Source organism: Leuciscus leuciscus, assembly GCF_965113295.1.
Source record: "Leuciscus leuciscus genome assembly, chromosome: 15".
NCBI classification, from domain to species: domain Eukaryota; kingdom Metazoa; phylum Chordata; class Actinopteri; order Cypriniformes; family Leuciscidae; genus Leuciscus; species Leuciscus leuciscus.
Window position 1 is genome coordinate 17,669,828 of NC_138739.1, and position 116,266 is coordinate 17,786,093.

At 40.6% G+C, this 116,266-nt stretch overlaps 5 protein-coding genes and 1 long non-coding RNA gene across 11 annotated transcripts; all 6 read left to right on the plus strand.

Annotated features, from left to right (window-relative positions):
- Nucleotides 1-3,247: 3,247 nt before the first annotated feature.
- On the plus strand, nt 3,248-6,676 carry LOC309476044 (uncharacterized protein). The gene is made up of 2 exons (XM_082139173.1): nt 3,248-4,222; nt 4,539-6,676. Exons 1-2 carry the CDS (start codon nt 4,093-4,095, stop codon nt 5,798-5,800), a joined length of 1,392 nt encoding a protein of 463 aa, XP_081995299.1. The 5' UTR covers nt 3,248-4,092; the 3' UTR covers nt 5,801-6,676.
- Nucleotides 6,677-10,298: 3,622 nt separating this feature from the next.
- On the plus strand, nt 10,299-114,889 carry LOC309475993 (uncharacterized protein). 4 transcript variants are annotated; one of them, XR_014197899.1, is made up of 5 exons: nt 10,299-10,585; nt 24,027-27,148; nt 27,938-31,295; nt 102,048-102,194; nt 110,705-114,889. XR_014197899.1 is itself a non-coding variant. In XM_082139057.1 (3 exons), the coding sequence occupies exons 1-3, from the start codon at nt 10,456-10,458 to the stop codon at nt 111,847-111,849; spliced, it is 1,353 nt and encodes a 450-aa protein (XP_081995183.1). In that variant the 5' UTR covers nt 10,309-10,455; the 3' UTR covers nt 111,850-114,889. The 4 variants fall into 4 exon arrangements, 2 of the variants coding, with proteins under 2 accessions (XP_081995183.1, XP_081995182.1); XR_014197900.1 differs by lacking the exons at nt 27,938-31,295; nt 102,048-102,194; nt 110,705-114,889 and adding an exon at nt 27,805-27,861 and having other exon boundaries at nt 24,027-27,770; XM_082139057.1 differs by lacking the exons at nt 24,027-27,148; nt 27,938-31,295 and having other exon boundaries at nt 10,309-10,516.
- Nucleotides 31,232-49,668, plus strand: LOC309476008 (uncharacterized protein). The gene is made up of 2 exons (XM_082139082.1): nt 31,232-31,364; nt 47,782-49,668. The coding sequence occupies exons 1-2, from the start codon at nt 31,235-31,237 to the stop codon at nt 49,401-49,403; spliced, it is 1,752 nt and encodes a 583-aa protein (XP_081995208.1). The 5' UTR covers nt 31,232-31,234; the 3' UTR covers nt 49,404-49,668.
- Nucleotides 36,191-37,155, plus strand: LOC309476503. Its single transcript, XR_014198215.1, has 2 exons — nt 36,191-36,525; nt 36,694-37,155. It is a non-coding gene; the product is annotated as an uncharacterized lncRNA (long non-coding RNA).
- Nucleotides 57,463-64,309, plus strand: LOC309475998 (E3 SUMO-protein ligase ZBED1-like). 3 transcript variants are annotated; one of them, XM_082139067.1, is made up of 4 exons: nt 57,463-57,556; nt 60,591-62,138; nt 62,363-62,482; nt 63,972-64,309. In XM_082139067.1, the coding sequence occupies exons 2-4, from the start codon at nt 60,636-60,638 to the stop codon at nt 63,975-63,977; spliced, it is 1,629 nt and encodes a 542-aa protein (XP_081995193.1). In that variant the 5' UTR covers nt 57,463-57,556; nt 60,591-60,635; the 3' UTR covers nt 63,978-64,309. The 3 variants fall into 3 exon arrangements, with proteins under 3 accessions (XP_081995193.1, XP_081995192.1, XP_081995194.1); XM_082139066.1 differs by lacking the exon at nt 63,972-64,309 and having other exon boundaries at nt 62,363-63,779; XM_082139068.1 differs by lacking the exon at nt 63,972-64,309 and having other exon boundaries at nt 60,591-61,745; nt 62,363-63,779.
- On the plus strand, nt 89,890-92,026 carry LOC309476215 (uncharacterized protein). The gene is made up of 4 exons (XM_082139467.1): nt 89,890-90,235; nt 90,727-91,050; nt 91,252-91,539; nt 91,621-92,026. Exons 1-4 carry the CDS (start codon nt 90,190-90,192, stop codon nt 91,734-91,736), a joined length of 774 nt encoding a protein of 257 aa, XP_081995593.1. The 5' UTR covers nt 89,890-90,189; the 3' UTR covers nt 91,737-92,026.
- Nucleotides 114,890-116,266: the final 1,377 nt, after the last annotated feature.

Consider the following 116,266-nt stretch of genomic DNA (forward strand, 5'->3'; position numbering starts at 1 on the left):
TGGAATTTAAGTTCTGTTGCTTTTATATGAAAATAAATATAATGAACAAGACACCCAAAGTACTTATTTAATTCCATTCCAAATACATGTTTATCAATCTTTTTTTCTTTAATACAGACATATGTGTTTTTTTTGTTTTTTTTTATAAAAAAAATTACATTGCATAACCCAAAGAGATCGCACTGTCAGATAGTTTGGGACATATAGCCTACACATAAAACATGATATCAGAGTTTTAAAATCAAACAGTTTAAAAGAGAACAATAGGCTACATCACGGTTGTTTAAACCAATAGGCCTTTTTCACGGAAGTTAGAACGCACATCCGGTTCAGCGTTTGTTGTGTAAAGCGACTTCCGGTGAAAAAGAGTCAGACGCGCTAACGATACTCTTCACACAACTTCACTGAAGAATCTACCGGCAATTAACTTACATCAGCGGATGTTTTTTGACTTGTCGAGCTTCTCCGCACTCAAAACAAAACAAATCTTTATTGTAATAGTCATTTTAGATAATTTTAAGACTTTGTTTATCTTAATTTTATTACTGCAGTTGTGGCAGCTTATTTGGAGAAATAAAGTATGGTGATATCTTCCTTGAACAGTAGCCTAATTTAATTTGTGTCAACATTAACTAAAATGATATTATGACTTGAAAGTGAAAGGACATAAATGTAAAGGCTTCAATAATAGATTTAATAAAATATGACGGGAAAGTAGCTTCGTAATTTGTTTTCAGAAATGCATAAACATACCTGGAAGAGGAGACTGCATATAGTCATGATCTGCTCCAGCGCTGTTACCTCACTAACTATTTTGTCGTCTTGGGTGTCGTCAGAGTAGGCTACGGTGCCACATTGCTGCCACATATTATTTCCGCAATTGATATAGGCTATATCAATTTTATGTAGCCTACAAAATATGCCTTTATCCACATAAAATTGATATAGCCTAAGCCTTTCATGTCTATCATACATCTACGTTCAAAAAGCTGATAGCAGCCCCCAATGGACATGTTAAAAGATCAAATTCTGTACACACCTTATTACTAAACCATACTATCCAACAGAAAAGCAGATGAGTCCAGAATATGAACGCAACGCACACGTTAAGCGTTTTCCTCCCATAGAAACCCTTTATAAAGAAAAATCTTAACGTGGCTTTATGGGAGGATGGAATTGCAGTGCACAACAAATCCTTTAAATGGTATTCAATGCAAAACAAAAAATGAAAATATATAAGTAGCCTATAAAATAAACAAATAATTGTGGCATTAATTAGCCCACAAACAATATTTATTTTAAAGCCTAAACGAATTTATTTAAAGAAAAACACCAGCTTTCTCTAGTGTTGTGTTTCAGCCGCCCACTGGCACAGCGCTTACTCGCCGTAGAAAATGTATGATTTAATTTGTTAGACACGAAGAGGACTTATCCGTCTGGCATGGCCGCTCGCCCTAACGTTAACCTATAAATGTTCGCTATTATTAAGCACATATCCAGGTGTTTGTGCGGAGTGTGGAGCGCGCACTGCATGACATGGACGCGCCGGTGCCATCACTCGCATTTTCCTATCAACAGTGGAAACAACTTAAAATACTCCATCATTTCTGGTCATACAGAAAATAATAATACATCAGTCGCAACTACTTTTATTTGTGTAAACTCACAACAACAAGAAAACGTTGTGCATTTGTAAAATAAAAGAAACAGGACGCGCTTTCATGATCTCTGTGAATTGGAGCGTATCTCAAAAATGAACTGAAAAAACAGCGTATATCACTAGCCTCACAGACATGATAAATATATCTATAAAGCTTGAAATGTTCACCAACGAAAAAAATCCAATGGAAAGCCAATACGTACGGTACTATCTGATGATGTAATCCTGTCCGATGAAAGGTGCATCTACTTTACAGCGGAGATGTATGGAGATGTTTGCAGTCGACACTGATTTAGAAAACACTCGTTTATTAATAAACAATTAAAATGCTTTGTTATTTTTTCAGACAAATTTATTATCATTAGCCTACTTTTGCCGGTGCTTTGCGGCAAGTTTTATGTATGCGCTTGAGCGCGGAATATATAGGCTATAGCCTATACCAAGGATTGAATATAAATGTGCGATTAGTAATTGCTTAAATGAATGACTACTAGTCTAGAAAAAATCTTTAGTCTATGGCAACTCTTATCAGTAGCCTACATTTAATAGTTGACAGTAATTAGTATCCAGCTCTTTACATACATTACTTGTGCAATGTACAATACTTATTATTTGTGCAATGAGGGATGCTACAGTGACACCTCGATGTTGCTTCAGCCATTGTTGTTTCGACCGGAAGTCGCTTTACACAACAAACGCTGAACCGGATGTGCGTTCTAACTTCCGTGAAAAAGGCCTATGAGCATTAAGCTGTGTCGTCAGTAAGTCGTTTCCCATCATGCTTTTGATCAGCGCAGTCAGTGGAGAGCAACTGCGCTCGACTGCAGAATCCGACACGTCCGACTTGCGGTCGCGAGAGTTTTTTGACATACGTCAGCATGACATCAGAGCAAGGCGGACCGCACTCGGACCAAGCGGGAAGGAAGTCGACCGGAAGTTGAAGCCGGCCGCGTGCCACCATCTTGTAGCAGAACTTCACCTGCTGTTAGCATCCCATTGACTCCCATTCATTTTGGCATCACTTTGACAGCGAATAACTTTACATCTGAGGCGTTTGAAGACTCCAATTGTCCATTATTTATTTCTAAAGAAACACGACAATGTATAAAATGCTCCATTACCTTTAATCTTACGTTATGGCCCCGTAGAAGCAGTTTTTGTAAAAGTAGGCTAACGATTGCGTCATAACCACACGACTCTCTGTCGCACAGTAGAGAGATTACCGTATGGACGGGAGGAGAAGCTTGCGGTCAATCGGGGGGACGTAGAGGCAAAATTACAAAATAATTAATCAGAATACCTAGCAAAAGTTTCTCCTGCTCCTAGCTCATGGACAGCTCCTACTCACACTCTCCGTCTCTGCAAGATTCGGAAGGGAATGATTCAGATTTCTCTCGGCACAGCTACTAGAGGACAGACGGGTTGCTCACGTCACATCTACGTTGTCAAGCTCGGTTTGAGTCTGCGCGTCAGGAACGGAAGTCCTAAGAAATCGCTGAAAACGGGCTTCACTTGTCTCAATTGAGTTCCAATGAGATGACTCTGTCCACTTCTTATACTGTCTATGACTCGGACACATTTCTAACCGGCATGCATCTCGCGCTGATCACCGGTGATCGATTCTGCGCAGATTTTGCTCATCTCAAACAAGCCTTAAAATGCTTTTGAATCTCTCTCGCGGTACTTTGATGTCATAAACCAATCGGTCGCTGCGCTGGTTCAAGTCAAACAAGCCTATGGCAGAAGAGGCTAAAGTGAAAGTGATATCTGATGTACAGAAATGTTTGTTTGTTTATTAAGTTGTATGGTCTGTTTTGCATTTAACACAAATCATGTATAGGCCTCTACAAATGTTTCATTAAAATGTCTAAACTTTTTTCACTGTGAATGTTCTGGAAAAAGTTAGAAACCTATATTAATCTAAGTCTAAGATAGAAATGTGTTTTTTTTATGTGCTTTTTTATACTTAGAATGACTATTTGGAATTATGCATTTTTTTATAAATGACTTATGTAAATATTTTGAAACAAACTAAAAACAAAAAAGTACTGTGACAAATGTGGACACCCAATGAAGCTTCTAAAATGCATGTGAAAGAGAAAGACTTCTGCTATACCAAAAAATGAGGTCTAATGGAATTAAAAGACAACCAGGAGTAAATAAAAGCATTTGATCTGTATTCTCATTTTCACTCTCTCTCTCACTTTTTCTCTCTTCATTATCCCCTCATTAAGCTGCATGTGCTCTTCACACTCCAGACCAGTGGGTGGCGGAACGGCACTCTTTAAGTTGATTTCACAAACCGGCAAAAACTGAAGAAGAGGAGACCAGCTCTGACTCTGAACAACAGCTGATTCAAAGCAAAAGATTTGCAAAGTATTTGAACCTTCACAAATCAGTTTTTTAAACGTTCACTATTTACAAGTGAAGAGATGCATTCAGACCAGCAGGAAGAACAGAAACCTGTAAAAATGGAGTTTATTGAAGATTACAGTGAGAATAGGAGTCATACTGATCAAGAACCCCTCAGAGTGAAGCTTGAAGAGACTGAAGAACAGATAGGTTGGTGTTTATTTTTGATTCTTCATTAATGATGCTGTGAAACATTAAAGTTATACAACTTACGCAGTTTATTAATGGTTAGCCAGTCAACATATCCATTCATCAAACAGGTATAAATTCTGATATACTCGCTCTTAACTTTAAAAATCTGGATGAATTTCTTCTTCTGCAGAACACTAAAGATTTTTTTGTGTGTTTGAAAAATTCCTAAATATAACATTGAGATGTTAAAAAAGAATACATAAATGCTTTAAACAACATGAGGTTACTACCATGTCTAACCACACTTTTTAAAACTTTTTAACTTTCATTCTAGACCTGACGGTAGACATTAAGGAGAGTGAAGAACTGGATGAAGCGGAGGAGGAACATCGTGTCAAAACTGAAGAAAAATCTTTGAGTTGCTCACAGACCAGAAGTAAACTTGTAGTGAGAAGAGCCATCAAAAATTTCACTTGCTCTCAGTGTGGAAAAATATTCCCACAGAAGCAAAGTCTTAAAGATCACATGACAGTTCATGGTGAAGAGAAGCCGCACACATGTGATCAGTGTGGGAAGAGTTTTTCACAAGGATACCTGAAGTTTCACATGAAAATCCACACCGGAGAGAAGCCGCACACATGTGATCAGTGTGGGAAGAGTTTCACATTAAAAGGAACCCTTAATAATCACATGAAAATCCACACTGGAGAGAAGCCGCACACATGTGATCTGTGTGGGAAGAGTTTTTCACAAGGATACCTTAAGTTTCACATGAAAATCCACTCTGGAGAGAAGCCGCACATATGTGATCAATGCGGGAAGAGTTTTACACAAAAAGAACAGCTTAAGAGACACATTGAAATCCACACGGGAGAGAAGCCATACAAATGTGATCAATGCGGGAAGAGTTTCACAATTATATCAAAGCTTAAGTATCATATGAAAATCCACACCGGAGAGAAGCCGCATACATGTGAGCAATGTGGGAAGAGTTTCACACTAAAAGGAAACCTTAATATTCACATGAAAATCCACACTGGAGAGAAGCCTTTTAAATGTGATCAGTGTGGGAAGAGTTTCATATATAAGCAAAGTCTTCAAGACCACATGAAAGTTCATAGTGGAGAGAAGCCGCACACATGTGATCAATGCGGGAAAAGTTTTGCTCTAACATATCTCCTAAACAGACACAAGAAAATCCACACGGGAGAGAAGCCACACAAATGTGAACAATGCGGGAAGAGTTTCACAATTATATCAAAGCTTGTGTATCATATGAAAATCCACACCGGAGAGAAGCCACACACATGTGATCAGTGTGGGAAGAGTTTCACACTAAAAGGAGTCCTTAAGGATCACATGAAAATCCACACCGGAGAGAAGCCACACACATGTGATCAATGTGGGAAGAGTTTCTCACGAAAAGGACACCTTAAGGATCACATAAAAATCCACACAGGAGTGAAGCCGCACGCATGTGATCAGTGTGGGAAGAGTTTCAGATTTGCATGTTCATTTAAAGTACATCTGCGTTATCATTCTGGAGAAAAAACATTTAACTGTAATCAGTGCAGTAAAAAATTTCTGATAAATTAGTGCAGATAAAACTATTCAATTACTCTCATAAGTAATCATAATTGCATTAAACTATGTTTTTTGTTGTTGTTGCAATAAACAGGTATGTAAACACCTTAATCGCTCTGACCAAAGTGCACATGTTCGGTTCTATATGGATGTGTTGTTCACACATGAACTTCATGAATGAACTCCGTGACATTATTCCAAAGTTTCCTCTTGTCTCGATCACTAAAAATAATATCTATATTGATATAATATAGTAACCTAATTATTTATAAATTATATATTATATACATAAGATATGTATGTGACATATATAATGTATGAAAAGTATCTATACACACTCTTCCAGCCTGTAAATCATAATGCAAATAAACAACACCTCTCCACTGTATAATCAAAAGTCTTATTAAAGGCACATTCTACATGAGTCTTGGTACAGTAAACCACGTTAAACACTTTCACCTTAAATGAGTCCTGCTGCAGTGAACACTGGATAAAGATGAACACATATATTACAGACATTTTCAGCAGAAGTTGACGGCAGGGTGGGATTTGAATTCATATAATGGCAATGCATTTATTGCACAGCTGATGTCTAAAATTAAACCAAAAAATCATTTCAACAGCCAAGACAAAAATCCACTTACCGCCCAAAAGCAACTGGAAAAGAGACAGCAGTAAAATCCTCTGTATGTTTTTCCAGAGCTGTGTAGATTCTGAATGTTGCTAATACAGATGATCAATGGAGATTATTTAGGCTAGATATAATTCGGTTTCTCTTAATCTCCACTGCGCTCATCATACATGAGCTGCACCCAAGTGGCTACAGCTTCAAATATACACACACTAACCCTACCCACAACTCTATCCCTCCACCCCATTGGACCTCCAGAGAGGAAGACTCTCATCATCTCATAGTCAGCAGCCATGTCACCCTGTAGCCCAAGACCGGTTGCCCACTGAAGCTAAGCAGGGCTGAGCCTGGTTAGTACCTGGATGGGAGACTTCCTGAGAAAACCAGGTTGCTGCTGGAAGAGGTGTTAGTGAGGCCAGCAGGGGGCGCTCACCCTGTGGTCTGTGTGGGTCCTAACGCCCCAGTGTAGTGACTGGGACACTATACTGTCAAAGAGCACCGTCCTTCGGATGAGACGTTAAACCGAGGTCCTGACTCTCTGTGATCATTAAAAATCCCAGGATGTCTTTCGAAAGAGTAGGGGTGTAACCCCGGTGTCCTGGCCAAATTTGCCCCTTGGCCTCTGTCCATCATGGCCTCCTAATCATCCCCATATACTGATTGGCTTCATCGCTCTGTCTCCTCTCCACCAGTAAGCTGGTGTGTGGTGGGCGTTCTGGCGCAATATGGCTGCCGTCGCATCATCCAAGTGGATGCTGCACATTGGTGGTGGTTGAGGAGATTCCCCTCTTCTATGTAAAGCGCTTTGAGTGTCGAGAAAAGCGCTATATAAATGTAATGAATTATTATTATTATTATTTGACTCTGCAGTGAGTATGCACCACTTGGAGAAACTGAGACCATGTACAAACGTGTAACAATGGCAGCGCCCCTTATTGACAATGGTAGAAGGGGCGAAAGTGATCTGACATGTGGCCAATAATAGGAATTTGTGTTCTGCATTTATCCCATCTAAAAGCAGCGAGCACTCAAAGGCGTTTTATTTAGTCTAACAATAACTGGTCCACTGTAATCCAGCCTAATCCACAGATATTATGTTTCAGTTCTGTTTCCGCATGAAACCGAAGAAACATCACCTGACACTGAACTCTTGAACTTTCATTGTTATTCATCTCTTTTAAAGGTCCAATTGCATGGAAATTTCACTTTATGAGTTTTTTTAACCTTAATATGAGTTTCCCTAGCCTGCCTATATGTTCCCCCAGTGGCTTTACGTTTTGATGGGTGTAAACCAAGCCCTGGGTATTTTATACAAAAAGAATTTGGCCCACCCATGAGAAAATGAGCTGCGCGAGCGCGATATTGGTTTTTCCTCGAGAGACATCATGGCTTGCAAACAAACGAAAAATTGGCAGTTGCTCAGTGTTTGGATGTACAAATGAACACAAAAGTATTTTTTTAAGTTCCATTATCCGAGCCTCTGAAGAACCAGTGGGTTATGTGAATTTCTGATGTGTAATTGTTCAAGTTCAGACAGATAATCTTTCTCTCAAAGTTGTTCAATACTGTTTATGCATCAGTAAATCAAGCCAGTGACTAAACGATCAACTTCACGTCGTTTCTCTTAGTAGGATGAAAATAATCTTACTTAAACTGTGATTAATATACAGAAAGCGATCAAAGAACAATCCCTTTCCAATCGCCCAAGCTGTCAATCACACGGCGTGAGTTTATCTGGACACTTGCCAAAACTTGTTTTGAAATCAATGATGCTGTTACGCTGCACAACAAAGATCTTACTGTACTTACCTCATGTTTGCATTGGTGAAATCATTAGTGAGAGTGCAGAAACTGTGTTGCAATGATAAGATCTTCATTCACGCGAGCAACAGGCTGTCATCTGCTCAATGCTCATCACTGCAACCTTTCATGTGATGGGAATAGATCTAAATATTTAAACTTCTCACGATTCGTTAACCCGATAGCTGTAATAGTAAAAAGCGTAAAATAGCTGTAATAGTAAAAGTATTCGAGAGAGTTCCACATGTAATGCTAAATATTTAATATGCAAGCATGTCAGCCAATCACAGCAGTGGGCGTTTACACTGAAGTCTTACAGCAGCCAATCACAGCAGTGGGCGTTTACACTGAAGTCTTACAGCAGACACGCCCTTTCAAACAGAGCGTTCAAATCAGAGGCTAAAATCAGGCTAGGAAATATGCCTTTTATTTCTAAATTATAACAACTTTTGATCTAAAAAACATACTAACATTATAAGGGCACCCCAGGAAACATTCTAAAATAATAAAATAATCCATGCAATGGGACCTTTAAGATCTTAATTTAAAGTTTTGATTTTACGTACTGGAAATCATTTGGCATTCACGCTATATAGGAAAACGTCTGCATAATACAGATTTAAATTGTATTGTGGTCATTACTAATCAACATAATGATCTTAGTTAAAAAAACAAAAAAAAAAAAAACATGTATTTGTTCTATAGATGTGACACATGAAGTGAATTCAGTGTCAGTGAAGGAGGGAGATTCTGTCACTCTGATGTTACTGAAGTACAGAAATATTTGTTGATACAGTGAATGTTTAAGAATAGCTGAATTCAACAGACTCACACAAACCATCTCAACCTATGATAGTGCTGATGGGAGATTCAGAGACAGACTAAAACTGGATCAAACCGGATCTCTGACCATCACAATAACATTGAAACTCTTGTATTTGGTCTCTCGGCTGACAATTGTTTCCTTATAAAGTCCAGAGTCTGTGGTTCTGGTGTTCTGAATCTGGTGTTCTGTTTTCACAAGAACCACAGACTCTGGACTTTATAAGGAAACAATTGTCAGTTACAGTCTATGGTGAGTTGACCATTGTGGCATAATTTACACTAACCATTTTTTATTTCATTGTAATATTTTAAAATGTTTATTTTTTCAATATTCATTACATCCACAGTTTACTTACTGCCTTAATTGTTGTAATTAAGGCAACAATAACCAAAAACAAAGCAAGCACAAAATGTAACATTTTCAGTATAAGAAAAATTTATAAAATTATATCAAACTGATAAGGTTTTATTGGTGCTTAAATAATATAAAAATACATAATTATATCCTATGAAAACAAGTAATTGTTAACTAGGCTATTACTTTATTGCAGTTATGCTATCAACCAACTTTGCATCAACACTGAACGTGACTTCAGAACAACAGCCGAAATTCATACTTTTCCTTTTATCACTGTTAAGTTGCTTGAAACAATCTGTATTGGCGCTGATTTATGTTTCTGGTGGGAGCCCACACTCCATAATTAAATTAGCCCACACTAATTATATTTGTATAATTTATGTTAGTTTATTAAGTTGTATGGTCTGTTTTGTATTTAACACAAACCAGGCCAATGAAAGACAAACACTATTCATTTTCTCCTATACAAATGTTTAAGTAACATGTCTAAACATTTTTCACTGTATTTAGCATACTCAATAATGTTTTGGAAAGATTTAGAAACCTATATTAATAAAAATATAGTCTAAGATAGAAATGTGTGTATTTGATGTGCTTTTTCATACTTAGAATGGCAATTTGGATTTTTGTAAAAATGTTTTATGATTGATATAAATCTTTTAAAACAAATTAAAAACAAAAAAAGTACCTGTGACAAATGTGGACACCCACTAAAGCTTCTAAAATGCATGTGAAAGAGAAAATATTTCAGCTATACCAAAAATTAGGTCTAATGGAAAGACAACCAGGAGTAAATAAAAGCATTTGATCTGTTGTCTCATTTTCTCTCTCTCACTTTTTAGCTCTTCATTATCCCCTCATTAAGCTGTGCTCTTCACACTCCAGACCAGTGGGTGGCGGAACGGCACTCTTTAAGTTGATTTCACAAACCGGCAAAAACTGAAGAAGAGGAGACGAGCTCTGAACAACAGCTGATTCAAAACAAAAGATTTGCAAAGTATTTGAACCTTCACGAAGCGGTTTTTTAAACGATCACTATTTACAAGTGAAGAGATGCATTCAGACCAGCAGGAAGAACAGAAACCTGTAAAAATGGAGCTTATTGAAGATTACAGTGAGAATAGGAGTGATCCTGATCAAGAACCCCTCAGAGTGAAGCTTGAAGAGACTGAAGAACAGATAGGTTGGTGTTTATTTTTGATTCTTCATTAATGATGCTGTGAAACATTAAAGTTATACAACTTACGCAGTTTATTAATGGTTAGCCAGTCAACATATCCATTCGTCATACAGGTATAAATTCTGATTTACACGGCCTTAAAATCTGGATGAATTTCTTCTGCAGAACAACACTAAAGAATTTTGTGTGTGTGTGAAAAATCCCTAAGCAAAACAACGAGAGGTTAAAGAAATAATGTATAAAGGCTTTGAACAACATGAGGTTAATAGATTTGTTTGTGTGAAAAGGTTTGAACTATTCAATGAATGTCTTACTGCAAATGCAATGGTGCACAATACAACAAAAATAACAAAGCAAACCATTTCTGTTAAAAGTATGTTTTTTTTCAGTCTAGTTGTTTGAACTCAAACTTTTACTTGTATGGTGTTAATATGTTTAGGCCCGTTCACAACAAGAATGCTAACTAATATAACTATTGTAACGACTGAGACAATCAGACATATCTGTTTGTTGCAGCCCACTTTTAGTAATTATAAACATCCCCACAAAAGAGACAAGAGACCAGAAAAGGCCTCAGTCACCAATGAGACCATCAGATAAGATGGTTTTATTTCTGTGAAAAATGTTGCCATGTGGTAAAAACAGAGGCCATAGGAAAGAGAAACAGACCTAACACTAGAAGTGCCATCGGCCATTTTGACAGTTTATAACTTTGTTGAAAAAATAAATAAAATCCTGCTGGTAGCCTACCTGACTTTTTCTAAAAGTGTCTATATTTTCATTAAATTTTTTTTTTCATATTTACACATAAGGCAAAAAAAACAAATTTACCTATTTCGGCCATTGAGGGTCATATTGACCGCACTGAATTTTGCGGTATTATTATACCAATATACACAACAATAAAATGTGGTAAAAAAAATACACAAAACATATTCCACAACAAATCATTTAAATGTAATGATATTCAGAACAGAACAAGAATGAAAAATAACTATAAACAAGGCAAAATGAAATACTTTTTAAGCGAAAGTAAGCGGCGTTGGGCTCACGTAACTCTCTAATTAGAATAAAAATGTTTCAACATTTGCGACGTATATGGATGGTAAACTATTCTTTATTATAGGCTTTGTACTTCACTCACATTCCAATATCGATGGAAAAAAATCGCCCTCTTCACATGCGCAAAATGGTATGAATTGTACTAGGCTACTGACTATATAAACAGAGCAGTGGAATTTTTATATGTTAGGTTGACTTTTATTATTATATTTTATTATGGCTATAATGAACAGGCTGCAATGTCAAGATTGCAATGCTGGAATGTGTGTGTGTGTGTGTGTGTGTGTGTGTGTGTGTGTGTGTGTGTGTGTGTGTGTGTGTGTGTGTGTGTGTGTGTGTGTGTGTGTGTGTGTGTGTGTGTGTGTGTGTGTGTGTAAGGCGCGGGCGCGATTGAACAGTGGAAACATGAAAACACAGGCTACTCCGTAATTTTGTTCAGGACATCTACGGATATTTTTTATTTATAAATGTATAATTAAACTTGTTTAAATGTACAAGTTGGTGTTGTTTTGTTTTTAAAAGATATCCTAATTAGGGCTGGGCGATAACGGTATCGGTATTTATCGACGGTACACCATTGTCGGTAACGATATGAAAAATGTTCGATATGGCGCTCAATATTTTCATTCAAATGCACGCGCGACCACCACAACGTTGCCCAACATCAAATGGCAAGCGCAATGAAAGCGGAACGAAACTGCGTTATTTTGTGCTTCACGCACCGTTTATCAGTTTGGACCATCAATGTCAGTGAGTGCAGCGCGAGCCGATCTTGATCAAGCGACACTGTTACTACACAGCGCTAAGAGATCCGGTAAAGAAAGCATTTGAATTCGCCACTGAAGTAATAACATCACTGCAAGATCTAGTGAGAAGCATTCACACTTCTCCGTTATTAACGGATCAAACAGCGCTGACGTGGAAACCAGGAGAAACATTGTGCCATGAATGAACTAACGTTAGTTATAGGCTTTAACTCCACAGATCAGCAACATTCATTGTATAGGCTATGGCTTTACTGTAGTAACACTCACTGTAACCATGGAAGTTTGACAGGAATAGTAAAATGCTTTCAAGTACGTCACACATCTTTTTCCAGCACTTCAAAACTCAAATATTATCATATTTAAATGTTATTTGTAATGTGATGACCAAAACATTATTTGTTCATCCTTCAAATACATTACCCCCATTTATAAAACTAAAAGTTTAAAGATGTAGGGAAAACTCTTTTTAAACGTATTTAAAATAATTTCTCTTTTAATAATTATATATTTTTTAAATCAAGGAAATTTCTTTGGCATTTCTTTCTTTTTGTTGTATCGAAAAATTTACCTAACCGTGACACCACTGTGTCGTATCGATCCGTGAATTTTGTGAACCGTTACACCCCTACTTATTACAGATGTTGACCTACCTCAAAGTTTCAAGACCACAGCCGTAATCCTAATACAATAAATGCATTAATCTCTCAATTTGTGTATTTATCATTAAAGATATAGAGTTTGGAATCTAGCAGTCAAAATGGCCGCTTGCGGCAGTTCTAGTAGTTATGGAATTCTGGCACTTCTAGTGTTAAAACAGACTATAAATGAACATGCATTCTAGGATATTGTGTGTGATATTGTTAGCCTATGTCTTGTATAATGTATCTTGAATTTGTATTTATTTCATGCATGCTTTATGAGATACCTACTAGTTAATGTAACCCCACCTAAGAGGTGGGCAATATGGCAAAGATATCATATTATGATTAGGGATGCACTGATCTGACTTTTTCAGTCCCGATACCGATGCCTGGGCTTTGTGTTTCTGTTGATACTCGATACCATTGTTGAATTAATAAAAACTGTATACCTTCCACCTATATAAAGGCACCAGACTTTCCTAACTAAGACAAAATAACATAGATGTAATGTATGAATTCTTATTTATTTATTTGTTATTTGAAAAACAATTGTTTTAAAATAAAATGTAATCAAACTAAATAAATAAAATGTTGCAGTAGAAACAAAATATTGTACCAAACATTATAAACATGTAAAAAAAATAAAATAAAAAATAAATTGAATTCTTATTTATTTGTTATAAAAAATTAAATAAAATTGTGCATTCAAATCTAAAACAGAATGTAATCAAACTTTTAAAATTAAAATAAATAAAATGTAGCCGCAGAAACAAAAGTGTAATTGTTTGAACATAAAATAGTAATCAAACAGTAACCAAACATTGTAAACATGTAAAAAACATATTAAGTGCAAAGTCCTGCAAACAGGAATTCAAAATAAAACATAGCAGCTGAACCTGAGAATAAACTAATAAAAAGTTGGTCAAACCACAACTTATTAATTAATTATTTGGTTATTAATACAAATAATAACCAAACATTGTAAATAAACATGTAGTGCAGTGTCGCACCACTCATGGCCTGTGAATGCTCACTTAATCAGCAATGGCAAATTATTTATCATGAAGACAAGCCTTTCTGCTCTCTCTGCTGTAAGTCTATTTCTCTTTTCATCCACAATGTTGGAAACTGTGCTGAACACTCTCTCACTTTCTACACTACTGCAGGGGGCACAGAAGTATTTTGTGGCAATGGCAGCAAGACAAGGTAATCTGTATTTGATGACTCCCCAGTACTGGTATGGGTTGTCTGAGGCAGCAATGTTTTTCTCCGTAAGATATCCATGCAGTTGGACTGCAGGGCTCGAGCTTTTGCTGCACCGGGATCTTCACACTCCTCCACAATTTGATCAAACTCTTGCATAAAGCTGCCCGCTGCTGCTGCTGCTTCCACCCGAGGGACCTTTTCTTGTGGCTCTGCAGCCTCTGATGCTCCAGCTGTGGTGCTCCTCAAGTCTTCCTCTAGTTCCCCTGTCAGTGCATCTTTTGCACGCTTTGCGGATTGTGCACTTGTAAAGTATCTGAAACAGAAATAAAACATAGGCTACACTACCATTCAAAAGTTTGGGGTCACTTAGAAATTTCCTTGTTTTCCATGAAAACATATATGAAATGAGTCTGAATAGGAAATATAGCAAAATGAATAGGAAATATAGTCACTAGCCCCGTTTACATGTAGCATTGTATTCCGATTATAACCAGTTTAAAAGTCCAATCAGAATGAAAATGCTCCATGTCAACACCTCAATCGGAATAAAAATGCTCAAACCGATTGAAATTTCAGTCGGATTGAAGGGGGTGGAATAAACCTTTTCATGAACCGATCAAATGAAAGATTACACCATGTAAACGAGCTGATCCGATTACTTTGAGTGTACGTCTTTCTGCGCATGCCTGGTTTTGCGCCAGATAATTCTGTCAGCTAACATAATGCCTTCTGTTTGTGACCCGATGCAAAAAACAATGCACGCTAACCATTACCATAGTAAACATGGTAAATATGAACGCTTAGAAATCAGCGAAATCAGACAAATCAAGAAATCAGACAAATCATATAGGTTATCATAATCCTGTTTTTATTTGATCTGTCAGTAGCCTACGTCTCGCCTCTTTATACCGGACTATCCTCTTTATCTCTGACTGAAAATATAACTGTATCTGGGAGAGAGTGCTAAAGCTCCTCAGGTAATATTTTTGGTGGCATATTTGTAGAAATTATCATTCTTTCTAAATGTGATGTAATGTCCTGTAACTAGGCTACCAAATAAACAGAAACAGACACGACTGAATAAGTTGCGTGTCCTCTTTCTTTTGTGAAATAGACGTTTTGCGATCACGCTGTTTCCCAGTGATTTCTTTCTGATTAGTTTTCTGATAAAACTTCCATTTCGTTGGTGAAATGATGGGTTTGTGTGACGTTGTTCCAGAGAGGCGTGTTTTAAGTGAAGCGCTGTGGAGCTTCTGGCCCGACAGTGGAAACGCAGCAGATTTTGGGCACGGTGCTACTGGCCCAAGGATATTAGCCTGGCACGGCCCGTTTAAAGCCCTGGCTCGCACTGGCCCGACAGTGGAAACGCTGCTAATGCCTACAACTAACGCAACGATTAAGTGATGCACCATCTTGACAGGATTGAAAACGTGGAAAATAATGAGCTTCCAGATCCGGCAGCAAGTGTGCGCATGTCACAAAATGATTTCGATTGAAAGCGTCAGCACATGTAAACACCAGATCGGTTTAGATAACATCCCATGTAAACAGTCAACCGGAATCCGTCAATCAGAACGATCTTAATCAGAATAGCAAAAAAGTGTGCATGTAAACGGGGCTAATGATAAGGTTAGAAATAATGATTTTTAATTGAAATAATAATTGTGTCCTTCAAACTTTGCTTTTGTCAAAGAATCCTCCATTTGCAGCAATTACTGTCTTGCAGACCTTTGGCATTCTAGTTGTCAATTTGTTGAGGTAATCTTAAAAGATTTCACCCCATGCTTTCTGAAGCACCTCCCACAAGTTGGATTGGCTTGATGGGCACTTTTTACGTACCATATGGTCAAGCTGCTCCCACAACAGCTCAATAGGGTTGAGATCCGGTGACTGTGCTGACCACTCCATTATAGACAGAATACCAGCTGACTGCTTCTTCCCTAAATAGTTCTTGCATAGTTTGGAGCTGTGCTTTGGGTCATTGTCCTGTTGTAGGAGGAAATTGGCTCCAATCAAGCGCCATCCACAGGGTATGGCATGGCGTTGCAAAATGGAGTGATAGCCTTCCTTCTTCAAGATCCCTTTTACCCTGTACAAATCTCCCACTTTACCACCACCAAAGCACCCCCAGACCATCACATTGCCTCCACCATACTTGACAGATGGCGTCAAGCACTCCTCCAGCATCTTTTCATTTGGTCTGCGTCTCACGAATGTTCTTCTTTGTGATCCGAACACCTCAAACTTAGATTTGTCTGTCCATAACACTTTTTTCCAATCTTCCTCTGTCCAGTGTCTGTGTTCTTTTGCCCATCTTAATCTTTTCTTTTTATTGGCCAGTCGGAGATATGGCTTTTTCTTTGCAACTCTGCCTTGAAGGCCAGCATCCCGGAGTCGCCTCTTCACTGTTGACGTTGAGACTGGTGTTTTGCGGGTACTATTTATTGAAGCTGCCAGTTGAGGACCTGTGAGACGTCTGTTTCTCAAACTAGACACTCTAATGTATTTGTCCTCTTGCTCAGTTGTGCACCAGGGCCTCCCACTCCTCTTTCTATTCTGGTTAGAGCCAATTTGCGCTGTTCTGTGAAGGGAGTAGTACACAGCATTGTACGAGATCTTCAGTTTCTTGGCAATTTCTCGCATGGAATAGCCTTCATTTCTCAGAACAAGAATAGACTGACGAGTTTCAGAAGAAAGTTCTTTGTTTCTGGCCATTTTGAGCCTGTAATCGAACCCACAATTGCTGATGCTCCAGATACTCAACTATAGTCTAAAGAAGGCCAGTTTCTTTACCAAAAGGGGTTTCTAATGATCAATTAGCCTTTTAAAATGATAAACTTGGATTAGCAAACACAACGTGCCATTGGAACACAGGACTCTGATGGTTGCTGATAATGGGCCTCTGTACGCCAATGTAGATATTCCATTACAAATCAGCTGTTTCCAGCTACAATAGTCATTTACAACATTAACAATGTCTACACTGTATTTCTGATCAATTTGATGTTATTTTAATGGACAAAAAATTTGCTTTTCTTTCGAAAACAAGGAAATTTCGAAGTGACCCCAAAGTGACCCCATCTGGCTGGAAAAGAAAGGCTCCAATCACTCCCTCCGGCCTCTTTCGTGACTTTGTGGAGTCAGTTACTGAGCATTTCTCTGAGGCGCAGAAGCGCGAAGGCTATGAGTCACGAATATTGCTGCTCATTCCAGCCCTCGTCGAGGTCTCTCTCTTCGTCGGCACCTCGTCCCGCCTAAGATCGGCTGAACAGCCCACTAAAAACGGCTCTGCCCTGAGCCGGATCTTTGCCATAGGCAGTGGGCAGGTCCGGGAATGTAGCGTCATGGACCACGGAATGCGGACCATCCAAAGAAGGAGAGTTGGGGGCCCCGCCCCCAAGCGCTGTGTTCTGCATCATGTCCCCTCTCTTCCTGTAGGTGACATTTGCAATGTTTGTGTGAGCCCCACAATAAGAGCACATATCCCTCAATCCCTCCATTCCTCCTCATACACTCACCACTGTGTCACTCGCCCTGCCCCAAGAAGCACAGAGTCACAGTCTGTACCTATATTGGCCTCCCGATTAAAAAACGCGAGAGTGCCAATGTTCCTCCGCCGTGCATGACCCCACTCGTGCCCGATCGGCAGCCAGCCTGGCTGGGGCAGGGCTCCAGTCGACAAACTGGCAACAGCGGCCGTAGAACTAATATGGCCGGTGTCATTTATAGACGCGTGGACAGTTATTCCAGGCGTTTTTACGTTGGCTACTGGGGATAATTCAAAACAGAAGACCACCCCTCATCAGGCGTGGGTCCGTTACTGACTTTGCCTCAAAACGCATTCTGAGAATGGAAGTGCACAGCCGCTATTTTGTGGTGCCCAAGAGGGATGGAGGACTTCTTCTGATACTGGACCCGAGTCCCATCAACCGAGCACTTCACTAGTGCATGTTCAGGAGGAAAGACCCCCCTCAACATGTGAGCTCACTCGTCGAGGTCTATCGCCTCTTCAGGGGCCATGTAGACGCGTCTTTAGGATTGTATGTTTTGCATTTGCAACCGGCTGATCTTCACAGAACAGTGCTTTCGGTGAGTGATTATCCTCTATTATCTCCTAGTCTTCAGTCTTGACTACAGGTTTGCGCAGACGTTACCGCTTCGGCTGGTGACACTGTACTTGAGTTCATACTGATATTGACACTGTACTTGTACACTGTACACTGTACTTCTTGACACTAGTTTGTGATATATGTTAATGCTGTTATTTTGCCCTTTATCGTTCAGTGCAACTGGCTATTCTGATCTAACTGCGCATATTCACAGTTGTTGTCGCTACGGCCACTGACGCTGTGTTTATGCACTTACTGATATGTGTTTATGCTGTTGTCTGGCACTGCCTATCAGCTGTGAGCACTCCCAGAGCAGCAACGCTATTGGCTGTTGTTCTACAAGAGAGTGTCAGTCATCCTCGTGTCCCCGAACTGGCTGAATCGGCCCTGGTTCACAGACCTGAGAGAGTTAATGGTGGCTCCCCCATGGCAAATTCCCCTCAGGTAGGACTTGCTGTCTCAGGCGAACAGCACGATATGGCACCCCAGCCCAGAGCTGTGGAACCTTCATGTGTGGCAGCTGCGGGGACCTTAAATGAGCGGGACACTCTGCATTCATGAGTGCTGAGCATACTCACGGAGGCACGCGCGCCTTCTATCAGGCGCCTCTGCGCTCTGAGATGGGAAGTTTTTACAAAATGGTGCCAGGAATTTGATATTGACCCAGGATCTGTTCCATGTTTGATCTTTCGCACTTTCTACAGCACAGAATGGATTTGGAGACTGGAGACTTACACACGTTCTCAGTGAACGACGATTGCATCTGTTTCAGACCTGGCAACTGCAGCATCACTCTCCGGCTAAGACCTTGCTGTGTTCCAAGAGCACAGACCTTGGTATTTTCTAAGAGCACAGGTTGTTTCCCTGCCCACCTTATCTGCTGAGCCGTCAGCCTCGCTGACGCTCAGAGCACTGTTTGCCCTGTCAGGGCTTTTTGGATGTATGTGGATCGCTTGGCCTCCTTTCGTCAGTCGGCTCAGCTGTTTGCGTGCTTTGGTGGATGTACTAAGGGATGTGCTGTCTCAAAACAGACTTTCTCACTAGATTGTGGACACTATTGTATTGGCTTACGAATGCCAGGGGAAAGATTGTCCCCTTAACATCAGGGCTCATTCGACGAGGGTTATCGCCTCCTCGTGGGCCTGGTTTAGAGGTATGTCTATCCAGGGTTGTGTGTATGTCTTGCTGTTGGCTGATCTTCTCAGAACACATTTGCCAGGTTTTACAAGCTGGGTGTACCGTCTGTAGCGTCACAAGTGCTTTCGGTGAGTTGAGTTTTTACTCGTATTTTAAAAACTGTTATAACCAGCTATGCAGTAGCTACCATTATGTTGCTAACTCTGTGTTTATGTTTATTAAGGTTGATGCAGCTGTCACCGCAAACGCTGTCTGTACTGTTAAACTCTCATGCTTGAGTGCTGTTGTGGCAAAAATTCTCATTAAACAATTATCACTGCGTAAGAGACACTCTGAATCAAATGGTCATTTAAAAGTATTTAGTCTTGCAAGAATAGGCCCAGTTGCCCACACAGAAGTGACACAAAGTTACACTGTGAAGCAAGTGAGACACAGACAGGAAGACAGGAGCAGTCTTTATACTAATTTCAAGGCCTTCTGCAGGCTTCAGATAGTGTTTTTTATTGCTTAATCATTTGTTTGCTGACTATGACAGTTAACCCTAAGGTCAAAGGTCCTGCTCCATATGTTCCTAAAGTGTCACACCCATCCACACCCTAGATATACAAAGAAATGTAAATGTACAAAGAAATCTTGTTCACAAATGTGTGTGTGTGTATATATATATATATATATGTGTATATATATAATGTATATGTATGTTATCCCCATTTCATATATTATAATTAAACTCACACTACTTTATATATCTAATAAAGATCAATGAAAATCAGATTTTCCCATTACAGTTGTGTCTGCCCTGATCAGTGCAACCCTCACTTTCATTACGTTGGGATGTGTAATTTTGATAAGGTCGGAGCAGACGTCTCATAGTCTAGTTCAACCTATCAGATGCAAGTACTCCTAGCGGTGTGGTTATTGGCTAAAGAACTGTCTGTCTCTGACGTCTGGGCTTATCTTCACTGCTCTCATGGTGGGATTTAATACAATTCCCATATACGTCATGCTGACGTAATGTTGAAGTTACCGCCTCGAAAGGGAACGTCTCCGGTTACTATCGTAACCTCGGATCCCTGAGAGGCGGGAACGAGACATTACGTTAGCCACTGTGCTCGCTGTTTGGTCAGCTGTGCTAGTGTTCAGTCACGATTCTGACGTAATCTTCAAGCCCATGCATTTTATACTGCATTTTACATTTTCTACCTGTCAGTTTTTGCATGCTTCGCATCAATTGGCCAGCTGTCCCCAGCTGGCATTAGCCCATAAGATTTCTGCAAAAGTAGAGAAGGGAGGAGTTCCCATATATGTCACACTGACGTAATGTCTCGTTCCCGCCTCTCAGGGAACCAAGGTTACGATAGTAACTGGAGACGTTTTGTTGAACTGCAGGAATTCGGCGTGCTCCTTAGTATGGTGCTTTTGGATGTGCTTTATTAAATTGGTAGTAGTGTAGGCCTACTGTGGTCGATTTTTCTTCTACGCACCTGACCTAAGTCTACCTGGGTCTCGTTTACAATCGACATTTAGTCTATCTGGGTCTCGTCTACAATTGACGTCCCCTGGGTCTCATCTACAATCGACGCCCCCTAACGTCTATAGTTGACATTTAGTATATCTGGGTCTCGTCTACAATTGACGTCCCCTATCTCTCACTTGTTCCCCAAACTAACTTGCTGCGCAGCAATAATAACAGACAGACTTCAGCATATCTCCTTTAAATGCTTTAATCACGGCCGGGAGTTCTCGAGCAGAGAATCTCACCGAAAATAATATATCAGTTTTTATAGGATAAAGACAGACACATCAAAAAAAGATCAGCGTGACTGACATATCACCTTCTATCAATATGATTGTTTCAATTGGTAAAGCAGGAAAACAATTTACTTTGCTCGAAACATTTACTTTGCAGACAAACTAGTTTACTTGGCAAGCGTGAAATATCTCCACACAGCCAACTCTTTGTCTCGCTCCATGCTGCTTGACGGTAAACTCAACTCTTCCAGCATACAACACAAGTGCTGCTGACGAATGATGTAGGATGTGCTGTGACAGAGAGAAAAAAAAATAAAAAAAATAAACTGGATACAGCTATTTTGTCAATATTGGTGCCGATATCCGATCTTAATATTGGATGGGTGCACCCTTAATCATAATTTTTTATTAAAGAAAATCATGATTTTATCACAATTCTTTTTTGCATATTGGTTTTACTATTTTGCAAGCGACTAAGCATTACAGCATAACTAATGTCCATATTTTAATAACAAAGCTGTAACGACACTAGCTCAAATAAAGGGAATATATTTTAATAACTGATCATGAATATGATCACATCGCATACAGTTTAAATAACCCGAAAAGGGAATACTTTTGCCAATGTATCTGTATAGAGGGATAATTAAATACAATGGATTATAATCAATTATCAATACAGGTAGGCAAAAATAGATCAATTGTATATATCAATAATTAATCACAACGAATTATAATTAACCATTAATATACCAATAGTCTAGAATAGATCAATTCTCAGGATAACCCTTAATGGAATTAGTTTGTTATCGAATAATCTGTTCGTCCAGCGAACTGATCGCACAATCTTTTATCTACTCTCAAGAAATGTTATCCTTTTATACACTCTCACGAAAAGGCTGTTTTTCTGGCCATGAAAAATTACTTTTCTGTTCTATAAAAATACTAAAGTATCAACAAATGGACTTCGCAATGTGAGCAACAGGTAGAGACAATCAAGAATATAATGGGTTTTAATAAATTAAACTACGAATACATGTGACTACAGTTAAACACGGAATATATATATATATATATATATATATATATATATACAACAGAATAATGGCAGTAAACAATGAAAGAGAATGAGAATGAGAGAGTGAGAGGAATAGTGAGAGATGACAGAATGATCACAGTATGGCAAAATCACAGACAAAGTAACCTTTGAGAGACAACAAGAAATCAAATCACCCTAAGCAGGGGCGAACACTCTTAACGCATTAAAAGCTCGATAAAGCTAATACTTGCATATGGTTCTTTTTGTGTTGCTGAGGAAAGAAGGCACGTGTGTCGGTCTTTCCGAGCTGGGCGTGCTCTCTCGTTTCTTCCGGGGCGAGCAGAGTCGTGTGGAGTTTAAAGCCAAGGTCCACTGAAAGTGAAGTTACCAAAGAAATCATTCAGGCTAAGTTCATTTCACTCGTAGGTGGAAATGAACAAAGGAGAATATGAAAAACAAAGACAAAAGACTAAAAACAAAGCTAAAAAGAAAACTGAAGAGGATAGCTGAGGTGAATATCTGAAGTGGGGAGAAACTAAATGTCCCGTCCTCTTTAAGGAAATCCTCGTTCACGCCTCCTTTTGGGTGAATGACAAATCACCTTCAGAGATTCTCGAGTGGGAAGAGTTTCTTTGTCCTGTCGGGACAGTTCATCCGCATAGTTTATGACGATGTCAGAATTCGTCATTTCTACTCCAGAAAGATGGTACACACAGAATAATACATTTTACTGTAATCTCCTATATATGTTTAGCTCAGTCAGACCGAGACGGTTAGCGAGATACCAAGAACGGTATGTAAAGAAGGTGGAAATACAAAGTTACTGTGAGCTTAAGAGTTCACTCCTATAACTAGAAAATCATAAACTAAGCTAATATGAACTGGGAAACACACAGGAGTATATAGTACACATTTGACAGGCTTATATTCTAAGTTTAATGTTAAAAGTTTGTGTGTGTGTGAATGTGCAGAGAGTTCGCAATCTCTCTCCCTGGGTCAGAGGAGTGATTCCGATCTCTTTGAAGCTGGCCAACGTGACTCGTGAGGAATATCTGTTGTTCTGGGGACACTCTGCGGGCCCATAAAAAAAAGTCAGAGGGGCAATTTGGCCTAGACTCTCGGGCATTAGGCCATGATTTGCATCTGACGAGTCAGGAGGTTGAAAGCTTTAGGAATCTTGGCAAAGAATGTGTTCAGAAGGAAAGAATGAAAGAATCATGATTCTTGTCCATCCGCTACAAAGCCTTACAAATTCACAAAATATAAAATAAAAAAAGGATGGTAGACATTTAGGCCAAACATTTAGGCCTTTTTTTGTTGTTGTTTTCAAAAAAGCACTAAAGTACGAAGTGAGAGGAAGCTTCGACCTTTCAGTAAGGTTGTCAAAAATAGTCATTCAACAAGAAATTGTTGCTACTATTCTGTTCTTCTCATTAAATAGAATATTGATAAAGAATATTACACTATAGCATTATTTTCAGGGCTCGCCAATAAGGACTGCCCGACGACCCCGGGTCAGCAAGAACAAACGGCAAGACCCATGTCTAACCACACTTGAGACAGTCCTAAATCCTCCCAGCTATTAATTAATTATAAGTAATTAATTATATAAGTCATGATTGATTATTAATATTTCTTTTGAGCTAATTGGTTACACTACCTTAGAGCAAATGTAAAAAAAAAAAATTGGATGATTTACTGAAAATTTTAACTTTTTAACTTTCATTCTAGACCTGACGGTAGACATTAAGGAGAGTGAAGAACTGGATGAAGTGGAGGAGGAACATCATATCAAAACTGAAGAAAACTCTTTGAGTTGCTCACAGACCGGAAGTAATCTTGTAGTGGGAAAAAGCTTCCCATACAAACAAAGTCTTAAAGATCACATGACAGTTCATGGTGAAGAGAAGCCGCACACATGTGATCAGTGTGGGAAGAGTTTTTCACAAGGATACCTTAAGTTTCACATGAAAATCCACACCGGAGAGAAGCCGCACACATGTGATCAGTGTGGAAAGAGTTTCACATTAAAAGGAACCCTTAATAATCACATGAAAATCCACACCGGAGAGAAGCCACACACATGTGACCAGTGTGGCAAGAGTTTTACACAAAAAGGAAACCTTAAAGAACACCTTAAAATCCACACTGTAAAAAAGCCGCACACATGTGATCTGTGTGGGAAGAGTTTCACACTAAAAGAACAGCTTACGAGACACATTGAAATCCATACTGAAGAGAGGCCTTATAAATGTGATCAGTGTGGAAGGAGTTTCATATATAAGGAAAGACTTCAAGACCACATGAAAGTTCATAATGGAGAGAAGCTGCACACATGTGATCAATGCGGGAAAAGTTTTTCCCTAAAATCCACCCTAAACAGACACAAGAAAATCCACACTGGAGAGAAGCCACACAAATGTGATCAATGCGGGAAGAGTTTCGCAATTTTATCAAAGCTTATGTATCATGTGAAAATCCACACTGGAGAGAAGCCACACAAATGTAAACAATGCGGGAAGAGTTTCACAATTTTATCAAAGCTTATGTATCACATGAAAATCCACACAGAAGAGAAGCCTACATGTGATCAGTGTGGGAAGAGTTTCGCACAAAAAGGAGGCCTTAAGGATCACATGAAAATCCACACTGGAGAGAGGCCTTATAAATGTGATAAATGTGAGAAGAGTTTCATATATAAGCAAAGTCTTCAAGACCACATGAAAGTTCATAGTGGGGAGAAGCCGCACACATGTGATCAATGCGGGAAAAGTTTTACTCTAAAAAATCTCCTAAACGGACACAAGAAAATCCACACTGGAGAGAAGCCACACAAATGTGAACAATGCGGGAAGAGTTTCACAGTTATATCAAAGCTTATGTATCACATGAAAATCCACACCGGAGAGAAGCCACACACATGTGATCAGTGTGGGAAGAGTTTCACACTAAAAGGAGTCCTTAAGGATCATATGAAAATCCACACCGGAGAGAAGCCACACACATGTGATCAGTGCGGGAAGAGTTTCACACGAAAAGGAGGCCTTAAGGAACACATGAAAATACATACAGGAGAGAAGCCGTACACATGTAATCAGTGTGGGAAGAGTTTCAGATTCACATGTTCATTTCAAGTACATCTACGTTCTCATTCTGGAGAAAAACCATTTAACTGTAATCAGTGCAGTAAAAAATTTCCTTCAGCAGCTTCCCTGAAGAAGCACATGAACGTTCATTCAAAGGGGAAGTCTTACGTGTGTTGGTGTGGAAAGGGATTTTCATGGCCGAATGGTTTAAAAGTACACCAGAAAAAACACAGTGGTGAAAAGAATCATGTGTTCTTTGTTTGTGGAAAAAACTATTTTACAGAGAGTGAACTGAATCAGCACCAGAAGAGAAGCTGCACACAAAAAAGACTCCTTAAGGATCACATGAAAATCCACACCGGAAAGAAGCCGCACACATGCTATCAGTGCAGGAAGAGTTTCAGAAGTGTTCGATCTTTGAAATTACATCTGTGTTCTCATTCTGGAGACAGAAAGAAGCACAAGAAAGTTGATACAAAGGGGAAGCTTTACACGTGTTCTGCTTGTGAAAAAAGTTTTACACGACTGAGCGCTTTTAAAGTACACCAGAAAACACATACCTGTGTGAAAGCAGTGTGAAAGACATGAAAAACTGAAAACTGAAACAGAGAATTCACCTTGGAGAAAAACCTTTCAAGTGTTCACACTGTGACAAGAGATTTAGTCCACCAGGACAACTGAAAATACATAGAAGCATCCACATCGAAGAGAAGCCATTTCATACTTCATGTAAAAAAAAAAAAAAAAAAACTTAAATACCCTACTCAACTTCTGGATCTGAACAGGAACTATGATTTCAGACCTTTTATTAGTTCAAATGTAACACAATGTTATGGCGATCTGAGCCATTTTCTGTTCTTAGCCATTTCCACAAGGGTGTGATGCAAAGGATTTAACGCATGAATCCATAACATGCCTTGTAAAGCTTTACTTTTTCTTTGTCTTGTTACATTTCAGAATTCAAAATCAAAAACTATTTTGCACCTTTTTACATTCCAAAAACAAGAATCTTTTTCCACGGTCAAAAGTATGTCTAGCACCAACCCTTCCTTCTTCCTTCTTCTTCTTCAGAATTATTACGCATACGTAACGCTATAACATTTTTCCACTCTCTTTGTTTGGGGTTTGTTATATGCTGGGGTGCCGGACAGAATTTCTGTCATTGATTTAAGTTCAATTTAAAGGTCCCGTTCTTCGTGATCCCATGTTTCAAACTTTAGTTAGTGTGTAATGTTGTTGTTAGAGTATAAATAATATCTGTAAAATTATAAAGCTCAAAGTTCAATGCCAAGCGAGGTATTTTATTTAACAGAAGTCGCCTACATCGAACAGCCCGTTTGGACTACATCCCTCTACTTCCTTATTTAATGACGTCATTAAAACCGTTTTTTGACTAACCTCCGCCCACAGCAGGCCCGGAGTGGGTAATCGGGAGAATCGGGAGAATTCCCGGTGGGCCGCTTCACTTTTGGGCCGGTCGAGGATATATAAATTTTTTTTTTTTCACATTTCAATGTCACGTTAGTTACATTAGGCTACACACGTTCCCCATTCTGACACCGCAGTGCGCAGCCTCTGCATGGGTTGTACCATGTGAGGGAGTTCTCCCCTCCCCTCCTATAGAGTTGGTTGGGTCCATAACACGTCTTTTCCAAAACGTTTTCTCAGGTAGGCTACCGCGGCACCGCCGGCGCCTACCGATAGCTGAGCCGGCCCTACCGTAACGGTACGCGTCAGGGAGGATGGATGGGAGGAAGAGGCCAGGAGGTATGGAAGCTTTGTTTCTGCCACAGAATAAAACATTTTAAAAGATAATTGCGACTTTTTATCTCACAATTGCGAGTTTACAGCTCGCAATTCTGACTTTATTTCTCAGAATTGCGAGATATAAAGTCAAAATTGTGTGAAATAAAGTCGCAATTGCGTGTTATAAAGTCAGAATTGCGAGATATAAAGTCAGAATTGCCTGAAATAAAGTCGCAATTGCGTGTTATAAAGTCAGAATTGCGAGATAGAGTCAGAATTGCGTGATATAAAGGCGCAATTGTGTGTTATAAAGTCAGAATTGTGAGATATAAATTCAGAATTGTGTGAAATAGTCGCAATTGCTTCTTATAAAGTCAGAATTGCAAGATATAGCCTAAAGTCAGAACTGCGTGAAATAAAGTTGCAATTGCTTATAAAGTCAGCAAGATATAGAGTCAGAATTGTGATATAAAGTCGCAATTGTATGTTATAAAGTCAGAATTGCGAGATATAAAGTCAGAATTGTGTGAAATAAAGTCGCAATTGCTTCTTATAAAGTCAGAATGGCAAGATATAAAGTCAGAACTGCGTGAAATAAAGTTGCAGTTGCTTATAAAGTCAGAATTGTGTGATATAAAGTCGCGTTATAAAGTCAAAATTGCGAAATATAAAGTAAGAATTGTGTGATAAAGTCGCAATTGCTTCTTATAAAGTCTAAGTGAATTATTATTTAACCTTTACATTATTTGTTGAACCATGGTATTAATACAAACTACACAATAGCTGAACTGTTCCATTTATCCAATTTAGAAAAAGTGCTAATTTGGAATTCCACCATGGAAAAAGTGGGCCGGTCTTGGGCCTGAAACTCCCGGGCTGAAAAGTGGCCCCACTCCGGCCCTGGCCCACAGGAATGCTCTCTCAACTCTACCGAAATTTGTTTATGTACTTGCGCACTTCTAATAACTTACTGTGTTTACTCAGCTCTTACAGTGATTTTCTGAAGTAAAACTGACGCTTCATCTTTTGTGTGATGTACAATAAACTTTATTAAGCTCATCAGTATGTTTGATCATCATTCAGACAGCAGACTTGTAGGCTATTAATAAATAATGGATACATACAAGCAGATGACAAATACGTTATAATAACCGTAATTAAACTACTAAACTATACCTGTTTCATCTCTATACAGCACTCTGACTCTGTAGGCATTGTCCGACTCGAACTGAACACCGTTACTGAGAGTTTCTGATATTATCATCATTCCGTGAGATGAAATTGTCCTGAGAGACTGAGCGCGAGCTCATGAAGCTCCGCCCCCTGGGTCGTCCAGCAGCAGCAGCTTATTTGCATTTAAAGGGCACACACTAAAACAGCGCGTTTTTCTGAGCCCCAAAAAATGACAATTTAAACATGCTGTAAAAAAATGATCTGTTGGGTATTTTGAGCTGAAAATTCACATACACACTCTGGGGACATCAGAGACTTATTTTACATATTGTGAAAAGGGGCATAATACGGGACCTTTAAGAAAACGTATAAAGGTCTTGTGTAGTCTGATTTAACTTTAACAGAACCAGGTCACTTAATGAGATAAGAATTTTACACCAGTAATCAATATAATACACATAATAATCATTCTTAAATAGACCATAACCATTCAATTCGACAGGACGCATACAATTGCATTAAAAAAAAATATTTTCAAAAGATCCACAAGCGTTTCAAAATTGTGTTTCTGGTTAAAGCTGCAGTAGGTAACTTTTGTAAAAATGTAGTTTTTACATATTTGTTAAAACTGTCATTATGTCCTGACAGTAGAATATGAGACAGATAATCTGTGAAAAAATCAAGCTCCTCTGGCTCCTCCCAGTGGTCCTATTGCCATTTGTGGGAAATACACTGCTCCCGGTCAGAAACAACCAATCAGAGCCAGGAGGCGCCGCCATTGATTAGCGGACCCCCACCTGCTGTTAGCATTCCATTGACTCCCATTCATTTTGGCGTCACTTTGACAGCGAATAACTTTACATCCGAGGCGTTTAAAGACTCCATTTGTCCATTATTTATTTCTAAAGAAACACGAAAATGTATAAAAGGCTCCATTACCTTGTATCTTACGTTACGGCCCCGTAGAAGCAATTTTTGTAAAAATAGGCTAACGATTGCGTCATAACCACACGACTCTCTGTCGCACAGTAGAGAGATTACCGTATGGACAGGAGGAGAAGCTTGCGGGCAATCGGGGGGACGTGGAGGCAAAATGACAAAATAATTAATCAGAATACTTAGCAAAAGTTGCTCCTGCTCCTAGCTCATGGACAGCTCCTACTCACGCTCTCCGTCTCTGCAAGTTTCGGAAGAGAATGATTCAGATTTCTCTTGGCACAGCTACTAGAAGTCAGACGGGATGCTCACGTCACAACTATGTCGTCAAGCTCAGTTTGAGTCTGCGCAGTACGCTTTACCATCAGGAAGTGAGTGCTTCTAATTGACTTCACTTGTCTCTGTTGAATCCAATGGGGTCGCTGTGTCCAGTTTATATACTGTCTATGGGACTAACATAGACACTATAGGCATGATGCTAACTCATTAGCGCACACGTCAGAGGCGCCCGCGCCATTGGATGTGCAGTTGCCGCAGCACAGCCAATGAGTGAGCCAGATATTTTTATCAAATCTATTTATTATTTTTAATATTCAGACAAATATTTGTATTTTGCGGTTAAATTAGGAATTATGCAGGATCGCAAAAAAATGCGACATTTTGTTGATTTTGCATTGTATTCAGCGATCGCGGAATCGCGAAAAACTGGAGGGACTGATAATATTCATAACAGAACAAGAATAAAAAAAACTATAAACAAGCTAAAATGAAATAATTTAAAGCAAAAGTGAAAGTAAGCGGCATTGGGCTCACATATCTGTCTCAATAGAATCAAAATGTTTCATCATTCGTGATTTATTTGGATGGTAAACTATTCTTTATTATTGGCTTTATTTAATGTTTTGTGACAGTTTGTTTTCAGAAGTTTTTAAGAGTTAGTAAAAGAGTAAAGAAAAACTTAAAACTTTTAAAGTATCTATTTTTTATTAAGTGTTTATTTGTTTATTTGTATTGTTGTATAATATCAAGAAAATGCAATTACCTGCCTCCTTGCTTATTGTAGATGCCTTTTTGTCACATATTTAGCCAATGTATTGGATATAATGCATTGCATTCAATGTTATTATTTATTTTGGTTGTAAAAGATGGCTTATATTGTTTAGCCTTATAAGTAATTGATTATGTATGTATATGTGACTGTGTTGAGAGGAGCAGAAAAGTGTGATTATTATGTGTGTGCACTAGAGGACTCCTAGAACTTTAAATGAAATCAGCCATCTTAGTTGAGTTTACTGGAGTTCAAGGACATGAAGAGGTGGACCGCTTGCACCTGCCTGGAGAAGGATCTGGGAAACTTTGGAGGAGTGACAACCTAATGCCTGTTGTTTACAACAGGAGTATAAAAGACTGATGAACTGACTGCCTCGTGGGATACTGATACGCCAGTGCCCCCGACGCCTAGAAGCCCAGAGCTGAGGACAAGAAACCCCAAGCAGAAGATAAGAAGCCCAGAGCTTACTACACCTTTGATTCAAAACGTGATTATTGTATTTTATACTTAAAGGATGAAGTTATATTTGCCTTTATATTTTTGTTTATTATAAAAAGAAAAGTAACCAATTAAAATAAATTTAATTGATTACAAAATCTGCCTACTGAGACTTAGATTTATGATGCTGGAAGACTTTTAATGAGAACATAGGCTTACCACAGGGGAGTCTTCTGACCAAATTGTACCTTTTGAATGGTTATGGTTTAGGTCAGATTTGACTTTCTTCTCACTTTTCTCGTCTTATTACCGGTAAGCTGTATGTGCTCTTCACACTCCAGACCAGTGGGTGGCGGAACGGCACTCTTTAAGTTGATTTCACAAACCGGCAAAAACTGAAGAAGAGGAGACGCGCTCTGAACAACAGTTGATTCAAAACAAAAGATTTGCAAAGTATTTGAACCTTCACGAATCAGTTTTTTAAACGATCACTATTTACAAGTGAAGAGATGGATTCAGACCAGCAGGAAGAACAGAAACCTGTAAAAATGGAGTTTATTGAAGATTACAGTGAGAATAGGAGTGATCCTGATCAAGAACCCCTCAGAGTGAAGCTTGAAGAGACTGAAGAACAGATAGGTTGGTGTTTATTTTTGATTCTTCATTAATGATGCTGTGAAACATTAAAGTTACAAAACTGTAGCAGTTATTTAATGGTTAGCCAGTCAACATATCCATTCAATCATACAGGTATAAATTCTGATATAATTTACACGTCCTTAATTTAAAAAATCTGGATGAATTTCTTCTTCTGCAGAACACTAAAGATGTGTGTGTGTGAGTGTGAAAAATCCCGAAAGGTGTGAAAGAGGTTAAATAAATAATGCATAAATGCTTTAACAACAAAGCATTTTTTTTTTTTTTTTTTTTGTGAGAACAGCTTCGTACTATTCAATGAATGTCTTACTGCAAATGCAATATGGTACAACCATAGACTGTAAAAAATATGGACAAAGCGTCTGTGACGTCACACAGACTTTCTGAAGAACGGGTTTGAAGCATAGACTGTAAAAAAAATATGGACGTAGTGTCCGTGACGTCACCCGTAGGTTTCTGAAGAGCATTTTTGAAGCCTAAAGTAGGCGGAGCCGGCCGTCGCCATCTTGGCCTTGCGTCACTCCCGGATAACAGAAAATAGGCAAAGAGGCGGGGCGGGAGTGGAGCTGAGGAGCCTTGCTAATATGATTCTGTACTATTCTGCTAGTTGAAAATGTATTATGCAGTAACTTAATATTACTCTGAGAGTGTGTGTGTGACAGTGATTTATGTGCTTAACGTTACATGTCAGTCACTCTCTTTTTATAGTCTATGGTAGAGGTCTTCACAGTGAACCCGAGACCCGTCGACCCGGGACCCGACCCGGGACCCGTACGGGTTCGGGTCTATATTTTAAATTATCAGCCGGGTCCGGGTCGGGTCCGAATCTATTACTTCGGGTCCCGGGTCTGTTTAACATTGTGTGTAATACCCGTGCGATCGGAGTCATTAGATCAGACTCGGAGAAAACCCGGTCGTGATTAGACACTGCTTGTGTTTTTTTGTAACTTGCAACTTGTAAAATTAGGACACTCAAAATAAATTGCGTTAAAAAGCATATTTTAGGTTGATCCAGCTAGCGTGCATGTGCAGTCTCAAGCGCGTGTCATGTTTCTATGGCAACCAGCAGAGTTTCAGTGAGGGACCGCCAAACCGCGCTTTAGATTTTACAATATAAATTAACAGTCTTGTTTAATCTTAAAGTTTTAGTGGTCAGATTAGGACTCGATGCAGAGCAGAGAGCACGGAGATGATAGCAAATAAATAACGTCAGCGGCCATGGCACTGAACGAGCAATCGTTATTATAACGTTAGTTCAAAAGGGCAAACAGTCAAAGTTATTATGCGAGTTAACTCGAATCAGAATGTATGTTACATGTGCAAAGTTGCATTTGTCATCCGTCACCGTGACATCAAGTGGACTTTTGAAGCTGAAATAATGAGTGGATTAAGCTTGGACTTGGAATAACTAGAGGAATAACATGAATAACTTTCTTGTCGGAGGATTGTAATGCATGATCACAGCCAGTCAGGTAACGTTAACGTTACAAGGAAGGGAGAGGAGACTACTACGCTTCCATGGCTCCTTAAATTAGGTAAGACAAAAAGTTGTATTTTTCGCAACAGGTTTATTGACTTGTAATAGCAGTTTAAGGTGGAATATATGACAATCGGGTCCAGTCGGGTCTGTGTCTTCCAGGCGGTTTCGGGTCCAGCTTTCAAATAATAGACGGGTCCAGGTCGGGTCCGGTTAGGCATTTCTCGGATCTGCACGGGTCCGGGTCCAGCTTTTGAAATAATAGACGGGTCCGGGTCGGTTCGGTTTAGCACATTACGGGTCTCTTTCGGGTTCGGGCACGAATTTTTGGACCCGTGAAGACCTCTAGTCTATGGTCCGTCAGCGCGGCATCGCTCAAGTTCGTAGAGATGAGCTTATTCAGTCCATTTTAAATTCTGATTTTGGCCGCCTCTCAAATGGGTTAAACCATAGATATATTGCCTATGAAGTTCAAGTAAATGCGCTAGAAAATCCACGCTCATTCATGGATGTGCATTTATTGCATGGACGGAGAAAGCACCGACACCTGCAGGATTTCATCTGACGGTACTTAAGCATATTATAATCTATCTGTTCCGTGAGAGCAGAACGAACGAGCCTTTATTGACGTTTTTAAATCTGAAAACTCCAAAAAGCTACGAAATTGTCAGACATCCATTAGTGCATGTTCACAGAGGAAAACAACTGAAATACAGCGCTGGTTGTTCTCTCGAACGATACTCGACGACAACGACGGAATCCTAAGCCGTGGGCGAAGTAATGGGTGTATTAAATTGTAAGAAATAATCCCGGAAAAAAGCACAAAACACTGCAGAGATGGCAAGTTCAGCAGCTAAAATTTGCTGAGGTGAAGTGACGGCTAGTAACAACAGCAGACAAACAGCTAGCAATGACATCAGCGGGAATCCATCTGTCACTCAAGTGGCCACACCCTTAATTATGCAGAACTTTAAATATTAATCAACTAAACGGATGAGTTATAAAAAAATTCACCCCCCTCACAGTTGTTATGAAGGGCAAAATTAGCTGTATAGACCAAAGCCACATAGAGATCCAGGCTGTAAACATGTTTTTTTCCGCTGTAAAGTTGGTAATTTTAACATGGGGGAGATACAGATTTGACTCGCTTCTGCAGCCAGCCCAAGCGGCCAGTTAATGAATTGCAGTTTAACTCACTTCCGTGTTGGTTTCAAGAGAGAGACGGGGAGGTTGCCGCTTGGTTTGAAGCATAGACTGTAAAAAATATGGACAAAGCGTCTGTGACGTCACCCATAGACTTCTGAAGAACGGTTTTGAGGCCGTTTATGGGGGGTATGGGCGGCGCCATATTTCAATACAAATGTTCAGAAAGGATAACTTACAGGTATGATGTGTTGTGACAGATCATGGCCGAGACGTCAAATTTCAGGAATTCCACTCGGCGCAGCCTATGCTCGTTGTCAGCTGTCAATCAAGCTGTCAATCGCGCCCTTATTTGTCATACATTTTATATCTAAATACGATCTAAACTAACGAGTTAGAAAAAAATTCACCCCCCTCACAGTTGTCAGGCACTCGGAACCAGAGCCATAGAGAGAGAGAGTTGCGACACTCCCATAGACCTCCGTTGTAAATAATGGCGGCGCTTTTAACCGCCTACTTCCGGGATTTGAAGATCGGAATAGTTCCAAACACTGTCATTTGGGCGTTGGACACCATTCACTTACATTGCTGCGCGTCGAGTTGTTCCAGAGTTAAGTTGCTGAAATATCGACCTCTTTTGAATTGTCAACTGTCTATATTGTATCAGAGGCCCTTTGCGATGCTTATACTGGTCTTCATTTGTACATGCACAGCGTAATTATTTATATTTTATGTTGGTTGTTTCAACCAATTTTCAAGCACTGCCTGCTAGCTAGCGCGACTTCGTCAGCTGTGACAGTAAGAGTTCGGTAATGAATCGCTGCACCTTTATAGCAACTTTTATTTAATTTAATTTTTTTGGGATATAGGCTACTAACTTTTCATTATGTTATTATTGTCTTGAGTGAAGCGGCTTGTGAGAACAATGCTGGACCTTTAGGATTATTATGGCCATCACCAGTCCTGTCTGTTTCATGGATCACCTGCCCCTGGTTTTTGTTTTTCTTGTTCACACACACAAGCACACATTTTTGTTGTCTGTCATTGTTTAATAAAAAATATTTTATTTGAAAACCATCATTTGTATCAGCCATGCTTAAATTCGTTTTTAATCTGTTATAGTTTTGATAATGTGTATGGCCTTAATCTTAAAATAATATTATTAGTCTTAACATGATCATGTTTCACGTTGTGGTCCTGGGGGGTGGCCACTTTCATCAGAAGAAGTGAGCTAGCTTCTAAGCGAATTCTGAACGGACCGCCACGGCAGAACTCTTTGCGTGATCACGAAGGTAGGCTAATGGCTGAATCAAAATTTATAAGCAAAATCACGGGAATCAATAGCCTAATACAGCCCAGTTGTGCTAAAATAAATATCATGAGACGTCCATCATCAGATGAATGATATGGAAAAGTTAAGTTAGAGCCGCTAAAGCCAGTGCTACTACCCATGCGAACATGAACACTAAGCTTTTCCCTCCAAAAAGACGTCCATCATCAGATGAATGATATGGAAAAGTTAAGTTAGAGCCGCTAAAGCCAGTGCTACTACCCATGCGAACATGAACACTAAGCTTTTCCCTCCAAAAATATAGCCTAAAACTTATCTCCAAATGCAAAACTGACATTAACAAAATGCAATAATGCAATAACAGCTGAAAAAGTAGCCTACTTGGGTGTGTGTTTTATTTTATATTTACCGTTCAATAATGCAATCGCTGCTGTCTGTCCCATAGAAGAACATGACAGCCAGCGTACGTTTTGGAACTATTGGGGCTTACATGAACCACGTGACAGCCATAGCGGCGACATCAAAGAGTGTCGCAACTCTCTCTCTCTATGGCTCTGCTCGGAACCTATCGAAAAATACAATAAAAGTCCATGGGACCAACCTGTAAAAACATGAATTTATGCTGTGAAAACGGACATTTTAACATGGGGGTGTATGGACATTTGCTCCCTTTTGGGACCTGCCCCTAGCGGATTTTCGATGTATTGCAGTTTTTCGCACTTGCGGGTAGGCTTCATTTTTCAGATTAGAATGTTGCCGCTTGGTTTGAAGCCGTTTATGGGGGTATGGGCGGCGCCATCTTGGAAAATCTTGGGAAATCCTAACCCCGCCCACCTTCTGACGCAGCGCGCGTCACTCGCTCGCTCTGCTACTTCGGTTATCTCTATGTACATATTTAGGCAACGAAATATGTTATAAAACACCATACTAACTCTTTTCGTTTTCATTTAAAGAAATCTTAAACATTATAGCCACACAAATGTGGTTCAGGCAACGCGTATTGATTATATTCACTGCACATAACGTTTGCCTATTTATAAAAAAACAAACAAAATATAAAACACAAACCTGCCTCTTTTCGTTTTAAATATAATATAAAAATATTAAACATTTTAATATGGTCCAGGCAATATGTGCATTTGTACTAAACAACAGATGTTGCAGTAAACAACATTACAGATCATATTCGTTACTAACATTTAAAATGACAAAACTCAACCCAGTCTCTTTTTGTTAAATTTCAGTTTTATCAATATTAGCTATTATAAAAGTAAAAGGTACAAGAAGCTATACAAATAAAGCAAACAATTCTGTCAAACATACAAAGTCAGCGCTCGATCTAGTCTAACCATACAATGGTAAAGTTAAATAGCTTATAAACTTATGAAACTTCCCCTCAGCCAAACTGATTGGCCAGGGAACAAATTATAGATTTACAAGACCAAAAATCGCCCGTTAGATATACACAAGACAAATTATATCTCATGTTTAACCACTACAGAGACGTCAGAGTCAGCGGCAAACGTCCGAACGACTAGCCGAGGAAAGGCTGTACCAGGCGGGGTACATCAACGCCGAGCGCCCGGTCATCGCTGGATCTCACAAATGGATACAATTTTCATAAATCTTTATAAATAAACCACAGATCTGAGCTTTAAACAACTACATTTTTGCCTGAAAAACTCTTAAAACTACATTTCATGATACAGAAACAGTAGTATTATATGTCAACTGTATTAAAAAATGGCGCTTCTTATGTTGTCATTCTCCGTGGCGCTGCCTTGTCAGCTGTCAATCAAGCTGTCAATCAAAGTTAACCACGCCCTTATTGTCATACATTTTATATCTAAATACGATCTAAACTAACGAGTTAGAAAAAAATTCACAGCCCTCATGGTTGTCAGGCACTCGGAACCTATCGAAAAATACAATAAAAGTCCATGGGACCAACCTGTAAAAACATGAATTTATGCTGTGAAAACGGACATTTTAACATGGGGCTATGGACATTTGCTCCCTTTTGGGACCTTCCTCTAGCGGATTTTCAATGTATTGCAGTTGTTCGCACTTCCGGGTAGGCTTAATTTTTCAGATCAGAATGTTGCCGCTTGGGTACAACCCAGCAAACACATTTACGTTGTGGCAACGTCTGTGGCATGTTGCATTTCTGCTATGGCAACGTCGCTGTCTACATGCTCGCGACATTGGCCCTCATTTATCAAAAGTGCGTACACCAAATTTCCAGCGTACACCTGGCGTACACCCAAAACCACGGTGACTTTGAGATTTATCAATATGGACGTTGGCGTACGGCACGCTCAAATCCTACGCCAGCTCAGGAGGTGGTGTATGCACGTTTTGAGTTAGTGCGGAAATGCGCAGAAAAACTATTCCTAACACCACAAAACGCACTGACAAACTAAAAGATATGATGTATTATGACCCACTGTAAAAAACAAAACAATATAGTAATTATAAACTTCAGTGTTTACTTTTGTGCAACATGGACTTCAATGTTTAATTTGTGTGACTTTACCAAAGCATTTGATTTGTAGGCATATGTATTCCTTCAGTTGCGAGCCTGTGCGCTTTACCTGACGTTTCAAGCCTTGTTTATACTTTAGCCTGGCTCCGCAGCGCGAGTCTCCGCAGACTGCGCGCGCACCTCCCCAAACGGACGAGTTATAGAGCTGGTAAGTCCCGCCCATCCGTAAAACCCCACTGGACCTCTAGGTTGAAAAATCGTCAATGCAAGTGAATGGGAGAAAATAATTATTTTCTGGTCCCGTTTGAATTGTGCCATGAATGTGAACATATGTTGTCTGTGAATTTTTTATATAATTTTTCATGTTACGAGTTTGACAGTATATGGTATGATTCTTCGGCTAGCAGTTGTGGAAAAGACATAACGAGAAAGACGTCACCCCATAAAGTTGACTTACCCATGGTTTTCGCCAACCTCAACGATTTTGTCCTCTCCCTGAAAGAAGGCGGTGAAGTGCACCAAAGACACAGCCATGTTTAGTGGGATCCGTGAGCTAGTGTCCGTGTGTGAGTGGTGGTGACGTTTCAAACGCGTCGAAAGCAGCGAAGAGTTGTAGTCCACAAAGTGCTCTCACACAAAGTCTAACCGTATCAAACTTCTACCCGCTAAATTGTAGCATTCTTTACACGAAAAATTATATAAAAAATTCACAGACAACATATGTTCACATTCATGGCACAATTCAAACGGGACCAGAAAATAATTATTTTCTCCCATTCACTTGCATTGACGATTTTTCAACCTAGAGGTCCAGTGGGGTTAGCGGAAGGGGCGGGACTTACCAGCTCTATAGGTTCACGCATAGACAGTATAAGAAATGGACAGAGTCATCTCATTGGAACTCAATTGAGGCAAGTGAAGCCCATTTTCAGCGATTTTTTAGGACTTCCGTTCCTGACGCGCAGACTCAAACTGAGCTTGACGACGTAGATGTGACGTGAGCAACCCGTCTGTCTTCTAGTGGCTGTGGCATGAGAAATCTGAATCATTCCCTTCCGAATCTTGCAGAGACGGAGATCGTGAGTAGGAGCTGTCCATGAGCTACGAGCAGGAGAAACTTTTGCTAGGTATTCTGATTAATTATTTTGTCATTTTGCCTCCACGTCCCCCCGATTGCCCGCGAGCTTCTCCTCCCGTCAATACGGTAATCTCTCTACTGTGCGACAGAGAGTCGTGCGGTTATGACGCAATCGTTAGCCTACTTTTACAAAAACTGTTTTTACGGGGCCATAACGTAAGATACAAGGTAATGGAGCATTTTATACATTGTCGTGTTTCTTTAGAAATAAATAATGGACAAATGGAGTCTTCAAACGCCTCAGATGTAAAGTTATGGATAAATTCAGTAATAAATTCTATTAAAGTCAGGATAAATGTTATCCGGCTGACTAAATTCTCCCTCATCAGTTTTTTCTGCATCTTTGTTGTGGTGTAATTTCTTAGTCAATGAAGATATTCTAGCACGGAGCTCATTGTTCTGTTTCTCCAGCTCTGAGTTGCGTTTAGACTGTTCTGTAGCTATTGCTAAAAACAAATTCTCTGTGACAACAAATAATGGCTTTCACCTTGTTCTTGCGAATACTGGCTCCTAGTACCTTTTTACAATCTTCCATTGACCATGCTTTGTCTGGATGAATCTCATATTTCTTGGTCAAATCCAATCTGACGGACTTCGTCACTATAGAGTCCATTTGCTCTCCCAACAATGTTTTAAATTCGCTTTCTGACCACAATGGAGTCGCACGACCACCTTTTTCAGTAGTGGGGATCAGTCTGGCATTTTTCCTAAACATTTTTGTGAGTTTTCTTTGTTACCACACAATAAAAAAACAAAAAAAAAACTAAAACTTCTCTCTAGTGTCTACACAGAGAGTACACTTGTTAACACATCAGCTATTGTTAACTTTCCAAATGACCAACACTTCACACTTAACTTCCCTGCCGACAAGAACAGAGGATCAAAATAACTAGCATGTAAAGCTAATTCTTCTCTGCCTAAAGCAAATGATACCAAATATTAGCACTTGATGCTAAATCTTCTCTAACTTTATAAAGGATAAAACCTTCTCTAGCAAGAGGATGAAACACTTCCCTGGCAAAGCAGAGGATAAACAATATTAACCTGTAATGTTAATCTTCCCTGCCTGAAAACAGAGGATAAACTTCATCTCTAAAAGACAACTTTAGAGGATAACTTTAGTTAACCAAACTCTACAGCTGTTTGTTAACTACTTCTCTGAACGGCGCAGAGGATATCAAACTTGTACTGGTCTTTAAAGGTTCTTTTGAATAGAGTAGCACTCACCAACCCTTGGTTGTAAATGAAGATTCAGTCTGGAAATCTTTGTTCAGCTGGAAGTTTCGCTCTGTATTCCAAAAGATGCAGTCTGGAAAGCAGATCTTTTGTTGAGCTTGCTGTTTCAATCTGGATTCAGGTGAAGAAGCTGGAACTCTATCCGGGTCACAGGGCACCACATTGTTGTAAACTCAGAATCTAAGACCAGGAGACTTTTGGGATCACGTTCAAGAAGTTATTTCTTTATTGAGGACTTCGCGTTGACGTGGCTGCAGTTCTTCAAAAGTCTAAAGCTAATACAGTATGCATTGTAGTTATATACATTACAAGGGGGAGGGATTACATAGAGGTGGAGACTCTGAACAAAGCATGCAAATGAAGTAGGAACACACCCTACTCTGAGAGCACTACCAGTCCAATTGAAACAGCATAACTATTCAAATGCTGATACTGGCCAGGAACTCCGGTTCCAAGGGCCATCCCAGAGCCATTAAAGACAAAAGGTGAAAGTCTCCCCTACAGCTAAGCCAATCAACCCAACGATTCAACGTCTAGGCTGAAAGGTGAGAATCTCAGTGATCTGACTCATTTAAAATACAATAGAGAAAACAGAACTGGCCGGAGTCTTTAGATAGAAACTGACCCTACTAAAATCAAAGTCTTAACTTTTAATGTTGAAACCTAAATTAAACATTTAATAAATGTGTAATACAACAAACCGCAGTCACTCCGGCTGATGGTGACGTCACGCGCATACCCTCTATTATTAGAAACCAACCATATTATGATAGTTATACTATGTTAAGACAATAGAATTATAAATCTAACAATATTTTCACACAGTACTGTAAGTCTATACCCCTTACCTTGTCTAATTCTTCTTTCCATGCATCAGGGATTACAGCTACACTGTGATCTGAGGTGAATTCCACAACTGAAAACATTCTGAAAGACGAGGTGCACGAGTAATCAAAAAACAAAACAAAAATAATACGAATTAGTGGTATAATAATACAGCTTTTTAAAAAAAAAGTTACTTACACATAATTTGCACACATAATAAGTATCCAGAACAGAGAGAATTTGTTGATGTCTACTTGTCATGATTGTGAAGGACAGTCAAATAGACTACTCTTTGCTTCTGATCAATATTGATTGCTCTTTTACTTTGACTGACTTTTTCTTTTGGGATCATTTGTAGAACAGTGTTCTTTTGGCACATGTATGCTCCTATTAGTGATGATTCACAGGGCTCCATAAAGAGGGGAGATGGTTGCAAAAAAACTCGACACAGGTATTCATCCTCTGTTTTATCAATGACCTCGCAACATTTGCCATCTTCCAAAATAATGCAATTGTCTGGCTGCTTTGAATAAATTACATTGCCTCTTTGAATACTTTGTGAAGTCGGGCCATCTTGGATTTCTTTGATCCTTTTCACAATCTGTACAAGAGGGCTCTTTCCTGAGCGCACCATTCTCTTCAACTTCTGCATGTAATTCTCAAACGGGAAGGCACTGCAGTCATCCAGACAGCCATAAGTCATTGCATCAGAAGCAAGAGTCTTCCAGGTCTTGCAGACTTCGTGGTTTTCTAGCAAAACATGAAGGAATGCATCCCTGAAGATCAAGAAGCCTTGCACTCACTATGTCTACCTGACCAATGGACATCATGGTTTGTCTACTTCGTCCCTTTTCTCCTCTTGTCCAAATTGTCAACAATTTCTTCATAACACCAAGACATGCCTGGTGCATATAGTCAATGGGAAATTGGCCAATCATATCAATTGGTAAATCGGTCAAAGGTGTACTTCCATTATGGTGTTCTGGTTGATTTTGAGCTCTAAATGAATGATCTGTTCTTAATTTAAACCCATCAACTTCTTGATATGTCATTCTGTTTTCCCAGCATCCTTTTTGTTCACACCTGTCACAACCATAATATGCAGAAAATTGCTTGGTTCTTTTCACCATTGCTTTGGCTGGTGCATCACATACAATACACCTCATCTTGACTCGAATTATCCTTCCATCAAATGTAAGACCACTTTCTAGTAATTGTTTAATTTCTGTAACAGCATCTTCAAGAAATGTAAGATCCAAGGGTCTTTGAGATCCCAATGTCAGTGTTACAGGAAATACAATCACTGGTTCAAGATGAATGGAACACAACACAGGCCACATTGACAATGATTCACTTTTGTAGAGTGGAAGTCCATCAATATTGAAAGAAATCTCCAGAGAATCAATTCTAGAAGTCACCTCAGAAGGATACCTTTTCAATACTTTTTCAATTTCTTCAGGCAATGATAGATGAATGTACTGCATTCCAGATTTATTCTGAATATCAACTGCTCGTGCAGTATTCAAAAGTGTGCGTGCTGTAGCAGGCAATGTGTGATGTCCCTGTGAACGCAAGACTTTTAAAAGGTCATCTAAAGCACAGTGTCGGATTTGGTGTTTGTTGGCCCATGCAATGAGGTCTTCTCTCAAAGAATTTGTTCCATCATCCTCTTCAGAGAGTGACAAATATGTGTCATGATCTGGAGTGCTTTCATCGCTGCTGAGTGTTTCCTCTTGATTTAAGGATATATTTTCACTCTCTCTTAAAGAACAAGCTGTGCTACACTCTGAAATTGAACTTGCAGAGGATGAACACTGTTGTAAGGTATCTTGAAGTATATAATTAGTGCAAATATGGTTTTTGGCCAGATTTTGGTGACGATTAGAAATATTTTTAGCTGCTCTCCAGTGTCTCATATAATCTCTCCTGCTAACTCGTCTTTTGTTTTCCCTTCTTAAAGATAAGACATTAATGTTGTCATTTAATTTTAATTGCATTAAATGTATTAGCCCCATATGAGTGATTACAAGAAAAGAGTAAAAATAATCATGCATGCTTACCTCAATGTGGTTATAAATATGAAAATAGCCTGAGTAAAAAAAGGAAAAACAGTATTAGAATAATTGCTTAATTTACTTTAAACTTTGTTTCTAGCAAAGAATTTACCCCAAACTTGATTTACATGATTATAATCGAAAATTAGAAATATAATATGCATTGACAAAATATAAATATTTTGTAACATTATGTCTTTACTGTCATATTTGATACATTTATATAAACACCGGCAGTGTTCATTTAACACCGGGGGTGACCTGACACACAGGCCCAGCACTGGCTATCGTAAACACCACGAAAAATCCCGTTGGTCTGTCTTCTGTAGTAACAGGGTAATCAAAACCGTATTTTCATATAAAAGGGTTTTCTATGTGCGCGGTTACAAATTTTTTTTTGAAACAAACATCCAAAAAAGGAAAAAAAACATTAACGTGTCCAAGACTCAAGTACGCGCGTCGCTGTCTGTTAAGTGCTGAAAGCTAGATCGCAAACTCCATGAATTATCAGCTAACTTAACGTTTTTATCCCTTCAGTTAGACAGAACAAATGAACGTTACATTAGAAAATGTTGTAGGTTGTGTTTGAATAATTACATATCTTATTTAGCTGAGGTAGATTAAACGCAATAGCCTACTCACGTTATGTATCCTCCTTGCTCGACGAAGAATGAGAGACGGCCCACCGGTCGGTTGAAATTCAAAAGGCTGATTTTCGCGCTTCAGGGCAGTGACGAGTTCATATGTCGCCCAGTGGTTGTCCAGACACCCTAGGCACAACCTTAAGCAATGGCCCTGAACGGTGGTTTAAAGTCAACATTGTGTCAACGCTGTAACAACCTTCACTACACAACGTAGTTATATCAACCTTTTGGCCATGTTGATAAAACGTTGTTAGAAGGTTGGCTACGTTGTGCCAACATTCTGTGTTTGCTGGGAATGCACAATACAACAAAATGACAAAGCAAACCATTTCTGTTAAAAGTAAGATTTTTTTTTCAGTCTTTCTTTGAACTCAAACTTTTACTTGTATGGTGTTAATAAGTGTTTAGGCTCGTTCACAACAAGAATGTTAAAGGTGGTATCAGCGATTTCAGGCCCAAACATAAATTATCACATTCATCTAATCTTTCCTAACGATCCGCTAGCTGCCCACCCCATAAGCAGGCAGTTAAAAAAACGTGTCTCTGTAGGCAGCTTAGGCTCTGAGATCTGCACACAAAAAAAATGGTTTTGTGTGCAGATCTCAGAGCAAAACTCCTCACACAAAATGTTCCCCGTCCAAAGCCACCAGGACATCACGTATAAAAAGGATAGCCATCGCTGTCTGCGAGCCGGCGTATTCAGGCACCGAGAGCGTGCGCACTGCGCCCGCGCCTCCGAATCAGGTTCTCGAGCCTGCAGAATGCGGCGACCAGAACCCGGAGGCCATTCTGCCCCTAGCCACATATGCAAACGCATGGGAAGCTATTCCAGGCGTGTCAGAATGGGTGCTGAGCACAGTAAAGCAGGGCTATTCGTTGCAGTTCGCTCGCCATCCGCCGCGCTTTCGAGCCTGAACCGAGACGAGAGTGAATGGGGAAGTAGCACATCTACTTTGTGCAGAAATAGCGAAACTTCTGTGCAAAGAGGCTATAGAACCGGTACCGCCTTCTCTGAGCGAGTCAGGCTTTTACAGCCATTATTTCCTAGTGCCCAAGAAGAACGGAGCGCTCAGACCGATTCTAGATCTGAGGCATTTGAACAAAGCTCTTATGAAAAGACCATTCAAAATGCTCACAACCAGACAGATCCTCGCGCAAATTCACCCGGGAGACTGGTTTATTTCCCTTGATCTGAAAGACACTTACTTTCAGATTCAGATAATACCCCGTCACAGGCTATTCTTGAGATTCTTTAACGGTCAGGTATATCAATACACCGTCCTGCCGTTTGGCCTGTCTTTGGCACCCCGTACATTCACGAAGTGCATGGACACGGCTCTCGCTCCCCTGAGGAATCAGGGAATGCGAATCTGGACGATTGGCTGATTCTAGCACAGTCAGAGGAAGAACTTATTTCTCACAGAACAGTACTTCTCGGCCATCTGGAAAGCCTGGGTCTCATGGTCAACTGGACCAAGAGCTCATTACTGCCCAGTCAGTCAGCCTCTTTTCTGGGTATAGAACTGGACTCTGTGGCAATGACGGCCCGGCTGTCGACACAGCGCGTGTGCTGTATTCAACGCGTCTTTCCAGAAAGGCAGCATTGCACCTCTGAAAACATTTCAGAGGATGCTGGGTTGCATGGCATCAGCTGCAGCAGTGCTTCAGCTGGGTCTATTGCATATGCGCCCGCTGCAGCGCTGGTTGAACACCCGAGTGCCTCACAGAGCCTGGGCGTCCGGCTGCATACAGATCAGAGTGACTCACAGCTGCGTTTCAGCACTGAGGTTCGAGGTTAGCGGCCGACTGGTACCAGCGGGGAGTGACAATGGGAGCCGTCTCGCACCGAAAAGTTATCTCGACGGACGCCTCCAACTTGGGTTGGAGCGCTCTTTTCGAGGGCAGACCGGTCTTTGGCCTGTGGTCAGACCAGGAGAAAAGCCTTCATATAAACTGTTTTGAGATGATGGCGGTCGAGAATGCGCTGAAGCGCTTCCTCCCTCACATACGGGGCCACCATGTTCTAGACCGCTCGGACAATATGTCTGTGGTGTCTTATGTGAATCGCCAGGGCGGTGTCAGATCCAGGAACTAGAGACCTCCGCTCCCGCCCGCTCCCGCAAAGATTTGTCATTTTTAGTCCCGCTTCCGCCCCCATCTGTGATATTATGTCCCGCTCCCGCCCGCAAATGCCTGCAAGACGGCAGGCAGTATGAATGTTCACTTTCTGTCTCACGAAAGGTCTTGGGGAAAAAATGCGTGCGCACATAATTCCTTTCCAATACTTGGTTACATATTTATTGGTAAGCCTGCATGTTCAACCATACAAAACATTAAATAGGCCTAGGCCTCAGTAACTAACGCCAACAAAGATAAACATTAATCGGCCCAAATTCCAATAGGCTTAATTATCGTGTAACATAAAAACAGCCTTAGGCATGGCCTACATAGGAACATTTGTAAAACAGATCATTCTTATCTAGCCTAGACTATAGACTATATCACAGGCCATTTAAACATTTAAAATGTGATCACAAAACACGAAACGGTCCCATATTACGAACAGCAAAATATTCACAATAGTAGGCTAACAGTAACCAAAAACAAAAATATAAAATCTATTCGATTAGGTAATATTATTATCTATCTAATATATATATATATATATATATATATATATATATATATATATATATATATATATATATATATATATATAATTATACAGTATAGATAATGTTCTGGTCACATAGGCTAGCCATGAACATTCGTAAAACATTGAGCAAAAACTATTTGGGCTTTGAGCCTCAGTGCAGATGTTAAACTGAAAATAGCCTGGGCCTACTTTTTAATAATAATAATAATAATAATATAATAATAATATTAATAATAATCATTTTTTTTTAAATGTGCGGGAGTGCAGTGTATCATCCCTCCCGCCCGTACCCGCAAGTGCACCTCCATCATCCCGCCCGCTCCCGCAATGACCTTTCAAAATTTGTCCCGCGCTGCACTGTTTTGCGTCGCGACCCGCGGGTGCAGACCTTTAGCAGGAACATCTGCAAACTGACAGAACGCCTTCTTGTGTGGGCCCATCACTCGCTGCGCTCGCTGAGAGCCTCAGGAATGTCGGCCCAGACAGGCTGTCCAGGGACAACATTCCCCCGGGAGAATGGTCCCTGCACCCTCAAACAGTCCAGTTACTGTGGCGCCTCTTCGGCAAAGTAGAAGTAGACCTTTTTGCGTTGAAAGACAACGCTCATTGCCCGAGATTTCTCTCCCAAACCTGGCCCAGCCGCAAGTCAGCCAATGAGCACGCTTACAGCCTGCCATAGTCTGCTGGCTGCCACACTGCGTTGACAATAAACACAAAATTAAGGATAATTTTTTGGCTTCAGATCTCGAGAAAAGATGACTTTACCCGTAGCGTAAGCAACTTACGCAATACTCGTTCCCTTTTCTAGAGAGAACCGAGGTTACGTTAGGTAACCGAGTACGTTAATGTAACCCCACCTTAGAGGTGGGTGATATGGCAAAAATATCTTATTTGTTTAAAGAAAATCACTTTTTAATCACGATTTAATGCATATTGTTTTGACTATTTTGCAAGTGACTGAGCATTAAAGCATAACTAATGTCCTTATTTAAAAAAAAAAAGCCTTACAAGTTTAGAAAATATTAAATATTAACATAATATAATAATTTTTTTTGTTATTAAAAAAAGCGCTAAAGTACGAAGGGAGAGGAAGATAAATTCAGTGAGGTTGTCAAAAATAGTCATTCAACAATAAATTATTGGTACTATTATTGTTCTTCTCATTAAATAAAATATTGATACAGAATATTACACTATAGCATTATATTCAGGGCTCGCCAATAAGAACTGCCCGACGGCCCCAGGCCAGCAAGAACAAATGGCAAGGCCTATGTCTAACCACACTTGAGACAGAGTCGTAAATCCTACCAGCAATTAATTAATTATAACAAGTGTTGATTAATGATTAATATTTCTTTTGAGCTAATTGGTTACACTACTTTACAGCAAATGTTAAAAAAAAAAATTTGATGATTTACTGAAAATTGTTACTTTTTAACTTTCATTTTAGACCCGATGGAAGAGATTAAGGACAGTGAAGAACTGGATGAAGCGGAGGAGGAACAACGTGTCAAAACTGAAGAAAAATCTTTGAGTTGCTCACAGACTGGAAGTAAACTTGTAGTGGGAAAAAGCTTCCCATACAAACAAAGTCTTAAAGATCACATGACTGTTCATAGCGGAGAGAAGCCTTTCACATGTGATCAGTGTGGGAGGAGTTTCATGTACAAACATATTCTTAAAGCTCACATGATAGTTCATAGTGAAGAGAAGCCACACACATGTGATCAGTGTGGGAAGAGTTTTACACAAAAAGAAACCCTTAAGAGACACATGAAAATCCACACCGGAGAGAAGCCACACACATGTGATCAGTGCGGGAAGAGTTTCACACTTAAAGCAGGCCTTAATCGTCACGTGAAAATCCACACTAGAGAGAAGCCATTCACATGTGATCAGTGTGGGAAGAGTTACACAGTTATAGGAGCCCTTAATGATCACCTAAAAATCCACACTGGAGAGAAGCTGCACACATGTGATCAGTGTGGGAAGAGTTTTACACAAAAAGAAACCCTTAAGAGACACATGAAAATCCACACTGGAGAGAAGCCGCACACATGTGATCAGTGTGGGAAGAGTTTCACACTTAAAGGAGCCCTTTATCGTCACGTGAAAATCCACACTAGAGAGAAGCCATTCACATGTGATCAGTGTGGGAAGAGTTACACAGTTAAAAGAGCTCTTAATGATCACCTAAAAATCCACACTGGAGAGAAGCCGCACACATGTGATCAGTGTGGGAAGAGTTTTACACAAAAAGAAACCCTTAAGAGACACATGAAAATCCACACCGGAGAGAAGCCGCACACATGTGATCAATGCGGGACAAGTTTTGCCCTAAAATATCTCCTAAAGAGACACAAGAAAATCCACACTGGAGAGAAGCCGCACACATGTGATCAATGTGGGAGGAGTTTTTCACAAAAAGGAACCCTTAAAGATCACCTGAAAATCCACAATGGTGAAATGCCGCACATATGTGATCTGTGTGGGAAGAGTTTTTCACAAAGATACCTTAAGATTCACATGAAAATACACACCGGAGAGAAGCCGCACACATGTGAGCAATGCGGGAAAAGTTTTGCCCTAAAATATCTCCTAAAGAGACACAAGAAAATCCACACTGGAGTGAAGCCTCACGTGTGTTATTTGTGTGGAAAGGGATTTGTATGGGTGAATTGTTTAAAATTTCACCAGAAAAGACACAGTGGTGGGAAGAATTATGTGTGCTATGTTTGTGGAAAAACCTATTTTACAGAGGATGAACTGAATCAGCACCAGAAGAGAAGCTGCACACAAAAAAGACTCTTTAAGGATCACATGAAAATCCACACCGGAGAGAAGCCGCACACATGCTATCAGTGCAGGAAGAGTTTCAGAAGTGTTCGAGCTTTGAAATTACATCTGTGTTCTCATTCTGGAGACAGAAAGACGCACAAGAAAGTTCAAACAAAGGGGAAGCTTTACACGTGTTCTGCTTGTGAAAAATGTTTTACACGACTGAGCGCTTTTAGAGTACACCAGAAAACACATACCAGTTCTAAATCAAATAAAAATATTTTTTTTCAATAAAAAAGACATTTGTGAAACAAATGTGAAAAAAATAAATTGGCTTCCCTACTCAAAAGGTGTGGATCTGAACAGGAACTATGATTTCAGACATTATTAGTTCAACTGTAACACAATGTTATGGCGATCTGAACCATTTTCCGTTCTTCACCATTTCCACAAGGGAGATGTGGCGCAAAGGATTTGACGCATGAATCCATAACATGTCTTGTAAAACTTTTTGTAAAAACATGTCAGAAATAAAACTCAAAAACTGTTTTGCACCTTTTCACATTTCAAAAACATGAATTCTTTTTCCACGGTCAAAAGACTGTCTAGCACCAACCCTTCCTTCTTCCTTATTCTTCAGAATTATTACGCATACGAAACCCATTTAAAACTAGTCAAAATCACGTGATAAAATACAAATAACGCAAAATACACATTTATCAGAAAACATAATCACTCTTGATATAAGGCAAAATATTACAAAATGATGAATGTTATGGCCCTAACACAATTTCAGGCAGTAAGAGTTGTTGAAAATAGAAAATCCAAGACACTCTTCTTCAAAATTATAAAAAAAAATCATCCTTTATTTTACTGACTATTTCATAATAGAACATTTAAAAGACATTGGGGAGAAGAAACCCACGAGTAGCGGCGCAAACAGCCTTCTTCAGGGTGTGGTTTCCAAACAAAGAATTTCCCTTTTTCATTGTGCTAATTAGAAACACCTGAGTGACATGAGTTACCACATGAAGCATGCACATACAGAGAGAGTCCACTAGGTGGCTATTGCAAATTGAATCCAAAAACAAATGTATATACAGAAAAATACAGACTGAAATGTATTTATTCATTCAACCCAGTGTACACTGTTGCCTGTAAATCATATATATAAAATGTTTCTCTATGTAAAAGTAATTTTAATCGATCACCTTCCCTGAATATTCGTTTTAATCGTTTCTAAACCGTCAACCATTAGGACTTCTGGATTACTATTGTGCACATTTTGGAAGTGTTTTGCCATAGGATAATCCAAATTAGCTTTTCTAATTCTTATGCTCCGATACTCTGTCTTTGAGACGTCTCTTGGTCCGGCCTACATGAAAGCATCAACATTTACATGATAACCTGTATACCACAAAAGTAGTATTGCAATTAATGAATGCTTTTATGTTGTATTTGTCTTGAAATTACTGAATTCTTTGCATTTTTTTAATATTAGAACAGTGATTGGATATTCACTGGGATTCTAGGATGTTGACATGCTCCTTTTTTGAAATCCACCCAGTATCCTTAGCTGTGAGCAACAGTTCTTTTAATTTCTCTCTTGTGTTGTCTATTGGATTGGACAGCAGCCGTTGATGGCAGTCTTGATGTTCAGTTGTCGTGAGGCTTCTTCAACATATTTGTCTTTGTCCATTACCACAACCGCTTCCCCTTTGTCTGCAGGTTTTATGATTATAGACTCATTCTTGGCCAAATGATCTATTGCCAGTTTTTGCGATTTAGTCAAGTTCTCCCTAATTCTTTGATTTGATGATAGGAACAGTCTCTCAATTTCAAAGTCCACCTTTTTTGTAAAAGCAGTCCCATTCGAAATTGGAGGCATAAAGTATGATTTTGGTCTAAAGGGAGATCTTTGAGCTGTGCTATCTGTTGTCTGATTATTTTGATGATACCATACTTTGAGATGGAGGCTATCTAAATAGATCCACCTTGGTATTAAACTCATTAGTGTGATAGGTGGGAGAAAAAGAAAGTCCTTTAGACAACACACTAACACAGTCAGGGGCTAGAGTGTTTTAGATAGGTTGATTACCGTCTGCTCTTGTTCCGGTCCCTGAGAATCCATGGTTGTTGCCTCAGTTGTTGTCTTTGTCCTTGACCGCTTTCTGCCTCTCCTTGTTTTTTTCTTTTTATGTTGGATTTTATGTGTTTGGGTCTTTCGTCCAAAAAAATTAGAAGTGGTAGAAGCAGCTGGTGAAAACATATTGGAAGTTATTGGTAGTAAAATTGAAGGACACAGATCTCCACTTGTAGACTCTGTCATCTTTGTAATCGTTTTCATCTCTCTTCAGTTTCTTGATTGTTTGTTGTATGGCCAAAGCTGTAAGTTTCTCAAGGTCCTGTTTCAATTTATTTTCAAATGGCAATTTTATGTCATCATTACTCATCCCAGAGATTTGTACTTTTATCTCACTGAGTTTTTCTTGTACCACTTTTTTTTTTCCTTTCTTACCATGTTCAATGATTAGCAGAATCCAATCTAATGAACATTTATTCAAAATGGCTTCCCATTTCAATCTAAACTCAGTGTCTTCGGTGCCAAAAAGGGACTTTTTTTATTCTAAGGCCTCTTGGAATGCGGCCCTCACGTTAGTACAGAAAGAATAACAATAGAATCCAATGAAGCTTAAACTCGTTTTCTGCCATTATTTTCAGTTCAAAATATTTGTAAGAGTAATAATGTAAGAGTTGTTTCTTCCAGAAAATCCTGTCCTACCTAGCTGAAACAAGTTACCAGTTTCAAGTTTGAGATTGAGATTTACTTAAACTTTCCCAGAATAACAATATTTAAGTTATATTGCTATATATCATCATCTTTAGGATATAAATTGAATTATTATACGTTTTTTATGAATTTTGTATTGTCCTTTTTTTCCAAATTTCTTATTATGTTCTTTAAAGCTTTAAACTACTATGTACTATGTGCAAAATGTTTGTGTGCTCAAGTGTACTCTGGGAAGCTGACATGTCTATTAGATTTTTTTATTAAATTGTTCTTCATCGTTGTGTTAAGAATATCTAGTTTCTCTACAACTTTTGATACATTCACAAAGTACCTATGCAAGAGAAACGATTGTGTAGCTTTGTAACTGGATGCTTCTATGATTGTCTCCTTTTTGTCTTGCTTTTGACACCTTTCAATAAAGTCAATCAAGATAAATATCTCATTCGGTTTCACTTTTATTTAGTTTTTATATTTTTTCACCAAGTAATCATCGACTAAACTTGTTACTCATTTTATAAAAAGCTTTTTTTAGCATGAGACAAGAAAAAATATTAGAATTAAGGAAAGACAATATTTTGCTCTGCTTACAAAGTTTTGCATTCCTCCAAGAAATTTGCACTTTTGGTCCCCTCTCTAAACTTTGCATTCCCTAATCCCTTTCAAATCTCTTGTAAGTGAATGTACAATTCCTCAAGGTAACGCAAATCTTTTGTAAGTGTAAGACTGAAAATACTGGTTGAGGCCTGATTTATGGGACAAAAGGGCCCTGCTGGCTGATTAACATTTGACCTCCCCAATACAGCCTTTCTTCCTCTCAGAAACTAAGAACCCACACAAGAGCATGGTTTAATGCTAATGTTTATCATTGACTGTTATGCTTTTGGTGTCATTTGAAATGTCTCAAAGTGAGTGGTACAGATATCTCATATCCAGATAGATAAAATAAAAGGAAATAAGGTTTATAGAAGTTCATAGGAAACTGGTTTAGAGATAATGCCAGATAAGGCAACCCCCCTTCTGTGGGATAGAAGCCATTTGAGGGTGGTCTCACCCCATCCCCCTTCTCACCTGGTCAGAGGATTAAAGGAAGGTGTTCTGGCTCTCTCTGTCTCTTCTTCTTGGTTGGGTACGAATGGAGTAGGTGGTCTTTCTCTCTCCCTCTCTCTCTCTCTCTCTCTCTCTCTCTTTCCCTTTCTCTCTCTCTATCTCAGGTACAAGCTGGGTAAGATTCTTTGGTGTAACCAATGTATAACCATGTTCTAGATATTTGAATTGATTGTGGAATTGATCTCTGATATCTGAAATATTAAATTGCTACAATGTGATTATTCCAACTGGGTTTGACATTGTTTATTTAATGGTTAAAAGGAATAGTCAAACATTCGCTCACTTTTAGTGAGGCACAGATATTATTAAAACCTTTCATTTATGGAGTCAGATGAATTAACGAGTAAATACATATGATTAATGTATTGCAAATTTAACCAACCAATACTTTGCATGAGTGAGGACAGAACATGTGATAACCTTCCCCGTGTATTGGCGAACCGGCAGATTGGGCCAATATAGCGGGCCTTACATAAGCAAACTGTCAAATGCTGTCTGTGTGTGTACATGGATTTGTGCCATCTTTGTAGTTTTTTTCATGTTGACTGGTGGTCCCAGAGGGCTTTCCTTTGTCCTCTGTGCTCCCATGGATGGAGTCAACGTCATTTCATGTGTCTCATCTACAAAAGGCATCTTTGAACTCTCTTACCCCTTTTCCACCAACGTGGTCCCGGTGCATGCATCCAGTCTGTGTCTGTTCATGAACTGTTCCATGCATTTCCCCTGCAGAAAAGGTGGAAAACGTATAAAAGAAATAATGTCAAACTGGTTTGTAATAAGTGTAACTGGTTATGTTGCTAGATACTTAACGTGTTCTTTTATTTGCAGCTGTGGGTGGAAGTCTTTTGTACCGCCAATAAACAGAACAGAAAGATTTTTTTAGTTGCTTTACCAATTCATTGATTAAATCATTTTTTATTTATCAATGATTTTGATTGTTTTTATTGTTTGCTGATTCTACTTGCATCAAAACAATCTCATAATTGTTTTCTGAGCTTCCATGTTAATTTCTAAAGATGTTGCGTGCTTAATAAATTATACGCCATTCTAATTCACCTTCTTTTTCCCCCACACATTACTGAGGTTGAATGAGGAGTCTGTTTACTATATCATTGTTTATTTGAATTTTGAGATATTCTATCACATGTGTCTTTTAACAGTCTGTGAGTGGATCTGTCAGTCAGGCCTCACAATTTACCTCACGGATTACCTCAAATTATGACATAGGCAAAATAACATTTTCCCCAACCCCAATGTCTCGCTGTTGGTCGGAATACTCGTATGACCAAAACTGCTGTTTTTCAGGAAATGTAAACACTGTAGGCCAACACTGAGTTGTCAAAGTTGATCATGTTAATTTATATATGATAATATACTTGCATGTGTCATTATATTATTAACATTTTCCCAAAATCAAGCTTAAATGAATTTACTAAGTTTTTGACCAACATATATATTATATAATTTATTTATTTTTTTGTCTGTATTGTGCTGAAATTCAATTCCCTGCCAGAATGTCTCCCCCTCGTGAGTATGCGCATGGTATCAGTTGATGACATTGGTGCGACTGTTTGAGTTTTCATCTGTTTACAGTGTTTATTAATCAGTGTTTTCCAAAAAGCTTTGCGAAAACTGGTCACTGGCTTTGACAGTTTAAGCAATACAAAAAAAGTATAAACGAAACTGAAATTGATGAAGATGAACTCACCCACCGCTAGCCTAGCTTAGCACAAAGACTGGAGGTAAACAGCTCCAGCTAGCATACTGCTCCCAATAAGTGACAAATTAACGCCAACATTTTCCTATTTACATGTTGGTGTGTTCCTTTAACAAAGGTAACTTCACACCAGAGAGGAAAACATTCTGGATCATTGTTATACTACAGTAAGTAGAGCTTATGACGCCGTCCCCCGAGCTGCATTGGGACGGTCTGATCATGTCATGGTCCATTTAATTCCTGTATACAGACAGAAATTAAAACTCTCCAAACTTGACTGTGAAGACATCAAAGCAGTGTACCAGAGAGGCAGAGTAGAGGAACTGCAGGCATGCTTGGACTGAACTGAGTGGGATGTATTCAGAACTGCTACCAACAGTCTGGATGAATACACAGAGGCTGTGACTTAATGCATAAGCTTCTGTGAGACACAATAATGACATTTAAAAGTGGCATTTAAGGAATTTAAAAGTGGGGACAGAACCATGTCAGTTCAGTCAAAGTACAAGTTTAGCAAACCAGTGAGAGAAGCTAAACAGTTGTACTCTGAGAAACTACCACAACAGTTCTCAGCCAATAACCCTGCTTCTGTCTGGAAAGGGCTTAGATAGATCACAAACTGCAAACCTAAAGCCCCCCACTCTGCTAATAACTTGCATCTGGCCAACAGCATGAATAACTTCTACTGTCACTTTGAAAAACCATTGGATACCATCCCCGGCTGCAACACCAGCCATCAGCTTCAGCCCCAGCCCATCAGCTTCACCTCCTCCACCACAATAGCAGCTGAGGTCACTTCACAGATGCCCAATTCAACGGCACCCTCCCTCTCCTTATCCCAGAGAGACGTTAATATAGTCTTCAAGAGACAGAAACCTGATCAGCTGTCTCCAGTGTTTACAGACATTTTTAACACCTCACTGGAATCTGCCATGTTCCAGCCTGCTTTAAGATCTCCACCATCATCCCTTAATGACTACAGACTGGTCGCTAAGGCATCTGTGGTAATGAAGTCCTTTGAGCACCTGGTGATGTCCTGTCTTAAATCCATCACTTAAATTTCACCTCTGCTTTTAACACAATCATCCCTGCTCTGCTACAGGACAAACTCTCTCAACTGAGTGTGCCTGATTCCATCTGCAGGTGGATTACAGACTTTCTGACTGACAGAAGGCAGCATGTGAGACTGGGACAACATGTCTCTGACTCCAGGACCATCATGTTCCCCCAAGACTGTGTTCTGTCTCCTCTACTCTTCTCACCTCCAGTCACCAGTCCTTCAAAATATTTAAGTTTGCAGATGACACCACCCTCATCGAGCTCATCTCTGAAGGGGATGAGTTTGCCTACAGGTGTGATATTGACCATCTGGTGTCCTGGTGCAGTCAGAACAATCTGGAGCTCAATGCTTTAAAAACAGTGGAAATGGTAGACTTAAGGAAGAACCCACCTCCATACACCCCCATCATACTGCGTGACTCCCCTGTCAATACTGTGGACTCTTTCCGCTTCCTGGGAACTATCATCACCCAGGACCTCAAGTGGGCACTGAACATTAACTCTCTGATCAACAAAGCTCATCAGCGGATGTACTTCTTGCGGCAGTTGAAGAAGTTTCACCTGCCAAAGACAACAATGCTGCACTTCTACTTCCATCATCGAATCCATACTCACCTCCTCCCTCACCATCTGGAACGCTGCCAAAGATAAAAGTAGACTGAACCGTGTCATTCGCTCTGCTGAGAAGGTCAAGCCTGAGAAGGCTGCAATTTGCCATCTCTTTATAGGACCCGTACAATTCCTGGATTCTAAAGCGGGCAGTGAAGACTGCGGTCCATCAAGACCTCACGCCACAAAAACAGTTCCTTTCCATTGGCAACTGGCCTCATCAGCACTGTTTCACACACATTACATTGATCGCAGACTACTCAGTCTGCTATGTTGAATATTTTTCAAAGTTAAAACTGTTTTTAATGTAAATTTTTTAATGTATTTTTTATTTATTGATTTTATAATTATTGTTGTGCACCTGTGCACCAGGACAAATTCCTTGTACGTGTTGTTGTACTTTACAATAAAAGCTGATTCTGAAGAAGAAGTCCACTAGCTCTCAACGCTCACTTCGCCAGCAGCGTCAAGTCTTCTGAGGTATTATAGTTCAATCCCTTTCGTGTATATATTTTCATGCACCCTCATAATGCGATTATAATTTAATTTTGGCAATATTGCGAATAAGCTTTTCCTCATGTAAACGCAAAACTTTTATATTCCATTACACTCCTAAGCAATCATAAACACTGTTTTTTTGTGTGTGTGTGTGTTTGTAATTAACATGCATGTAAACACTTGAAGAGAGAAAACCTGATAAAATGCTTTAGTTCTCTTCCTGTTATATATTTTTTAAATGTATACCAAAAGTATAACAGAAAGAAAATAAAAGCGTTTGATCTGTTTTCTCATTTTCTCTCTCTCACTTTTTCTCTCTTCATTATCCCCTCATTAAGCTGTATGTGCTCTTCACACTCCAGACCAGTGGGTGGCGGAACGGCACTCTTTAAGTTGATTTCACAAACCGGCATAAAAAAAAACTGAAGAAGAGGAGACGCGCTCTGAACAACAGCTGATTCAAAACAAAAGATTTGCAAAGTATTTGAACCTTCACGAATCAGTTTTTTAAACGATCACTATTTACAAGTGAAGAGATGCATTCAGACCAGCAGGAAGAACAGAAACCTGTGAAAATGGAGTTTATTGAAGATTACAGTGAGAACAGGAGTGATCCTGATCAAGATTTCCTCAGAGTGAAGCTTGAAGAGACTGAAGAACAGATAGGTTGGTGATTATTCTTGATTCTTCATTAATGATGCTGTGAAACAATAGTAGACAATAATAGAACGCACCATAAAACAATGGATTGAGCAGGTTGAAGGAGGTTGTTGTTGCATCCTGTGAAAGCTATGCACACGTTTGAACATGTTTGAGGTGAGACATGCTGTCAATTAAGGTGGATGCACCACTAGGCATTGTTTAGTGCCAGTTTTGCTGCTCACAGCATTTTTTCTTTTGTTTGTAGCATCAGTGTATGTATGATACCATAAGTGTTTTTTTTTTTTTTTTTGCTTTTTGCACTTTGAAGACTGCTCCTTGTACAATGCAGCTTCTGAAATAAATCACAACTGCCATTTTGAAAATCACTCCCTTGTACTGAGTCTTCCTAACTTCTCCCAGGCCTCTTGGCAATTCTCTACATGACACCCACTTTTAGTAATTAAAAACTTCCCCACAAAAGAGATAAGAGAGCAGAAATGGCCTCAGTCACCAAGGAGACCATCAGTTAAGATGGTTTTATTGCTGCAAAAAATGTTATATGGTAAAAACAGAGACCATAGGACAGAAAAATACACATTAAAACAGACTTTCCCTATATTAATTTGTACTGATCTATAAATTAGGGGTGTGGCAAAAAATCGATTCACAAAAGAATCTAGATTCTCATTTGCAACGATTCAGAATCGATTTGAAATGTCCAAGAATCGATTTAATAAATAAATAAATAAATAAAATCAGCTGGCTGTTTATGGAAGGAATATCCTGCCAAATTTAAATAAATAAATTAAATGATTAAAATGAAAATTAAAACCATATTAACGATTTCATTACAGAAAACAGTACGCAAAATATGTGACAAAATTGAGAATGAAATTAAATGATTTCATTTTCACAGCATTATCCCTGTCAAATTGAAAAATAAAATGCAATTGGTGATTTCACATTTCATTTTCACTACAGTCTCGAGGCAAGACTGCCAATATTAAAATGAAAAGCCAAACGTGAAAAAGAAACTACAAATACAGTTTTTATAATGCTCTTTAGTAATGCTCACGCAATAATAGTGACACAATTCAAATACAAATGTAAATTTTCGTTTTCATTTTAATTCCTCTTTTATTTCAGTTTTCATTTTCGTTTTCATTTTCAAAGACAACCTGCATGCAAATTCTATGTTAATGAGTGGGTGTGGCTTATTCAAGTAACGGCGCTGAGACACGCCTTCTAGCTAAGTCATCGATGTCCCGCATGAGTTGAATGTGTGAAACGAAATAATTTAAATGTGATTATATTGTAATCGAGACGACGAGATATGGCGAAATTTGTTAGTGAGCTTTTGCGGGAAGCTGCCGCAGCATTAGACCGTGGAAACAACCAGCCTGACCATGTTAGTTATGATGTTAGACTCAGACTAGACCATAATCGACGATGAGGTTCATTCATGTATTAGGCTGTTTTGGAAATTCAACTATTTGGGTGTACAGAAGTCTTAGTAACACAGTTTCTACAACAATTATAGCCAGACATTAATACCCGCTAGCTTTAACCGAGGACCTCGGCCAATGTTTCATATTCGCGTCGTGCCTAACAACGCCCTTCAGCCGTGACTTATTCAGATACAGCACTAGCCTAGAGTACCTTATTGATTATAAAACGGTTACCACGCAATACAAATATTAATCCCGAAACATATGTATCTATGCAACTATCATGAAGTAAAATGTATCACTAAAAGCCAATTCATTCCGCTGGAGAAAAAAAATTGTCCCTGACAGTGACCATAAAGCAACAGACGAAGTTACATTATTTCTCCATTAGATGGAGACAAAGACTGTCTTAATGAGTGAGTCAGTCAGTCAGTAGAGAAGACTTTTGAAATGACTCAAACTTGAGAAGAAAGACGCAACTGACATGACTATAAGCACGGACAACCCCTATTAACTGTTAAAAGTACAAGATATCACACCGAACATTCAAACAGATTTTTTATTATGAATATATAGGACTGACCTGAAGGAAATATCTAGCCTAGGCTACTGTAAATGCAGGTACACTCGCTTTCTCGATCTCATCCAGAAGTTGTTACTGGAAATGAAAATCAGCATTGTGATTATTTTAGTACACAAACTTAAAATAACCAAAAGACACGTAACAGCGGACAGATATACAGGCTAGTGCTGTATCTGAATAAGTCACGGCTGAAGGGCGTTGTTAGGCACGACGCGAATATGAAACATTGGCCGAGGTCCTCGGTTAAAGCTAGCGGGTATTAATGTCTGGCTATAATTGTTGTAGAAACTGTGTTACTAAGACTTCTGTACACCCAAATAGTTGAATTTCCAAAACAGCCTAATACATGAATGAACCTCATCGTCGATTATGGTCTAGTCTGAGTCTAACATCATAACTAACATGGTCAGGCTGGTTGTTTCCACGGTCTAATGCTGCGGCAGCTTCCCGCAAAAGCTCACTAACAAATTTCGCCATATCTCGTCGTCTCGATTACAATATAATCACATTTAAATTATTTCGTTTCACACATTCAACTCATGCGGGACATCGATGACTTAGCTAGAAGGCGTGTCTCAGCGCCGTTACTTGAATAAGCCACACCCACTCATTAACATAGAATTTGCATGCAGGTTGTCTTTGAAAATGAAAACGAAAATGAAAACTGAAATAAAAGAGGAATTAAAATGAAAACGAAAATTTACATTTGTATTTGAATTGTGTCACTATTATTGCGTGAGCATTACTAAAGAGCATTATAAAAACTGTATTTGTAGTTTCTTTTTCACGTTTGGCTTTTCATTTTAATATTGGCAGTCTTGCCTCGAGACTGTAGTGAAAATGAAATGTGAAATCACCAATTGCATTTTATTTTTCAATTTGACAGGGATAATGCTGTGAAAATGAAATCATTTAATTTCATTCTCAATTTTGTCACATATTTTGCGTGCTGTTTTCTGTAATGAAATCGTTAATATAGTTTTAATTTTCATTTTAATCATTTAATTTATTTATTTAAATTTGGCAGGATATTCCTTCCATAGCTGTTCGCCTCCATTTTTGTAACAAGCCTATGCGGAACGTCACCACGCAGCCGGTTTTTGAATGTGAGCGAGCGGCAAATCACAAAAACAAAGAGGAAGCAAATATGGATGAGAGGGAGATCCGACCAGCCCCGTCTTCACTTAAAGCTAAAGTTTGGTGTCATTTCGGTTTTTACCGAATGCCTGGAAGCACTGCGCTGGACATGACACACACAGTGTGCAAGCTTTGCAAAATGAAGACCAAGTACTTCGGCAGCACAACAAATGTGCGGGCTCATATTACTAGGCATCACCTGGAGCTCAGTGACACGGAGCAGAGTCAGCCGCCAGCTGCAGTCCAACGCACACTGCAGTGCTTCACAAAACTCCCTGCCAACTCCGAGAGAGCAAAAAAAATAACTCGATCTATCGCCTGCTTCATCGCCAAAGACCTAAGGCCTTACAGTGTGGTGGAGAACGAGGGGTTCGTCTGCATGTTACAGACAGCGGAGCCGAGGTACGCCATACCGTCCCGCAAGTTTTTCACTGAGACAGCTGTGCCACAGCTTTACAATGAGACTAAAAGAAAGGTCGCCAGTGCCCTAACCGAAACGACCAGAGTGGCACTAACATGTGATGCATGGACATCAAGAGCAACCAAGTCTTTTGTGACATTCACCGCTCACTACATAACTGATACGTGGGTGGTCGAATCCCGTGTTTTGCAAACTCGCGTGATGCACGAGAGCCATACAGCTGTAAATGTCAATGCCATGTTTCACTCCGTTGCTAATGAATGGGAGCTGACGGTCTCGGATCTGGTGATTGTGACTGATAATGCTGCCAACATGCTCGCCGCTGCACAGATTGACAACTTGGCACACATTACATGTTTTGCCCATACTCTCAACCTAGCTGCACAACCAGTTTTGAAGCTCACCACAGTGTCACGACTGCTTGGGAGGATCAGGCGAATTACTGGTTTCTTCCACCGCAGCGCCATTGCAAATCATGAACTGCTGGAAAAGCAGAAACTTCTGCAGTTACCGGTGCACAAACTGAAAACGGATGTCGCTACACGCTGGAACAGCGCGCTGGACATGATAGAACGATTCCTAGAGCAGCAGCCTGCTATTTGTGCCGCGCTGCTCTCTCCTCAGGTGAGAAAATCTGGAAGTGACATCTGCACACTCAGCGACACCGACATCTCCACTGCTGAGGAAATAGCATCGGCGCTGAAACCAATGAAAGACGCAACCCACATAATGTCAGAGGATTCTACGCCTACACTCTCAGTTATTGCTCCTTTGCACGCTCAATTGCTGCACGACACGGAGGCAGCTGGCGTTGCTGCAGCTGACACACCAGTTATTCGGGAAATCAAACTGGCAATCCACGATGATCTGGCGAAAAGATACAGTTCTGCACGGGATAAGCGCATGCTGTACTCTGCTTCCCTTTTGGACCCCAGATTTAAGGCCCTGCCTTTCCTCATTGAGGAGGACCAGCTGGAAATCCATGCCAATGTAGTTGCAGAGGCTGCAGCACTTGAGGTAAATTATTATCTGTTCTTGAGTAATATATATATTTTCTAAATGTGTAAGACATTTATGCTTGCTGAAAATGGATGTAGGTAAAAAAAGAAAAATGATGCCATCTCATCTTGCAGGTTTTATATATGCCTTTTAATTTTAGTTAACCATAAAATGAGGGACTTGTGTGACTATTTTGTACATAATTGATTATGACTGACATGATTGTTGAATTGTTTCTGTAGAGACAAGTGAACTCAGAAGAGGCTGAGGTTGAGTCTGAGACACCACAGCAAGAAGGCAGCCCTGCTCCAAAAAGACGGCCCTCTGCACTGGTCACGCTATTGGGCAAGACATTTACTGAGGTCAGTGTTGTCCGTAGATCTGCCAGCTCCAGAGCTGAAGAGGAACTGAAGAAGTATCTTGAAGCCCCTCCCCTGTCTCTGTCAGAGAACCCGCTCAGCTGGTGGAGGACCCATCAGACAGCTTTTCCTCTCTTAGCTGGACTGGCTAAGCGATACTTGTGTATCCCTGGCACTAGCGTTGCAGCTGAGAGAGTTTTCTCCACCGCTGGAGATATAGTGACAGCACAGCGAAGCAGTCTCACTCCTGCACATGTTGATCAGCTTATTTTCCTGCAAAAGAACCTGAATGTTGCATCTGCAAATGGACAGTAACCTTGGACACAGTTCATGTCCAGTTTTTTTTCATGATTTGTTGAAAATCATATAATCAGTTCAGTTGCACAGTTTACAGTTCTATTGTTGCAGGAGTCACTGTCATGAACATTTCAGAGACAGGTAGCTTAGGGGTACTATTTTTCATTTTGAAAGAAGCACTTTATTTTCATAACTTGTTATTCTTTAAGTTACTGAGTCTGACTGAGAAATATAGATGTTTTTTTGTCTTCACCGGTTGTGTTCTACATGATATTTGTGGTAAACTGCAACTTTCCTGGGAAATGCATCTATTTTCAACCATTTTGTATTGTGAAGAAGCACTTTATTTTTGTTCCAACTTATTTCATAGCTAGCTACTAATGAGTAGCAATTGAGAACCAGACAATGTTTTTGATAAAAGGCACTTCCCTGCGAATTAAACTTAATAAATGTGAAAAAGACACTTTAATGTCTCCGTTTGTCATTCTGTATAGCAAAGCAGATGAGAGTAGATCATGATCAGAAACCTGATTAGAAATCATTATGGATAAAATCGAATCGTTTTGAATCGAAAATCTTTTTGAATCGAAAATCGATTTTGAATCGAATCGTGGCCTCAAGAATCGGAATCGAATCGAATCGTGAGATAGTAAAAGATTCCCACCCCTACTATAAATGAACATGCATTCCAGGACATTGTGTGTGACATTGTTACGTCCTGTATAGTGCATCTTGAATTTGTATTTTTCACTCATGCTTTATGAGAGAACTACTAGTTAATGTAACCCCACCTTAGAGGTGGGTGATATAGCAAATAATATCTTATGATGATTTTTTTTTTTAAGAAAATCATGATTTTATCATGATTCTTGTTTTGCATATTGGTTTTACTATTTTGCAAGTGACTAAGCAATACATCATAACTAATGTCCCTATTTTAAAAATAAAGCTTTACAGAGTCATAAAATATAAAATAAAAAGGGTGGCTGACATTTAGGCCAAAGTGGCAAAGATTTTAAGAAAGAATTTTTATAAAAAAAAAGCATTAAAGTACGAAGTGAGAGGAAGCTAAATTTCAGTGAGGTTGTCAAAAATAGGCCTAGTAATTGTTTATATTGTTTATAGTAATTGTTTATTTAAAAAAAAAAATTTTGATGATTTACTGAAAATTAAAACTTTTTAACTTTCATTTTAGGCCTGATGGTAGACATTAAGAAGAGTGAAGAACTGGATGAAGCGGAGGAGGAGCATCGTGTCAAAACTGAAGAAAAATCTTTGAGTTGCTCACAGACCGGAAGTAAACTTGTAGTGAGAAGACCCATCAAAAATTTCACTTTCTCTCAGTGTGGAAAAAGCTTCCCATACAAACAAAGTCTTAAAGATCACATGACAGTTCATAGCGGAGAGAAGCCTTTCACATGTGATCAGTGTGGGAAGAGTTTTACACAAAAAGAAACCCTTAAGAGACACATGAAAATCCACACCGGAGAGAAGCCGCACACATGTGATCAGTGTGGGAAGAGTTTTTCACAAGGATACCTTAAGAGACACATGAAAATCCACACCGGAGAGAAGCCGTACACATGTGATCAGTGTGGGAAGAGCTTCGCACATAAAGGAGCCCTTAATCGTCACGTAAAAATCCACACTAGAGAGGAGCCGCACACATGTGATCAGTGTGGGAAGAGTTTTACACTAAAAGGAATGCTTAAGGATCACATGAAAATCCACACTGGAGACAAGCCGCACACATGTGATCAGTGCGGGAAGAGTTTCACACTAAAAGGAACGCTTAAGAAACACATGAAAATCCACACTGGAGACAAGCCGCACACATGTGATCAGTGTGGGAAGAGTTTTACACTAAAAGGGCCGCTTAGGGATCACATGAAAATCCACACTGGAGAAAAGCCGCACAATTGTGATCAGTGTGGGAAGAGTTTTATACTAAAAGGAACGCTTAAGAAACACATGAAAATCCACACTGGAGAGAAGCCGCACACCTGTGATCTGTGTGGGAAGAGTTTCACACTAAAAGTAAACCTTAAGAGACACATGATAATCCACAATGAAGAGAAGCCGCACATATGTGGTCAATGTGGGAAGAGTTTCAAACAAACAGGAAACCTTAAGTTTCACATGATAATCCACACCAGAGAGAAGCCGCACATATGTGATCTGTGTGGGAAGAGTTTCACACAAACAGGACATCTTAAGAATCACATGAAAATCCACACTGGAGAGAAGCCGCACACATGTGATCAGTGTGGGAAGAGTTTCACACAAACAGGACATCTTAAGTATCACATGAAAATCCACACCAGAGAGAAGCCGCACACATGCTATCAGTGCAGGAAGAGTTTCAGAAGTGTTCGAGCTTTGAACTTACATCTGTGTTCTCATTCTGGAGAAAGAAGCACAAGAAAGTTGATAAAAAGGGGAAGCCTTACACGTGTTCTGCTTGTGAAAAAAGTTTTACACGACTAACCGCTTTTAAAGTACACCAGAAAACACATACCAGTGCGAAAGCAGTGTGAAAGACATTTGCTAAACTGAAAAAAAATATCATCAGAGAATTCACATTGGAAAAAACCTTTCAAGTGTTCACATTGTGACAAGAGATTTAGTCCACCGTCCTAGTCAACAGGACAACTGAAAATACACAGAAGCCATTTCATCCTCCTCCAAGTGAAAAAAAATATAATAAAGTTTTCCTTATTCTTCTTCAGAATTATAAAGCATATGTAACATATTTAAAACTTGAAACTTGAACTTAAAACGTTGCTAATAAAGATTTTGTGATGCTTGCAAATACGGATAGTGTGCGGGAGATCCTTGTTTTTTGTTAATTTCTTGACCTAATTTCTTTTTTTCCACGCACCTATCACCCGCAGGTGTGCGATTGTGTTTGCTTTTTGATTGCCTCTTTTATGAAAAAAAGTATTTTTTTTTTACATGTACAAATGTTTGTGTGCTTAAGTGTATTTCGGGAAGCTGGCATGTGTATTTGAAATTTTTTTTATTCATTATTTTATTCATATTAATGATCTTTCCCTATAATTAATTATGTACTTTCCTAATAAGGCAGAGAAAGGTTAAATTGGTTAGGAGCCTGGGCTATGGCCTATGTTATCTATGTAGCAGAAATATAAAGAGGGAGAGAGCCTCCCCTCAGCGCACACTCTCATATTCTCCTGACTATGTGACTGTGAGCCTTTCTTGCAAGAAATAAACCATTATAATCATTGATTAAAAATGTGTCTCTTATTCAGAATTGTTTGTTTATTTGCCACAACAATTTGGTGTAAGAAGTGGAATTCCTTGGATGTGCCTTTTGGAACCGAGAGCGGACGGTGTTTGGCCACCTGGACTTAGCAGTTCCAGCCCTAGTAAATTGAGAGAACTGGGTAAGAGACAAACATAAATTGTTCTTAGAAAAAAATATGAATTGGGGGAAATTGAGAGATTAAATCATGCTGATGACCTGAGTCTGTGGTGGAGTAGTGAGTTTGATGTGTTGCAGCAAAAACAATAACTAACAAAAACAGCATCACAGCATAAGAGACATCAGGATTCAAATTGTCCTTAAAAGATATTTATTCTTGCAAGAATGTTCCCAGTCCAGCTGCAGGGGGAGTGAGACCCAGTTGACCAGCATCTTTATAGTCTTCTTTTCAAAAGCTATTTCTGTCACCCACCCCAAACACAAGGAACAAAGGGACCCCCCTTGACCCCTCCCCAGCTCAGGAATCTTATCACCTCTGAAGTCTCACACACACCCTTCCAGCTGTATCAGCATCATAAAAGAAATTCAAAATACAGCCAAATGAATGTATGGCATTCATTTGTTAAATCATTGAAAATAAAATACAAAGAAAAGATACATTTTTCCATAACAGATGTGTAATTAAATATGAGGTTCTGTGGGGTGCGGACTGGATCGATTCCATTCCTAGAGCTTCCGAACAAATGGGTGTTTGGGGTGCGGACCGATGGGGCAGTGAACCCGAGGTTAGCCCATAAGTCAGTCATGGAGCTCCCCCTGTCTGATTTTAGGAAAAAATCGAGTCTATTGGAGACTACAATAGACTACTCAGGCGCGCAAAAAGTATACCACGGACACAGAGTAAATCACCATGGGAAAATCTGAAAAGTGGGCATTGGGTCAACTCCTGAGATGCAAAGAGGTCCACTTCCGCTTTTCCGAACATGTCCCAAATCAGGGCTACTGTTTGACGGTTCAGCATCCACTCCCCCGACCTGAGCTTCTGCCTCGACAGAAAATCCGCTGCAAGGTTCAAGATACCGGGGACATGGACTGCCCTCAGGGAAAGGAACTTGTCCTGAGCCCACAGGAGGAGGTGGCGTGCATGCCTGTCTAGGGTGCGCCACCGTGAGCCCCCCTGCCGGTTTACATGGGACACTACCGCCATATTGTCTGTTCTGACAATGACATGGTGCCCTTCATGAAAAGGGAGAAAGTGTAGAAGGGCCAAGGAAACAGCTCTGAGCTCCAAGCTGTTTATGTGCCAAGAGAGAGTCTCCCCAGTCCAGACCCCGCATGCTGGCCTGCCCTCGAAAACCGCGTCCCAGCCGGTCAGAGAGGCATCCGTGATAATCATTTGGCGACGGAAAAGAGCGCCAATGCTGACCCCTTTCTGAAGGAAGAGGGGATCCCACCAGACTGAAAGGGTGCGGGAGCAACTGCACGACACCTTCAACAGGCGAAGAGCCGGTCCTGTTGACCGGGCCCCTGAGAGCTTCATCCACCACAGAAAAGGTCTCATGTGGAGCAACCCTAGGGGTAGCACAGGGGAGGCTGCGGCCATGAGACCCAGAAGCCTGCGGCAAGTGCCCACAGAAACACCATGGCCGAGTCTGAAGCGGGAATCCGGAAATCCGGGCAGGAGCCAAACGGGCCTGCATCAGAACGGAATCCAGGCGAACCCTTAAGAAAACTGTGCGTTGAGCTGGGGTGAGAACACTCTTCTCTGTGTTTAACCTCAAGCCGAGAGACTGAATGTAACGAAGGACAATGTCCCTGTGGTGGGTCACCAATTTTCTGGAGTGAGCTAAAAGGAGCCAATCGTCCAGGTAGTTGAGTATACAAATGCCCTGGAGCCGCAACGAGGCAAGAGCAGCATTCATACACATTGTGAACATCCTCGGTGCTAGAGCGAGACCAAAGGGAAGGACCCTGTACTGGTAAGCCTTTCCTCCAAAGGCGAATCTAAGGAACTCCTGTGTCACCGTACAACCTGAATATGGAAATATGCATCCTTCAGGTCTACTGTCACGAATCAGTCCCCCGCATGAATTTGAGATATGATAGCTTTTAACGTCAACATCTTGAATTTCCCTTTGTAAAGGGAGAAATTCAGCTGGCAGAGGTCTAGTATAGGTCGCAGACCGCCACCCTTGCTCGACTTCCTTTGAAGGAACCTTTTCTATCGCTCCCTTGAGGAGAAGGGACGCAATCTCCTGCTGTAGTACAGAAGCCTCTGAGGTGCTACATTCAGAAAAACCCTGTTGAAGCAAGGGGGGTTGCGACAGAACTGAAGCGTGTAGCCGAGCCAAACTGTGCGGAGGATCCAAGGCGATACCCCTGGCAGACGCCTCCATTTTTGAAAGAAATGTGATAGAGGAAGCGGAGTGTTGCAATGCAGAGGACATACCTGTGTTAGGGTGTCAAGCTTGTGGGGTGGCGTGGTCGAGCGTGAAGGAGAGCAATTGGCGTCCTGACACACAGTGGGAGGTACAACTGCCTGGATCGGTACCGCAGGGTCTGCCTGCTCCTGAAGAGAACTGAATGTGTCTCCGAGGATGCGAGCGGCAGGTATCAAACACGTCAGGGGTGACGGGAGAAAGCTTAATGTGTCTCCTTCCTCCCGTGCCGGAAGGTTTGAACATAGTTGAACAGAAACTGCACTTCGAAACGTGCTGGGTGGCGAAAGTGGCAGAGTTGGAAAAGGAGAGCAAGTGAGAGGTGGGCAGAAACACTTGCGCGGTCTGTCCCAACCTCGAAAATCGGGGAAAGCTCTCCTTTTTCTGACCTGCGGGTCAGGAGCGATTTGAGGGAGCTGGAGCGGAACGTTTGTTAGACCGCTTCAGCTCAAGACGCCTATGAGGTCGCTGGAGGGGAAATGGGTGACCACGGGTTCCCCAAACCGTAGCTTTTGGGGGATGACTTCCTGTGAAAGGGAGGTTCTCTGGGTTGAGATGGGGAGGGGTTAGACGACTCCCTAACCCTCCTGGGCATAAACTGCCTGAAGGCGGCTGACTGGGATTTTGCGGCCCAGAACTTGTCAACCACAGTGTTGACCGCCTCCCTGAACAGTCCAGACTGAGAAATTGGGGCGTCCAGGAGGAAAACCCTCTCCTTGTCATGGATCTCTGTGGCGCTCTGCAGCAACCGTGCCCGCCATAGACCGACCTATAACATGTGCGGTGTGCTTGGTGGCTCTTAAGTCCAGATCCATGGCCTTGCGAAGCTCCTTGACAGCTTCCGGCGTTAGGCCAGTGCCCTCGTCCATCTCCTTCAGAACATCTGCCTGGTAGGCTTGGAGGATGGCCATAGTGTGAAGGGCCATGCCTGCCTGACCAGCTGCCATGTAGGACTTTCCGATTAGGGCGGAAGTAGTCCTGGATGGTTTAGAGGGTAGGAGGGGTGAGATTTCCACGATGGAGCCGATGATGGATAAAGGTGAGTAGCCAGCGTGTCCTCGATGGGATGGTGGAATAGCCCTGCTCCACAGAACCAACGAGGTTGGTGAAGTCAGCAGCTGCCATATTAGTCAAACGTGCGAAAAAAGGCTGCTTCCAGGATCTGGAGATCTCATTATGCAGATCACTAAAGGGCAGCTTTCTCTGCTCCAGCCTAGAATTAAAAATCCTTCTCCTTCTCAAAAACCGCGAGCCTAGAGCGGAGGGTTTTGAGAAGTAGATTGTCACAAAATTTTTATTTTGACAAACCTAGAACAGCCTCGAATGCGAAAAACCCAAACATTTAACACACTTACTGTGAGGGTCTTCCCTCGCAATAAAGCGAGCGCATGGCGACAGGCAATGACGAAACTCCATGGCACTTCACCGCAAGGAGAACTGAGTTCCACTATTTGCAGTCGCTGAAGTGCGGATGAAGAATGTTGATACTAGAACCCTAATATTTGGGCCAGAAAAACCGAGAACGAAGGGCTAGAATGGCTGCTTCATGAAGGCAGAGAAATCTGAGGAGAAGATGGCGCGCCCACCAATATAATATGATGACGTAAGAGTGTTGAGACGGCGTCCACGCCATCAGCCAATGAATTGGCGTGATTCTATATGGGTTTCAGACAATCGACACACCCAGAGGGTATTTGCACTGCGTCTTAAGCTACGCAGCGTTGAGTGAACTTATGAGAGAGAACTCAGCTTGCTTTCCCACTGCTGTAGCAATAGCGAGGGTTTTTTACGTATGCCAAGATACCCACTGTTAGTGGAGGGTACGTGGGTCTCCTTTATGGTTGACAGTGTCAGGGTCAATCAACATTGCGACCATGTGATCTGCCGTGCAAACCATTATTATTTGAAGCCACATTTATAACTCGTTCTGCCTCAGGGCACCAAATTATCGATCGGTTTACTGTCCCTTTGCAATGTTAAACTGAGACGGGCCAATGCCTACAATATGCTTTTCTTTTTTCATCAACATGCCCTACACCCCTTATGGGTCGAGATTTGATGTGTATGTTAAATTTAACACTTGTTGCAGACTCGTCTGGTATTAAAGTGATTGAGGAGCAGGTATGTTGTCCTCTAATTGAGTCCAGTTCAAGTCGAACAATCCTGTTTTAAATATACACCCATGACACTCTTCACTGAGCGATTGCACGGATATTTCTGTGATTGGTTACAATGATCAAAGCACGGGAGAGTTTGAAAGCACAGGAAATGTTTTAAAATGTGTTTTGAAAGCAGGAGCATTTGAAAGCACTGTTTGTGCTTTCAAGCGCTAATCAGAGGTGATCATGATACTGGCTAATCAGATATGTTTACGATTCCGGTCAACAGCTTTTAAAGCATCACAATTTTAAAACTTCAGTGCCGACTTGGTACCGAGGTACCAGCAGACAGACAGAGTAGACAGACATTGTAGGCTGTGCACAAAAGCTTCCTCTGGAAGACGTAGCCATTCCCATTTTGTCGGGAGTGGGACAATCTGTTGTTTATGGATCACAACTTGTAAGTATATCTTATAATTTGTAGTTGTGTATTCTATTAACAGTTCCAATTATAAGTTTTGTGTAGTTGCTATGATAGGTGTGATGTAAACAATGGGCAAAGCTTTGCCTCCGCTAGCCTAACATTACAGTATGGATGTAGTGTTTACTGTAGCTTTTGTAAGGTTGTTCACTGCCCCTTAGAAAAATTATCCATGATACTGTGATCGATTACTCTTTGTATTACCATAATTTTCAGACAAATATGATTAAATGGTGGATAACATTGTATCTATAAGAAAAAAGAAAGAAAAAAACATCTGAGTAGAGCTTGCGGTTATGAAGGGACGGGACATTTCTAAACACATGCTTAGCGTTGCCAATGACAACACAAGGGGCCAGCTAACCAATCACAGAACATTTTGTATCATCATTCATTGAAAATGACACGTTCAAAACGTACTCGGTTACTAACGTAACCTCGGTTCTCTCTAGAGAGGAAACGAGTACTGCGTAAATCTTACGCTAGGGGAAATCTCTTTTCCGCGAGATACTGAAGCCAAAAAATTATCCTTAATTTTGAAATAATGTAAAACGCGTTGCGGCAGCATGCAGACATAGGCGAGACAGCTCGCGCGCCTATTGGCTGCCCTGCGGCAACTGCAGCAGCCTATCGATAAGGCCCTATCGTGACGTCATCACCAATGGGGGCGCTTCGCGCCCAATACGTCACGTCCCGCCGAAACGGGCGTGGCCTGGGGCTATAAATATAGCATCGAAAGGCTAGCTTACCGGTTTTTCATCGCCGGAGCGAACCGGAGCGTGCGCAGGCACGGCAAGATACGCAGTACTCGTTTCCTCTCTAGAGAGAACCGAGGTTACGTTAGTAACCGAGTACGTTCTCTTACGAGAGGTACTCTCGTACTGCGTAAATCTTACGCTAGGGGAAACAGTGTAAAACGCCGTGCATGCTATGATCCAGCACAAAAGTCCCAAGGGCAAGTGCCCGGGCTCATGTAGTACATGATCATAAGTGACTCACAGAGAGCCCAGGAAGAGTGGCTAGAATAGCATCATTCCTATAATACAGCATCCTATAAGAAACAGTTATAGTGATGGTATTTTATTCAGTCAGGGCGACCCCGGCCTGGACTGATGAACATAGTGGGTCTTACACACTGCCCATAGAGCTGCGCGATCTAAACGAGCGTTGCTCGAGTCATTTCGGTATTCTGGGCCAGACGCACTTGGGGCAGACAGTACCGATTTTTAGACTGAAAGCAGCTTAGCTTGCAGAGCGGGAACCTCTAGGTTATAAAACCTTATAAATGTAGACGGGGAGGCCCAGCCTGCCGCCATACAGATATCTTGCAAGGCAATCCCACTAGACCAAGCCCACGACGAGGCCACGCCTCTCGTGGAGTGCGCTCTGACACCTAATGGGCACTGCAAGCCCTTAGAGGTGTAAGCCAGCGCTATAGCATCGACTATCCATCTAGATAGACTCTGTTTCGACACGGCGAGTCCCTTAGAACGTCCATAGAGTGAAACAAAGAGCTGCTCCGTCTGTCTGAAAACAGACGTGCGGGACACATAAGCCCTTAACGCCCTGACTGGGCAAAGGAAGCTGGCGTCCTTCTCCTCATTAGAGACCGGCAGGGCAGACAGGGAAATTACCTGGGCCCTGAACGGTGTGTTGAGGGATTTACGGATCGTTCCTTCCCAGTGACTGACCAAGCGTTGGTTTGGAAAACGCTGCTATAGCCGCCACATAGACTTTGAGCGTGGATGGGGCTCTGCCTTCATCCAATAGCTCTTGTAGGAAGGAGAGAACCTCCGTCACTCCACAGTCCAGGGGTGAAAAGCCGCGTGCTGTGCACCAGCTGGAGAACACTGACCATTTTGAGGAATAGAGCCGTCTCGTAGAGGGGGCTCTAGCCTGCATGATCGTGTTTAACACTCCCTCTGGGATATCAGAGGGTACCCGTTGATGGCCCACGCATGTAGGGACCAAAGTTCCGGGCGAGGATGCCAGATCGAGCCCCTGGCTTGAGAGAGGAGGTCCCTCCTCACTGGTATTGGCCATGGGGCAGTGCTCGTCAGCTGCATAAGAACTGGGAACCAAGCCTGGTTCTTCCAGAACGGAGCAACCAGTAACACTGAGCATCTGCTTTCCCTGATCCGCTCTAATACCTGAGGTAGGAGCGTGATGGGGGGAAAAGCATAGAGCGGGCAGCGGGGCCAGACGTGGGCCAGCGCATCCCTGCTCTTGGAGAAAAATTCCGGGCAGTGAGCGTTTTCTTGAGACGCAAACAGGTCTATCTTTGCTCTGCCGAATGTCTGCCACAGCAGTTGGACTGTCTGCGGATGCAGTGACCATTCTCCTGCTGGAACATTGTTCCTGGACAGTCTGTCTGGTCCCACATTCAGGTGGCCGGGCACATGCGCTGCCCTGAGCGAGCGCAAATTGTGCTGAGCCCATACCAGGAGGCGTTTCGCTAACCTGTACAGGTTTCGGGATGTGATGCCTCCCTGGCGATTTATGTAGGCTACCACTGACATGTTGTCCGAGCGGACCAAGACGTGGTGTCCTGCTATTTGGGGATGAAAGCGCCTCAGCGCGTTGTCGACTGCCATCATTTCCAGGCAGTTTATGTGCAGAAGCTTTTCCCGTTCTGACCACTGGCCGAAAAACGGTCTGCCCTCGAGCAGCGCTCCCCATCCCGAGGTGGAGGCGTCCGTGGACACCACCTTCACACTCGAGGAAGTCCCCAGGCTTACACCTGACTGGTACCAGTCGGTCGTTCTCCAGGGTATCAGTGCTGAGACGCATTTTTGATCGACCTTGAGGCGAAAGAGACCTGAAGTCCACGCTTGACGCGGTACTCGCGCTTGTAGCCAGAACTGCAGTGGGCGCATGCGAAGCAGACCCAGCTGGAGAACTGCGGATGCTGCTGCCATGAGACCGAGCATCCTTTGAAACTTCTTTAGCGGGACTATAGTGCCGCGGCGGAAGGTTTCTGTCATGCGCTGAATAGTCAATCTGCGCTGTAGCGATATTTGAGCTGTCATTGACAGCGAGTCCAGTTCTGTGCCCAGAAAGGATATTCTCTGACTGGGAGACAGTGAACTTTTCGCCCAGTTGACTTTGAGACCCAGATTCTCGAGATGTTCGAGTAAAATGGTTCTGTGTTCTATGAGCTCCGTATGTGACTGAGCTAGAACCAGCCAATCGTCCAAGTAGTTCAAAACTCGCATTCCCCGAAGTTTCAGGGGAGCGAGGGCTGCGTCCATGCACTTCGTGAATGTACGGGGTGCTAAGGACAGGCCAAACGGTAGGACTGTGTATTGATAAGCCTGGCCCTCGAAGGCGAATCTCAAAAATCGCCTGTGACGTGACGCTATTTGTATTTGGAAATACGCGTCTTTCAGATCTATTGACACAAACCAGTCCCCGTGGCGAATTTGCGCGAGGATTTTCTTGGTTGTGAGCATTCTGAACCGGCGTTTTGAAAGCGCTTCGTTCAGTTGTCTTAGATCTAGAATGGGTCTGAGACCCCCGTCTTTTTTCGGAACCAGAAAATTTCTGCTGTATAGCCCCCCTTCGCTCTGAGCTTGAGATAAAGGCTCTATTGCCCCTTTGCTCAACAGTTTCGCAATTTCGGTACGAAGTACACTTGCTACTTCCTTTTCTACCGTGGTTTCGACTCGCACCGCACAACGGCGGGGACGTCGAGCGAACTGTAGCGAATAGCCTCTTTCTATAATGTTCAGCACCCATTCTGATACACCGGGAAGCTTTGCCCACGCATGTGCATGCATAGCTAAGGGTTGAATGAGATCGGAGCTCTGGTCGTGACATAGTGGCGACCGGGGAGCTTCGGTATGCTGTATTATAGACACCGCATTTGCAGCGCTCGAGGCGGGGAGTGTTTTGATCACAGCGGGCGGTTCGCCCGCGCTCGGCTCTCTCACGGCAGGTAGCTGAGAGACGGCGAGCGTGGGGGAAACCGAGGGATTCGTCATGTCTGTGAGTGAATGTGGGCGCAGGACAGCGGGCACATTTGCACTGAAAACACCATCGACCTGAGTCGGCTGTATGTGTGTTGGTTTCGTTTTTACAGAAACCGAGAGACATGCAGCGTGTAGTGTTTGTGGGCACTGGGACGTGGGCACGCTCACTACATTCTGTGCGCAATCGACATGAGTCGATTTTATGTGCGCGAGCCCTGTGGGGCGGGCTGTGTCTGTGTGTAGGAATGGGCACTGGGCAGTGGGCATTTTTACTACACTCATAACACCGTCGGCCGTGGCCGGAATACCAGAAAATACGCTCTTTACAGGATTTATCTGGGTCGCCGTGAAAACGGCGTTTGTGTACAGGCAAGCGGGTAATGTAACCGACTTGTTTACTGTAGAGTTCACTGGAACAGTCGCATGTAATGGAACTGGACGAGCGAGAAGTTTTGGTGGAAACCCGGCCGCAGCAGGGCTTGAACACCGTCGTTTTCCTAAGTTGGCTAGGAAGACTTTGAGGCCTCGGGCTTCATCTCAATCTTCGGCCGAGTCCCGCGCTGTGGGGGGCGGCGGCCGGCAGAGCGAGAGCGTGGTCTCTGGTCCCCGGGCCTGTCGACGCTGTGAGGCGGCGGCGGCTGCGAGCAGACGGCTGTTTAGAGCGGCCTGATGCGGAGCTAGAGCGCTTTGGCAAGAAGTGCTTCATGGCCTGCGACGTCTTTTGTACCTCAGCGAATCTGTCCGCGAAATCTTTGACGGACGATCCAAAGAGGCCAGTAGCAGAAACGGGGGCGTCGAGGAACACAGAGCGCTCCGAGTCCGGCATTTCTGAAAGCGTCAGCCAGAGGTGTCTCTCAGCAACGGTGAGAGAAGCCATGTTCCGCCCTATGGCCTGTGCAGCGGATTTTGTAGCGCGGAGTGCGAGGTCCGTAGCGCTCCTTAAATCCGCCACGTTGACTGCTTCCGTGCCTTCCTCGTCCAGCTTTCGGAGAAGGTTAGCTTGGAAGATCTGGAGAGTGGCCATAGTGTGTAGCGCTGATGCAGCCTGCCCAGCGGCGGTGTAAGCACGACTGTGCAGGGTAGAAGTAGCGCGGCAGGCTTTTGAAGGTAGCGCCGTCTTAGTCCGCTGTCCAGCAGAGGGCGGGCAAAGATGGGCTGCTACTGCCTCCTCCACTAGAGGGAGAGCGAGGTATCCTCTGTCTTTGGCACCGTCCACCACGGAGAATGCCGCTGAAGCAGAGGAGCGCAGCCTGGCTGAGAAAGGGGCGCTCCAAGACTTTGCCAGTTCTTCATGAAGCTCAGGAAGAAACGGGGCGGGTCTTGAGGGCGTGGAAACGCGGTCCCCTTGCAAGAAACAACCGTCCAGACGGTTGCGTGTAGGCTCGGCGGGCGCGGACCACTCGAGGCCGAGGCTCTCTGTGGCCTGTGTGAGCAGACGCATCAGCTCAGCTTCAATACTGGCCCGTTTTCCTGACGACTCGCGGGCAGAAGAAGGGGCGAGGTCCACAGAGCTCGCCCAATCCTCGCTGTCCGAAGCCAGGATAGAGCAGTTGTCCTCCTCGAAAACTGCCGCTTCTTCCTTGTCATCTCCGGCGGAAGCGGCGGCCAGCGGCGGCCACTGTCCGGGAGTGAGAGACTCGAGAGAAGCAGACGGCGAAGCTGGCAGGCGCACCGGCGAGCTTTTCTCGGTAGGAGGCTCAGGGATCCGCTGAGCACGGCGCTTTTTACGGCGCGGCGTCGCAGCGGGAAGTGCAGGCTCGTGGAAAGTTGCCATGCGAGTCCTCAGAGTCGCCATAGGCATAAGCTCGCAGTGAGGGCATCCGCCGTCAGCGAGCGCTAGAGCCGCATGTCCTTCACCCAGGCAGGAAACGCAGATGACATGGCGGTCCCCGTCGCTGAGTGGGGCTCGGCACGAGCCACAGGATGGACGAGACATCTTGAAAAAGACGCTCTGCTCTTTTAGAGAAGGAGTGTGAGTCGCGGCGGCGAACACACACTAGCAATGAAAGGATATGACGCCGGATAGCGTAGCAGGAACGGTGGTTGAAGGCGGCGCGGCCAGCGACTCCAGGTACCGAACTCGTCCCGCTGAAATGCTCTTTCCACGGCGCGGCTTCTTCTCTCTGGATCCAGCGATGCGTGAGCTCCGCTGAAGAGATGAAAAACCGGTAAGCTAGCCTTTCGATGCTATATTTATAGCCCCAGGCCACGCCCGTTTCGGCGGGACGTGACGTATTGGGCGCGAAGCGCCCCCATTGGTGATGACGTCACGATAGGGCCTTATCGATAGGCTGCTGCAGTTGCCGCAGGGCAGCCAATAGGCGCGCGAGCTGTCTCGCCTATGTCTGCATGCTGCCGCAACGCGTTTTACATTATTTCAAAATTAAGGATCATTTTTTGGCTTCAGTATCTCGCGGAAAAGAGATTTCCCCTAGCGTAAGATTTACGCAGTACGAGAGTACCTCTCGTAAGAGAACCCCCCATCTTACACTTCCTCCTACAGTGACGCAAAATGACGATTTTTGCGTCATTGTAGGAGGAAGTGTAAAGAGGTAAATGCAGATTTCTCTCGTCTCTGGGGAAAATGAGAAAATGTTGCACGACCATTCAATAGTATGACTGGGTTTCTAACATTGCAAAGCCTAATGCAAATGGGTGGAGTGTTCCTTTAAAATAATGTTTCCAAAATTGTTTCAGTGGTTCATCGGGTCATTCTGTAGTTCTAATGAGACATAAGAAAACTACAAATTTGACTTGCTTTACGTCAAGCGTTACAATAGTCATTATTTAGTTTTTCTTCGTTTCTGTTGTCGCAATACATCATACTTTCATGAAATCATGCAACATACTCTACCTTGTCTGTGGACATCGTTCATTCCAAAGCCGGTGCTGGATAAACAGTGAGTGAGCGTGCGACAGTCGGCTGCGGGCAGCGAAATTATTTACGACAGCGGTAATGGACAATTCCGCTTCCAACCTGTAGGGCGACCGCAGAGGAAAAGTTCCATAGTGTTGCTTTAATTCAATCATATCAATAGTTCCTTTCAAGTCATTTATATAAACACTAGTGGTGTCAATCGATTAAAATTTTTTAATCAGATTAATGTGTGTGTTTTGTGATCAAAACATTTATCGCAAAATTGAGCATACACCACTTATCTTGTTTAACGCAGTTGTTTTGTCATCATTTGCTATATCCAGCAAAGTGAACAATCAGATTGAAGTATGATTCTCACAAAACAGTATTTTCTGCATGCTTTTTTCAAGGACCCTTGGAGACTCCAAAAGTACAGCAAATAACTAAATGATATAAGAAGACCATATAATTCATACTTTGCACACCACCCATAAAAAAATATTACAGAAAATATATAGTATGTGTAGCCTACAGACTACAGAGCAACAACAGAGAAATTGCACTCTTCAGAAACAATCACAGAATATGACAACGCTCCTGTTTTAAAGCAAAACACAGACTGGAATGAACAGTTCACTAAAAACACAACCCAAGTCTCTATTCTCTCGGGTGTATTCAGCCCGATTACTGGATCACTGAAAACTTTCCCAAAGTTAAACGGCTTAAAGCGGTCTGATCACAAACAGAGAATGGAAATCGGGTTAGAATAAAAATGTCCTCCTACTGGGGTTACAGGTGCTTTTAGATGATCAAACTCCCGACCTCTAAGTTCATCTAACTGCGTTACGTAAATTACGTTAATGTTGCAGTATCATGTAGGCTACTTCTGTAATTTATTTGCGTTAATTGTGTAACATTTTTTATTTCTGCAGATCTGCTCCTCCTGTCAACAGCACTTCATTTTAAATTAAGTTCCTCCTACAACAGTTGAACAATAAATGCTGTAATATTCCCATCAGCCTACGACTGAAGAAGATTGAGTTTGTGAAAGATTGAGAACGAGTGATCCAGAATTCTGCAGAATGAAACCTGAAGATACTGATTAACAAAGAGGTTGGTGTTTATTCTTTATTCTTCATCATGCAAATATACTGCATATATGTGACCCTGGACCACAAAACCAGTCACAAGGACCTTTTTTTTTTAAATTGAGATTTATACATCACAGGAAAGCTGAATAAATAAGCTTTCCATTGATGTATGGTTTGATTAGACAATATTTGGCTGAGATACAACTATTTGTAAATCTGGAATCTGCTGTGCAAAAATATTTAAACATTGAGAAAATCACTTTTAAAGTTGGCCATTTATGTTCACGATTGTGCTGCATTCACTCACAAAAAAATATATTCTTATATATTTACAGTGCTGCACGATTAATCATTTCGCAATCGCGATGTCAAGTCTACGCGATTATATGACGCAAAATGCTGCGATTTTATATGAAATAAACAAATTAGGTCTGTTAACGCAATTAATGCAGCATCTGTTCATTTTTGTCATCCTTTGGCTAGAGTTACATGATCCCGCTCTTATTCATGCAAATGCTTAAAAACCATTCATGCACAACAAGACAAAAAAGAGCTCGCTACCTGTGAATGTCCTGACTGACACAGAAAATACTTGAGCTGATATCGTGCGTGCGCAAAAGACAGCACGCCAGAATACAGTTCTCTTTCGTGCTTGAACGAACAGAAACACACACAAATATGCCAAAATGTATTTTTGTCAAGTATCTTCATAACATAAGAGCAATCTTATGATGAACGTAAAGAGTTGTGACTCGTGAGAGAATGAGGCGCGTGAGCTCCGTGTATCTGTCAGCAGCGGCTGGTCTTAAAGGGACAGTACATAGTAACTACTAATTATCTCTGTCTTAAAGTTAATCGAAGAACAAAGGGAACAGAGAAAAACACTCACTGCTCTTGACTAAATAACTTCTGTAACTTTAATAAGGATAGTCTATATATAATTTGTTTATATTTGTATCCAGACATCAATGGCTTATTGATCATTATAGGTCATTTAGTTTGAGTCGAGAAATACACATTTCAGCATTATCACTAATCTGTGTGTGCATTTTCCTTGAGAACCAAGCAAGTTGACTCATGAAACCATTTGTTATATCGCAATCGCATATTGAAATCGTAATATTGACCTCAATAATTGCAATATGATATTTTCCCCAAATCGGTGCAGCCCTAATTTACAGTAGGACATTTACAAAATATATTCGTGGAACATGATCTTTACTTAATATCCTAATGATTTTTGGCATAAAAGAAAAATCTATAATTTTGACCCATACAATGTATGGGTTTGTGTCCAGAGTCACATATGTTCTAGAGCTAAAGTGTAATCTTCAGTGCATAATCAGAATGGCTCTCTGAGTTCAAAAGCAAACAGCGCTGTAATTCAGATTGTGATTTCCACTACAGCCGATACAACTTTTTTGTTCAGAACGAGTCCAATATAGCAATATGGACAAATGGATTTTGATCAGTATTGCGATTTAGATTTTAATCACGATTTTGACACACACATACATTTATGTTTATGACATTTATGAATTACATTCATAAATGCATTCAGTGTGAATTTGAAACATATTTCCAAAGGAAACCAATTAGAGCTTTATCAAAAAGCTGTAACATGTCTCTAAAACAGACATAAGGCAAAATAACCACAAGCTAAAAATGCGCAATTCAGAAGATCTTATAGTATTCAATAAAAATGCAAGGTTTGTGAAATTAAATGTTAGTGACAGATGCGCTTTTGCTGAATGTTGACAGTAAATGAGAAAATTACTTATTGTTATTGTTAAGTTATTGTTTGCCTTTCTGTTACTTGTAATATAAAAAGCAAACGCCAAATACACTTAAGTTTTCTTTCTTTGTGTATCTAATAACGTATTAGACTGTTAAAATAAAGACCGTAAACTAATGAAGACAGAGAATGTGAGCACTGTGTTATGAGGTGCTTATGTTCTCAACACTGCCCGTCAAAATAAAAGTCCTATTTGTAACACATCTGCTAATCAGAAAAACGTATCAGCCAATGCTGATATTTTAAAAATCAGCCTATATATTGTCCTTGTTGAAATAGCCTATCAGTTGACCACTAATCTCCATTCTGCTTTCTGTTTGTTCTGTTGTCTGTGTTTATTTGTGTACACTGCACACACACTGCTTGATATAATGTTTTGTATAATTAATTCATCAAAATGATCATAATTTTGCAAAGCATTTAACTACTTTCTGCTATTACGTCTTTAATGTCCTTTCCCATTCACATTTCTGTCTTGGACTTTTTTTTTCTTCTTAAAATAAAACCTTTTTATCTTTAATTTTAGACCTGATGAAGGTGAAAGAGAAACATCTTCATGTCAAAACTGGAGAAATCTTCAAGCTGCTCACTGAATAGAAGAACCAGTAAATATTTCCCCTGGCCTCAGTTTGGAAAGAGTTTCTCATTAAAAAAAAACACACCAGAAAAGACACAATGGTGTGAGGATCACATATGCTTTGATTGTGGGAAGACCTTTACTAGACGTGACACATTGACAGAGCACCAAAGAGTACACACTGGAGAAAAACCTTACAAGTGTTCACACAGCGACATGAGATTCAAACGGTCTGGGACTCTGAAAATACATGAGAGGATCCATGCTGGAGAGAAGCCTTATAAATGTGATCAGTGTGTTAAAAGTTCTACACAAAAAGGAAGCTTTAATGATCACCTGAAAATCCACACTGGAGAGAAGCCACACACATGTGATCAGTGCGGGAAGAGTTTCTGATGTGCAAAAACTCTTAAATTACATCTGGGTTCTCATTCCGGAGAAAGACCACATAACTGTGATCAATGCAGCAAAAAATGTATTAGTGCACAACACCTGGAGAGGCACCTGAAAGTTTATACAAAGCAGAAGCCTTTCGTTTGTTTGTGTGGAAGTTTTTCACAAATGGATTATTTTAAAATACACCAGAAAAGTCACAGCAGTGTGAAGGATCATATGTGCTTTGATTGTGGAAATACTTTTACTACTGCTGCTGTCAGGGGCGCTGTAAAGGGGGGGTAAAGGATGACGATTCTCGGGGCCCATGACTAAGAGGGGGCCCAGAGAAGCCCCCAATAAAATTGTGGTGCTAAAAAAAAAAATTGATAGTAAAAATTATTAACTTTAAATTATTCTATTTGCTGTTTCCTGGTGTCAAAAAATGTATTTGTTTAGGAAACACAAACGTCCGTGGGCCCCTCTCCCCCTCTCGATTATCATAAAATGGTTCAGTCCGCCCAAATTGTATCCAGTAACCAAGGCAACACAAACAGCTTGACTTCACCAGAGCCCGACATTCTCTGACTTCACTTATAGCGCCGGCAGAGGAGGAAGTGAAAATGCCTCAAAAATCTGGAAGTCAAAAACGTAAAGAGAAAAAAATAAGAGAAGTAAAAGAGGCAAAGGGTCGACAGTATGTTACCCAATATTTCTCAAGAAAAGGTGGGTTTGTAAGTAGGCCTAAATTGTTAGTGGACCGTCCGCCTGTGACAATGATCGTAGACACTTTTCTGTGCGTACGCACAAATGTCCCCTATATTGTCAAATACAGCATGATTCATCTCTGCCAAACATCTTCACATAATACTTTCATTATCTGATCCAGACCGCTGGCAAAACTCAATTTAAACAGCGCAAAATGACTGCCTGTGGACGTTATAGGTAGAAATGATTATATTTCTGTTTTTATTCACACAATAAATATTTAAACTAGTTTTACTGAAAATTCATGTAGTTTTAGGAAAAGTCAGGGAGCAGCAAGACTTTGTGATTTATTTAGACAAAGTTATTGACTATATGCAATTTCAAAACAGTCAAAATGACGCCTTGTTCGTTGTAGTGTAAATGTTGCGGTTAAAATGACTGCTGGTGGCCGTTCTAGTGTTAAAAGTGCATGATAAGGGAACTCAATTTTCTCCCCATGTTAGGTCAAGAAAACGCTGGAAAAAATAACAATACACAGTTTTAGTTAAACGTTCAATGCAGTCAAACGCACTTTGTTAAAATCATGCCTCGTTCCAAACAGAGTCAAATGAACCAGCAGCAGCAACTGGTCCGGCTGTCTCCCAACCCCTAACTCCAGCATCCCCTGGATCAGCCCCTGCGCTCCAACATGAAGAAGAAGGTGAGCGGCTATTAGTATTGGTTTACTGGCAACACATTAATGTCTGAAACTTAAAGTGATACACACAAAATATAAGAGGCATCTGTAGAGTGGAAAATATTGACTATAGGAAATGCTATATACTTTGTCAGTTCCAGGACCCTCTTCCTGTTTGTCAGGGAGAACTGAGGAAGTGGAGGAAGAGATGAAAGAGGGTATAGATGCAAGTGAGAGACAGATGGCAGAGAGTGAAGATGGAGATGAGAATTCAGATGCCGAGGATGGACTGAATGTTGAGGGATTTGAAAGGGAAGAAAATCTTGTGACAAACGACCCTGGTTTGTGGCCAGCAGTTTGTACTGATCAGGATAGGGAGGACATAGTCAGAAAATTGGCTGTGACCATGAGAGAAAAGAAAGTGGAAATGCCATGCGATTCAGGGGGGAAGCCGTTCCCTGAATACTTGAATTATACAAAGTCAGCCAATAAGAGAGAAAAAATTAAGAGAGACTGGCTTACTTTTAGTCAAAGCAATCAGTCACTTTATTGCATACCATGTGTGCTTTTCTCCAATATACAGAAAAAGCCTTCCTGTAGTGCACTGGCCAGTCAAAATGGGTTTAAAATGTGTCATGTGAGGTGGCGTCGCATGTACAATAAACTCCCAATCCATGAGAGGAGTGATGCACACAGAGACTGCTACTTAAGATGGAAAAATCTGCAAAGATCTGTTTTACAAGATAAAGGTATAGACTCTCTGTTAAACAGGGAGTTCCAAACAGAAATTGAGAAAAATAGGGCCATCCTGGAGAGACTGTTAGATGTTACCCTACACCTGGCCTCAAGAAACCTGCCTTTCAGAGGCAAAACAAGCGACTTAGATGATGTTCATAATGGCAATTTCCTAGGCACACTGGAGCTTTTGTCACATTATGATCCTCTGCTGAAAGAGCACTTTCAAAAAATCAGGGACAACAAACAAAAACAAAAAGAAGGAAAACAAACCAGGCTAACACATTATCTTAGCTCTGAAAGTCAAAATGAGTTCATCAACTTATGTGGCAGACGAGTTCTGAAAAGAATTCTACAGGAAAGGGAGGATGCCATCTATTATGCAGTCATCGCCGATGCCACACCAGACATTTCCCATACAGAGCAAAACGTGTTGGTACTACGGTATGTCAAATATGACAAAGAAAAAGACGAGTGGGAGATCACCGAGAGGTTCCTTGAATTCAAGGATTTTTACAAAAAGACAGGGAGAGAGATAGCTGAGATGATTGAGTCTGTTCTTTGTGAGCATGGGATTGACATCAGTGATTGCAGAGGACAGGGATATGACAATGGGGCAAATATGTCAGGGAAGGTAAAGGGAGTCCAAGCTGAAATACTGAGGAAAAACAAGCTAGCTACTTATTCACCTTGTGCCTCTCATACATTAAATCTTGTCGGCGTACATGCTGCACAATCAAGTCCAGATGTATCCACCTTTTTTGGCTGCATAAATCGCCTGTACACATTTGTAAGTAGCAGCCCAGAGCGCTGGGCAATCTACAAAGAGCAAACAGGTTGCTCATTGCATCAGCTGTCTGATACCCGCTGGAGTGCAAGGATTGAGGCTGTTAAACCTGTGGCAAAGCACCTACCTTCTGTCATCAATGCACTTGATAGCATACTAATGACTTGCAGTCTCACCAATGAAGCAAGATCAGATGCTAATGGTCTCAGAAAATACTTCATGTCCTTTGATGCTATTCTTCTTCTCACCATCTGGCTGAAAGTACTGCAAAGCATTGATGACAGGAATGTTATTCTCCAGTCAGGGAAAATCTCACTTGACATTGAGGCAGTCAATATCAGAGCCTTGACAGAAGAGATGCAGTCTCTGAGAGATGCATGGGGGTCTCTCGTAGCTGAGGCAAAGTTGATAGCTAGAGAAGCTCATGTTACTCCTCTGTTAAGCAAGGAGTGCAGTCGCAAGAAGAAAAGAAAGAGATTCCATGATGAAACCTGTGAAGAGGAGACAACTCAGGAAGATTCAGAAACAGAGTTTCGGAATACTGTGTTTTACACTGCTATGGATAGTATCATCAGTGACTTAGACACTAGGTTCCAGAGAATTGCTGATATTGTGAACGAGTTTTATGCGGTTCTGAAAGTTGGGCAGATTAATGAGGACAAAATCTCTTCTGTGTGCCAACCACTGATCACTAAGTATTCCAGTGATCTAACTCCTGATTTTGAAAATCAAGTAAGACACCTAAACCGTGTATATGCTTCCAACTTCCCCCCTAACCTGTCACCTCTTGAACTCCTAAATGCTATTTGTAAGCTGCAGCTGCAAAGCATCTTTGGAGAAGTGTGCATTGCTTTGCGTTTATTTAGCACACTGCCAGTGACTGTTGCAGGTGGGGAGAGGGCATTCAGCAAATTAAAACTAATAAAAAACTACTTGAGGTCTACAATGTCTCAAGAAAGGCTTTGCAGTCTTGCTATGCTTTCCATTGAGAGCGAGTTGGCTAGAGAGCTCGACTTCAAAGATTTGATTAATGATTTTGCAGCTGAAAAGGTCAGACGTTGGACTTTTGTTTAGAAATGTTGAGCAAGCAAGGACAAGAGATTAGAAATGATGTGGATAGAGTAACTCAGACTCATCTATGTTATACCTTGGCCATTCTTTGATATAGTATATTATGCAAGTTCTGCTTAAATTATTAGAAATTTTATATGGCCAATTTTTTTTATGGTGGTGTTTTCTTGCTGAGATTTTTTTTCACCACAGATTGTAATTCCTGTTTTTTAAATTGAAGAGTTTTATTTTGAAATTTCAGTATCAGTGTTGAAGCAAATAAATATAAATACATTTCATTGTATTAAGAGTGCTCAGTGTTTCCGTTACATTTCAACTGTCATGTTAAAAATATTAGGTTAGATTAGATTAACTTTATTGTCATTGCCAGTGTACAGTACAAATATGTACAGTACATACATCCAAATATAAATATATGTGAATACACTATATGACACATGTACAGCTATGCACAGTATTATACAGTACTGAAGTAGTGCAGTATTACAGAGGACAAATTACGGGTGTGGACATGGGATGGAGTTCAATTGTCTGATTGACTTAAATATATGAGAATGATAGTCAAAATACCATAAAAGCGCATGATTTTATGTAAATTAATATGAAAAAAGTCTCAGCTGTGTTGGGGGGCCCTGTCAAGATTCTTTTCATGGGGCCCAAAATCCTTAGCAGCGCCCCTGGCTGCTGTACTGAATCGGCACCAGATAATTCACACAGGAGAAAAACTTTACAAGTGTTCACACTGTGACAACAGATTCAGAGATCACACCATCATGCTAAAAACAGCTGTTTGAAATCAAAGTAGTTCATGTTCAGATAACACTTGAGCAATAAAAGCTCTCTTTCATTTAAATCTGTCCCAACCAGCCTATAATCAATATTATAAGTTGTTACAGTGAACAAAGTTCATCTTTAAGACCAGCGGATTAAATAAATATTTCTAAAGACATTTTCTGCAGTAAAATTTAGACAAATCCAAGGTGTCTTTCCGTTTGAACTAAAGCTGGATGTAATTATTGTTGAAAAATTGTCATGGACTTAATGTTTCAATTCACCAGTGTTCTCACTCTGGTCTTTCATCTGATTTTTGTAGTTGCTTCACTAATTAATTGATTTATTGAAATGAATTGAGAAAGAGCGCATTATCTTGATGTTTTGTGAAAACTCTACTGTTTATAGTTAGAGCCTGGCCAAATCCAACCTTGGAAAAGCTGTGTGTCGGTGTGTGAGTTAGTCTTCTTGGTTAGAGGTTAATGAACCACTGGCATTATTGGACATTGACTGAGTTGTTGTTTGGGACATGCTGTCATAGTCCCAAACTACTGGCATAGTCCCAGCAACCCAAATCTGAGAACTGGAAGGTCATGACGTGCCTAACTTCAGGGTCCGAGTGTCAGCTGCATAATCAATGGAGATAGGCCTCAGTCTATCTGTATATGTGTGGAAAATTACTATGTTTATCTATTTCTTAGCCTGGTGAATGGTATATCTGCTGTGATCTTTGTAACTGTAAGTGGGGCGGCCTACGAACTCCTGTGTGAGTCTTGAAGCTGACTTCTGCTGATAAAACTGCAAACCATCTTCAGTAGAACCTTTCTTAAATTTTTTTATAATTCTGACTCCGGGTCTTCTTTCAAACATCTGGTCCTTGAGTCCTAAACTGTAACCCCCCTAATAAACCGATTTTATTTTTGTTAAATCTTTTGTTTACTTTTGTTTTGAGTTTAACAAAAGTCTCATACTTTTTTGTAATATCTGAAAGCCATGAAGCACCATGACTGTTGTCTTAACCCCAGGGTTTTTTTTTTTTTTTTCAGGTACAGTGCTATTCATGCCCATTTTCTGTTGTGTCCTGACTGGACTAAAGGTTTAAAAATCATTGCCGGTTTCACAAACAAATTGAAAAAAGGTAAAGGGATAGTTCACTCTAAAATAAAAGGTATCTCATCGTTTACTCACCCTGGTGTTGTTCCAATGTACTATGTTCTTCTTTATATTTCGGACCACAAAAGGAGAAATTTTGAAGAGTGTCCTGCACGCACTCCCCCATATAATGCCGGAGAATAGCGACAAGGCTCAAACTTTACAAAAAGGATACAAAGGTATCATGTGATGAGACAATGAGACGCACGCCGTATATAGAACGTTTTCAGGGGGCATACTATTGGGTTTTACGAGAAAGAAACCGTATTATTTAATCAACTAGTCTGAAAAAAAAAAAAAAAAAAAAAAAAACTTAATGAAAAGCCAAAAATCTCAAAATTGATATATGTATGAAAAAACACTGTTTTTGCCTGTAGTGTCTCCCCTGTTGTTCAGGGGTTGGGCTTGGCCCCTTAGTTCCAGTGAAAGGAACTCTTAATGCTTCAACATACCAAGACATTTTGGACAATTTCATGCTCCCAACAGTTTGGAGATGGACCCTTCTTGTTCCAACATGACTGTGCACCAGTGCACAAAGCAAGGTCCATAAAGACAGATGAGTGAGTTTGGCGTGGAGGAACTGAACTGGCCCGCACAGAGTCCTGACCTCAACTCGATAGAAGAGCTTTGGGATGAATTAGAGCGGAGACTGCAAGCCAGGCTTTCTAGAAGACTAGTCAAAAAATCCCATAAACACACTCCTAAACCTTGTGGAAATCCTTCCCAGAAGAGTTGAAGCTGTTATAGCTGCAAAGGTTGGTCCAACTCCATATTAAACACTACAGATTAAGAATGGGATGTCATTAAAAGTTAATGTTTATGAAAAGGCAGACGTCCCAACACTTTTGGCAAAATAGTGTATCTCTAGATCAGGGGGGTCAACCCTGCTCCTGTAGGGCCACCTTCTGCAGACTCCAGTTCAACCTGCTCCAACACACTCACTGGACACCTGTTATACCTTTAACACCTTGATTTGCTGCTTCAAGTGTGTTTGAATAGGGTTCGAGCTGAACTCTGTATGGTTGCCCTCGAGGAGCAGGAGTTACAGACCTCCGATCCAGATGGAGAGATGTCTGAATAATTATGGTGAACTAATTAGACATTTTATTGAACTAAGCCAGCAAAAAAATAAGTTTTACTGTTTTATCTCTGAACATATTTAGTCAGATGGTTGTTTAAAGTGGAAACTGTCTGATTTTGTACATCAGTTATTGAATATACCAGTGGTTCAAACTCTTTCAGCCTGTTGGATCGAATGCATGATGCATCTCCTTTGTCCCCCCCAAAGAAAATTGATGACATGTCAGTCTCAAACTTACAATTTTAATTAAACTAAACACTTAAATTATACAATGCTTGAACAACAATTATGTTGGTTGGCAGCCTTATTATACGCAACAAAAGTCGGGATGTGAGGGTGCTAATTCTTTTTTTACCACCGTGGTAAACGGACCAAACGCTGACGGTTATGCAGGATGTTATGCAGAACTGCACAATTAAAAGTGCATTAAAATTTAAATGTTTAAAAAGATAAATGTTTTGTCTCTGCGCTTTGAGAGTTATGTGATCATGGCCTGTTGATTTTGTTTTTTGATTATGATTTAGTTCAATCTGATCATCATCACTAAAGATCCTGTGAAAACTGTCAGTATCAGTGATCTGCAGTGTGTTTGATATTCAGGAAATATCCACAGATTTATTATACAGCAGCTCTGTATCCTCACTGAACTCTGATTAAATGTCTTTCTGAGTAAATTTCATAGTGAAATCAATGATTCATGAAACGGTCTCCTCACAGTGACAATGTGCTTGTAAAATACAAGTACATTCATAATACTTTTTTACATTTTTAAGATTTTCACAATATATGTATTTTCATTGTGTGTATTGTTTTCCCTCTTCTCTTCTGGTTAGCATGGCCTTTATTACCCCAGTTGTAACTTATATGGGAACACAAGACATCTGCCTTCCTTGTTTAAGCAAGATATTGACTCTGCAAGTTAAATGCAGATATTTCATATTATATTATATTTTTCTAGTTAGGCTACCAATTATTATGGTTATGAGTATGGAACCACATTCGTTTTTAACAGCTCTCTCTCTCTCTCTCTCTCTCTCTCTCTCTGTTATATTTTAGGCCTTCAAAACCTGATATATGGAATTTGGGGAAACCTTCTCAACAATCACTTTTACTTATTTGAAGGTTTGTTTATTAATAACACTTTGCTCTTCCACATGAATGTCTAATACACCTCACAGAGGTGTCTCTCTCATCCCAAGTAGGCTACTCCTTGACCGAGCTCAGTTTTGGAAGGAAAAGGGGTGTTCGTGAAGCCAGCAGAGGGCGCAGCTCATCCTGTGTCTGTGCAGGTCTTAATGCTTTATAATGATGATGAGGAACATATTGTAGCCTAAAGTTCCAAAACTATAAACTGTAGCCTAAGCTTCAGGTCCAGACTCTCCTTCGTCATTAGAAATCACAGAGTGTTTTCTGAAGAAAGCAGGGACCTTACCGTTAATTTTACAACATTAATGTTAAGTGTTTATTGTCACCTGGTCAAAATTTGAAGTTGTTTTTGAAACTGTTCCGCGAACTGGGGAGGAAAATGTTTCACGCGATCGTCTTCTGTTTGTGCTCGTGGCGTCTGGCCGGTAAGTTATAATGTGTTTTCGAGATTTCAGTTATTTTGTTTTTAGTACAGACTAAATGTTTAATAAATACGTGGGATGATTTACATGCGCCGTTAATGTGATAAATAATTAATTATTAATAAAAACATTCATACTTAATGTTGCTGGCAGATCAGTCAATTAACTGAAGATACATTTTGAGACATTTAAGAAGGTTTCAATGAGTCTATTTAAACATCACTTAAAAGCAATCCTATTTATAGAAAAATAAGAAAACTGTCCTGTTTCTAGAAATATTGCAGCTTCTAGCAGCTTTGTTCTCACTAAGATGTTCATTTGCCCATTTAAAATAGTATCAAATCTACTTCAACTTCAGAGTTTGTTACTGTAGAGACAGTCAGGCTTGGAGACTTCTGTATTTTCATGAACAGAAAACAGCCAAACAGAGACTTTGTGAAGATGAACTGAGTAATCAGACTTTCCTTTGGTTTCTGTTCCTGTCTGTTTTTCAGGTGTGTTTGGTACTGAGTGTTTGTCTGTGATGGAGGGAGATCCAGTCACTCTAAATATTGATTTTACTAGAATACAGAGAGATGATCAGATAAATCTTAAGTTCGGACTTGAAGCAGTCATAGCTGCAATGAAGAGAGGAGAGGAGAATCAGATCACTTTAATTAATTATACTGTTAATGAGAGATTCAGAGACAGACTGAAGCTGGATGAGAAGACTGGATCTCTGACCATCACAAACACCAGAACCACAGACTCTGGACTCTATAAAGTAACCAGCAAGAACGATGGGACTCAATTAAACATATTCAATATTACTGTCTATGGTGAGTAAACAGCTGTTTGCCCTGTTTGACTATATTTACCTTTTAACATTGTAAATATTATGAAATGATAGATAATGACATACAGATGAATTTGTGAACTTTTGTCATAAACTCCATTTTAAATATAAACACGGCAAATATCTGACAAATATCACAGCTCTCTTATTTACTGAATTTTGAATTATTTCTCAATATTTTCAGCTCATCTGCCTGTTCCTATCATCATCATAGATTGTCCATCATCATCCTCATCAGGATCATCAGTGTCTAAATGTTCACTGGTGTGTTCAGTGTTGAATGTGAGTCATGTGACTCTCTCCTGGTACAAAGGAATCAGTGTATTGTCCAGCATCAGTGTGTCTGATCTCAGTAGCAGTCTCTCTCTACCTCTGGATTGTCTGGGTGATTCATACAGCTGTGTGGTGAACAATACCATCAGCAACCAGACCACACATCTGGACATCAGAGGACTCTGGCCAACACATTCAGGTACAGCAATAACACTATAGATTTTACTTTTTTCTACAGATATTTCTGTTTTCTAAAGTTATAAATTTTTTCTCTCACAAGACTGTCGCTGCTGTGGTTTTACTGAAGCTGTGATCCGATTGGCTCTCTCTGCTCTGGTGGGCGTGGCTACTGTTGCTGTTCTGGTTTATGAATTCAGATCCAGAAATCTTCAATAGAAGAAGAGAGAGCAAACACCATCAAGCTCTGATTAATCAGATACTCAGGAAAGTGGAGATGTTCTTGAACAACTGCTTTGAGTAAATACATTATCCTCTTGAGTAAATATATTTTATTAATAAATGTAATTTCAGTAATTATGAATACATTTTATTCAATTACAAAAACTATTCCTTTAAAATAAATTGTGTGTTCTTTTCATTATACAAATTGTATTAAGCAGCTTTACATAAAAATAGTGCCTTAACCAATGTGATTAATATGACATTCAATAAATATGATTTTTGTTTTGTATTCCTTTGTATTATTGTTAGATAAGTCTTGTTGCAGAGATCATGTGAAAGAATCAGTAAGAAAATTATCAGAATAACAACATATAGCGGAGAGTTTTAGTAAAGCAAACTGATCAATGTTTTATCATCACATTTGTATTGTGCAAATTCACTTCGATCAGAGTTAAACAAACACTCTCTCTCTTGTATAGCTCTGGAAAATCAGGCTCATTCTAGTGTATCGGTTTGTTTGTAATGGTTAGAGAGTCAGACTAGTAACCCTTGAGCAAGGCACCTAACCCCTATTCACTCCCCGGGAGCCACTGCAAAAATGGAAAAAACGGAACAAATTCTGAGTATGGGTTACCATACCTTCACATAATACATTCAAATAAACAGGTTCCAAAACATAAAGCGAAACATATATGTGGTACTAAAAACGTTAAAAAAAATTCTGTATATCCTCAACTCAGTTACTCAAACCCTTATTGATATAATCATAAATTATACAATCAGATAGTTATTGCTATGCACATTTATCTTTGGAATGTATTTTTACTTAACCTTGTTTATTTAGCAGACATTTTTTATTTACAGTGGTTCCCAAACTTTTTGCAGCATGCACCCCTTTCTAGTGTTTGACATCTCTCAAGCACCCCCACCACCAATACAAATATTCACTGTATATTAGAAAACATAAAAAATTCAGTTTTTTATTTTTACAAGTCCGCAGATTTTGGCTGAGCTGGTTGAGATGTTAAATTATGAGGCCTTTGATGCAAAAATCCCTGGGCCCGTATTCATAAAGATTCTAAGAAAAAAAAGTGATTTTTAGTATAGGGTCTATTCTAAGCCTTCACTTTGAAATTAAATGCGTAATTTTTCCTATTTGACCGTTCTCACACACACACACACACACACACACACACACACATTATATATGTGTATATAAATCCTTTTTTTTATTATTTACCATGCTGTTAGTTTCCTATAAGGTATTTGATTGGCTTAGAATGATAACAAATTTTCCACTCTTTCCAATTACACTGATTGCTGGCATGTCTATTTAAGTGGTGGTTTGAATGTTGGTTTTAATGTATCAAACATGGAATTTTCCCAGTTGCCAAATATCGTAATACAGTGATTAGGCTACTTTAATCCCCTCCTTGAACTGCCACCTTATCGTGGTGGAGGGGTTTGAGTACCCGAACGACCCTAGGAGCTATGTTGTCTGGGGCTATATGCCCCTGGTAGGGTCTCCCAAGGCAAACAGGTCCTAGGTGACGGGTCAGACTAAGAGCGGTTCAAAAAACTCTTATGATGCCAACAAAATTGAGGACCGTGACGTCGCCCGGTATGGCGCAGCCGGGGCCCCACCCTGGAGCCAGGCCCGGGGTTGGGGCTCGTATGCGAGCGCCTGGTGGTCGGGCCTCCCCCCATGGGGTCCGGCCGGGCTCAGCCCGAAGGAGCGACGTGGGGCCACCCTCCCGTGGACCCACCACCTGCAGGAGGGACCGTAAGGGGCCGGTGCAAAGTGGATCGGGCGGCAGTCGAAGGCGGGGGCCTAGACAACCCGATCCCTGGACGCGGAATCTAGCTCTAGGGACATGGAACGTCACCTCTCTGGCGGGGAAGGAGCCTGAGATTGTGCGTGAGGTTCAGAGATTCCGACTAGAGATAGTTGGGATCACCTCTACGCACAGCTTGGGCTCTGGAACCACACTCCTCGAGAGAGGATGGACTCTTCACCACTCTGGAGTTGCCCATGGTGAGAGGCGGCGGGCTGGTGTGGGTTTGCTTATAGCCCCCCAGCTCAGCAGCCATGTGTTGGAGTTCACCCCGGTGAACGAGAGGGTCGCTTCCCTGCGCCTTCGGGTCGGGGATAGGTCTCTCACTGTTGTTTGTGCCTACGGGCCAAACGGCAGTGCAGAGTACCCGGCCTTCTTGGAGTCTCTGGGAGGGGTGCTGGAAAGTGCTCCGACTGGGGACTCCGTCGTTCTACTGGGGGACTTCAACGCCCACGCTGCGACAGTGACACCTGGAGGGGCGTGATTGGGAGGAACGGCCCCCCTGATCTGAACCCGAGTGGTGTTCTGTTATTGGACTTCTGTGCTAGTTACAGCTTGTCCATAACAAACACCATGTTCAAGCATAAGGGTGTCCATCAGTGCACATGGCACCAGGACACCCTAGGCCGGAAGTCAATGATCGACTTTGTGGTTGTTTCATCTGACCTCCGGCCGTATGTCTTGGACACTCGGGTGAAGAGAGGGGCGGAGCTGTCAACTGATCACCACCTGGTGGTGAGTTGGATCCGATGGCGGGGGAAGAAGCTGGACAGACTCGGCAGACCCAAACGTACTGTGAGGGTCTGTTGGGAACGTTTGGCCGAATCCCCTGTCAGAGAGATCTTCAACTCCCACCTCCGACAGAGCTTCGACCAGATCCCGAGGGAGTCTGGAGATATTGAGTCCGAGTGGACCATGTTCTCCACCTCCATTGCCAACGCGGCCACTCGGAGCTGTGGCCGTAAGGTCTCCGGTGCCTGTCGAGGCGGCAATCCCCGAACCCGGTGGTGGACACCGGAAGTAAGGGATGCCGTCAAGCTGAAGAAGGAGTCCTATCGGTCCTGGCTGGCTTGTGGGACTCCTGAGGCAGCTGATGGGTACCGACGGGCCAAGCGGACTGCAGCCCGGGTGGTTGGGGAGGCAAAAACTCGGGCCTGGGAGGAGTTCGGTGAGGCCATGGAGAAGGACTATCGGTCGGCCTCGAAGAGATTCTGGCAAACCGTCCGGCGCCTCAGGAGGGGGAAGCAGTGCCCTACCAATGCTGTTTACAGTGGAGGTGGGCAGCTGTTGACCTCGACTGGGGATATCACCGGACGGTGGAAGGAATACTTCGAGGATCTCCTCAATCCCGCCGTCACGTCTTCCATTGAGGAAGCAGAGGCTGAGGACTTGGAGGCGGACTCGTCCATCACCCAAGCTGAAGTCACCGAGGTAGTCAAGAAACTCCTCGGTGGCAAGGCACCGGGGGTGGATGAGATCCGCCCTGAGTACCTCAAGTCTCTGGATGTTGTGGGGCTGTCTTGGCTGACACGCCTCTGCAGCATCGCGTGGCGGTCGGGGACAGTGCCTTTGGACTGGCAGACCGGGGTGGTGGTCCCTCTTTTTAAGAAGGGGGACCGGAGGGTGTGCTCCAACTATAGGGGGATCACACTTCTCAGCCTCCCCGGGAAAGTCTATTCCAGGGTACTGGAGAGGAGAATCCGGCCGATAGTAGAACCTCGGATTCAGGAGGAACAGTGTGGTTTTCGTCCTGGTCGTGGAACACTGGACCAGCTCTATACCCTCTACAGGGTGCTGGAGGGTTCATGGGAGTTTGCCCAACCAATCCACATGTGCTTTGTGGATTTGGAGAAGGCATTCGACTGTGTCCCTCGCGGCATCTTGTGGAGGGTGCTCTGGGAGTATGGGGTTCGGGGCCCTTTACTAAGGGCTACCCGGTCCCTGTACGACCGGAGCAGGAGCTTGGTTCGCATTGCCGGCAATAAGTCAGACTTGTTCCCGGTGCATGTTGGACTCCGGCAGGGCTGCCCTTTGTCGCCGGTTCTGTTCATGACTTTTATGGACAGAATTTCTAGGCGCAGCCAGGGGCCGGAGGGGGTCAGGTTTGGGGACCACACAATTTCATCTCTGCTCTTTGCGGATGATGTTGTCGTGTTGGCCCCATCAGACCAGGACCTTCAGCATGCACTGGGACGGTTTGCAGCCGAGTGTGAAGCGGCTGGGATGAGAATCAGCACCTCCAAATCCGAGGCCATGGTTCTCAGTCGGAAAAGGGTGGTTTGCCCGCTTCAGGTTGGTGGAGAGTTCCTGCCTCAAGTGGAGGAGTTCAAGTATCTTGGGGTCTTGTTCACGAGTGAGGGAAGGATGGAACGGGAGATTGACAGACGGATCGGTGCAGCTTCTGCAGTAATGCGGTCGCTGTACCGGTCTGTCGTGGTGAAGAAAGAGCTGAGCCGTAAGGCGAAGCTCTCGATTTACCGGTCAATCTACGTTCCTACTCTCACCTATGGTCATGAGCTGTGGGTTATGACCGAAAGGACAAGATCCCGGATACAGGCGGCCGAAATGAGCTTTTTCCGCAGGGTGGCTGGGCGATCCCTTAGAGATAGGGTGAGAAGCTCAGTCACTCGGGAGGAGCTCAGAGTAGAGCCGCTGCTCCTCCACATCGAGAGGGGCCAGCTGAGGTGGCTCGGGCATCTTTTCCGGATGCCTCCTGGACGCCTTCCCGGGAAGGTGTTCCGGGCATGTCCCACCGGGAAGAGACCCCGGGGAAGACCTAGGACACGCTGGAGGGACTATGTCTCCCGGCTGGCCTGGGAACGCCTCGGGGTCCCCCCGGAAGAGCTGGAGGAAGTGTCTAGGGAGAGGGAAGTCTGGGCATCCCTGCTTAGACTGCTGCCCCCGCGACCCGGCCCCGGATAAGCGGAAGAAGATGGATGGATGGATGGATGGGCTACTTTAATTTCTGGCGCTATGGCATTTCTGTGCTGTTTCGGAGATGTTAGCGCGTCTCTAATAAGATCAGTCACAAACATGATCCCTGCACGATCTAATATAGCGTCTTATTAACTCACTGTATCAGGTTTCTTTATTCATCGCCTTGTCGGTGCACATCTCCACAGAAGATGTCGGCGTATGGCTCACCCCTACTGTCCCTTGATTTCTTTAAAGTGCTAGTTTTTAACCAGGTGTCCATTTTGATGAATGTATTAAGTGGAAAAAATAAATAAAAATAAATAATGAATTCTCACTTAGCGCCTAATATGAAAAGGGTAGGGCTATGTAAAATGAAATGTAATAGTGAGTGATTTACAGCTTGTAATGTAATTTCGCAATACAACTTTGACATGTGAAGTTTACCTAGTTTAAATACGTACAAAAACAATAAAGATATCATATTTCAGCCATTACAGACATTCTCTTACGCGGGGTGCACGCAGGAACCGCTGATCTAGAAAATACAACAGATAGGCCACTCACTGTGATAAATAAAATAAAACACACATGACTTGGATTCAACTATTGCATGAAAAGAAGTATTAGAGAGAGAATCACTTTAGTGAATACACATTCCAGCTTTAAAAATGTGTCAAACATTAATATCATCATGGCTGCTGTTTCTGTAAAACACACTGTTAGACAGTTCTAATAAGAATTGACCACTAGAATAGGAACTTGAGAAGCTGAGAAGAAAAACAAATGACCACAGTCACGAACACAAAAATAATGTGTGAACTTTAGACGGCTCTTCCGTTTATGTTCCTCCCTTCTCTTAGTTTGATATTTATGTCCCATCACAACTATTGACTATATATGACTATATGCACATTTTGAAATTCACGTCTGTTGAAGCCCATGATTCACAGATGTTTGGCCTTATCAAATATCTCCATTGTGAAATTCATCACCAATTTCATTTAGTGTTTCTCTGCTCTTCACAAACCATAATGAAACTCCACAGAACAACTAAACCACCAACATCAGCTGCATCAGTCACTGAATCACCACATCAAACACTTTTCAGCAAGAGATGATCGAGTTTAATACAACAATCTGAATGCTTTACATCAACCAAAGATGTATTTTGTGCAAGTGATCAATAAAGAGATGAGAGAGAAGAACTGTTTGTGTAGAGACACTTTAACCTCTAAACACACTGCGGTTTAAAGCACTTCTACTTAATGCTTATAAGCAGTCCTTCACGGAGCTGTCAGGAGCTAAAAGTGTCAAAAAAGATGCTGTTACTTCTGCTTTTTTACATGTGAACGTGTGTTCGTGACATTAACATTTTCTTCTGAAATTGTCAGGATAATTGAAAAATAATCTAAACATCCGTATTAACTAGAGACAAATGAATTCTGACTAAAGGTCAAAAGGTCAGACAGACATCACACACAGTTAATCTTCATGGTGTATTAAATGCATTTTTTATCAGGGGTTTATGACCAATATACATGATGTTTTGTTTTCTCTCTTCTCCTCCGGTTAGTAAGTTACTGAACGGCCTGTTCGCCCCTGCTGGTAGATGTTGTAACTACACTTATCTGGGAACACAAAGCATCTTCCTTCTTTGATGACCAGACATAAATCTGTAGTTTGATGAAATAAAAGTATTTGCAAGTAACATATAAAATGGCAAATATCTCATCATATTAGATTTTACCAGTAACTGATACTTTTTGGGGGTGGTGTTGTACAGCAACACATGACTCTCCTGATGCTGATGACATTTCTTTGGCTCCCCCTTTTGACTGATAATGAAAACACATTCTGTTTTGACCGCCCTCTGATACCAATAGTATCCAGCTGCAGACCCACAGCACAAGCAGTTTCAGAACCACAGTTTCGGAACCGGAAGTGAGTGGCGGGGATTAAACTGTCATTGCACTACCCATACACGTAATTTTCTTTTGATAAATATAAGCTGTTTTCACATGGATTTTGATCGGATCTATGTCTACAATATTAAAAAAATAAATAAAGTCACAATTTCCCCACCGACCAGAGGATACATTTTTGTTCTGTTATTGTGAAAAACCTTTGGGTAATTGTATGTGATCCTCTCTATGAAAATCAATAAAAAAAATGTATCCCAAAAAAAACTATTCTTATGTGTAATTCTGTCATACTGAAATGTGGTTCTCGTGTGTATTCAAGAGTGGAGAAGAGTGAGTTTGCACAATTTCTTTTACAGTCTACCGTTTTCACCTGTTGACTCGATATCAGAGGAGATGGTTTTGAATGGGGAAGACGACACCCCCGACAAGTAAGTGTTTTATTATATATATAAAACAAACGATTATAAGTTTAAACTAAAGGTTGGACTCGATAATAGTGTTCCTTAAAACATACCAAATAGGCCTATCCAGTGATCCAACGATATTGACTTGCAGCCTGGAATCGTGTATCCTGACATTTATATGTGTCTGATGTTAACGCCGGGAGAATATATAAAGCAAATTTGCCTGTGAATGCCTTATATAAATACAATATAGGTAGGTCTAAATCCGAGTGATCAGTTATATCAATGTTTTATTGAGAAATAGTTGAGATTTGTAATTGAGACATGGTCATGTTACAATGTGCTCCTTCACATGTTACAATTTACCCCACCTATGGGGCATGTTGTCACATTTCACTTCCATTATTTCGGGGTATATCAAGAAAAAAAGTATACACTGTATTAATAAAACCACATAATTGTACTACACATGTGAAATTAATGTGGGAAAAATAAATACTCTAAACTCTAAGTAGATTTACACAAACTGAGAAAGTCAAAAAGCATTAGGTTGTACCCCACTCTCCCCTACCCTCTATTTGTCTGATTGTTTGTGTGCATGTGTTTCTGTTTATATGTGTGTAAGCATGTAAAAAATTGTAGATTACAGAAAAGATGTAAATAATTTATTTCTTTGTATTTTATATCACAGACAATTATCTGACATTGAATCGGAGGAAGACTGGGAGCCAGTCAGCAAAAAGACATACTGAGGGACATGATGACAGCACCTCATCAGGAGAGGATCCCCGTCCCTCACCTTCCAAGAGAGGTTCAGCCAGCAGAACACCAAGAGGCAGAGGACGGGGGCGAGCAAGAACTGGTATTAAAGCTGAGATGTCAACCAGCACATCTGAAGAGAGATGGAATGATGTTGACGTTCCAGATGTGACGCCACCACAGCCCACCTTCAGACCGTTGGAATTTAAATGTCAAAGTATGAAGCTTTATAGGCTAAATGGATCTTTATGAGCAGGCGGCTGAGAGACAAGTTCGAAGGGACCGTCTGCAAAGTGCAATGTAACCCAAACGACCCAACGACTACAGCATCAACTCATAGTCAAAAATACAAAAATAGTCATTAACTACAAACTGTAGTGCCACCCAATTCAGTTTACACATCAATGGTGACCCACTGGTCATACTACACTGCTTTTGCACATTTTATATTATGAAGAATATTCAATAACTTCACTGTAACACACCAAATTTAGTTCACACATCACTGCTCTAATGTTAGTTATATGAAACTTAGTTTGAGAAGTAATTGCACATAAAAAATAAGTAGGTCTATGCTTTACACAAATTGTATTGTTACCATAGGCAGCTAACATAAAAGTTACAACCATAGCTTTTGCATTATATTTGCTTAATGAATTTGATGGCATTACACTGTATTACAGTGTGAAGTTATTGAATATTTTTTTTCTAAAAAGGGTGAAGTTATTGATTTTATTTCATAATAAATAATCATACAAATTTTATCAAACTAATTATTGTAGTATAACCAGCAGGAGAGTAGTGATGTGTGAACTGAATTTGGTGACAGTACAGTGTGTCACAGTGAAGCTATTGAATAGTTTAATAATATAAAATGTGGAGAAGGGTTTTGGAATTTGCACTTTGCAGACGGACCCTTATTTGGACTGGTCTCTCATTCGGCTGATTATAGAAACACATTTATATTATAAAGCTTGTTTTGAGGAGAATTGGGTTGTAGCTCGTTGACTAGGTTATATGATTGTAAATAGGTGTCGTGTGTTTTAACAACGTTTAGCTCAAGAATATTGATCAGGGAAGTTCGAATAGCCTATGTGAATATATTGCCAACTTCACTGAACTCCTTGAGTTAAGCACTGACCGCATTTCTTTATATTTAAGTCCAAGTTCAAACACTATGAAACGCTCCATTAACGTACGGAGCTCTGAAACACATTAAACTTTAAACAGGAAGTATCTGTCCGAGGTCATAACAGGTTTTGCGAGGGAACGCAAAAGATAAAAAAAAATTAATAAAAATCTCCCATCCTAATTTTTTTTTCCACCACCACGTTCCTTTAGGGGCTCCATATTATTAGGCCTACTGTTATTATTAATAATAATAATTTTGCATGCAGCTGCCACACACAAATATAATTCAATAGCAATTACAATATTTGATGATTTTATTGATTTATTTATTGCAAAACTGTGCAGCCCTTTCATATTTATATACGATATGGATCCATAATAGAAGGATGATTGGATGAGGGATGGATGTATGGATATCTATCTATACAGATGTACAAACAATATCAAACTATACAGATAAAATAGTATGTGTGCTACACAAGTGTTACAACTAACCCCTCTGTCTGTTTCAATTAAGCCTGCATTTGGGGTAAGTTGCAACATTTGCACTTCTGTCACTTTCAGTGAAACTGTACGAAAATGGTAGGTCCTAGAAAATAAGTATTCATTTGTTGCAGAGATGTGTATGTTGCTTGTGTAAAAAAAAAAAAAAAAAAAAAAAAAAGGATTAATCTCACTAATTTTTTAAAAATAATTGAGCCAAAACCAAAATGTGTTAGGTTGTGCCCTGCGCTCCCCTACGCATGTGTAATGCCACTGTTTCCACAGATTCCTTTTTTGTTATGAAGACCGGTTTCAAAAACTTCCACTTTGAACCCCATTTTAAAAGTTTGCGTTTTCAGGCACCCAAAACGCCCAATGTCGTGTAAATGAACAGCCAAAACATATAAAAAGTTTTACGTTTTTAGTTGAAAACATTGTTGTGTAAACAGCCCCTCAGAAACAAAGCTTCTAAAATGCTCAGCTATCCCAAAAGTTCGAATGGAAATAAAAGGCAATCATGAACATATTAGAAAATGGTAAACATTTTTAAAACATAATAGGAAAAATATAAAAACATTTATATATTTTTTTTACTTTTTCAATCTAACTTGATCTCTCTTCTTTATCCCCTCATTAAGCTGTATGTGCTCTTCACACTCCAGACCAGTGGGTGGCGGAACGGAACTTAAAGAGTAGTTGGTTTCCCAAACCACCACCAGAAACAGAAGAAGAGACACGCACTGAACAGAAGCTGTTTCAAAACAAAAGATTTGCAAAGTATTTTAAACTTCACGAATCAGTTTTTTAAGCTATCACTATTAATAAGTGAAGAGATGCATTCAGACCAGCAGGAAGAACAGAAACCTGTTAAAATGGAGTTTATTGAAGATTACTGTGAGAAACCTGTAAAAATGGAGTTTATTGAAGATTACAGTGAGAATAGGAGTGATCCTGATCAAGAACCCCTCAGAGTGAAGCTTGAAGAGACTGAAGAACAGATAGGTTGGTGTTTATTTTTGATTCTTCATTTATGATACTGTGAAACATTAAAGTTATACAACTTTAGCAGTTCTTTAAAGGTTAGTCAGTCAGTATAACATTTGTCATACCAACATAAAATTAGAATTTTACTAAAGATGCTCACAAATATTAAAACTGCTTTAGTATCAAAAGTACAGTTTTTTTTTTAAAGATAATGGCACAGTTGATTGTATCTGAGTGGTGGTTTGCTGGAGTGCTATTATGTAGCAGTTAAAGGGAGTGTTCCCCCCAAAAATAGTTTATTCACCCTTATCATTAAAAAAAGCTGGATGAATTTATTCTTCTGCAGCACTATATATATTTATTTATTCCAAAACAAAACTCTGAGAAGTTAAAAATAATAAATAAATAATAAAATAATAAAATGCTTTGAAAAATAATAAATGCTTCGAACAACATGAGGTTGTATAAATAACTGAATTTTCTGTGTGAACAGCTTTGAACGGTTCAATAAATGTCTTACTACAAATGCAATATGGTGCACAATACAACAAAATATCAAGTCAAGTCATCCTCATTTATATAGCGCTTTTAACAATGTAGATTGTTCCAAAGCAGCTTTACATTGATAATAGGAAATTAAAGTAAAGTGTTTTGGCTTTATAACAGCTCTAGAATAAAGTTTTTGTCCAGCTAAAGTTAGTTTGATTGATTCACTTCCGTCGCAACGATCATTAGTTATTATAGGGGCCGCTTACACGACACCGTTTTAACAGAAAACTCTTAAGTTCTTTCTGCACAAACTTCAAAAACTCGAACCAGCAAGAACGCCGATGGCGTGCACATGCGCATTAAGAGTCCACTTTAATATTCATAGACACTAGTCCATATGGAGATTTGATTCATTGTACAGCCCTACTTTAGATTTATTCATTCAAAAATAGCCAAATTCCGTGACGTTCTGCTTTATATAGCAAGTTCCATTTGTGACTGGATTCCGCGATTCGATCCGTGTCGCTTCGCAAACACAGACGGGGTGAATTTATGAATGAAAGTGTGAAAGTTCTGACACAAAACGAAGTTGTTACGTATCCTCACGCTTTTTTAAGTGGGTATACGCAAATCCTTGGCCTTTTCTAGTGGGTATACGGCGTATACCTGCGTATCACGTAGACTACACCACTGTCTATAGACGTGCGTTGAGATATATGTGCGCAGACGAGTAGTCCTTCCCCACAAATCAACCCTCAACATACAACTTGTCTTGCCTTAAAATTAATACAGAATATTTAGCGCTTCCACATAGCCACGCGAACTGGAATTATCCCGACAACGCTTTATCTGTAGAGAGGTAAAGGGAGGGGAGGGATGCCTTCGCAGGGAAGAGCCTAGTTGACATTTCAGGACTGCGCTGTCGTCGTGTCCAGGCGCAGGTCCTTCATCAGATCTGGATACAGCCTGGATCCGGCGGACTGCTGTAAACCTCAGGATAAACAGAGAGACTAATATTAACGTAGACGCCATTCTTCTTATGATGTAACGAGTACATCAGGATTTATGGAAAGTGTTCCCGGTTCCGGCTGACTTAATCTATGCAGCCTAACATTGAATTATAAAGTCTATAATGTGTTATGTGTATGCTAGGTCAAAGAGATGTGTTTTAAAGGATTAGTTCACCCCAAAATGAAAATTTCCCAATGATTTACTCACCCCAATGCCATCCAAGATATCCATGTCTTTCTTTCCTCAGTGGGAGAGAAATAGTTTTTTGAGGAAAACATTTCTGTATTTTTCATCTGACTTCATTGGTGACCATCGATTTTAAGTCCAAATCAATGCAGTTTCAAAAGTCTTTGAAGTGGTTAAATGGGCTGTACGCGATCACAGCTGAAGAAGAGGTTGTTATCTAGCGAAACGATAGGTAATTGTCAAAAAAAATAAAATAATTTATAGACTTTTTACCTTCATTTTTGGGTGAACTAATCCTTTAAGTCTAGCTTTGAATTGACAGAGTGTGTCTGCTTCCCGGACAATGTTAGTGTGGCAGTTGGTGATTTATTTTTAATATAAATTTAATCCGGGAACCCACAACTAATACAGTTACACAGAACACGCAGATACGTAGTGGCTGAGTCAGATAACAGACATGATGATAGTACAAAATTTTTATTCAGAAGACACCATTTGATAAAATACACACAATCTTTAATAATGAATCACGTCAAGCAGCGCACACGCACACACACACACACACACACACACACACACACACACACACACACACACACACACACACACACACACACACACATTCAGAACCTGGGGAATTTGTCCTGGCTATCAGATCCACACTGCAACCACTCGTGCTCTCTCACAACACTCCACCCGTTGTGAACACTGCAGACTGTCAGTCAAACCACCACCACAATGAAATGGGCCTGTCTGCTCTCTTAATAACACCAGCTAACCTGCTGATGGACCGGCGGCAATAGGTCCTCCACCTTCTTCTTGACCAACAAATAAACCCAAAATCACAAACAAAAGAAAATCAATTCAACAAAAATAAAGAAAATAAACAAATAAATACAAAATCCAAACAAATCAACACACTCCTAATAATATATATATATATATATATATATAAGTATAAGGGTGACACAAAAGACTTTCGTCCCTATACAGTTACCCCTCGTCCTCAGTCCACCAATCGAGGAACACGATACCAGTGAGAGGAATCCTGACGGCTGTATATTCGACGCGTGCTTTGATCAGCTGATGTTGTCCTCCAACAGATGGAGACAGTTCCACTGTCGAATTAGAATTCATACAAGTTCACAAATTGAGAATAGATCGTTTGAGCAAAAGACGGAAGAAAGGGCAAACACGGCGACTTGTAAGTGAAGCACCATCCGATCCTTCCAGAGTCGTTCAGTATCACACTGAGTTAGAGAGAGTAGCATGAGCCAACAGCGTCTGAAAACATCCAGAGCCTGCCAAGCCTGCTGCAACACCTCCACGCCTTGTACCACTGCGGTAAATAACTTGCGCTGCGCGGTGCACTTGATGACGTGCTCATAAAAAAAAGGCTTGAAATGGTAATTATTCGCTCCACGTGTTTTCTGTTCTCCTCCGCCACACTGCAAGTTGAGCGAGTCCCAAAATTACCCTTCCTGATCCAAACATTCAAGATGCACTTGCCACCAAAAGCCCTTACCTTCTGAGCCTAAACCGGCGCCCCAGAATGACGTCAGTTCCCGCAACCGGAATAGTATGCGTACCTAGATGTCGGTCACATCTCCTTTTATATCCGAGGAAACACCATATTTGGCAATTGACCCCATGATGGCTGATTACATCACCACATTAGGAAGACTGTTCCAAAGTTTTGGTGCTAAATCGGAAAAGGATCTACCGCCAGCAGTTGATTTTGATATTCTAGGTATTATCAGCTGGCCGGAATTTTGAGATCACAATAGACATGACGGACTATAATGCGTTTAAAATGTATACGATGTTTAATAGGGAGCCAGTGCAATATGGTCATACTTCCTGGTTCTGGTAAGAACTCGAGCTGCTGCGTTTTGGACCAGCTGTAATTTGTTTATTAAGCGTGCAGGGCAACCAATAGAGAGCATTACAATAATCTAGCCTTGATGTCATGAACACATGAACTAATTGTTCCGCATTTGTCAATGAGAGCATATGACGTAATTTAGATATATTTTTAAGTTGGAAAAATTCGTTTTTTTACAGATACTAGACACGTGACTGTCAAATGAAAGATTGGTATCAAAGAGCACACCCAGGTTCCTAACCGACGACGAAGACTTGACAGAGCAGCCATCAAGTGTTTCTAGATTATTACGTGAGGACGTTTTTTGTCCAATAATTAGAATCTATGTTTTTTTCAGAATTAAATAGTAGGAAATTACTAGTCATCCAATTTTTTATATCACCTATGCATTCCGTTAATTTAGAGAATTGGTAAGTTTTGTGAGGGCGTGAAGAAATATACAGCTGAGTATTGTCAGCATAACAGTGAAAACTAATTCCATGCTTCCTAATGATATCTCCCAGTCCCAAGGGTAGCATGTACAGAGTGAAAAGCAACGGTCCTAGTACTAAGCCTTGTGGTACGCCATACTGTACTTGTGATCAATGAGACATCTCTTCATTTACTGCTACAAACTGATAACGGTCAGATAAGTATCATTTAAACCATGCTAATGCAATTCCACTAATGTCAACATAATTTTTGAGTCTATTTAAAAGAATGTTGTGGTCAATGGTAGCCTGGTTAAAACCAGACCATTCTCAGAAGTAACTGAGTTATGGTCTGGCAAAGCTCCATAGACAAATCATTTCCAAAGGGGCGTCACCAACGGACGTCGCTCAAATGCTTCTGGGCACAATTGGATAGACCTAAAACTCCTAAAACCAATCAGAGCGATCGCAATCGTGTAAAGCCATATGCTGTGTCCCAATTCGCCTAAGTTACACTACGCCATAAAAGTATGTACTCTTTTTGTGAAGAAAATGTATTTACTTTTGAATGTGTAGCAAAAAAGTAGGCAAGCTTTGGGACATACTACTTCGTCATCTTTATCGGACGGATCTGTTGCGTGCATCCTGTCACGTAAACTGCCCTGTCAATCATCTTGTCACAGTTAAAATCCTCTATTAAATCTAATTTAATTTCCTACCGTTTCGGAGAGAAATGTAGTAGCACGTTCATCTGCCAGTGGGTCTTTCATGGAGACTGTCCTCATGTGTTTGCAATTTGAATATAATAATGCATTTAAAAGTTGGTGCGCTTCACCAACGGAGTGGACGTCGCTCAAATGCCTGGGCGCAATTGGAAAGGCTAGACCTAAAACCAATCAGACCGATCGTCATCGTGTAAAGCCCGCCTCAACGTTTCTGATTGGTGCTGCGATTTTGACGGCATGGAAATGGGCTCGAATGAGCTCTTTGCCAGACTACTTGCAGAGCAAATCTAAATTTGCCGGAAGTTGTCTGGGTTTTCCCAGGCTAGGTCAATGGTATGGTACGGTCTAAATCCTGACTAAAAATCCACGCAGATATCATTTCTTTCTAAAAAGGAACATAGTTGTGAGGATACCGCCTTTTCTACTATCTTTGACAGAAAAGGTAGATTCGAGATCGGCCTGTAATTGACTAAATCTGTACGATCAAGTTGCGTTTTTTTAACAAGTGGTTTAATCATAGCCAGCTTAAAAGTTTTTGGTACGTATCCTAATAAAAAGATGAATTAATGATATTAAGAAGAGGACACGTGTTGTCTTACTCCAATAGTATTTAAATGCCAGTCCCAATGCATCTTTTTCATTATCTACATGTATATTAAAATCACCAACAATTATGACTTTATCTGCAACCAGTATTTTTATTTTTATTTATTTATTTTTATTCATTTAGCTGACGCTTATATCCGAAGCGACTTACAATTGCTATATATGTCAGAGGTCGCACGCCTCTGGAGCAACTAGGGGTTAAGTGTCTTGCTCAGGGACACATTGGTGTCTCACAGTGGATTCGAACCCGGGTCTCTCACACCAAAGGCATGTGTCTTATCCATTGCGCCACCACCACCCCATAAGAAACATTAGTACAGCTCTTACACATGTAATGAAGGAATTGAAATGACAACTTTATACCCAATTTTAAACTTGTCCCACACAGGATTCAAACCCACATTGGAATGGTTCAGGATTCATGATACGTGGTTTAGCAACTTGCGCCACTCAGAGGACAACCAGTAGGCCTACTAACTCTGATAGAAAATCAGCAAATTCTTTGATAAAGTCTGTATGGTGCCCTGGTGGCCTGTATACAGTAGCTTTTGAAGTAAGGGATCTAATATTCAGCAACCCAAGCTTTATAATTTGCTCATTTGTATTATATCTGTTATTTATTTGTTGAACATCAATTAATTTTTTACCCTTAGATTAGTGCTGCACGATTAATCGTATCGCAATCGCGATGTCAAGCCTACGCGATTATATGACGCAAAATGCTGCAATTTTATATTAAATAAACAAATTAGCGCTGTTAACGCAATTAACGCAGCATCTGTTAATTTTTGGCATCCTTTGGCTAGTGTTACATGATCCCGCTCTTATTCATGCAAAAGCTTTTAAACCATTCATGCGCGATAAGACAGAAAAGAATGCGCTGTCAGTGAATGTCCTCCTGACACACACACGCACACACACACACACACACACACACACGACCCACAGATAAACGCGCGCCAGTACGCTGTAGAACGAACAACACACATGTATGCCAAAATGAACACGAATGCCTGTGAATATCCTGACTGTGACACACAGAAAGACTCGCGCTAATATTGTGTGTGCGCACAAAACAGCATGCCAGAATACAGTTCTCTTTCGAGCTTGAACGAACAATAGCACACACAATTATGCCAAAATGTCTTTTTGTCGAGTATCTTCATAACATAAGAGTAGTCTAAGGATGAGCGTGAAGAGTTGTGACTCGTGAGAGAATGAGGCGCGTGTGAGATCCGCGTCTCTGAGAGCAGCGGCTGGTCTTAAAGGGACAGTACACAGTAGCCACTAATTATATATGTCGCTAAAGTTAATCAAAGAACAAAGGGAACAGAGAAAAACACTCACTGCTCTTGACTAAAGAACTTTTTTCTTTAGGCAGATTATCACTAATCTGTGTGTGCATTTATTTTCCTTGAGAATCAAGCAAGTTGACTCATGAAACCATTTGTTTATTATGGCATATAAATATTATAGCATTAAATCGCATATCGCAATTGCAATATTGACCTCTATTATCGCAATATGATATTTTCCCCAAATCGTGCAGCCCTACCTTAGATGGGTTTGGACGTTTTTTGTATGTCCTAATTCAGGGAACAGACACAGTCTCTATATGATGATATCTAGGTGAAAGAGGCTCTATGTGATGGGATTTATCTGACCTTGGTGACGCGAGGCTGCTAGCAGACGGTCAGTTTAGCCAGTCTGTCTGCTTCCTGACCTGAGCCCCAGATTGTCATGTTTGAGCTCTAAGACTATGTGCCATATTACTAGAGAGAAAAGCAGCACCATCCCAGGAGGGATGAATGCCATCTCTTTTCAACAGGTCAGGTCTGCCCCAAAAACGTTTCCAATTGTCTATGAATTCTATATTATTTTGCGGGTGAGGACAATCTACTAAGTATCTCATCACTCCTGCGAACAGGAAGGGGGCCAGAGCAAATTACAGTGCCTGGCATCATACTTGCGAGGTCACACACCTCTTTAACATTAATTTTGGTGATCTCCGACTGGTGGAGTCGGACATCATTTGTGCCGACATGAATAATAATCTTAGAGAATTTACGATTAGCATTAGCCAGCACTTTTAAATTTGCTTTGATGTCAGGCGCTCTGGCTCCTGGCAAACATGTGACTATGGTGGCTGGTGTCTCTATTTTCACGTTCCGTGTAATAGAATCACCAATAACTAGGGCACATTCAACAGGATTTACAGTGGGTGTTTCACTGAGAGGGGAGAATCTGTTTGAAGTTGTAATCAGAACGGAAGAGCAGTGTTTTGTCCTGGGATTACAGCGCCTCACTGTCACCCAGTTGCCCTGCTGCACCGGCTCTACTTCAGCCGGAACCGAACAATGTAAAGAGTTCACTAAGCTAGTCGCATCAAAAGCAGTATTTAAAACCCTTGTACTCTTACAGTTAACCTAGATTAAAGCTTGGATGCGTGTCTCTAGTTCTGAAATCTTCCCCGTCAGCTTTACTATCTCCCTGCATTTATCACATGTAAATCCTGTGCTGACAGAGAAGGATATGCTAAACATGTTGCATGAGGTGCAAGTAACAATAAGAGGAGAAGATGACATGACTAAATTGTTTGATGGACTCGTAAAAGGTGCAAGAAAAATAAATAAATATAGAGCGCAGCTGCGCACAGATGGCACGCTAACAGGCTAGCGAATTACTAGCGTGTTGTGCTAGCAATAATGATTTAGATTGAAACTAGCAATGTCAGGTTAATGTGTGATGTTGAGTAAGTTAGCCCCTATTTAGCAGTATAAACAACAAGGAATGATAGTAAATAATGATTCAAAACAGAAAGATATACGAAGCTTTCAGACACACACCAACGCAACAACAGCAGAAGCAATGAGGCAGACAGGAGCAGAGCAAACCATTTAGAGAGCAGAAATCAGAGGTTGGAGGTGGGCTCTTTTGACAGGTTTTATGCACCCACATAGAACAACTGCATAACAATCCCCTTGCATTTACTTCAGAAAATTAAATTAAATTGTTTTACTGTTAAAAGCATGATTTTTTTTTTCCAGTCTTTGTTTGTAATCAAACTTTAACTTGTATGGTGTTAATAAGTGTTAAGGCCTGTTCACAACAAGAACGCTAACTATTAATATAACTATATTAGAGCAAATGTTTAAAAAAAAAAAATATTTTTTTGATGATTTACTGAAAATTAAAAGTTTTTAACTTTTATGTTAGATCTGATGGAAGAGATTAAGGAGAGTGAAGAACTGGATGAAGCGGAGGAGGAACATCGTGTCAAAACTGAAGAAAATTCTTTGAGTTGCTCACAGACGGGAAGTAAACTTGTGCTAAGAAGAGCCATCAAAATTTTCACTTGCTCTCAGTGTGGAAAAAGCTTCCCATACAAACAAAATCTTAAAGATCACATGACCGTTCATAGCGGAGAGAAGCCTTTCACATGTGATCAGTGTGGGAAGAGTTTCACACACAAAAAAACCCTTAATTATCACATGAAGATCCACACTGGAGAGGAGCTGCACACATGTGATCAATGCGGGAAAAGTTTTGTCCTAAAATATCTCCTTAAAAGACACAAGAAAATCCACACTGGAGAGAAGCCACACACATGTGATCAGTGTGGGAGGAGTTTCACAATACAAGCAAACCTTACGTATCACATGAAAATCCACACTGGAGATTTGCACACATGTGATCAGTGCGGGAAGAGTTTCACACTAAAAGTAGTCCTTGATGATCACATGAAAATCCACACCAGAGAGAAGCCATACACATGTGATCAGTGCGGGAAGAGTTTCACACTAAAAGTAGTCCTTGATGATCACATGAAAATCCACACCAGAGAGAAGCCGTACACATGTGATCAGTGCGGGAAGAGTTTCACACGAAAAAGAGCCCTTAATGATCACATGAATATCCACACTGGAGAGAAGCCGTACACATGTGATCAGTGCGGGAAGAGTTTCACACTAAAAGCAGCCCTTAATGATCACATGAAAATCCACACTGGAGAGAAGCCGTACACATGTGATCAGTGTGGGAAGAGTTTCAGATTGGCAGGTTCTTTTAGAGTACACCTGCATACTCATTTTGGAGAAAAAACATTTAACTGTAATCAGTGCAGTAAAAAATTTTATTTGGCAGGTTCGCTGAAGAAGCACATGATCGTTCATTCAAAGGAGAAGCCTTATGTGTGTTTGTGTGGAAAGCGATTTTCTAGGCCGAATGTTTTAAGATTACACCAGAAAAAACACAGTGGTGTGAAGAATCATGCGTGCTTTGTTTGTGGAAAAGCATATTTTACAGAGGGTGAACTGAAGCAGCACCAGAAGGGAAGCTGCACACAAAAAAAATCTTACTGAAATCACAAAAATCACACTTGCTATCAGTGCAGGAAGAGTTTCAGAAGTGTTCAAGCTTTTAAATTACATCTGTGTTCTCATTCTGGAGAAAGAAAGAAGCACAAGAAAGTTGATTGTGGCCTGTGGAATGTTGGCCCTCTCCTCCTCAATGGCTGTGCGAAGTTGCTGGATATTGGCAGGACTTTTTAGATTTAGACAGAGTTGTGAACAATATTTGAGAGAAATAGGCCTTTTGTGTACATAGAAAAAGTCTTAGATCTTTGAGTTCAGCTCATGAAAAACAGGGGCAAAAACAAAAGTGTTGTGTTTATAATTTTGTTCAGTATATTATGATTTAGAATTTTGACAATTTCTGCAATTTATTTCAAAATGCAAAAAAATCATAAATCCCAGGATAACAATATTGATCTATTGATCTGGTTTAACTCTTTCAATATTTCTCTCTTAATCTTTCTTTATTTTAAATCAGAATTAAAGTCTTATTCAAACAAAAAGCAAGTTGCAGTACTACGGCATCTTGGGGTATGTTCCCTCCCAAATCTGGTGTCCAGCATGACAAGTTGCTCTTTGTAGGAAAAAAGTTTTATTGACATCTTGCTGGGAGCACTCTCAAATACAACAAATACAATACTCAGCAAATACAACCTTGTTTGAAGTTAACCATATCATTGCCCTTAATTAATAGCCAAGGGAAAAACATAATTTAACTCTTAAATACTTTAATTGTGATCACCAGTTTTCTTCAATAATTTTACTTCACAGAATCCAAAATTTATTTAAACCATTAATTGATTTAGAAGCATTTTAAAGGAAAAGTATGGAGTCTGTCATCCTACCTTAAGTTCTTTAAAGCCCGTCTGGAATGGTCCCTCTGTCGAACAGGATTCTGCAGTCTGGCAGATTGAAAACAATGTGGTTCCTCGTCCCCATCCACTGACAGAGGGAGATTCCGAGGACTCCTGTCTGGCTCACCAAAATGTAATACATTTTTTTCCGTCTTTTCGCACCTGACTAAAGTCTACCTGGGTCTCGTCTACAATCGACGTCCCCAAACGTCTACAGTCGATGTTAGTTTTCCTGTATCTGGGTCTCGTCTACAGTTGGCATCCCAGAACGTCTACAATCGATGTTAATTTCCTATATCTGGGTCTCGTCTACAATCGACATCCCCTGGTTCTCGTAACTCTAACTTGCAGTGCAGCAATGACTAGACTCCAGACAATGCCTTCGAATATGCTTTAACCACGGCTGGAGGATCTCAGACAATTTTCAGAGAGAATCCCACCAGCAAAAATAATTCAACTAATATACTTTTAACTATAATTTTCCTACAATTTGATTGGTTCTTCATATGCAAACCTTTCTGTTACTAGGTAGAAGCCAAATTAGATCTCAAGTCTCATTTTAATCATATTTGATTATAGCCTGGCAATCAAGATGTTAGGTCTGTCAATTCACCATTGGCACGGCTCAATCCGAGGGGCGGGATCTTCTTCTTTAAAAAAGATTTAAAGTCTTTCAAATTCCCTCTGCACGCAATATGATAGTGCTACAACCAGCTAGAGCATTTGCCCACCAGCGGAGCTAGTTAATATCAGCTCCGGTATCAAAGCCGATTCGAAAGACCGTTGTTCGCCAGCAGCAGCAGCCATTCTTTTTTCAAGTAGGACTGTCACAACTCTGCGTCATTATGTTAAGCCCGCCCACCGACTCTATGCATGATTTGATTGGCCTGACTAGAGTTTGGTTATTCCAGCTCAAAGTCAATGGAGAGTTGCTAGACTACACTGGCTGCAAAATAAATCATGCTGCTGCTAGGGTGCGTCTAGATTTCTAGGTTAATTGAATTACTCAATATGTCATGAGACTACTCTTGACAGTATATTTCTGATAACGTCTGGTCAGCATCTGAGATTTTCAATCGACATTTTGTTCAAGTGTTTAGAATGTTAGGCCTAAAAGAGAAGTAATTAAGGATATAATGAGTTCACTGTCCTTCATGTGAAAAAATAAATTAGCTTCCCTACTCAAAACTTCTGAATCTGAACAGGAACCATGATTTCAGACATTATTAGTTCAAACGTAACACAATGTAATGGCGATCTGAGCCATTTTCCGTTCTTCCACATTTCCACAAGGGTGTGGAGCAAAGGATTTGACACATCAATCTTGTAAAACTTTACTTTTTCTTTGTCTTGTTACATTTTAAAAGAAATCAAACTCAAAAATTATTTTACACCTTTTCACATACCAAAAACAAGAATCTTTTTCCACGGTCAAAAGACTGTCTAGCACCAACCCTTCCTTCATCTTCAGAATTATTACGCATACGTAACACGTATATAACTAGTCAAAATCACGTGATACAATACAAATAACACAACACACACATTAATCAAAAAATATATAATCACTCTTAATATAAGGTAAAATTTTACAAATTTATTAATGTAGTTATGGCTCTAAAACACAAAATGTCGAGCAGTAAGAGTTGTTTCTTCCACAAACTCCTGTCCTCCTAACTAGCCAAAACAAGTGACCACACAATCATCCTAAAACCAACAGTTTCAAGTTTGAGATTGAGATTTACTCAAAGTTTCTCCTAAAAGAACTATATCTAAGAAGTTTTATTCCTTTATATCATCATCTTTATGATATAAATTGAATTATTATTCATTATGATTTTTGTATTGTCCTTTTTTAAAATTTCTCATGTATATGTGTGACTTTTTTTATTTTACTCTCTTTTATAAAAAAAATTAATTTCAAAAGTTTTTTACATGTACAAAATGTTTTTGTGCTCAAGTGTACTCTGGGAAGCTGACATTTCTCTGAGATTTTTTATTAAATTGTTCTTCATTGTTGTGCTAAAAATATCTAGTTACTCTACAACTTTTGATGTATTTACCAAGTGCCTATGTAAGAGAAATGATCATGTAGCTTTGCAACTAGATGCTTATTTGATTCTCCCCTTCTCATGTTGCATTGGACACCTTTTAAGTCAATAAAGAGAGAAATATCTCATTTGTTTTCACTTTAATCTAGTTTTTTTATTTGTTCACAAAATAAGGTAACGTAAGTCTTTTGCAAGCAAACTGTCAATTGCTGTATGTGTGTATACATGGACTTTTGTTATACTTCCTGTTTCTTTTGCCATCTTTGTAGTTTTTTTTATTTTTTTTATGTTGACTGGGCTTTCCTTTGTCCTCTGTGCTCCCAGGGTTGGATTCACCGCCATTTGTTTATTATTATTATTATTATTATTGGAGTTTATAACTATAAATGAGTTCACTTAGTAATACAGTAATATGTTGTTTGGCATAAAATAATTTATCAATGCTTTATTTTTATAGGCTATAACCTAACCCTTTACAGTTTTGGATAAAATAGGCCTAAATTTTTTGCATAATATTTGCTTAAAAATAAAGCATTCATAAATTAATTTATGATAAACATACAAACATCCCTACCCATACAAAAGGGCACACATTGGACCTCATTATAACAAATTTTCCTGTTAACAATGTTCATGTACATGATTTAGGCATATCTGATCACAATGCCATATCATTAGACTTTTCATTCCTGACCTTACTCAATAAGCCAAAATCTGCTTTCGCAAAACAAAAGAAATTAACCTTGAACACCTGTCGTACGACCTACAAAACCTGGCCATATCCACCCATCACTCTGCTCCTGATGCGCTTGTCGACCATTACAATACTGGACTGCAAGAGATACTTGATGCCCATGCGCCCCTCAAGACACGGACTGTAACATTTACACGCTCTGCTCCGTGGTACACTGGTGCGCTGCGTAGATAGAAGGCAGCTGGAAGGGTCCTTGAGAGGCGATATGTTGCCTCTGGGCTGACTGTCCATAAAACAGCACCAAAGATCATATTCCAAATCACTCAGTCTGGCACGGTCAAAATACTATTCCAACATCATTAACAATAATCCAGGAAATTCAAAACAGCTCTTTAAAACAATAAATTATCTTCTCAGTCCACCAGCCCTGAGGCAAAATAACAGTACTGACGACCAGTACAATAAATTTCTTGATTAATTCACCACAAAAATAACTACCATCCACTCCTAACTTAAAGGTGATCTAAGTAACTTTTTTACCTTAACTGAACAGCTTCGGAGTCATTGGAATGGTTATATTACTTATTTCGGGTTGAATGGTGGTCGTTTCGCACCCCCCTGGTGCCTGTGAGCGGAAAATCCGCACTTGCAACTTTGAGCCGGCGGGCCGGCGGCCGCCGCGTCAGAAAGTATCGTGTGATATCAGGTCTCGCGATGTAAACAATTGCTTTACGGTCAAAAGAAATCTGCTAAAATGCTGTCATTATTGCGCTCCCTCACGCTGTTCGAACCCGAATGAAGAAGACGTTTTAAAGAATGTCCCATCT

Bases quoted from the DNA above. Each gene is read 5' to 3' on its own strand.
- LOC309475993 (XM_082139057.1), top strand. From the start codon at position 10,456: ATGCATTCAGACCAGCAGGAAGAACAGAAACCTGTAAAAATGGAGCTT. The intron at 10,517-102,047 runs GTGAGAATAGGA...ACCAGCAGGAAG, and splicing joins GGAGCTTATTGAAGATTACA to AACAGAAACCTGTTAAAATG. The intron at 102,195-110,704 runs GTTGGTGTTTAT...CTTTTATGTTAG, and splicing joins AGAGACTGAAGAACAGATAG to ATCTGATGGAAGAGATTAAG.
- LOC309476215 (XM_082139467.1), top strand. From the start codon at position 90,190: ATGTTTCACGCGATCGTCTTCTGTTTGTGCTCGTGGCGTCTGGCCG. The intron at 90,236-90,726 runs GTAAGTTATAAT...TCTGTTTTTCAG, and splicing joins GTGCTCGTGGCGTCTGGCCG to GTGTGTTTGGTACTGAGTGT. The intron at 91,540-91,620 runs GTACAGCAATAA...TTCTCTCACAAG, and splicing joins ACTCTGGCCAACACATTCAG to ACTGTCGCTGCTGTGGTTTT.
- LOC309476044 (XM_082139173.1), top strand. From the start codon at position 4,093: ATGCATTCAGACCAGCAGGAAGAACAGAAACCTGTAAAAATGGAGTTT. The intron at 4,223-4,538 runs GTTGGTGTTTAT...CTTTCATTCTAG, and splicing joins AGAGACTGAAGAACAGATAG to ACCTGACGGTAGACATTAAG.
- LOC309475998 (XM_082139066.1), top strand. From the start codon at position 60,636: ATGCGGAACGTCACCACGCAGCCGGTTTTTGAATGTGAGCGAGCGGCA. The intron at 62,139-62,362 runs GTAAATTATTAT...TTGTTTCTGTAG, and splicing joins CAGAGGCTGCAGCACTTGAG to AGACAAGTGAACTCAGAAGA.
- LOC309476008 (XM_082139082.1), top strand. From the start codon at position 31,235: ATGGATTCAGACCAGCAGGAAGAACAGAAACCTGTAAAAATGGAGTTT. The intron at 31,365-47,781 runs GTTGGTGTTTAT...CTTTCATTTTAG, and splicing joins AGAGACTGAAGAACAGATAG to ACCCGATGGAAGAGATTAAG.